At 39.1% G+C, this 144,179-nt stretch overlaps 1 non-coding gene across 1 annotated transcript; it reads left to right on the plus strand.

The window, feature by feature from the left end:
- Positions 1-101,162: 101,162 nt before the first annotated feature.
- Positions 101,163-101,353, plus strand: LOC126016806 (U2 spliceosomal RNA). Its single transcript, XR_007498519.1, has one exon. It is a non-coding gene; the product is annotated as a U2 spliceosomal RNA (small nuclear RNA).
- The last annotated feature ends 42,826 nt before the right edge of the window (positions 101,354-144,179 follow it).

Here is a 144,179-nt window from a genome sequence, read left to right on the forward strand (position 1 = left end):
ATATGCCCACAGTTAATTTGCTTCTTGATTTTCTTTTCATATTCCATCTCATTAGAAGTATTTGAATATCCACTAATTGTCTAGGGAAGATTCTCTGTACCCCACAGTATGTTTTACTGTGGACAGAGCCAAATTCTAACATGGATATGTTGGGTTAATGCTCTTAGAGATGCTCTTCATTTTTACATGTCAAAAATAGAGGAAATAAATTAATATTTGTAGGCTGCCCTATTTGTGACATGTTTCATTTTATGTCTTTTAATTTCATTCAATCCTTACGTAATATAACATATCAGTAATTAGTCCCTCTTTATTGAGGCAGGAATGGAGCTCAGAAAAGGTTGCCTGACTGTCTCATGGTTGCATAACTACTGAGTAGCAAGGCTGAAACTTGAACCCAATCTGTCTAATTTACATGCCTGATTTTATCCATATGCTGATCTTTCCTGCTATCATGACATTTTCTCCATCTTATAAGAATGAAATAATGTGTCTGTAAAAGGGAATAATCAGTCACTCCTTTAACTCCCTAAACATTTTCTCCAGCACACTGATAAATTTACACAGAAAGAAAATGACCAGAATCATCCTCTACAACCATTTACCCCCAACCAGTCAAACTGCTGCTTAGTGAGAGAGCAACGCTCTCAAATATAATTAAGTGGCATTGGACAAAATTCTGGAATGTAATTAGAAAATTTGGTGTAAAATTCTGTGAACATTTCAACTGTGCCATGCAAACTTGACAAAGCAAAGGAAGAGAGAACTCTCAAGTGCCAGCTGCTCCCTTTCAGGGAAGCCGCCCCCTCGGCCACTCCTCTGAGAGTTTCTCAGGGAAGGACGCCAACATCAAAAAGGCCAGAAAAAAAGTGAGGTTGTTTCCAGAAACACATCCGATAGGCCTTCCGGTGTGAGGGCGAGGATGGTCCAGGAAATGCATTTATCACTGTACAGACGTCACCAACTCCTACCCTGAGCTAGTACTGCATTCTAGGCCCTAAGTCTCAGATGAGTAAGAGACATCTTCCTCACGCAAAAAAATAGTCTTCCTGTTCTCTCACAGTCATATATACAAGTTCCAGTATTTCAGTTTCAGTTTTCTGTCTGCAGAATAAGGAAGTGAAGAAAATATAAACCAAACCCTGCCCTCTATAGAGCTGATGTTCAAGAGAGGGAGAAGAATAAAAGAAATAAAGAAGTAAAATGTGCAGCATTTCAGGGCTAAGCAGGAAAGGGTTTGGGTCATGGTGATTCACCCATCACTTGTGAATGAAGAGAATCCATAGGCTGAAAAATTGAATAGGAATCTTGTATCAAATTTTAGGGGGAGAGATGCCATAACTGGCAGTGATCAGGGCTTACTCCTGGTTCTGGGATAGCAGTGATACTGGGATCAAACTGAGGTGGTCTATCCATGGCAAGATCCTTTATCCCTATGTTCTATGAAGTTCTATAAAGTTCTATGAGTTCTATGAAGCCCCAGATTCTAGCACTTCTAAGAATGACAATCTTAAGAATTGTATATTGTATATTTCTGCTGGTCCCATAATGATGCAAATGGTGGTAGAGGGTTTAGGATGTCAAGGAGTTGGGTGGTGGTCATCTCACAGGATACATGCAAAATTTTAAGGCCTTCCCACTTCATACATGACAATGGTATTAGAAATTTAAAAAAGGGACATGTTTATAGGAGAAACTAGAGTTTCTAGACTCCCAACTTGAGTCAAGAGAGTTTGAAAAAGAAAGCAGACAGTATTACAAAACTGATTATAGGGTCCACAGGGTTGGCACTAGCAGTGCCTGTGTGTGCTAGCCTAGGATGGACAGCAGTTCGATTCCCAATGTTCCATCCGGTCCCCCAAGCCAGGAGCAATTTCTGAGCACATAGCCAGGAGTAACCCCTGAGCGTCACCAGGTGTGACACCCAAAAAAAACCTGAATATAAATATTAATTTCATCACAGCTGGATTTTTATTTGCTTTGGAATTGATCATTGGTCAGAATAATAGCACAAAATAGTTGCTCAAATAAAACTTGTTTAAATGGAGTAGCCCCTGAGAACCGCCGGGTGTGACCCAAAAACCAAAAAAAAAAAAAAAAAACTTGTTTAAATGAATACATTTACAAATAATTATGGAGAAATAGATTGATTCATTCATAAAAAATAAAAAATTGCCTATTTATATACAAAGATGATCATAATATTATATCTAATAGCACCAAATTACAAACAGTATAAATGTCCAATGATTAAAGAATTATTAAGGGCAGTGAGGTGTATAATATGCAAAAATTAAATATGACTTCAAAATAAATCATTTTGAAGACTATGTAATTCACTAGGATGTACCCCACAATTATGCTATTGGAAAAATATGCTGTTATATTTGTAAGGAAATAATGTATGTGGTGGAAAAGGAAGAAATAAATGTGTAATTAATCATAAATTGGGAACAGTTATTTCTAGTTGATTGAGAAGAAACATCTTTTTTTTTATAACTTCTCTAATATAAACATGGAAAATTTGCTTTTAAAAAACTGGTTCTGTGATAAGGATAGAGTAGGTCATCCAACTTACAACAGAAAATCTTGGATGATAACACATAATCAAGAGTAAGAGAGAGGGGTTGAAGAGAAAGCATGAAGGTAGGGCATTTATTTGTCTTGCATGCTGAAGGATGGTGGTTCGAATCTCGGCATCCCATATGGTCCCCCAAGCCTGCCAGGGGCTACTTCTGAGCATAGAGCCAGGGGTAAGCCCTGAACACTGCCGGGTGTGACCCAAAAAACAAACAAACAAAAAAAAAGGGAGAAAGAAAAGAAATACTTCCTAGGGAACCTACAACATAGGAAATGATATGACAGAGACCCTTCTTTCTTACTATCCACCTTCTATATGTCCCTGAAAACTGCAACCAATAAGGTGCATACATACAAACAGCATACATATATCGAAAAAGGGAATTACATTAAGCTCTAAGAAGTCAGTTTTTAATGAAAAAATCAGCAAGAGGGTATCTATAGTAGAACTTATTGTTGAAAATGTGTGCCCTAGTCCAATTTAAAAAAAAATCACACACTATATCCTGTATCCTTTACCAGGGCTCCAGAAATACCCACCACCATCTCTGAGTAAAACTTAGCTTTAAAATGAGATTAAAGTAGAATGACTTAGCATTCCATCCCCCTCTCTCCCTTGAAAGCAGAAAAATTTAAAGATCCTATTCCTCTACAAAAAGTGCAAAAAAAAAGTTCCAATTTAAATGAATGGTTTCTGGTGAGATGTAGAGGCAGCTGAACTTATATTTTATGTCTCTGCAGTGGGAAAGGGTCAAAGTCCTCAATTTTTCCCTATATTTCCACTTCAATGGCCCAGTATAAAGTTGATCACATTTGTCTATTCAGCCCTCATTTTACATCTCAAAAATTAATTACCTGTTAAAAACAGAAAATGAATCCATAGTTACATAGTGTAATACTCAAAATAATATACATTAAAAATACTAATTTTGTAAGAGCTAGGAAAATCACAGTATCAATGAAAAGCAATGATCAGATGCCAGCTCTAAAATGTTTAAGATGTTGAAAATACCTTTAAAAAAATCATAAAATAATCAGTACTCATCATAAACATGCTTTTACAAATATAAATCCTCTTGAAACAAACTAAAATTAAGTAAAATTGATAAAGAAATAGATATCACAAGAGCCAAGATGAACTTGTACAGCTTTAAAATAAATCACCAAAATAAAACTCATTAGACCAGGGGTCTCAAACTCGCGGCCCTCCTTACAACATTTTGTGACCCTGCCCTAGAGGAATCTTTTTTGTTGTTGTTATTTGGGTCACACACCCCCAATGTTCAAGGCTTACTACTGACTTTGCACTCAAGGATCACCCCGACTTTGCCTCCTGCGGCCCCCAGGGACCCCTGCTAGATAGAGAAAACAGAGGATAAAGCTAGTGTTCTTGAAGACTGAGCAAAAGAATTAATAGAACTTGAGCAATCGAAAGAAAATAGACCAAACAAAGAAATTAACAGTCTGGGGGACCTGTGAAACAATAACAGCATTAACTTATAGGTCATTAGTTTAAGAAAGAAAAATAATAGTCAACGAGACTGAAAATATATTCATATTATATAAAATACCCCCAAATTGGTATGCATAACACACACACACAAACACACACACACACACACACACACACACACACACACACACACACACACACACACTGCCCAATATACTTTACAGATTCCAGATTCTGAATAAATTCAAATGTAGTAAATTCAAAGAAATTCACACTGGCACAACAGAAGTAAAATTTAAAAATAAAGAAATCTTGAAATCAGTCAGACATGAGGCACTACTTCTAAGGAAAATTCATTGAAATATTACTTGATTTTTCTTACAGAGTCATGGAGGAACAGAAGTTAAACAATTTTTAGGTATTGAAAAGCTAGAGCTTCTATCATGAAATTTGTATCTGAAAAATATATTACTTAGTAATTAAGCGGAAATAAAGACATTCTCAAAATTTTCATATAGTAAGAGAATGTGTTGCCAGAAAAATCAGCACTTAAAAAAAACCTTAAAATTTTGAGAATTCAGAAAGAATATGGAACTTGTAAAATGATACACAATAATTTTCATGGGTTTCTTATATCACCTAAACTTTAAAACTTTAAAAACTTTAAAACTTCTTGATGTGATGCTCATTGTACATTGACAATTATGACAATTATGCTTAAGAGGAGGTTGGGGCCAAACAAGTCAAAAAAGTACACTTCCTTGAGTATTCTTGTGATTTTGTGCACAAAGAATACACAAAAACTGAGTGGGACATAGCATTCACAAGGGGACTTGCTAAAAAAAATTCATTGGAGGGAAGGGCTGTCACCTCTGGCTCCAGCCCTACAAAGGTCAGAACCAAAGAGTGCTTCCTGGGACCTAAGCGGTGTTGCAGAGTGGTATGGAATCTGCCTTGGCTGTGGTAGCCTTGAACAAACCCCAGTTTGATCCCCCATATGGTCTGCCCATATGATCCCCCATATGGTTCCCCAAGCCAGGAGCAATTTCTGAGTGCATAACCAGGAGTAACACCTGACCATCACCGGGTGTGGCCCAAAAACAAACAAACAAAAAAAAAAGAGTGCTTCCTCTTACTTGCTATAGTGATTAGAAAAAGATATCAAGGGAATCCAGATAGGAAAGGAAGAAGTGAAGCTCTCACTGTTTGCAGATGACATGATACTCTACTTAGAAAACCCTAAAGTCTCTACAAAAAAAGCTTCTAGAAACAATAGACTCATAAAGCAAGGTGGCAGGCTACAAAATTAACACACAAAAACCAATGGCCTTTCTATACACCAATAGTAATAAGGATGAAATGGACATTAAGAAAACAACCCCATTCACAATAGTGCCACACAAACTCAAATATCTTGGAATCAACTTGACTAAAAAATGTGAAGGACCTATACAAAGAAAACTATAAAACTCTGCTCCAAGAAATAAGAGTGGACACGCGGAAATGGAACCACATGCCCTGCTCATGGATTGGCAGGATTAACATCATTAAAATGGCAATACTCCCCAAAGCACTGTACAGATTTAATGTGATCCCTCTAAAGATACCCATGACATTCTTCAAAGAAGTGGATCAGGCACTTTTGAAATTCATTTGGAACAATAAACACCCTAGAATAGCTAAAGCAATCATTGGGAAAAAGAATATGGGAGGAATTACTTTCCCCAACTTTAAACGTTACTACAAAGCAGTAGTTATCAAAACAGCATGGTATTGGAATAAAGACAGGCCCTCAGATCAGTGGAATAGGCTTGAATATTCAGAGAATGTTCCCCAGACTTACAATCACCTAATTTTTGATAAAGGAGCAAGAAATACTAAATGGAGCAAAGAAAGCCTCTTCAACAAGTGGTGTTGGCACAACTGGCTAGCCACTTGCAAAAATTGAACTTAGACCCCCAGCTAACATCATGTACAAAGGTTAAATCCAAATGGATGAAAGACCTCGATATCAGACCCAAAACCATAAGATATATAGAACAGCATGTAGGTAAAACACTCCAGGACATTGAGACTACAGGCATCTTCAAGGAGGAAACTGCACTCTCCAAGCAAGTGAAAGTAGAGATTAACAGATGGGAATATATTAAACTGAGAAGCTTCTGCACCTCAAAAGAAATAGCACTCAGGATACAAGAGCCCCCCACTGAGTGGGAGAAACTATTTACCCAAGACCCATCAGACAAGGGGCTAATCTCCAAAATATACAAGGCACTGACAGAAATTTTCAAGAAAAAAACATCTAATCTCATCAAGAAATGGGGAGAAATGGACAGACACTTCGACAAAGAAGAAATACATATGGCCAAAAGGCACATGAAAAAATGCTCCACATCACTAATCATCAGGGAGATGCAAATCAAAACAACTATGAGGTACCACCTCACACCCCAGAGATTGGCACATATCACAAAGAATGAGAACAAGCAATGTTGGCGGGGATGTGGAGAGAAAGGAACTCTTATCCGCTGCTGGTGGGAATGCCATCTAGTTCAACCTTTATGGAAAACAATATGGAGATTCTTCCAAAAATTGGAAATCGAGCTCTCATACAACCCAGCTATACCACTTCTAGGAATATACCCTAGGAACACAAAATACAATACAAAAATCCCTTCCTTACATCTATATTCATTGCAGCACTATTTACCATAGCAAGACTCTGGAAACAGCCAAGATACCCATCAACAGATGAATGGCTAAAGAAACTGTGGTACATATACACAATGGAATATTATGCAGCTGTCAGGAGAGATGAAGTCATGAAATTTTCCTATACATGGATGTACATAGAATCTATTATGCTGAGTGAAATAAGTCAGAGAGAGAGAAAAATGCAGAATAGTCTCACTCATCTATGGGTTTTAAGAAAGATGAAAGACATTCTTGCAATAATAATTTTCAGGCACCAAAGAGAAACGAGCTGAAAGTTGGAGCTGGAAGTTACAGCTCACCTCAAGAAGCTCACCGCAACAGGGATGAGTTTAGTTAGAGAAATAACTACATTTTGAACTATCCTAATAATGAGAATATATGAGGGAAATAGAAAGCCTGTCTAGAGTATAGGTGGGGTTTGGGTGGGGAGGAGGGAGATTGGTGATGGGAATGTTGCACTGGGGATGGGTGGTGTTCTTTACATGACTGAAACCCAAACACAATCATGTATGTAATAAAGTTGGTTAAATAAAAAAATAATAAAAAAGCGTGCTTCCTCTGAGGGGAAAGGAGAGAAGCAATGACTGAGAGAAAAGAGACTCACAAGCCAACACCAGACATGAATTCATGGCCTAAGGTGGGAGGATGCTGAATAAACCAGATGGATTTAAAGAACTTAAATTTTACGCCTGCACAAACTATATCCACAGTTCAAACTCTAGTGCTGCCCTGTACACCATGAAGATACTGACAGTCTCACTATTAGGAATTCTCAGTGAAAGGAAGTAAGATTAAACTAATCATATAGGAGTAGTGAATTAGGAGCTTTGGCATTTAGGAAAGATAAAAATGGCCAGGAATATGGTTGAAGTCACAGAGCACATACACCTGCAAGGTTCTCAAGTACAATCTCTGAGGCCACATGTCCCCCTCCAAAACTGAAGATACGATTTCTATAAAAAGAGGTAAGGAAAAGGAAAGAAGCATACTGGTCTTTGACTTAGGAGTGGACAAAAAAAGAACACTACTCAGCTATAAAAATGATAAATATATGGGGCCAGAGCGGTGCTGCAAGTGATAAGGCACCTTGCCTTGCCCACGCTAGCCTAGGTTTGATCCCATCTGGTCTCCCAAGCCGAGATCGATTTCTGAACGCATAGATAGAAGTAACCCCTGAGCATCACTGGACGTGGTCCAAAAACAAAATAAAAACAAACAATAAAAGATAAATGAGTCTAAAAGACAAATATAACTTAACTTACACATGGTATATAAAGAAATAAAAATATTAACAGACAAAACAAAAAATTGGGTTATAAGAACAAAACAGAATTAGAAACGGAAGGAAAATCAATCAGCTCCAACTGTCATTTCCTAGTAGACCCTTCTCTATTATAACTGCACTCACCTCTCTCTGTGGTGAGCTTCCTATTCTGGGATGGACCTACTGACCCTTAACTATTGTCTCTGGATATTGTTACTATATTATCTCATTTTTTTTATATCCCAGAAATGAGTGAGTAAAAGGGGAGGAAAATAGTGCAGACCACAGTGGAGAGAGAGAGAGAGAGAGAGAGAGAGAGAGAGAGAGAGAGAGAGAGAGAGAGAGAGAGAAGAGGAGAGGAGAGGAGAGGAGAGGAGAGGAGAGGAGAGGAGAGGAGAGGAGAGGAGAGGAGAGAGAGAGAGAGAGAGAGAGAGAGAGAGAGAGAGAGAGAGAGAGAGAGAAGCAAATTGCCTGCCTTAGAGATGGGAGGAGGGGAAGAGATGGGAGGGAAATATTGATGGCAGGAAGGGTGCAATAGTGAAGGACGATGTACATTGTATGACTGAAAGCTAACAATGAACAATTTTGTAACCACAGTGCTTAAATAAAGCAATAAATATAATAAATTAGAATGTTGTTAAATTAAAAATATATAGAGAAGAAAAGAGGTCATTAGTAACCTGGGTAAGGGGAAATCATTTCTCTGATGATCAATGGAAACTAGACTTTTGGTGTGCATAGGTGTTGATATTGTTGTTGTTCGTATACCTAAAAGTAATGTTATAAACCAATGTTGCATGAGTTTATTTTTAATGAGGAAAGAGAATTTTACTTTAATGCCACCATCTAGTATAAGAACAGCATTGAATACCCTAGTTTGATTTGGACATCTTAGAACACATATTCTTTTTCTGGAATAAGCCTTGCCTCCCTACTCATTAGCCTAAGAATGCTGGCAGTTTTAAAGATAAAGAAGCAGACAGATGGTGTTATGGAAAAAAGTCATAGACCTAAATATGAAAAAGCTGGCAAGGAAAGAATATCAGCAACCAAAATCAGAATCTTGTTTTCATAAAATTGAAGATTTATTTTGCCTACCACACATGAAGGTTTACCTAGGAATTATGGAACTATGTTATAAAAAGTAAACATTTAAATTTGAAGAATTGTTATAAAAACAGCTAGATTGTCAAAAAATAAGACTAGCTTGATCAAAATTCAGTAAGTTTGTAAATAACAAACTGTAAAACTCAAGGATATTAATAACTTCATAGAGTTTCCAGAGGTAAGACATTAAAACAATTTTTAAAAAGTACCAATACAAAACATAATTTTAACACAAGACATTAAAAATGAAAAATCGCCTTATATTAAAATGTCTGATTTTTTATGTGGATATGATTGCAAATTGTGGTATTTTCATAGTGTGAATATTTTAATATATTACACATTTTTATTCTCGTTTTATTAATTTTATTTGGTTTTTCAGGCCACACCCATTTGATGCTCAGGGGTTACTCCTGGCTAAGCACTCAGAAATTGCCCCTGGCTTGGGGGGACCATATGGGATGCTGGGGGATTGAACTGCGTCCTTCCTTGGCTAGCGCTTGCAAGGTAGACACCTTACCTCTAGCACCATCTCGCTGGCCCCATTTTATTAATTCTTATTTGCGTCTTATGTTCACGATAGCAGTCCTGCTCTTACAATAGCCAAGATCTGAAAACAAACCAAGTTTTTCCAAGAAATTGACTGAATAAAGGTACTATGGTACATATACACAATGGACTACTACTCTGTTGTCAGAAAATATAAAAATGCAATTTGTTGCTACTGATGGATAGATTGGGTAGTATATTGCTGATTAAAGTTAAAAGAGGGATACACACAGAATGAGCTCTCATAATTGGAATATAAAAAAATCATAAGAGGGGTAAAATTTTCCAAAGGCAACAGAAACTGAGAAAAGTTCTTCAGTAGAAAGCTTACCCCAAGGGAAAATGGAAGTAGGGAATCAGATAGAAGAAGTGGACACAGGGACAATGGAAGAAGTAATTAGACACACTGGAGTATGTGATGCTGGAATGATTTATCCAAGAAATCCTACTGTTAACAGTACTATAAGTCATTGTGCCTAGAATAAAAATTTTTAAAGAGAAAATCTTTTCAGTTATTTATAAAGCAGTACAGCACTAACTACAACCTATTTTTCATATTTTCCTCCATTAATGTATTCTTTGCACTTCACACATTGTAAATTCCCAATATTTTATGAATGAACAAAAAATCTCTAGAAATGTAAAAGATGTTAAGGTAATGAAATATTTTAAATAAGAAGTAAAACTAAAGGGATAGTAAGAGGAGCAAGTTACTTGCATTACAGTTGACTCTGGTTCAATCCCTAATATCACATATCAGTGGTAAGGGACAATCTCCCTCCTCCCCCAAAGGAAAGAAAATGTATAGGAAAGCAATTTATTCTATGCTTCTTGTTTTAACTTCATAAGCCTATGAAAAAAATCAGATTACTTATCTACAAATAAAGTCCAAGAAGCCCTCACAGACATGTGTCTCTATGCCTTAAAATAGCTATGTAGTGAAAAATCTTATAGATATGTGTCCTAACTTTGCCTCTCACAGGTACCTTTTTGCAACGCAATTATTGTGATGCTGAGCTTCTGGACTTATAATTCTTACCATTCTTATAAATAATGAATAGTTAACAGCCTTAGGGATTGGTACTGGAATACTGTATGTCTGGAACTGAACTATGAATATCTTTGTGAATCACAGTGCTTTAATAAAAATAATAATAATAAATTAGGAAAAAATCACAAATGATAGCAGCCAATAGTAAAATGTGTAAAGAAAAACATTAACAGAGAAAAAACACTTTATGTTGGCTACTCTCAACTTTGACACCTCTAAAATTTTAAAGAAAGCTGTGAATAAACTTTCCACTTAGAAGGCAGGCTGATTCAATTCTGCTTGTAGATAAATAATGCAAATGTTTGTGAAGGGAAGCATGAAATCTCATTAAAGTCAGGCATAAAATAACTTGTAAGATGTTTTTAATAAATACACAATTGGGCTTTATACTTTCTGTGTCAATGTTATCTAAAGTACAATTAAAAAATCCATTTTATTTTATTTATACAAAGGGACCGTTTATGTGGCAAAGTAGAGCTGTCTACATTTTCCTTTAACTTTAGACCAGTAGCCACTGACTCATTGCAGCTGGCCTAATTTAAGTGTTTTCAATCCTAGAGAAGAGCATGTGGATGAACCTCATCATCTGTTCTCTATTATCTCTCCAAGGCAATGAAACCAAGGAACTTTGTCTGATACCCAGGACATATCCTTACTCAATCATCTGGTCAGAAATAAAGACCCGTTGACTCTAACTTAACCAAACCACCTCTTTTATTTCCCAAACCTCAGCATCTCTTATTCATAGTCACCAGCATCAATCTAGTCTACTCCTTAACCATGTGTGCCTTGATAGACACCACAGAGTGGAAAATATTCCTGCAGCACTCACACTCAACCTCTTGTCTTGTCACATGATCAGGTCCTTGATCACCTCAGAAGCTTCATTCCTCACCACTATCGCTTCTGACATCTAGTCACAATAACCTATGCACTTGCCTTACATTCAGTCCAAATTTCCCTTCTTTCCACATCATGAATCCTGTATCCCAACATGAGCCTTAACTTGAAAGCTACACATTGGTTTCATTCATATGTCTTTGCCTACAACTCAGTTAAATGATCATACCAAATTCAAGGGCTGAACGGGATAATTATTGCATTCTTTTTTTATTATTATTTTAATTATGACAACAAAGATGCAAAGAAAGAGGACAGGGTAAAGTTACAGTGGAAGCCCAATCACCCATAAACAGGATTCTCAGTAGTCCCATTGATGATATCCCAGCCTTGAACTTTCAGCCAAAGAACATTAAGAAAAACAAAACTGAACCCATGTACAATACAATTACTTTGTCCCTCAAATCCCCAGTTGTAGTACATATTATTTCTTAGCAGCACACCATATAATCTAAAGATATTAGACTTATGTAACTCTTTAAACATTGAGGGCAAAGTACATTTATCTAGTTCCATGCACATGCTTACTAGTTTAAGTTAACTTCAAAAGTTTTAGTGGGTTGTTTTTCTTAAGGATTGGAGTCAAGGAAACATAGTAAAAAACGATATTAAAGTGGCATTTGTTTGCATAGGCCCACCAAAACATAAGGGACATGGAAAGACAAATTATGGTCTAAATACATAGGGGTAGGAGACCCTACCCCTGAAGTTTCCTGGCATAGGACTGACTCTAGGCTCCAGGCAAACTAGTTTGTCCAATTCAAGTCATCGTCTGTAGTGGCAATACACCTCCATGCCTCACATAGTCTCTGTTGTTGGTATCATGCTTCTGTATTAAAGATCCTGGAGTCTGCATATCCCATATTGCAGTCAGGATGGTGCAGAGCATCCTCTCATTTCACCTCACACTTAAGGGGCAATAGAGAGAACCATGTCCTGTAGAGCAGGTCTGAATGGGATAATTATTGAGGTGAACCATACCTGGAGGAGCTACCAGCTGCCCCACATATACCAGAAAACTGTCGTATAAATAGCAACAACAACATTCAAATGTTCAAAAATCCAAAGAAAAGCTATTTTTCTTGAAATAAGGCCAATTAGAGACTTAATGTAAGCCATTTAGGGAATAAATACACAAATTTGCTACAATTTATAATAACAATATTATAAATATTAACAATAAATAATAATAAATACAAAAAGCCATTTAGCAAATAAACACAACCCAATAAAAGAGTAAGTCACCATATCTAAGAAGAGTTAAATTTAAATAATATAAAATACTCAATATTAGAATCTTTGGTATAAATTAGCATATTAATAGGACACATTATTATTTGTTCAGATATTAAGGCATTTGATACAATACCAAATTCATTGTTATAAGACGCAAAACATTTGACATAATATTTATTTTATATTACAATATTCAATAGTTCTTTGCAGTGCTAATCCTTAAAGGTAAATAAATTTTAAAATGTATGTATGTAACTATAAAACTTAGAATAGCTACTGAAATCTTATATTTGATAAATACAAATTTTATATTGAAATTTAATAACAGCATAAATTAGCTAGCTTGGTAAAAAAAATTATATGGATAGTATATCAAATTATATGTATAGTATGTCAAAAACAAAAATGGCAGGAAAATAATCTTGAACAGCTAAGAATGAAAAATCTATAAAAAAAAAAATCCTGATAGAACACTCGAAGACCTATATATCAAAAAGGTCTTCGAGAATGGAGCACCAATGGCAAGAACTTTGGCATCAAACATAAACAAATGGGACTACATCAAACTAAAAAGCTTCTGCATGGCGAAAGAAACCTTACTTAATGCAAGAAGACAGTTAACAGAATGGGAAAAAAATTTTTCACTCGACATATCAGATAAAGGGCTGATATCTAGAATATACAAAGCACTCAGAAAGCTGAGCCTCCCAAAACCAAATAAAGCCATAAAAAATTGGGGAGAGGAAATGAATAGTCACTTCTCTGAGGAAGACAGAAGGATGGCCAACAAACACATGAAAACATGCTCACCTTCACTCATCATCAGAGAGATCCAAATCAAGACAACAATGAGATACCACCTTACACCAGTAAGGATGGCTCACATCAAAAATAATGGGGACAATCTCTGTTGGCGGGGATGCGGTATGAAAGGAACTCTCATCCACTGCTGGTGGGAATGCCCCCTAGTCCAACACCTATGGAGAACAGTCTGGAGAGTGCTCAAAGAACTCAGAATTGAGTTGCCATTTGACCCAGCAATTGCTCTCCTAGGTATATACCCCCAACTTGGAAGGACATTCATTCCAAAATATGTGTGCACCCCACTATTTATAGCAGCACTCAGTATAATAGCCAGATCTTGGAACCAACCTCGATGTCCAACAGATGAATGGATCATTAAGATGTGGTATCTATACACAATGGAATTTTACATGGAAGTCAGAAATGATACAATCACAGACTTTGCAGCAACATGGATGGATCTAGATCATGTTATGTTAAACGAAGTAAGTCAGAAGACCAAAGATAAACACAGAATGATAACACTATTCTGAAGCACCCAGATCATACATCTTATACACAACTAACACTCAACAATCAGATAATAGGGTTTAATAGGGTAGAAACTCTAAACACTGTAATAGCCAACATATACTCGAGTGCAGCGCCCAAAATACATGAAAAAAGGGACAACGCAAACTCTTGGCCGCACTATACCACAAAGAAAACAGCAGCACCAGAAATAACAGCATAGGGAGAACAGGTATGTAATCAGCCTTCTACGACAAAGGCCCACAATAATCCCTTGGAGATCGTAATCAGGATCACAGGTAAAGAATACCACTGGAAATCACTGACTCCAATGGAATCATCCCATAACATCATGTTTTAATGCCTTATCTTACTATATTTAAAATAACCTCTCAGCTTTTCTGTCCACAGACATCCTTGGATACAAAGGGTGGATAAACCAAGATGGCAGCTCGGGATACCACACAAGATACCATTCCTAGCTGGCACTACGAGATGGTCCCGAGAAAACTCTTTAACATACACTTTTTTTCAAGGTTATACCTTCTTTTAGGAATCGAAGCACGTGGCCAGTCAGACCACCGAAGCAGTACCCGTGACATACGGACTTAAACTACAGACTATACTCATCGAACACACTCAAGCAAACTAACACTCCCTTGCTATTCTCTCCTCTCTTCTCACTACTTTCTCTTTTTTATCATTTCTTCTCCACTCTTCTCTCTACTTTTTTTTCTTTCCTCTTTTCCCTTCCTTTCCAATGTATTTTCTCGTTTCTCCCTTCCTACCCCTACCATATACCTTCCCCTTTCCCCCCTTTGGAAATCCAAATACCCCCTCATCCCTCATTCCCATCCATACTTCCCACTGTATTAACACTCTTCACCCTCAGTCCTTAATCTATTAGGCATCAAGATTGACCTCCTACCCCAATGAACCAGTACCCAGTACCCAAACGAAGAGACACCCAGTCAAACCCACACTTCGTCTCCTGCAAGAAAAGGCAACTAACTCCCCTGCGGACCCATGCTGTGCGGCCCTCCCTACCATCTCCCCCTAAGGAGGACTGTTACTTGAAACCGGACTTAGCTCCAAAAGTAGCCCCAATACAAGAACTCTTCCCAAGACCTCCCTGCCGCAAATCTTTCACCAACCTGAAGAAGGTCAGGGGGTGTGATGGAAAGGTGCCTGGAAAACCACACACTACAAGAAAAACCCAAAAGACAACGGGAAAACCTATACTCCCAACATAAACATAAGACCTGTATTACACCTCCTCTTTACCTGCCTTTCCCCAAATGTAAGGTAGTCTTTTGCACCTGTTTGGTCCTTTAAATACTCCGTTAATTTATTTTTTAACTTTCTTGTCCACATATACATATGTGAGCACATACATTTTTAATCCTGTTTTTTTTCTAATCTTTTTTGGGTATGTGACCTGTTTTTGTTTTCCTCTCTGTCCACCCCCAAAGGCACCAACAATATAATGTAGCACCATTTCTCTCTGCAAAGGCACACTAAAAAAAAGGGGAAAGCTTTCACATAAAAAAAAAGAGCTTTTATCTACTAGAGATAGAAACTCAGAGTTGTTTACAATACAGGGATAACTCCTACCTTGAAAATATGTCATGTGGAATCAACTTAGACCCCAGGAGATTAGATCCCATCCATCCAACCTTGAACCCTGGATCCCAGTCACAGAAATGGCACAGTCCTTCACAACAGCTGCAGGTAACAAACCCCATCCGGAACAACCTTATTACTGCTGGAACACCAACGAGTGCCAGTTCTAATACGATATCCTGACACCGAGGAAAAGGGGAACAACTTGATTTAAGAGCAGGTTATCCTGCCCTACCAGCCACCGATAAGACAAAATCAGAAGATTTGTCACCCGCTGGTAGGTCCAGAAGCCAAAAACGCGATTTACAGAGGACTGGCTGCTAGAACCATGACCAGACTGTATATATCTTGGGACCAATAAAAAAGCCCTAGCCTAGGGTTTGAGCTACGACCTGCACAACAACTATGATCCCCAGTTCCAAAGGTCTGGCAGAGACAACTGTAATGGAATGGGGCTTCTGGAAACGCAAGGAAAGGCGTTATCCTAGGTGCCATCCCAGGGTTAGTGCCAAGACCAAGACCACCAACCACAGAAGATGGACTGGAGTGACATTGAGGGAACAGAACTTCTACAACCACAAAGACTGACTTCATCATAAGTCCCACCCCTGTAACTGTGCAGATACTGAGATCTCTAGATACAGAGGTCTCACTATAACACCCAGGACGGAGCAGAAGCCTCCCAAACTCCACAAATGCACCACCGGGAGAATAAGGGATCATGAACAGAGTCTATAGTTGATCCCATGACAATATACTCCAAGGGCGGAGAAACCCCATATCTCTTAGGCCATGTGAATCCCTTTTTGAATGACCCCAATATTTACTGTGCCTGGGCAGGAGGGAAAAAAAAACACATTGTTTATTTTTCATATATTACTTTTTATCTTCATATACTATTATTATTTTTATTTACCTATCTATTTTTGGTCGATTTCTTTGTTTTAGTGTGGTTATTGAAGTTACTGCCCCCCACTTATCTTTTTTTCTCCTTTTTTTTTTCTTCTTTTCAGATTTCTGGGTGGCACCAGGCAGTGTTCAGGGATTATGCCTGGCTCCGGGCTCAGAGATTGCTCCTGCGGGCACGAGGGACCATGTGGGGTGCAGAGATTCGAGCCGATGACCTCCTGCATGAAAGGCAGACGCCTTGCCTCCATGTGATCTCTCAGGCCCCTTCTTTTCCCTCTTCATGGGCTCTGCCATGATGCCTTTCTCAAGACCATGGCATTTTTTGTTTGTTTGTTTTGTTCTGTTTTTGGGGTGCTTAGCGTTATTGTTGGAACTCTTAATAGATATTTGACACTTCATTTCGTAGGGGTGGACTGTTTCACCTTCTTTTTCTCCTTCATCTCTCAAACCGATGGCAAGAGCCTCTAGAAGAATTTTGCTTATTCCCGGCGTATTAAACTTTTAGCCCAGTCTATTATTTTTCTCCTCTTCAAACAAAACCACATAACTTGAACTAGCTAGTCCTGCCCCCCAATTAGAGGGGGAAATAAAGGAGGCATCAGGACCAAACAGGTGTAAGACTACGAAGCAATAGGATAGGTACAGAGGGGACCACATATTCTAGCAGCCCTGGGGGTGAGGGAAGAGGATATGGAAGGTAGGACAAAAACGGAGGAGTAGGGAAGACAAACCGGTGATAGGAATCCCCCCTGATTTTATGTAAATATGTACCTAAAATATTATTGTCAACAATATGTAATCCACTATGATCAAAATAAAAATTATGTTAAAAAAACCTGAGATTTTGAGATAAAATTTATTGATATAAAATCTGCGAGATTACATATAAATCTGTTCGATTCTGTAAAGTACAAAAAAAGATGCAAATAAATAAAGAAGCTTTAACTTATCCTGGAGGTTCATTTAAATGAAAATTTCATAAAATTCCAAAAGACCAGGATTTTTTTGTTATTGTTGTTTTCTGAGCCATGCTCTGTGATACTCAGGGCTTACTCTGGATCTGTGTTCAAAAATCATTTCTGTAAGGGCACAGGGAGCCCTATCAGTGGCCAGGTATTGAACCTGAGTTGGTTAACATGCAAAGCAAGTGCCCTGCTTGCTGTTCTAACTCTTCAGTCCCATACCAGGAAATGTTTAATTCTCAGATAAGTTTCTTTTTTTTGGAGGGGGTCACACCCGGCGGTGCTCAGGGGTGACTCCTGGCTGTCTGCTCAGAAATAGCTCCTGGCAGGCACGGGGGACCATATGGGACACCGGGATTCGAACCAACCACCTTTGGTCCTAGATCGGCTGTTTGCAAGGCAAATGCCACTGTGCTATCTCTCCGGGCCCTCAGATAAGTTTCTGTACAGTTCATCTTAACAAATAAAAAACCCAGTCTAGTCCATTCTTGACAAATAAAGCAGAAAACTCAGGGAGAAAAATTGATTGAGGTCATCCCCTAAAAGTAAAGCATATTATCAGTTACACTAGTTAGAAGAGTATGACCATAGTGCACAAATAAGCAGAAAGTATAGCAGATAAAAAGCTCCAGGTGTAGGGAAAAAGAAACTGATTTAACACAGCCAATTTCTTGTGGCATGGCCATTTGAATGCAAGAGTTAACTTATGAAGAATTTCACCTAAAATCCTGATCTATATTAGAAGATTTAATTTATACAAAAGATCAATTAGGAGTCCCTCAAAGGAACACTGTTCTGTGAAAGTCAACCAACGGGCAAACCTCTTTGGAATCAGATGGTTGGTGCATGTTCTACAGAGTTTCCCTCAGAAACACTCCAGTCTGTAGCAGTGAGTGGTATAAGCTCTTTGTTTACACTGATTACTAACTCGAGATTCAGTCACTAACAATCATGAATTATTTATCATGATTGTTTTAAGAGTACAACAGCTATAAAAATGAATGCGCAGTCTTATTAAATGGAATTTTTAAATTTAAAAATTAAACTTGCCTTTGTGATAGCAACTGAAAATTTTAACTCAAAACATTTTGTTTAAACTGTGAATGATGATGAACACCATAATTATTTGTGCATCCTCTTATATTTTCATTATTTTACAATTTTCACTGTTAGTCTTTTTTATTGATAATATTGGTTTACAGTGTGAATGTTTATATACTTTAGGGGTACAGCATGGTACTTCTCCACACTCATAATCTAAGTACCAACACTCCTTCACCACTGAAACTCTTACTTCTACTTCCCAACCCCTTAGAGAATTTATTGATTCATCAGAACGTAAGAATTTGTTTCCACTGGGTATTGCATATTACTTTACTTGGTTTCTTTATATACCACATATTAGTAGATCCAGTATTTGTCATTACATTATGACGTATTTTGCATAATGTACCCTTAATTCTATCCATGTTGTAAGAGGCAAATTGGTGCTTTATAGCTAATATTCCATATATGTATATGTATATATATGTACCATAATTTTTTTACTCATGTATTCATGGATAACTGTTGTTTTCACACTTGGTTATTGCAAATTTCACTGTAAGGAATAGATATGCATATGTATTTTTAAATTATATTTTTGTTCTTAGGATAGATCCAAAGGACTAGAATTGTAGGGTCATGTAATTTTATTTTTGTTTCTCAGAAGTGTTCAAAGTATTTTCCATAGAGACTGAACCAGTTTACATTTCCTATAGTAAATCAGGGTCTTTTTCATCATTTTGCCTGTATTTGTTGTTTCATTTACTTTTGCTTTTAAATATAGGTCACTCTCATCGGTGAGTTAATAGATCGTTCTCATTCTGATTTTCATATCCTAGTAATCAATGGCAATGAGCATTTTTCCTATGTCATTTTGTTAATTTTTTTAATTTCTTATAGTTGAGATATTAGTTTTTTGTCAGATACATGATGTGTAAATATCTCCTATTCAGCAGAATGTCCTTTTTTTTTATTAGTGAAGGTTTCTTTCATTTTCCAGAAGATTTTTGTCTGGCTTAATCACAATTGTTTAATTTTTGTGTTTGTTTGTTTGTTCGTTTGTTTTGGTTTTGGGGTCACACCTGGCAGCGTTCAGGGGTTACTCCTGGCTCTGGCTCTACACTCAGAAATAGCTCCTGGCAGGCTTGGGGGACCATATGGGATGCCGGGAATCAAACCACTGACCTTCTGCATGCAAGGCAAATGCTTTACCTCCATGCTATCTCTCCAGCCCCACATTGTTTGTTTTTGCTTCTGATTTTTTAGCCAATAAAATGGAATCACTGAAGACACTGATAAAACTATGATCATAGATAAAATATTCTGGTCTCTTTCTTATATTTTAAAGCAACTACACGTTATTGAATTATATATGTTTTGATGGAATATGATTTTTTGCTTTGCTCTTCAGGGTTATGCTCAGCAATGTTCAGGGATATTCCAAGTTCTATGTTTGAGAGATACCATGTGATGTCAGAATTGAACCCAGGCCTCCCACATACAAAGCAGACACTCAGTCCCTTATCCCCAAATGGGATATGAGATTGTTTTTACCTAAAATGTTTTCATTTTGAGATTCACAATCACATATTACAGAGAGGTAATAAATTTTCTGCTTAGAATAAACTACCTTCAGAAGAGAATGGAAAATAACTCTGCCATTAGGAAGAAAGAAGTACATACGGAGGAAAAGGGTAGTTTATTTGTAACATGAACAAGTGAAATTAAACGTTCTTAGTTTAATTCCTTGTTTCAAATATAATTCCAAGTGAATAAAGCCTTTAAATCTAAGAATAAAATTTTAAAAACACAGAGTGAGTTTTCTTTAAGTCTTGGATTATGTATTATGCATATTTACTTTACAGTTGTAAGCCTCTCAGTGACCAACCCTCATGAGAACCATTGTAGACTTCAAATAAACCCCAGATCTTAAAGGAGTAAAGACCACATTCTTTAAGAGGTCAGAAAAGGTATAAGTGAGAACTATTTGCCAAAAAGTATTTGGGAAAATGTGAAGTTGTTATATACTAGCTATTGCTTAATAAATTTGAGGAAAAGACATATGAGAGCCTCAGTGAATGGTTTTCTGACACAGGAGTGCACCCTTGATTAAAATGCTATAGATGAGTGCCTGCCTGGATATTCAGCCATGAGGACCTGGGCTCAGCATCCACACAGCAAAACTGCAGTCAACTGAACTATCCCTGCCTGGGGTGGGGTGCTGCTCTTGGGATCTCCATCTGCCATAAAATATTCTGTCCAGACACACATGCACAAGGTTCTCCTAGGAGAACCAGCAGATGCTACATGATGATTGGTGTGAATCTTCCTATGGCCTAGAAAACAGAGGCTACTGTTTCCAAGTAGCCTCCATCAGAGCAGCTCAGCAGGAAGGTATCAATATTGGGGCAGCTAGTGTGCACAGAGAAACCTAGGCAGCTGAAGAAGGTACCATGTTAGAGAGCTGCTACAGCCAACAAGCCAAGAGAATCTCTGCATGTTTCCAAGTTGAAAAATCAGAGGTTCCACCTTTTCTTTTTTAATTTGGGGGTTTAACCTTGGGATCCTTAGGAACCATTTGTGACTCAGTGCAATGGGATTGCTTCAAGCAGTACTGTGGCATGGACCATGTGATAGAAGAGATCAAACCCAGTCTTTGATGTCTGTGTCCCCCAATCTTACCTTCTAGCCCTTACTCCCCCAAAAAATTATCTGAAAATTAAAAACTACAAAGTGGTTGTGGATAATTTTGGATTCACAGCAAAGATTTTATGTTTGACTTAAAATTTAAACTTTAGGAGGGTACTACTAGAAATTTTCTGATACCATCAACTTGTCTTGCTCAATTATTTTTTCCAACTTATCACCCCATCAAGTCATCAAACTGTGTGAATTTAATAAACACTCCCTTGAATCCAACACACTGTGAGTCCTGATAAGGACATGAAGATTTTTTGTTGTTTTGTTGGGCCACACCTGGTGACGCTCAGGGGTTACTTCCTGGCTATGCACTCAGAAATCACTCCTGGCTTGTGGGACCATATGAGACGCTGGGGGAATTAAACCGAGGTCCATCCTAGGCTAGCGCTGGCAAGGCAGATGCCTTACCATTCCACACCACCACTCCAGCCCCTTACATGCATATTTTAAAGGCTCACACTGGACTGGGGAGATAGCTAAAGTGGTTAATAATATGCTTAGCACATACAAGGTCCTCAGGTTGATTCCTAGTGCCTCATGACCTCTAAGTAGCTCTGGCACTGAACCATCAGGCTCACACAGCTAGGCCAAGCATTTCAGTGTGGCCTCTAAAAAAACTATAAAAGGCAGGGCTGGAGAGAGGAGAGGGTTAAGTCTTGCATGTGACTAATCCTAGTTTGATCTCCAGTACCACACAGTCCCCCTAAGTACTGCCACAGTGGTTCTAGATAATTCCCAGCATTTTAAGGCCTGAAAAGTGCAACACATTAAGCCTACCCAGGTGGCCAAGAATTGCCAGAAGAGCCCCTCAAACCTGAGTGTTGCTTAGGAGTCCCCTACATACACAATCACAAAAAGGTCTACACATCTTATTCTTATTTGAGTTTAAATTTTTTCATCACAAATTTAAGTCACATTGAATGTTTGGGAGACAATTCAACACATAAGTATGATAATTATCCTAATTTCAGAGAATGGAAGCACAGAGAAGGGAGAAATTCAAAGGAGAGTAGGCAGTGATCTGACCAGGGAGGATGAGTAGGCAGAGAGAGAAGGAAGAACTTTGTGGGTGGTAGAAACAGGATGAGAGGGGGCTCAAAAGTGCAGGATTGCTGACATGAAACTAAGGTCAGAGTATCTGGTAAGAATTCATGAATCTGGATGTCAGGCTGGGAAAAATCTATGAAACTACGCCTGCCCAGTGGGGCCCGACTGCGAGAAATTGTGAGTGCTGCCTGTGTGTGTCTGTCTCCTGTCCTGTCGCCTGAACCTCCTGGGAGTGGGCTGAAAAGAGGCTCCAGAAAACTCGCTCTCCCAGAGGCTCATTCAAGGGCGAGAGCTCCAAGGAACTGCTTCATAACATGAAGACCGGCTATAAGCAGTACTTTGCAGAAGTCAGGTTCCCTGTTTGTGACGTCAGGCTGGCAAAATCTACAAAACTACGCCTGCCCAGTGGGGCCCGGCCATGAGAAATTGTGAGTGCTGCCTGTGTGTGTCTGTCTCCTGTCCTGTCGCCTGAACCTCTTGGGAGTGGGCTGAAAATAGGCTCCAGCAGAGCTGTTTCTAAGGGAAAAACGCCATTGAATCAAGAAGAAAAAAATCACACTAAGAACTGTGCTGGATTACTGAAGCCCAGCATTTCTCCACCAGACTGTCTTCTCTGCTGTATGCTCGGGCCTAAGATTTGATCCTGTATGAGGCTTCATCCATGAAGGACACCCCTTCCTTGTAGGCAAATCAACCCACCCATAAAGGGCAGAGCCAGAGGAGCATGTCTGCATATATCATTTAGCCAATGAATACCACCACAATGCATAGAAAAACCCACAATACAAGTGTGACAATGGGGAAACAACACAGGCCAGCATCAGACATAGAGAATGAAGATGACAGTTCTGATGACCAGAAAACGACCGACCAACTAATCAATCTCTCAGATAAGGAGTTTAGACAAGCAATATGGAAGATGCTCAAAGAACTCAAAGAAACCATGGATCAAGCTGAACAGAACACTATAAGAACCAAGAAAATATGAAGACAGAAATCACAAAACTCCAAACTGAATAACAGGTCAAATAACAGGCCTGAAAAACTCAGTAAATGAATTGAATGACAAAATGGATAAGCTCTACACCAGGGTAACAGAAGCTGAGAATAGAATCGGTGCTGTGGAAGATGAGATAGACAACAACTCCATACAGCGGGAGAGATTGGGGAAAAAATTAAAGCAAATGAACAGACAATGGAAAAATTAGTCAAAGAATGGAAACAGATGAAAATAGAAGTTTATGATAAGCTCAACAGAAACAACTTAAGAATCATTGGAGTCCCAGAAACCCAGGAAGAAAATTTCCAGGAAGAATCAATGGTCAAGAACATCATTAAAGAGAAACTTCCAGAACTAAAGAATATATGCAATCAAATCCTGCATGCCCAAAGAGTACCAACCAAAAGAGACCCCAGAAAAAATACCCCAAGACACATCCTAGTCACAATGATGAATCCCACAGATAGAGACAGAATTCTGAAAACAGCAAAGTCAAAAAGGGAAATTACATTCAAGGGAGCATCCTTGAGATTTACAGTAGACCTGTCACCAGACACACTCAAGGCCAGAAAGCAGTGGCAGGACATAGTGACAAAACTCAATGAAATGAATGCTTCACCTAGAATACTGTACCCAGCAAAACTCACTTTCCAGTTTGATGGAAGAATACATGGTTTCACAGACAAAAAACAGCTAAGAAACTTTACAGACTCAAAACCAGTCTTAAGAGAAAAACTGAAAGACTTAAGACAAGACTGACCAAAAGACACACCAAATTTCGATATAAAGATGGCATTAGAGGAGGTCGCAGACTAGAGTGGGAGGAAAGCGGCCATTCGAGCTCCTGGAACAGGCCAGAGTGGGTGCAGGAGGTCGCCAACTATGGTGGGTGAAAAGTGGCCATTCTAGGGAACCTTGAGCTCCCGAAACAGGCCAGAGTGGGTGCAGGAGGTTGCCAACTAGGGCGGGTGAAAAGCAGCCATTCTAGGGAACCTTGAGCTCCTGGAACAGGCCAGAGTGGGTGCAAGAGGTCGCCAAGTAGGGCGGGTGGAAAGTGGCCATTCTAGGGAACCTTGAGCTCCCAGGACAGGCCAGAGAGTGAACCTGCACTGTCTGGCTTGAAGGGAGTGGTGATTGGTCAGGCTGGACTGAGGACAAGGGAAGGTCCAAAACTCAGTGACATCACCCAACATACTCATGTAGAGCCACATCCCGAGAAGAGACCCAGCCCCACATCACAGGTGGCAAAAGTGGGCTGAAACCTGAAGGCACTGCACTCCAAGCCAATCCAATGTGCAAAGAAAGATGGGTAAACCAAGAAAAACATTAACAACAGGGGAGATGGAGGGAAATCAAAACAAGTTCCCAAGTCCACCAAAATGTGCAGACCCAAGAGAGGAAGACCTAAAAGCAGCCATGAGAATAGAATTCCAAGCCATGCTAGAAGAAATGAAAGACACACTTGCCAGAGATTACAATAAATCAATAGATGAACAAATGAACCAATTTAAACAAGAACTCCTACAATATATGAAAGACTCCATACAAACAGAATTAAAAGAAATTCATAAAACCATAGAAAGCCAGAAGAGCAGAATCGCACAGCTCGAGAATCACATAGAATAACTCAAAGATAAACTGCAATCGAAAAACAATAAAGAAGCCAACAAAGAAATAGAAGGGAAAGCACTGGAAGTAAAAGTCCAGTATTTAATGAACAAAGACAAAAAAATTTAAAAAAAAATCTAAGAATTGTAGGTATACCAGAAGGGGAGGAAACAGGGAAAGGGGAAGACAATTATTCAGGGAGATAATAGGGGAAAATGTTCCCACCCTCTGGAAAGAAACATCTGAGAAAATTCAGGAGGTTAAAAGAGTCCCCAATAAAATAGACCCTAACAAACTCCAAGACACATAGTAATTCAAATGGTAAGAAACAAAGAAAAAGGCAACCTACTTAAAGCAATAAGGGAGAGAAAAACCCTCACATACAAAGGAAGGAACATTAGAATCAAACCAGATCTCCCATATGAAATAGTTCAAGCAAGAAGACAGTGGAATGACATATTTAAACAACTGAATGAAAGAAATTTTCAATCTAGAGTCCACTATCCAGCAAAACTCTTATTCATATGGGAGGGAAGACTAAAATCATTCTCAAACAAAAATGAACTTGCACTATTTGCGCAAACAAAACCGACCCTAAATGACATACTCAGAGACGAATTCTACAATCCAAACCCCTGATTGTAACAACCACCCTAAACAACACAACTGCACAACAGCCCTCTCTGTCAATAATCTCCTTAAATGTTAATGGACTAAACTCTCCCATTAAAAGACACATAATAGAGAACTGGATTAGAAAACATAAATCAGATTTTTGCTGCCTACAAGAAACACACCTATAAGTACAAGATAGGCTAAGGCTTAGAATAAAAGGATGGAAATCAATTATCCAGGCCAATGGAAATAAAAAAAAGGCAGGGATGGCCATTCTTATATCAGACCAAATTGCATTCAACTTCAAAAAAGTGATCAGAGACAAAGAGGGTCACTACTTACTGATCAGGGGAACACTAGACCAAGAAGTGCTAACACTGTTTAACATTTACACACCTAATGCAGAGCCAGCAAAATATGTATGGCAACTGCTTGCAGAACTGGAGAGAAACAGGAAGGGAAATGTAATAGTAGTAGGAGACCTTAATACTCCACTATCACCACTGGACAGATCCACCAGACAAAAAACTAACAAAGAAATAAGAGCCTTAAATGAAAAATTAGAAGAACTAGAGCTAATAGACTTGTATAGGGTCCTCCATCCCCAGAAAGCAGAATACACATTCTTCTCAAGTCCACATGGAACCTTCTCCAGAATACACCATGCCTTAGGATACAAATCTAACCTACATAAAATCACAAAGGTAAGGATCATTAGAAGCACCCTGTCAGATCACTATGCAACAGAAGTCAAAATTGACTATAAAAAGAAACAATGGAGAAAAACCAACACCTGGAGATTAAACAACATGCTGCTCAAAAACAACTGGATCAAAGAGATACTCAAGGAAGAAATAAAAAGATACCTTGAGGCAAACGACAATGAAGAAATAACTTGTCAAAATTTGTGGGACACAGCAAAAGCAGTAATCAGGGGGAAACTCATAGCAATACAATCCTATGTCAGGAAAGAGGAAAACAACAAAATTAGCAGCTTAAAGGACCATCTTAAGGAGCTATAACAACAGCAACAAAGAAACCCAAACACAACCAAAAGACACGAAATAATAAAAACCAGAGCAGAAATAAACAACATAGAAACTAAGAAAACAATACAGAAAATCAATGAGACCAGGAGTTGGTTTTTTGAAAGAATAAACAAGATAGACAAACCACTGGCAAGACTCACCAACAAAAAAGAGAGAAAACACCCAAATAAGCAGGATCACAAATGAAAAGGGAGAAATTACAACAGAACCCCAAGAAATCCAACACATCATAAGGACATATTATGAACAACTATACTCAGTTAGGCTAGAGAACCCAGAAGAAAGTGATAGATTCTTAGAAAATTACCAGTTTTCAAGACTAGAAAAGGAGGATTTAGAAAGCCTAAATAGACCAATCACGTCGGAGGAAATTGAAACAGTAATTAAGAAACTCCCCAAGAACAAAAGTCCAGGCCCAGATGGTTTTACAGGTGAATTCTATCAAACATTCCAAGAAGAATTACTTCCACTGATCCACAGGCTCTTCCAAACCATTGAAAAGACAGGAATTCTCCCCAATTCCTTTTATGAGGCCAATATCACTCTGATTCCCAAAGAGGGCAAAGATATTACCAAGAAAGAAAACTTCAGACCAATCTCACTAATGAACATAGACGCAAAAAATACTCAACAAAATCTTAGCGAACCAAATCCAGCACTACATCAAAAAGATTATACATCATGACCAAGTGGGTTTCATCCCAGGGATGCAAGGCTGGTTCAATATATGCAAATCAATCAACATCATACACCACATCAATAACAAAAAAGACAAAACCACACGATCATATCAATCTATGCAGGGAACGCATTTGACAAAATCCAACACCCATTCATGTTGAAAACACTGAGCAAAATAGGTCTAGAAGGAACCTTTCTCAAGATAGTTACAGCTATCTATGAAAATCCCATAGCTAACATTATCCTTAATGGTGAAAAACTGAAAGCATTCCCACTAAGGTCAGAAACTAGGCAAGGATGTCCACTCTCTCCACTCTTATTCAACATAGTCTTAGATGTCCTAGCAATAGCAATCAGACAAGAGAAGGGAATCAAAGAAATTCAAATAGGGAAAAAGGAATTAAAACTATCTCTTTTTGCAGATGACATGATGATATACATGGAAAACCCTAAGGAGTCCACAGTAAAATTCCTAGAAACAATAAACCAATACAGCAAAGTGGCTGGTTACAAAGTCAATACACAAAAAACAATAGCATTTCTCTATACAAATAACAAAGTAGAAGAGAGAGAGATTAAGAATACAACTCCATTTGAAATAGTATCAAAAACCATCAAGTACCTAAGAATCAACCTTACAAGGGAAGTGAAGGACTTATACCTTATATATATGAAACCTTCAAAACACTTCAGAAAGAAATTGAAGAGGATCTTGGAAAATGGAAGAACATCCTATGCTCATGGGTAGGTAGAATCAACATAGTCAAAATGATCATCCTACCCAAACTCCTATATAGATTTAACACAATCCCCATCCAAATTCAGACATCATTCTTTAAAGACTTAGAACAATCAATCATAAAATTTATCTGGAATCACAAAAGACCCAGGATAGCCAAACACATACTAAAAAACAGGAAGCTTGGTGGCATCTCCTTATCTAACCTGAAGCTATACTATAAAGCCATAGTGATCAAAACAGCATGGTACTGGTACAAAGACAGAGCCTCAGACCAATGCGTTAGAACAGAATTTTCAGACATAAGCCCCCAGATATACAGTCAACTAATATTTGACAAAAGAGCCAAGAACTTGAAATGGGACAAAGAAAGTCTTTTCAACAAATGGTGTTGGTACAACTGGAAAACCACATGCAAGAAATTCAAAATTAACCCATACCTCACTCCTTATACAAAAAATCAACTCAAAATGAATCAAAGACCTCGAAATTAGACCCGAATCTATAAAGTTTATAGATAATACAATAGGCAGAACACTTGAAGACCTACACATCAAAAAGGACTTCAAGGATGGAGCACCAATGGCAAGAACTTTAGCATCAAATATAAACAAATGGGACTACATCAAACTAAAAAGCTTCTGCAAGGAAAAAGAAACCCTACTTAACACAAGAAGACAGTTAACTGACTGGTAAAAATCTTTTCACCCATCATATCAGATAAAGGGCTGATATCCAGAATATAAAAAACACTCAGAAAGTTGAGCCCTCCAAAACCAAATAAAGCCATAAAAAATGGGAAGATGAAGTAAATAGACACTTCTGTGAGGAACACTGAAAGATGGCCAACAAACACATGAAAACATGCTCACCTTCACTCATTATTAGGGAAATCCAAATCAAGACAACAATGAGGTACCACCTTACACCAGTGAGGATGGCTCACATCAAAAATAATAGGAACAATCTATGTTGGCGGGGATGCAGCATGAAAGGCACTCTCATCCACTGCTTGTGTAAATCCCCCTAGTCCAACACCTATGGAGAACAGTTTGGAGAGTGCTCAAAGAACTCAGAATTGAGCTACCATTTGACCCAGCAATTACTCTCCTAGGTATCTACCCCCAAGTTGGAAGAACATTTATTCCAAAGTATGTGTGCACCCCACTATTTATTGCAGCACTCAGTATAATAGCCAAGTCTTGGAACCAACCTCGATGTCCAACAACAGATGAATGGATCATTAAGATGTGGTATCTATACACAATGGAATACTACATGGCAGTCAGAAATGATACAATCACAGACTTTGCAGCAATGTGGATGGACATAGAACATATTATGTTAAATAAAATAAACCAGAAGATGAAAGATAAATACAGAATGATAGCACTATTCTGAAGTACCTATAACATACACCTTATATACAACTAATACTCAACAATCAAATAACAGGGTTTAACAGGGTAGAAACCCCAAACACTTTCACAGTCAACATATACCGGAGAGCAGTGCCCAAAACACATGAAAGAGGAACAACACAAACTCTTTTCTACACATTATACCACAAAAAAACCAGCAATAACAGAAACAGGAGCATAAAAAGACCAGGTAAGTAATTGCCTTCTACTACAAAGGCCCATAATAAGCCTTTAGGGATCTTATACAGGATTACAGGTAAAGGATACCATGGGAAACCACTGACTCCAGTGGAAGCATTCCATAAAAATATGTTTTAATGCCTTAATCTTTCTATACTTAAAATAACCTCTCAGCTTTTCTGTCCACAGGCATTCTTGGATACAAAGGGTGGACAAACTAAGATGGCACTTCGGGGCCCAGTCACAAGAGATTCCATACCCAGCTTGCACTAAGAGAATGTCCCAATAAAACTCTTTAACATACCTTTTATCCCTAGGTAATACCTTCATTTAGGACTTGAAGCACGTGACCACCCAGACCACCGAAGCAGCAACTGTGACCTATAGACTTATACTACTGGCCCAACTCATGGAACACACTCAAACAAACTAGCAATCCCTCGCTCTTTTCTCTACTCTTCTCACTACTGTTTTTTTCTTTTTCTTTTTTTTCTTTTTTCTCCTTTTTTTAATTTATTTTCTCTTTTCTTTCCTGCCCCTTCCATATACTTTCCCCTTTCACCCCTTTAAAAATTCGATTATCCCTTCACCCCGCAATCCCATCCAGATTCCCCACATTAAAACTCCTCACCCTCAGTTCCTATTCCATTAGGCATCAAGAATGACCTCCTGGGGCCCGGGGTTGGCGCTAGAGGTAAGGTGCCTGCCTTGCCTGCGCTAGCCTTGGACGAACCGCGGTTTGATCCCCTGGCGTCCCATATGGTCCCCCAAGCCAGGAGCAACTTCTGAGCGCATAGCCAGGAGTAACCCCTGAGTGTTACCGGGTGTGGCCCAAAAACCAAAAAAAAAAAAAGAATGACCTCCTACCCCCAGTGAACCAGTATCCAGCACCTAAGCAAAGGAACAACCAGTCAAACCCACACCTCGCCCCCTACAGAAAAAGGCAACCAACTCCCTGCTGTCTCATGTCCTCCTTACCAACCCTTCCTAACATGGACTGTTACTTGAATCCAGACTTAGCTCTACAAGTATCCCCCAATGCATGAACTCTTCCCGAGTCCTCCCTGCTGCAAATCTTTTGCCAATCTCAAGAAGGTCAGGTTGGGAGATGAAAAGGTGCTCGGGAACCCACACACCACAAGAAAATCTCAAAAGACAATGGGAAAACCTATACTACCATTATAATTACACTATTACACTACCTCTTTACCTGCTTTTCCCCAAATGCAAGATACTTTCTTGCATCACCTTGTTCCTTTAATTAATATTTTTACTTCATTTCATAAAAATCTTTCTTCTTGTCATATATACACATGAGCACATATTTTTTTATTTCTATTTTTATCTTTTTTGGGTGTGTGACCTGTTTTTGTTTTCTTCTCTCTCCACCCTCAAATGCACTGGCAATATAATGTAGCACCATTTCTCGCTGCAAAGGCACACTAAAAAAGGGGGAAATCTTATGTATAAAAACGAGCTCTTATTTATTAGGGATAAGAACTCATACTTGTTTACAATACAGGGGTATCTCCCACCTTGAAAATATGTCACATGGACCCAACTTAGACACCAGGTGATTAGACACCAACCATCCATCCTTGAACCCTGGACCACAAACATAGAAAAGACACACTTCTTCACAACAGCCAAAGGAAACAAATTCCAACCTGGACATCCTTAATAGTGCTTGGACACCAAGTGCCAGACCTAATATGATACCCTGACAATGAGAAAAATGGGAACAACTTGACCTAAGAGCAAGTTATCCTACCTCACCAGCTAACGATAAAACAAAATCAGAAGACTTGTCATCCTTTGTTTCTGTCCAAATGCCAAGATCGCGATTTACAGATGACTGGCTGACAGAACCATGGCCAGACTGTATGTATCCTGGGACCAATAAAAAAGCCCTAGTCTAGGGTGTGAGCTACGACCTGCATAAGAACTATGATCCCTAGTTCCAGAGGTCTGTCTGAGACTATTGCAATAGAAGGGGACCTCTGGAAACATAACGGAAGATGCTATCCCAGGCCCCTTCCTAAGGTCAGCACAAAGACCAGGATCACCAACCACAGAAGACGGATTAAAATGACACTGAGGAAACAGAACTTCTAGATCCACAAAGAAAGACATAATCATAAGTTAAACTCCTTGACACGTGCAGATACCAAGACCTCTAGATACAGAGGTTTGATATTATCACCCAGGACGGAGCAGAAGTCTTCCATACACCACAAAAGCACCAAGGGGAGAGTAAATGAACCTGAAAGAAGTCTATAGTGAATCCCATGACAATATACTTCAAGGGTGGAAAAACCCTGAATCTCTTAGGCAAAGGAAATTCCTTTTCGAATGACCCCAATATTTACTGTGCATCTGCAGGAGGGAAAAAAAAGCACAAAACAATTTTTATTATTATTTACTTATCTATTTTTTGTTGATTCTATTGTTGTGGTTTGGCTATTGAAGTGTGTGTCTCCATTTATATTTATTTATTTTCTTTTTTTCTTATGTGCTCTGCCACATTTTTATCTCAATACCATGGCTTTTATATGGTGCTTACCCTTTTGTTTTGTTTGGTTTGGTTTGGTTTGGTTTTTTAAATGCTCACTGGATATTTTATTTGACAGTTCTTTATGTACTGATGTGGTGTTTCACCTTCTTTTTCCCCTACATCTCTCAAACCAAGGATGAAAGCCTCTAGAAGGATTCCGACCATTTCTGGAGTATCTGACTCTTTTTTTCTTTTTTTTTCTCCCGGTTATTACTTTCTCTTCTTCAAACAAAACCACATAACTTAACATAACTTAAACTATCTAGTCCCGTCTCTCAATTGGGGTGGGGAATAAGGGAGGTACCAAGACCAAATAGGTGTTAGACCACTAAGTAATAAGCTAGGCACAGAGGGGACCACTTATTCTAGCAGCCCCGGGGGTAAGGGAAGAGGATATGGGAAGAAGGACGGGAATGAGGTTGGAGGGAGGACAATTCGGTGATGGGAATTCCCCTGATTTTATGTTAATATGTACCTAAAATATTATTGTTAATGATATGTAAGCCACTATGATTCAAATAAAAATTATATTTAATAAAAAAAGATGGCATTAAATCCCAGAACAATTCTTTCTCTCAATGTCAATGGACTAAATGCACCAGTTAAGAGACACAGAGTGGCTAAATAGATCAAAAAACTCAATCCAACTTTCTGCTGCCTACAAAAAATGCACCTGAATAGTCAGAACAAACATAGACTCAAAAATAAAAGGCTGGAGAAAAATTATCCAAGCAGACAACACCCATAAAAAAGCTGAGTGGGGCCCATAGAGATAGCACAGTGGTATTTGCCTTGCAAACAGCCGATCCAGGACCTAAGGTGGTTGGTTCAAATCCCGGTGTCCCATATGGTCCCCCGTGCCTGCCAGGAGCTATTTCTGAGCAGACAGCCAGGAGTAACCCCTGAGCACCGCCAGGTGTGGCCCCCCCAAAAAAAAAAGCGGGAGTGGCCATACTAATATCAAATAATGCAAACTTTATACTCAGGAAGGTTGTAAGGGACAAAAATGGATATTTTATATTAATCAAGGGGTATGTAGAGCAGGAAGAAACCACTCTCCTAAATATATATGCACCAAATGAGGGACAGCAAAATATTTAATACAATTGTTGACAAATTTGAAAAATAATATCAATAACAACACAATAATTGTGAGGGACCTCAACACGGCTTTGTCAACACTGGATAGGTCAACCAGACTGAAACCCAACAAGAATATACTAGACCTGAGAAGAGAAATGGAAGAAAGAAGCCTAGTGGATATATATAGGACACTCCATCCCCAGAAACCTGGATACACATTCTTCCCCAATGTACATGGAACATTCTCCAGGATAGACTACATGCTGGCACATAAAACATACCTCCATAATATCAACAGGATAGAAATCTTAATGACTACGTTCTCTGACCACAAGGCTCTGAAATTATATGTGAATTCTAAAGGGACACAGAAGAAAAACATTAACATCTGGAAGTTAAACAGCCTCATACTTAATAACCAGTGAGTCCGAGATGAAATCAAAGAGAAAATCAAAACTTTCCCGGAAACAAATGATAATAAAAACACAAACTATCAGAACTTATGAGACACAGCAAAAGCAGTACTGAGAGGAAAATTTATAGCTTTTCAAGCACACATCAGGAAATAAGGAAGGGCATACCTGAGTAGCTTAATTACGCAGCTCATAGAACTAGAAAGTGCTCAACAAAAGGATCCAAATATAGGGAGACAGAAGGAAATAACAAAGCTGAGAGCAAAAATCAACAAAGTGGAAACCCAAAAAACAATCCGAAAGATCAACGAAAGCAGAAGTTGGTTCTTTGAAAAAATAAACAAGATTGATAGACCACTGGCAAAACTAACAAAGAAAGAGAGAGAGAAACTTGATAACTCGTATTAGGAATGAAAAGGAGAAATCACTACTGATATGGCAGAGATTCAAAGGATAATCAGAAACTACTTTGAGAAACTCTATGCCACTAACAATGAGAACCTGGAAGAAATGGATAAATGTTTGGACTCTTATAATCTTCCACAGTTGAATGAAGAGGATGTAGCACATTTAAACACACCCATCACTATTGATAAAATTAATAAGGTAATCAAATGTCTGCCCAAAAACAAAAGCCCAGGCCCAGATGGATTCACTAATGACTTTTTTCAAACTTTCCAAGAGGAACTACTACCAATCCTGGCAAGTCTCTTTCATGAAAACGAAAAAAAGGGGAATACTTCCAAATAGCTTTTATGAAGCCAACATCACCTTGATACCTAAACCAGGCAGAGATGCTACTGAAAAAGAAAATTACAGACCAATATAACTGATGAATGCAAATGCAAAGATCCTCAACAAAATCCTGGCAAATAGGATTCAATGCCTCATTAAGAAGTTCATCCACTACGATCAAGTAGGTTTCATCCCAGGAATGCAAGGATGGTTTAACATCCGTAAATCTATCAACATCATACACAACATCAACAACAAGAAAAATAAATATCACATGATCATATCAATAGATGCAGAGAAAGCATTTGATAAGGTCCAACACCCATTCTTGATCAAAACTCTCAGCAAGATGGGAATGAAAGGAACCTTTCTCAATATAGTTAAGGCCATCTACCACAAGCCAGTGGCAAATATTATTCTAAATGGAAAAAAACTAAAAGCCTTCCCTCTAAATTCTGGTACAAGACAAGGCTGTCCTCTCTCACCACTCTTATTCAACATAGCACTGGAAATACTCGCTATAGCGATTAGGCAAGAAAAAGATATCAAGGGAATCCAGATAGGAAAGGAAGAAATCAAGTTCTCACTGCTTGCAAATGACATGATACTCTACTTAGAAAACCCTAAAGACTCTACCAAAAAGCTTCTAGAAACAATAGACTCATATAGCAAGGTGGCTGGCTACAAAATTAACACACAAAAATCAATGGCCTTTCTATATACCAATAGTACTAAGGAAAAAAATGGACATTAAAAAATAACCCCATTCACAATAGTGCCACACAAACTCAAATATCTTGGAATCAACCTGACATACAATCACCTAATTTTTGATAAAGGAGCAAGAAATCCTAAATGGAGCAAAGAAAGCCACTTCAACAAGTGGTGTTGGCACAACTGGCTAGCCACTTGCAAAAAGTTGAACTTAGACCCACAGTTAACATCATGTATGAAGGTAAAATCCAAATGGATTAAAGACCTCAATATTAGACCCAAAACCATAAAATATATAGAACAACACATATGCAAAACATTCCAGGACATTGAGACTACAGGCTTATTCAAGGAGGAAACTGCACTCTCCAAGCAAGTGAAAGCAGAGATTAACAGATGGGAATATATTAAACTGAGAAGCTTCTGCACCTCAAAGTAAATAGCACCCAAGAGCCACCCACTGAGTGGGAGAAACTATTCACCCAATACCCATCAGACAAGGGGCTAATCTCCAAAATATACAAGGCACTGACAGAAATTTAAAAGAAAAAAAAAACATCTAATCCCGTCAAGAAATGGGGAGAAAAAATGGACAGACTCTTTGACAAAGAAGAAATACAAATGGCCAAAAGACAAATGAAAAAATGTTCCACATCACTAATCATCAGGGAGATGCAAATCAAAACAACTATGAGGTACCACCTCACACCACAGAGATTGGCACACATCACAAAGAATGAGAACAAACAGTGTTGGCGGGGATGTGGAGAGAAAGGAACCCTTATCCACTGCTGGTGGGAATGCCGCCTAGTTCAACCTTTATGGAAAGCGATATGGAGATTCCTCCAAAAACTGGAAATTGAGCTCCTATATCATCCAGCTATACCACTCCTAAGAATATACCCTAGGGTGGGGCCGCGGAATCACTTTGCCCTGCCCTGCCTTTGTTTACTCTGAGGACTTCGGGGAAAACTCCTATCTCTGTCTGCCTGAAACTGTGCTTCTGAACTTCCGAAGGTTTCCTCAGGGGCCTAGGGAGCGCACCCCCAAAAACACTGCATTTTGAAGCTGGTGAGTGCCTGCATTGTGGGGCCGCGGAATCACTTTGCCCTGCCCTGCCTTTGTTCACTCTGAGGACTTCGGGGAAAACTCCTATCTCTGTCTGCCTGAAACTGTGCTTCTGAACTTCCAAAGGTTTCCTCAGGGGCCTAGGGAGCGCACCCCCAAAAACACTGCATTTTGAAGCTGGTGAGTGCGTGCATTCTGGGGCCACGGAATCGCTTTGCCCTGCCCTGCCTTTGTTCACTCTGAGGACTCCGGGGAAAACTCCTATCTCTGTCTGCCTGAAACTGTGCTTCTGAACTTCCGAAGGTTTCCTCAGGGGCCTAGGGAGTGCACCCCTAAAAAACTCCATTTTGAAGCTGGTGAGCAGCTGCATTCTGGGCCTGCGGGATCGCTCTACCTTTCCCTGCCTTTGTTCACTCTGAGGACTTGCAACTAGAGGCAACAGAAGCGCTCAGCCGCTTCGCTTCCCTTTGTAGCCGCGAACTCTTCCTAATCAATGAACCCCACCACAACACGCAGGAAAAACCACACTACAAGCGTGACAATGGGGAAAACTCGCAGGCAAACACCATCCATAGAGAATGAAGACGAAAGCTCGGTTGATCTAATAAATTACAACCACCTGATTAACCTTTCAGATAAGGAGTTTAGAGTAGAAATATGGAATATGTTTGTAGACCTCAAAAAGAGCATAGATCGATCTGAAGAGAACACAAAAACAGAAATCAGAAAACTCCAAACTGAAATAACAGATCTGAAAAATACGGTTGCTCAACTGAAAACCACAATGGATAGCCTCGCCAACAGGGTATCAGCAGCTGAGGAGAGAATCGGAGTACTGGAAGATGAGATGCAGAAAAGCTCAACACAACAGAAGAAATTGGAAAAGAACATTAAGACAAACGAACAGGCAATGGAAAATGTACTCAAGGCATGCGAAGAGATGAAAATAGAAGTCTTTGATAAACTCAACAGAAACAACATAAGAATCATTGGAGTCCCAGAAACCCAGGAAGGAGATCTCCAAGAAGAATCAACTGTCAAAGACATCATCAAAGAGATACTCCCAGAGTTAAAGCCTACATGCAATCAAATACTGCATGCCCGAAGAATACCAGCTAAAAGAGACCCAAAGAAAAACACCCCAAGACACATCCTCGTTACAATGACAAATCCCATAGATAGGGATAGAATACTGAAAGCAGCAAGATCAAAAAGGGAAATTACATTCAAAGGAGCATCCCTAAGACTTACAGCAGACATGTCACAAGAAACTCTCAAGGCCAGAAGACAGTGGTTGGATATTGTGACAAGATTGAATGAAATGAATGCCTCCCCAAGAATACTGCACCCAGCCCGACTCACATTCAGGTTTGGAGGAAGAATACACAGCTTCACGGATAAACAACAGCTCAGAAACTTCACAGAAGATAAACCAGCCTTAAAAGAAAAACTGACAGGTCTACTCTAAGACAAGAGAGACCAACAAACACAGCAAACTTATCTACAAAGATGACATTAAATCCTATGACAATCATCTCCCTCAATGTCAATGGACTAAATTCACCAATTAAAAGACACAGAGTGGCAAAATGGGTCAAAAAGATGAATCCAACCTTCTGCTGCCTACAAGAAACACATCTGAATAGTCAGAACAAACATAGACTCAAAATCAAAGGTTGGAAGAAAATTATCCAAGCAAACAACACCCTGAAAAAAGCTGGGGTGGCCATATTAATATCAGATGACACCAACTTTATACTCAGAAAAGTGGTAAGGGACAAAGATGGACACTATGTACTAATCAAGGGATATGTGCAACAGGAAGAAATCAGACTATTAAACATATATGCACCCAATGAGAGACCAGCAAATTATCTAATACAATTACTGACAAATCTGAAAGAAGAAATCAATAATAACACAATCATTGTGGGAGACTTCAACACAGCCCTATCAACACTTGATAGGTCAACCAGACTGAAACCCAACAAAAACATACTAGCCCTGAAAAGTGTTATGGAAGAAAGAGGACTAGTAGATATATACAGGACACTCCATCCCAAAAAACCTGGATACACATTCTTTTCCAATGTACATGGGTCATTCTCCAGAATAGACTACATGCTGACACATAAAACATACCTCCATAAAATCAAGAGGATAGAAATCTTGCAGGCTACCTTTGCTGACCACAAGGCTCTGAAATTAGATGTGAACTACAAAGCCACACAGAAGAAAAACTTTAACAATTGGAAATTAAACACCCTGCTACTGAACAACCAGTGGGTCCGAGATGAAATCAAAAAGGAAATCAAAACTTTCCTGGAAACAAATGATAATGAAGACACAAACTGCCAGAATCTATGGGACACAGCAAAAGCAGTCCTGAGAGGAAAATTTATAGCTCTACAAGCACACATCAGGAAGGAAGAAGGAGCATACCTGAATAACTTAATGGCGCAGCTTAAACAATTAGAAAATGACCAACAGAATGAACCAAAAATAGGGAGACAGAAGGAAATAATAAAGCTGAAAGCGGAACTCAATGAAGTGGAAAACCAAAAAGCAATCCGAAAGATCAACGAAAGCAGAAGCTGGTTCTTTGAAAAAATAAACAAGATTGATAGACCATTGGCAAAACTCACAAAGAAAGAGAGAGAGAGAAATCTGATAACCCGTATTAGAAATGAAAAGGGGGAGATCACAACAGAAATTGCAGAGATCCAAAGGATAATCAGAGGCTACTTTGAGAAACTTTATGCTACAAAACATGAGAACCTAGAAGAAATGGAAAAATTCTTGGACACTTATAACCTTCCACATTTAAGTAAGGAGGATGTAGCATATCTAAACACCCCCATCACTACTGAGGAAATTGAAACTGTAATCAAACATCTACCAAAAAAGAAAAGCCCAGGCCCAGATGGTTTTCCTAATGAATTTTTTCAAATCTTTCAAGAGGAGCTACTACCAATCCTAGCCAGACTCTTCCATGAAATTGAAAAAAAGGGAACTCTCCCAAACAGCTTTTATGAAGCCAACATTACCTTGATACCAAAACCAGACAGAGATGCTGCCAAAAAAGAAAATTACAGACCAATATCCCTGATGAATGCTGATGCAAAGATCTTCAACAAAATCCTGGCAAATAGGATCCAATGCATCATCAAGAAGATCATACACTACGACCAAGTAGGCTTCATCCCAGGAATGCAAGGATGGTTTAACATCCGTAAATCTATTAACATCATACACAACATCAACAACAAGAAAAATAAAAATCACATGATCATATCAATAGATGCAGAGAAAGCATTTGATAAGGTCCAACACCCATTCTTGATCAAAACTCTCAGCAAGATGGGAATGGAAGGAACCTTTCTCAATCTAGTTGAAGCCATCTACCACAAGCCAATGGCAAATATTATCCTCAATGGAGAAAAACTAAAAGCCTTTCCTCTAAATTCGGGTACAAGACAAGGCTGTCCTCTCTCACCACTCCTCTTCAATATAGTACTGGAAGTTCTTGCTATAGCGATCAGGCAAGAAAAAGATATCAAGGGAATTCAGATAGGAAAGGAAGAAGTCAAACTCTCATTGTTTGCAGATGATATGATACTCTACTTAGAAAACCCTAAAGACTCTACCAAAAAGCTTCTAGAAATAATAGATTCATATAGCAAGGTGGCAGGCTACAAAATCAACCTACAGAAATCAATGGCCTTTTTATACACCAATAATAATAGGGAGGAGATGGAAGTCAGGAAAGCAATCCCATTCACAATAGTGCCACACAAACTCAAATATCTTGGAGTCAACTTGACCAAAGACGTGAAGGACCTATACAAAGAAAACTATAAAGCCCTGCTCCAAGAAATAAGAGAGGACACACGGAAATGGAAACACTTACCCTGCTCATGGCTTGGCAGGATTAACATCATTAAAATGGCAATACTCCCCAAAGCATTATACAGATTTAATGCGATCCCCTTAAAAATACCCATGACATTCTTCAAAGAAGTGGATCAAACACTTATGAACTTCATCTGGAACAATAAACATCCGCGAATAGCTAAAGCACTCCTAGGGAAAAGGAAAATGGGAGGCATTACTTTCCCCAACTTTAAACTGTACTACAAAGCAATAGTTATTAAAACAGCATGGTATTGGAATAAAGACAGACCCTCAGATCAGTGGAATAGGCTTGAGTTCTCAGAGAACATTCCCCAGGCATACAATTACCTAATTTTTGACAAAGGAGCAAGAAATCCTAAGTGGAGCAGAGAAAATCTCTTCAACAAGTGGTGCTGGCAGAACTGGTTAGCGACTTGCAAAAAAGCGAACATAGACCCCCAGTTAACATCATGTACGAAGGTAAAATCCAAATGGATTAAAGACCTTGATATCAGACCAGATACCATAAGGTATATAGAACAACATGTCGGTAAAACACTCCATGACATTGAGACTAAAGGTATCTTCAAGGAGGAAACTGCACTTTCCAAACAAGTGGAAGCAGAGATTAACAGATGGGAATACATTAAACTGAAAAGCTTCTGCACCTCAAAAGAAATAGTGCCCAGGATACAAGAGTCACCCACTGAGTGGGAGAAACTATTCACCCAACATCCTTCAGATAAGGGGCTAATATCCAAAATATACAGGGCACTGACAGAACTTTACAAAAAAAAAACATCTAATCCCATCAAAAAATGGGGAGAAGAAATGAACAGACACTTTGATAAAAAAGAAATACAAATGGCCAAAAGACACATGAAAAAATGCTCCTCATCACTAATCATCAGAGAGATGCAAATCAAAACAACGATGAGATACCACCTCACACCACAGAGATTGGCGCACATCACAAAGAATGAGAACAATCAGTGCTGGCGGGGATGTGGAGAGAAAGGAACTCTTATCCACTGCTGGTGGGAATGCCGTCTAGTACAGCCTCTATGGAAAGCGATATGGAGGTTTCTTCAAAAACTGGAAATTGAGCTCCCATTCGACCCAGCTATTCCACTCCTAGGGATATACCCTAGGAGCACAAGAATACAATACAAAAACCCCTTCCTCACACCTATATTTATTGCAGCACTATTCACAATAGCCAGGCTCTGGAAACAACCAAGATGCCCTTCAACAGACGAATGGCTAAAGAAATTGTGGTACATATACACAATGGAATATTATGCAGCTGTCAGGAGAGATGAAGTCATGAAATTTTCCTATACATGGATGTACATGGAATCTATCATGCTCAGTGAAATAAGTCAGAGGGAGAGAGAGAGACGCAGAATAGTCTCACTCATCTATGGGTCTTAAGAAAAATAAAAGTCATTTTTGTAACAATCCTCAGAGACAATTAGAGGAGAGCTGGAACACCAGCTCACTCCATGAAGCTCACCACAAGAGTGGTGAGCACAGTTATAGAAATAACTATACTGAGAACTACCATAATCAAGTGAATGAATGAGGGAACTGGAAAGCCTGTCTGGAGTACAGGTGGGGGTGGGGTGGGATGGAGGGAGATTTGGGACTTTGGTGGCGGGAATGTTGCACTGGTGAAGAGGGGTGATCTTTATAGGACTGAAACCTTATCACAATCATTTATGTAATCAAGATATCCAAATAAAGAGAAAAAAAAAAAAGAGAATCCATGCCTTTTAAAACTGTAAAAAAAAAAAAAAAGAAAAAAAAAAAAAAAAGAATAGTTTTCTGGGGCCGGCGAGGTGGCGCTAGAGGTAAGGTGTCTGCCTTGCAAGCGCTAGCCAAGGAAAGGACCACGGTTCGATCCCCCGGTGTCCCATATGGTCCCCCCAAGCCAGGGGCAATTTCTGAGCGCGTAGCCAGGAGTAAACCCTGAACATCTAATGGGTGTGGGCCAAAAAACCAAAAAAAAAAAAAAAGAATAGTTTTCTGATATGTACAACTTTTTATAATTTTTATAAAATATCAGCTCAAAAGGAAATAAGTTATAATGATACTGACACACTCAGAAAGTACAGACACATATAAGAAAGTCTTATAGTCTTGTATTTCCATGAATGTGATTTGGAATTATTTTGTACATATACTCTAGGATGTTATTAAGTTCTATTAGAATTATAGAATATACATTGCAATATTAAATTTTGGAATTTAATATAACACCTTAGGGCGCTATTTTTGGGAACAATACAATATGAGATAACAGTGGCAAACTTACCTCTTCCCAGATTCAGCAAGGAAAATACTCCTTGCCCTTTTGTGAGAATTTTCTTTTTTAATAAAGCATTGATTTATCTTCAAAAAAAAAAAAAAAGAATATACCCTAGGAACACAAAAATACAATACAAAAATTCCTTCCTTACACCTATATTTATCGCAGCACTATTTACCATAGCAAGACTCTGGAAACAACCAAGATGCCCTTCAACAGATGAATGGCTAAAGAAACTGTGGTACATATACACAATTGAATATTATGCAGCTGTCAGGAGAGATGAAGTCATGAAATTTTCCTATATATGGATGTACATGGAATCTATTATGCTGAGTGAAATAAATCAGAGAAAGAGAAAGATGCAGAATGGTCTCACTCATCTATGGGTTTTAAGAAAAATGAAAGACATTCTTTCAATAATAATTTTCAGACACAAAAGAGAAAAGAGCTGGAAGTTACAGATCACCTCATGAAGCTCACCACAAAGAATGATGAGTTTAGTTAGAGAAATAACTACATTCTGAACTGTCCTAATAATGAGAATTTATGAGGGAAATGGAAAGCCTGTCTAGAGTACAGGCTGGGGTTGGGTAGGGAGGAGGGAGATTTGGGACATTGGTGATGGGAATGTTGCACTGGTGATGTGTGGTGTTCTTCACATGACTGAAACCCAAATACAATCATATATGTAATCAAGGTGTTTAAATAAAATAAAATATATTTAGAAAAAAGAATTCATGAATCTGTCCACAGAGAAGATATTTAGCACTAATGATTTTCTGTCGGTTCTCTTTGTCAGTTTATAGCACAAGGCTAACTCTAAATTATTCTATATTCTTTGATACAGCTGCCTGAGAATAAAAAGTTTGCAACTTAAAATACCATTTTAAATTGATGAGGGGCTGCTAGCATTTTCCTAAGTCATTCATCACCTCATATTCAGAAAGATTTCCCCAGAAGGTCATAGAGTCCTAGGTAACCAGATAATTTTGACTGAATGAAACTCTCCAAAGCTTCCATATTCTGTGCATCATAAGCTTGAGAACATTCCCACTGGTCTGGCTCTGTCCCAAAGACTGTTTGCCCTAATATCAGGAACATCTACCAACTTTATCTAACACAGATTAATTATTAGGCAGAAACCATGTTCAATACATATGAAAAATGATACAGAAATAGAAAATAAGTCATGATCAGGGTCTTATTGGAATCCACAGTGCTAAATCTGTATGGGTGGTTTTGTTCAACAATTATGTCTGAACTTTTATACAAAATATGGTAATGGATCTTGAGAGGAGAAAAGACATGGTTTGTTGCAATTTAGTATGTTACATGAAATCACATGAGCTGTGGATGCTGATCAACATGAAGGGGTAAGGGTTAGCAAACCTCACAGAAGTTCAAGAAAGGTATGATCACATGTCAGGAAGTCTTCGTAGACACACTAATATATGAATTTAGACTCAATAGCAGGGGCCAAAGTGATATACAGAGTATAGGGCATTTGTTCTACAGATAGCCCACTCAGGTTTAATCACCACCATCCTATGTGGTCTCCTGAGCCAACCCAGAGTAATTCCTGAGTGCAGAGTTAGAAAAAATTCCTGAGCATTTCTGGGTAGGATCCCAAAACAAAACAAAACAAAAACCAAAAAGATAGCAGTTACTCAAATGAAGAAAGAGGATAGTGTTAGAATTTAAGCCAATTTAAGTATTATTTTAGAAGTTGGACTTTGGTGCATGAATAAGCTGAGACTATTGAATAAGGATAGTCAAGAAGGATCATCAAACTTGCTTTAACTGCCACCAACAAGAGGGGTTCCAGTAGAAGGACAAGTTAGTTGGTTTTGGGTGAATTTGAGATAAATTTGCCACATTTTTGGTACATACCTCAGCCATCCCATAGAAATTATATATTCAGTGCAGACAAGATTAGGGAATAAGTTTTGAAATCACTAAGGAACCAATGTGAGAAGTAACATTAAAGTTGATGAGAACACATAGAGAACAAGTGAGCAGGAATAAAAATTAGAAGCAGTTATAATATTCAGAGATGGAGAAAGGAAGGAGAATCAGTAAATAGTTGTAAAAGGAATGGTAAAAAGAGGAATTAAAGTAATATAACACATAGGAGGGATGGATCAATAGTCTTAACCAGTGAGGTCAAAACAGAGAAACTAGACATTACCATTGGTGATAACAAGATATCATTAGCACTGGTGGTTATCACAAGACCTATCTATTTCCCAAAAAGTGGTGGAGATTGAAGGCAATTCACCATCAGTGAGATAAATTGGGAACTGAGGAAATAAAAACTAAAAACATCAGTTTTTAGGTTAAGAAAGAGGAGTATGGTATAGTACTTGAAAGGAAGAATACTTATTCCCAGGAGAACTGATGCTTACATGAGGAAAAGCCACTGGAATAGAATCAAATTAAGGAGAGCAAAAACCCTTGGAATCTGAAATGATTGTGGAGGACACAGTCAGCTCTTCTGGAGAACTCAGACCCAGTAGCAAAGCAGAACTTGGAGGCAAATGCTCCATCAGAGAATGCAAGGTCATTGGAGAGCCATTAATTTTTCCCAGCCCAAGTCAGAAAGGACATATAAAGGAGCCCGGATAGTAACCGAGTAGGAGACAGTACCTTAAATCAGAACAAAAATTAAAGCCATAACTCTTTACTTTCATAGATATTTTCCTTTAACAAAGTAAAAGCAGGAATCATTTTTAATAATATATTTTTATTTTAAACATAGTGGCTTACATATCATTGACAATAATATTTTAGGTACATATTAACATAAAATCAGGGGAATTCCCATCACCGAATTGTCCTCCCTCTACCTCCGTTCCTGTCCTGCCTCCCATAACCTCCTCCTTCATCCCCGGAGCTGCTAGCATGAGTGGTCCTCTCTGTACCTAGCTTACTACTTAGTGATCTTACACTTGTTTGGTCTTGGTACCTCCCTTATTTCCCCCTCTAATTGGGAGGTGGGACTAGATAGTTTAAGTTATGTGGTTTTGTTTGAAGAAAGGAAAAGTAATAAACTGGGGGAAAAATCAAAAACGTTGAAAATGGGCGGAGTCTTTCTAGAGGCTCTCATTTAATAGGTAAAACAACTAAATACCCTACACTAAATTGTCAAATGGAAAAACATTGAAAAGGACTATCATAATACTTCCACAAATAATAAGAACCGCATATTTCCACATTTTTCCATAAAACTAAAAGAAAAAGAATAAAGAAAATCTGGGGTCTAGGGGTCAAGTGGTCTCAGATACATTGGCAGGAAAATAAATCAGGAAGAGCTAAATATCCAAACCAAAGTCAATGATGATAGAATCCTGGGACCTAAACTTAATCTACACGTAAAGGGGCCTGTTATATTGGCAGGCCAGGGAGCAAAATGTAGTGGGACAGGATGCAGTCTGGTTTTATTGGTGGAGAGAGGTTGACACTCGTGGTGAGAAGAACCCTGACTCATTGTATATTTGAAATTCAATTATGAAGGACTCTGTAGATCACAATTGTTTCAATATAATAAAATTAAAAAAATAAGTGTGGCCACAAAGCAGAACAAATTATCTAATATTTTTAAATGAGGTCAGAGTTTTAAGAATTTTGAAGCTCTGAAACAAGTCAGAAATAGAAAAGCTGAGCTTTTACATAATTAAAAAATGGCACATATAAAGTCAGAATTGACAATTCAGAACATAAAAAAATTCAGAATCTAACTCAATATTAAATTAATAACGGGGCTGAGGAGCAAGTACAATGGGTAAAGGGCTTACCCTGCATGCAGCTGACCCTTGCAATCTCCAGCACCATATATAGTCCCCTAACCACCAAACCAGAAATAAACTCAGAGCACAAGGATGCCACCCTCCATAAAAAGAAACAGTCAAGCAAAGTATAATATAGGAAATTAAATAAAGTCAATTAATTCGGTCATATTTCCAGACATTTTAGGTACTGATTTTCAAAGTACACTTGAATTTATGATGAATTTATGAAGCAATACTATTTCAATTTTTAAAACTCAACTTGTATGTCTTTAATAACCTGGAGGTGTGGCTCAGTGTCTTGGAATGGTGACAAATCAATACTCGGAACTGCCCCAGTTGCTAAGTGCAATTCTGGCAGCTCTGCTGTCTGCAGGTCCTGACACTGCTATGGTTTCTAGCTGGACTACAGCCAGTTATGGGCAAGCATCACAAAAGGGTGCAATCTCCAGTGATGGCAATCGACACAACGAATGTTCAAGCACCACAGTTAGGAAGAGAGGCTCACAGAGAACATGAGTGCAAACATGCAAAAAAGGGATACAATACTAGACAAGTACAATAGCCAAGCATGTATGTGACTTCCCAAACACTGCATCAACAACAAAGGGAAGGAGGGAATAATGACACACAGAGACACATGTATACACACATCCAACTTTATCTACCAATTATACTTCAATAAATATTTAAAAATATTGGTGGGGAAATAAACTACACCTCAAGAAAATTTTCCTAAAGTACAAATAAATGCATCTATATATTGAAAGCACACACTTCTTACTATGAAAAATAGATCCGAAATGTTAACACAAAGTAAAAGTATTAACCTTTAACTATAATAAAAATTTTTAGGAAACTGGGAAAATAGTCTAAGTCATCTATAAAGAAGGAACATTAGCTCCGAGTAGACATCTATCTTGACAGGAATATTTTAGCCTGGAAAACAACGTAGTACTTTTAACATATCAAAGGAAATGCAAAACACAGTTTAACCTCTGTTCACAATTTCCTTCCTTATAAAGATCACAAACACACTAGAATTCAGAAAATAATGTTTCTATGAGCCTATCTTCTAGAAACTAATAAACTTCAGTCACAAAATAAACAGAAAAATTTTAATTATATATCCAGGAGTATTGAATATATTTACCTACTGAAATAAAACTAATGGATGAAATTAAGTATAATAATATGAAATTGTACCTGTTCTAAAAATGTAGCAAAAATTAAATGAGCTAAGGGAGAGTATAGGGAATGCAAAATAAGGTAATTTTCCTATAGCTATAAAATGATTTTGTGTGTTAAAGTTAGCAAAACTGGTAGCCAGAGCTGAATAGAGAGGTGTACCAAAAAGATGGCATTAAGAGGCTTATAGCAGACAGATAGTGGAAAAAGACTATTGTTAACCATAATGCAGGCCACAGTAGGAAGCCAGTAGGCCATAAAGAAATGAAAAGTGACTAAAGGTATTAAAAACTGAACTATGTTTAAGCAATAATCAGCATGTTCTTAAGACTTACTAATAACATAAGAAAGGGAACCAGAGTAGTGGCAAAAGTGGTAGGGTGTTTGCCTTGCATGTACTAACCTAGGATGGACCACAGTTCCATCCCCCAGTGTCCCATATGGTCCCCAAGCCAGGAGCGATTTCTGAGTGCATAGTCAGGAGTAACCCCTGAGTGTCACCTGATGTGGCCCAAAAACCAAAACAGAAAAGAAAAAAAAAGCAGAAGGAGGCTGGAAAAGCATACCTGTAAGCTTTTCTTAACTTTTAAATACTCATTTTGAAATGTTCACAGTTGAGTTTTAGTCATAGAATGTACACTGCCCTTCGCCAATGCAACTTTCCTACCACCAATTTGCATCTCATCCCCTTCCCCTTGTCTCTGGGATGGGTTCTCTCTCCTTCTCTCCTCTCCTCTTTCTTTGCATATTACTTTATCTCCTTTCAGCACCCAGTCCAGAGTGATCTGTTCCAACTGTCATTGTAAGGGTAGTTGTCAGTGCAGTTAGTACTCTAACTGCATTCACAACTCTTTGTGTCAAGCTTCATATCATGGGCTGGTCCTTCCAACCCATACCTCTATTGTTACTGGATATTATTACCATACTGTCTTTTATTTTCCTTATATACCACAGATGAGTGAGATTATATCTATCCCTCTACCTCTGACTCATTTCACTCAGCATAATTTTTATGTCTATCCATGTACAGGCAAATTTCATGTCTTCATTTTTCCTAACAACTGCGTAGTATTCCATTGTGTAAATGTATCACAGTTTCTTTAGCCACTCATCTGTTGTCAGGCACCTGAATTATTTCCAGATTTTGCTATTACAAATAAAATAGCTGTGATGAGCATAGGAATGCAAAGGATTTTTCTGAGTGGTATTTTTGGGTTCCTAGAGTATATCCCTAGGAGTGGTATTGTTGGAACATAAGAAAGCTCAATTTCCAGTTTTCTGAGAAAAATCCATATTGTCAAAAAGGCTGGACTAGATGGCATTCCCACAAGCAGTGAATGAGCTACTTCTCTGTGCCTTATGATTTTAGGTCCGATATTAAGGTCTTTAATCCATTGTGATTTGACATTTGTGCATGGCATTTAAGAGAGGTCTAAGTTCATTTTACTGCATGTAGTTGACCAATTTTCTCAACTTATTGAAAAGGTTCTCCTTACTCCACTTTGTATTTCTTGCCCCTTTATCAAAGATTAATTGTTGTATGTCTGGGGTTCATTGTCTGAATAATCAAGTCTATTCCATTGATCTGAGGGTCTGTCTTTATTTCAATACCATGTAGTTTTTATAACTACTGCTTTGTAGTACAACTTAAAGTTGGGGAAATCTGCTTACAATAATAAATGCATCAATAAATGCAAATATAACTCACCTAAAAAGTTAGTTTGGGGGCATTTTAATTCATTGAGGTAGTATGGTATACAAATGTGTTAGTGTGTTTCTTTTTTGCTGTACAAAGTTACTCTACCTTCACTATTGTTCTTGGGTCATTTCTAGTGGCCCCCACCCTTGCCAATCACTCCCCACCTTCCAATTCCCACTTGGTAACCTCTTAACTGTTCTCAGACTCTAACAGTTTGTTTTCATTGAACACTGTCTATTGCCGTGCCGTTTGATTACACACCAAATGAGACATTTGGCTTCTCCCTAATAAAAGAATTCTCATATTGGCTTCTTTCAGTTTCCAAGAGACCAAAAAGAAAAATAAAAGGCAACTGTTATGGATAAAGAAGGTAGATGTTATTGGTATGTACCCAACCTTGTTGTGCAGAGAATCCTGCTTTAAGAATGCACACAGAACTTTCACAAAAGTTAGCAATATATTGCCACAAAACTACAATACACTTCAAAAATACAAACAATATATTCTGATGAAGGATTTTTTAGAATAAATCAAAAAACACTTCATGAAATCTTGTGTCTGGGAGGAACTATTTTGTTGTTGTTGTTGTTTTGAGGCCATATTGCTGATTCTCAGAGCTCTGCACTCAGAAACTACTCCTGGCAGGCTCAGGGAACCATATGGGATATTGGGGATCAAACCTAGGTTGAGTCTGTTGTGAAGGCAAATGCCCTATTCATTGTGTTATTGCTCCAGCTCTCAAGAACTATTTTAAAAAAAATATCAGATCCAGAGACAGTATAGAGGGTAGGGCATTTGCCTTGCACCCAGTTGACCTGGGTTCAATCCCTAAAACCCCATATAGTCCCAAGCACCCCTTCATCCTCTAATAATAACAACACTGGCAGATATTTACCTGGTGGTTGCTTCATGGAAAGGAAAGCACAGCTGCACAGGGAGTGGCACTTTGGAACCTTGTGACAAATTGAGGAGTTTCAGGACATTGGGTCAGTTAGGAAACAGGGATTTGCACTGGGAAGGTCTGACTTTCAGGCCCCAACTCCTGACAGAACACAGAAAGCTTCAATTATGTGGGGGTCACTCCTTCAGGAAAGCATTTTAGAATGCAAGCAGATGATGTTTCTAGAGATTACACTGAATCTACTCTAATTCTATTTTATTAAAATTTCAAGTTTAGGGGCCGGGTAGGTGGCGCTGGAGGTAAGGTGTCTGCCTTGCAAGCGCTAGCCAAGGAAGGACCGCGGTTCGATCCCCCGGCGTCCCATATGGTCCCCCCAAGCCAGGGGCGATTTCTGAGCACATAGCCAGGAGTAACCCCTGAGTGTCAAACGGGTGTGGCCCAAAAACCAAAAAAAAAAAATTCAAGTTTGGAACTCCATCATTAATACTCCAAAACTACCTTCAATGCCCCCACCGACATGGGTTGTGATGCCAAGAGAGAACAATGCCACAAGGACCACATCACAACAGGTTCCTCCTCCAGAAGAGGCTTTCTACATTTTATGTTTAATTAATTCCTTAATTTTCTTTTTTTTTTGTATTATTTTATGGAGAATGACATGTAAAAGATATACTTGTTTTATTTAATATTACCTATTTAAGCACCTCAACTACAAACATGATTATATTTGACTTTCATTCATTTTTTATTGATTTATTTTTTATTACCAGATATTACAATTTTATGATCAATATATGCTGTATAAGAATTATGAATATTTAATACTTTTTCATGTTACAACTTTTCATATTATATTATTTCCAATGTACAAACTATGAAAAATATAAAACTGTCTGCATATCTAACTCAATGATTTATTTTTTTTCCAATTACAAATCACTCTTGTTAGTCCTTTAGTCCCTTTGTGTTTCCTTTCTTTTTTTTTTTTTTTTACCAGTGCAACATTCCCATCACCAATGTCCCAAGTCTCCCTCCTCCCCACCCGACCCCCGCCTGTACTCTAAACAGGTTCTCAATTTCCCTCATACATTCTCATTATTAGGACAGTTCAAAATGTAGTTATTTATCCAACTAAACTCATCACTCTTTGTGATGAGCTTCCTGAGGTGAGTTGGAACTTCCAGCTCTTTTCTCTTTTGTGTCTGAAAGTTATTATTGCAAGAATGTCTTTCATTTTTCTTAAAACCCATAAATGTGTGAGACCATTCTGCGTTTTTCTCTCTCTCTCTGACTTATTTCACTCAGCATAATAGATTCTGTGTACATCCATGTATAGGAAAATTTCATGACTTCATCTCTCCTGACAGCTGCATAATATTCCATTGTGTATATGTACCACAGTTTCTTTAGCCATTCGTCTGTTGAAGGGCATCTGGGTTGTTTCCAGAGTCTTGCTATGGTAAATAGAGCTGCAATGAATATAGGTGTAATGAAGGGGTTTTTGTATTGTATTTTTGTGTTCCTAGGGTATATTCCTAGGAGTGGTATAGCTGGATCGTATGGGAGCTCGATTTCCAGTTTTTGGAGGAATCTCCATATCGCTTTCCATAAAGGTTGAACTAGACGGCATTCCCACCAGCAGTGGATAGAGTTCCTTTCTCCCCACATCCCCGCCAACACTGTTTATTCTCATTCTTTGTGATGTGTGCCATTCTCTGGGGTGTGAGGTGGTATCTCATTGTTGTTTTGATTTGCATCTCCCTGATGATTAGTGATGTGGAGCACTTTTTCATGTGTCTTTTGGCCATCTGTATTTCTTCTTTGTCAAAGTGTCTGTTCATTTCTTCTCCCCATTTTTTGATGAGATTAGATGTTTTTTCTTGTAAAGTTCTGTCAGTGCCTTGTATATTTTGGAGATTAGCCCCTTATCTGATGGGTATTGGGTGAATAGTTTCTCCCACTCAGTGGGTGGCTCTTGTATCTTGGGCACTATTTCCTTTGAGGTGCAGAAGCTTCTCAGCTTAATATATTCCCATCTGTTAATTTCTGCTTTCACTTGCTTGGAGAGTGCAGTTTCTTCCTTGAAGATGCCTTTAGCCTCAATGTCCTGGAGTGTTTTACCTATGTATTGTTCTATATATCTTATGGTTTTGGGGCTGATATCAAGGTCTTTAATCCATTTGGATTTTACCTTCGTACATGATGTTAGCTGGGTGTCTAAGTTCAATTTTTTGCAAGTGGCTACCCAGTTGTGCCAACACCACTTGTTGAAGAGGCTTTCTTTGTTCCATTTAGGATTTTTTGCTCCTTTATCAAAAATTAGGTGATTGTATGTCTGGGGAACATTCTCTGAGTATTCAAGCTTATTCCACTGATCTGAGGGCCTGTCCTTATTCCAATACCATGCTGTTACCTTGATACCTAAACCAGACAGAGATGCTACGAAAAAAGAAAATTACAGACCAATATCGCTGATGAATGCAGATGCAAAGATCTTCAACAAAATCCTGGCAAATAGGATTCAATGCCTCATTAAGAAGATCATCCACTACGATCAAGTAGGTTTCATTCCAGGAATGCAAGGCTGGTTTAACATCTGTAAATCTATCAACATAATACACAACATCAACAGCAAGAAAAATAAAAATCACATGATCATAATTCCTTAATTTTCTAATGTTTATGAATACCAGCTATTCCCAGTAAATTATAGTCCCATTGATGGGGGAAGAATCAAGTTCTGTGATTAAAAACAAAACACCTCTCCAAACCACCTAGAATATGCTCAGAACATGAGTCATTCTATACGCATTCTCCAAGTGGAAGGCGATTACTGCTGAAATAATTGTAAGTACAGATGAAGTCAGGGTGGGGCTTTGCTCTTTATAAAGCCCTTCAGACAGCTCACATTTCTTCTGAAGATACCCAGAAAAAGAAAAAAGGATCCCAAAAAAGGATTCCAGTCCAATAATGGCAGGTCACCATGGGAGCTGACTTTTCTGGTCAAGTCTCCTAGGGCAGGCACGATGGAGGAACTTGCCAGAATCACAGGTATATAATTAGAAACACCTAAAGACATAACTTAGCCTACTTTGATTTTAGCTCTTCGCCCCAGTACATTCCTAATAGAGCTTCACCAGCCAGGGTTCCCCTAAATAAAATCTTCTCTCTTGTCACCCAGACCTAATTCTTAGCATCCAAGTGAAATAGATTCATGAATTATAGCATCATAACATGAAAGACCTGGCATTATAACCAGGGGCCTTTTTCTAAAATGCAAACAAACAACAACAAGGAAAGCTAATGCCAATTTGTCAGCATGAATTTCTGAGATAAAAATAAAGTAACTGAGCCACCCTGCTGGGTAAAATTTAAAAACCTCATTGCTGCAAAAAGAATACCTGGCATTAAGCATGATAAGATTAGAGATGCTCTGTAAGTCTAAAAAGAGGAAGTAAACCTTTCTTGGTACATCACTGCTAATGGACCAAAGGGTGAATGAATCTCCTGCGGGAAACTCTTTCCTCTTGGGTTCTATCCTAACAGCGAGGCCAGGCTGCACTTGGTCTCCTTATTGTGGGGGAAACATTCAGTCCTTATGAACACACTTTCCCCATGGATGAAGGAGCTGCAACGCTAGAAGGGGCCTTTCTCCAGGTTGGTCTGTCTCACTGCTCCCTCTCAGGTTTTTGAACTAATGGGTAAATTGAAACCAAGTGTTGCCAATCACAGGGTTGCTAATAAGAGGGTTTCATCCTAGCACTTGGACAGCTGTACAGCTAATTAGACTTCAAGTTCAGATTTCTAAAAGCAAACGGGAGAAAGAAATGAGAGCCAGAGTTGGAGAATTTGCTGAACCAGAGACATCACCATGAAACTGCCACTTATTACTAAGAATTCAAGAGCAGCATAAATGGTAGCCACTTTATGACTTTTATTCTGGATTTTGAAGCAGAGATCCAACTGTGCTTCAAGTCCTCACTTCAAGTTCCCATGAACCTCCATTTCTGTACATCCCCCATTCTAATTCCGTGTTACTTTGTTAGTCTTCAGTATTCACCCTGAAATTAGTGAGCTCTATTTTATATAAGAAAAATGAGTAGATAAGAAGAATATGCCTAAAACCACATGACTGTGAGTGGGAGCCCCAGATCTGAAACCCAGATGTGTCAGTCTGCTTCACGCTAATTTGCTGTTTTCCCTTTCCCACCTGAACCCCCTCAAGAACACAAAGTCACTGAGTTTTGTAGATATGCAATCAAGTTCAGGAGTTCAGCCCCTATAAGTAATCAGTTTCCTCCCCTCTTGATTCCATGCCCTTGTCCAAGCCTCAGAATGGTAACAAATCCCCACCAGCCCCTAAAGGATTCTTTTTCTCATCTGGACCGTTTCCTATTGTCTCAGCACAGAGCAGATAATCTCTTTCTTTAAATCAAGGCCTGGATTTTCAGAGCTATCCTCACTCGTCCATGAGTCACCAAACTCTTCCCTCTAAGCTTCCTTCTTTTGAGCTACTGAATACCATGCTTTGGTACTAAGCTGAGATTCTAGCCTGGACAGTAGTTGGGAGGCTTGAAACTTGGGCCTCCTTTTTTTTTTTTTCCACCCTGATACTTGAGTGTGATATTAGAAGCAGCCTCTTTCTCTTTGGCCATTTATCAGCTGGTCAGAAGGAACTTCTGCTGTGTGTGATTAATACCTCCCACACCCTGGGCCACCAATAAAGGCAAACAGCCAGAAGCTGAGCAGAAGGAAGAAAAGGTTCTTGGGAAACAAGAGAGATGAGACGATAGCTTCTGGGTAGATCAATCTGAAAGGATCAAAGCTGGGCCTTCTCTTTAGAGAATGGTGCCTGGCCAGTGGATTGGACTCAGTTTTGTCAGAACATTTCTTTAACCACCTCTTTGTAGAGGCAGTTTATGACCTCATATCCCTCTGCTCAACAATCACCTAAATGGGAAAGTCAAAAACATCTGCCACTTTCCTTGAACAGGGATTATTTTAACCAGAATGGTTTTATTGCAATTTCCATTACCAATGGTTCACTCCTGGAGCATTTCTCTAGGAAAACAGAAAGGAGCCAATCGAACTAGTGTGTATGCCACTTCATTCTTCCCGAATCTTTCTTTTTTTTTTTTTTTTTTTTTTGGTTTTGGGGCCACACCTGGCTATGCTCAGGGGTCACTCCTGGCTGTCTGCTCAGAAATCGCTCCCGGCAGGCACGGGGGACCATATGGGACACCGGGATTCGAACCAACCACCTTTGGTCCTGGATCGGCTGCTTGCAAGGCAAACACTGCTGCACTATCTCTTCGGGCCCCACACCCTCACCACATTTTTTTTTATTTAAACACCTTGATTACATACATGATTGTGTTTGGGTTTCAGTCATATAAAGAACACCACCCATCACCAGTGCAACATTCCCATCACCAATGTCCCAAGTCTCCCTCCTCCCCACCCGACCCCCGCCTGTACTCTAAACAGGTTCTCAACTTCCCCCATACATTCTCATTATTAGGACAGTTCAAAATGTAGTTATTTATCCAACTAAACTCATCACTCTTTGTGGTGAGCTTCATGAGGTGAGGTGGAACTTCCAGCTCTTTTCTCTTTTGTGTCTGAAAATTATTATTGCAAGAATGTCTTTCATTTTTCTTAAAACCCATAGATGAGTGAGACCATTCTGCGTTTTTCTCTCTCTCTCTGACTTATTTCACTCAGCATAATAGATTCCGTGTACATCCATGTATAGGAAAATTTCATGACTTCATCTATCCTGACAGCTGCATAATATTCCATTGTATATATGTACCACAGTTTCTTTAGCCATTCGTCTGTTGAAGGGCATCTTGGTTGTTTCCAGAGTCTTGCTATGGTAAATAGTGCTGCAATGAATAGAGGTGTAAGGAAGGGGTTTTGTATTGTATTTTTGTGTTCCTAGGGTATATTCCTAGGAGTGGTATAGCTGGATCATAAGGGAGCTCGATTTCCAGTTTTTGGAGGAATCTCCATATCGCTTTCCATAAAGGTTGAACTAGACGGCATTCCCACCAGCAATGGACTTCCCGAATCTTTCAAGTTGAGGCTTTCCAGAGGCTTTCCCCATAATGAAAACATCACAGAAAGGATTCAATGTTATTGGGTATGTTCAGTGCCAGAGCCCAGATGGCATCAGGTCTCTCTGGTTAGCCAGGAAGAAAGAAAAAAAATCAGGTTTGTAAAGTATAGTCGCCACCCTGATGTGTTATCAACATAACAGCTGTTTCTGTGAAAATCCCCAACGGGAGCCTCCTATTAGAATGGTGTGTGTGTGTGTGTGTGTGTGTGTGTGTGAGAGAGAGAGAGAGAGAGAGAGAGAGAGAGAGACAGAGAGACAGAGAGACAGAGAGACAGGGAGACAGGGAGACAGAGAGACAAAGAGACAGAGAGAGAGAGAGACAGAGAGAGAAGATGAGAAAATGAGAGAGAGAATATTAAACTCATAATTAGCATCACCCTTTCTGGTAGGACTGTAAATAAAGGGTGGTGTGGGAGCACATGGTTTTTCCTCCCATTTTCTCCTTAACAAAGAAGCCCAGCTCATGTACTAGAACATAGGTGCTGAATGAGTGTTGGTTGAATGAATTGATGGATAAATAGAATGGAGATTGATTGATCCATGATTGAACAAATAAGCAAATAACTAAAGAAAGGATCAGCTCTGACTGGAGATGCAGGTTTGAAATTCTCGATCCCTTCAGTGCAAATGGCAGTGCATGCATCAGTAGCAGGAAAAGTCAGTCAAAATACCCACCTGCTAGTTTGCCCAGAATCCAATAGACCTTGGTCCCCTATGAAACTGCTTCCTCCTCTCTCATTGACATATTCCTAGACACAAGTGTATATCTAAGACACCAGTTTTGCCCAAAGAATTCCATTTTCCTCTGGGAAGAACCCATCTGCCATCATAGGTTCCCAAATTCATCCAGCATGATCCTAAGAGCAGACTATTCCTTAAACCATCAATTTCAGAAACCAGGAAACTGAGCAAGAGAGACAAAGAAGAACTATCAACCTCAAGCCCAGGAGCAGTCTATGCTCCTGGGCAGACAGCACCACAGGGGTACAGAGAATGAACAATAAGAAGCATATTCTGGAGCTTGTTGCAATCACTCTTTGGCTTCAGGACTAAAAACAGAAGTTCATTTACAACTGTTTGCATGCCTCTGTGTGCTATTTGCTTAATACACTGAACATTCTCTCACTTTTCATTTCTCCACGAGTTCCCTGTGTGTTATTTTTATCCATGCTACACAGAGTGGTTCAATCTCCAGAGGAGACAGAATGGGGAGAGAAGAAAGAATAACCATCACCCCTGATTGAGAGGTGATGGAGCACAATTTCTCTGTCAAAACATGTGAAAATGCTGGCTAGTCAAACTCAAGGGTCACGAATAAACAATTTAAACCTACAACCTAAATCCTACAACTAATAAGCCAGCTGTCAGATCTCTCCTCTGAAGCTGGCCCCAAAGAGCATGGTTACATCAATAGCTGCAGCCTAAAATGAGTTTTACTAATCATCCAACAGTGGAGAGATTTTATATCATTACAGCCCTTGCCAGGATGCTGGGAGCACCTAAATTCTTTCAAGATAATCGCCACCTATATATTTTCTCCACACACACTATCAAATTGCTAAAATCTAGGATAAGAAACTGAGACCTCACCAGTGTGACCAAATGAGGTGAAGAAGAGGGTCTGACCCGTCTTTCAGGAACAGAGATTGTGTGCCATAAGAGATTTCATTCAATAAAGCATCATTTCCCCCCCACTATTTACATTCTCAGTGCCTCTGAGCAATTGGGTTCTGGTTTGGAAGGAAAAAGAAGTCAAGGTTTAGAGCATTCTACTTCTGAAGTCATTACATTTTAGTGGAAGTTTTGTGGGATTTTTTTTAACTGTATTACTTGAGGCAAGTCCATACGCAGCATGGTAATATTCTCAAATCACACAGCTGAGATTCCAGAAAGCATCCCTTGTGCTCATACAGAACCATCACCAACCTCTAATGCAGGGTAACAATACACAATACAGTTGTACACATGATACTGCAACAAACTGGGTCATTGAAATTATTTACCCAACGCGCACATAAAAAGGAGCTGAGGGAAGAGATCAATTCAATTCCCCAGGATTCCATCCATGAGCAGAGTGTCTAAACAGAAAGAAAACCTCCATAGCCTGGAGGAATGGCAGATATTCTTCTTCAGGGGCTTCTCTTTCTCCCAATTCTGAAAGGTAGGAAGCAATTGTAATTAAAAAATTATGGGACTTTGTTGAATTACTTATTAAATTAATAAGAGTCCTTGATGGTGGCGGATGATGGTGGATGGATAGTGAGGCCTTTCTCTGCCTGCCCAGAGCCTGCAGCTTCTTTGACCTGGTGGGTCTAAGAGTTCAGGGAATGGTGAGGAAATGACCCACAGCAGTCAGATTTCAGGAGACATGAAGCTTTATTATTAATAGGCCCTAGCTACTGTGTGCATATCTTTAAAAAGAAACATTTTTTATTTAAACACCATGATCACAAAGTTGTTCAAAGTTGAGTTTTAAGTCTTACAGTGTATGCCCCCTCACTCATGAACATTTCCCACCACAATGTCTCTGGTTTTCCACCCCCCACACCTCTGCCTGCCTCTGGGTCAGGCATTTTGCTCCTCTCCCCCTTCACTATCTCCCTCTTTCATTTTTTTAAAACTATTCTTTTAGACACTGTGTTTTGCAGTATTATTTTTTCTTATTTTTAACATAGCATTTATTTGAGAGATATCAAATTATGTGTTTCATAAATATTCAACTAGCTTGCATTACTCCAATAGTGAGAATACATTGAGGGAATGTAATGAGGATTTTATTTTATTCTACATCTCCACAAGCCTGGTTGTTTCTAGCTTTTTGATATAAGCCATTCTCTTTTTTTTAACAATAACTTTTATTTTGACCAAAGCGGATTACAAATCATTCATGATAGTATTTTAGGTACATAGTAACATTGAATCAGGGACATTCTTACATGGCTTCTCAACTAACCCTCTAAGCAGCCTCCTTCAGCTGCCCTGTATCTAACCTGTCTCTCCTCTCCCCATCCTCTCTTCCTCTTAAATCTTCTTGCTGAATCTCTTTATTTTACTCCTCCCCAGGCCTTAATTACCAACCTCAGACCCTTCCCAGCAGTGGGCTGGTCTGACTATCATGTAAGATTAGCATTTAGCTTAGAGAGGGGTGACAGGACTTGACTGTGTACTATGTTAAGAAAATACTCTCAGTTCTACCTCTGGTTTTTATTTCTGACATGTGAACACGTCTTCAAAAATCTGTTATCAGGGACTGGGAACACAATACTGGTTAAGACATTTGACTTGATTGACCCTGATCTGGTTCTATCCCTTGTATCACATGTTCCCTAGAGGATTGAGAATCACTGGTAGTGGCCCCATGGTCCCCTGAACACTGCTTGGAAACATATCCCTCCCAAAAAACTTGTCATTTGTATATTGAGTAATGTATGATTCCAAAGGAGATCTTAGCTATACTCAGGTTCAATTTTCTACTTTCAAAATATTTTTTTTTTATTTTGGGCCACACTCAGTGATGCTCAGGGGTTGGCCCTGGCTAAGCACTCAGAAATTGCTCCTGGCTTGGGGGACCAAATGGGATGCTGAGGGATCGAACCACAGTCTGTATTAGGCTAGCATGTGCGAGGCTAATGCCCTACTGCTTGCGCCACCGCTCTGGTCCCTACTTTCAAAATCTTTTTATTGTTTTGTTTTTTGGTTTTTTAGTTTTGGGGTCACACTGGGCAGTGCTCAGGGGTTGCTTCTGGCTCTGCACTTAGAAATCGCTCCTGGTAGATTCAGGGGACCAAACGATGCAGGGATTCGAACCACCATCAATCCTGAATTGGTTGTGTGCAAGGCAAACGCCCTACCACTATGCTATCTCTTTGGCCCTCTACTTTCAAAATCTTAACTCTAAAATATTTCATAGGGACAGAAAGATAATATACCAGATGAGGTGCTTGCCTTGCCTGTATTTGATCCCAGCATTATATATGTTCTACAGAGCATTCCCAGGAGTAATCCCGAAGCACAGAACAGTGTGGCCCAACTCCTTCACCCAATTCATTTTAGTATAACACCAAAGTACAGGCAGAAAAACCAAAAAGGAATGGTACTGCACTAAAGTAAAAAGTTCTATTATCTGAGAATTGAAAATTGAGATAATTTGGATGAGGGTAGGAAAAGCAGACTCTATAGTTCCCATGTACCTTAGTTCATTCTGTTTCTAAATAACTAATCATAGACACCTTATAGGGCCTTCCAGGGAAAAGTCCTCCTCTATCCACAAAGATGGTGGACTTCTGCTCTGATGTCAGTGACTCAGACACTCAAACCATTAAACTTGGGAGAAGCAATTACAGGGTTGGGCCTTTGTAATCTGCAGGACTTTAGAGTGGGTGGCCCATGCTGTGCTTCTATCCACCCCTGGCCTGGGTTTCAGTGACTCTTCCCACTTCTGTAAGGTTCTTCCTTTTCTCACAGAAAGGAAGTAGCTCATAGAGAAGCCCAGTGAATCAGAGGAATTCTCAAAAGTTACCTTGAGAATGTTCATTGAGGTCAGAGCAGTTTTGGTTAGGCAATTGGAAGCCCATCCTACCAGCCCTGGTCTTCTCTTTCCCACCACCCCCACTTCCTGTACTCAACCTCAACATAAATTCATTTGTGTGTGTGAGTGGGGGGGTAAATAAGAGACATCTTTTTCAAAAACATAAAAGTATATTATTATTTAAGATACTTTAAAAATTTAGAAAGCTAGAGAGAGGAGAGCAGGGCAGCAGGTAGGGTTTTTGCACATCGTAAACCCAAGTTTGATCCTCAGTATTTCATATCCCTCCAAAAGTATTCCATATCCCTTAGTACAGAGCCAGGAGTAAGTGCTGAACACCACCAGGTGTGACTCAAAAACGAATTAAAACAAAAAATGAAGCTGCAATGATAGCATAACAGTAGGGTGTTTGCCTTGCTTGTGACCAACCTGTGTTCAATCCATGGAATCCTGCCAGATGTGGCCCAAAAATCAAACAAAAAACAAACAAAAAACTGTTGGTGAAGGGTGGTGTACATTCTATGACTCAAATTCAACCATAAATAATTTTTGTCTTAAATAATTTATATAAAATCAATAAATTAAAGAAATAAATAACCTTAAAAAATTTAAGTATGCCCCATGTTCAGTGACCTAATTATTCTAGCAGCGGGTAGGAGAACTACCTGGTTATTTTCTCAGCCTGCTACTAGCTAACTTTCAGTCTTTAATATGAATCACCTGTAAGAGATGATGCTGCAACTTGAAGTGGACTTGCTGTAGCCAAGAATTTTTTTGTGCTGCGAATCCCTCCCAAACCAGAAGCAGCCTCCATTAAGGGAGGAAGGCCCCATGTGTCTGTAGTGCAGAGGAAAACTGGAAACCAGCACATTAAAAGTCTTACATAACTGCTAGCAACTGCTCCCATTGGCATTTTCTGAGCTCCAACCGTCAGCTGCTGTGGCAGTGGTTTTCCCTTAGGGGGGCCTTCTAAAAAGGGTTTGGCTCTTATTCCCTGAACTTCAGAGCTAAATTATGTTGCAGGGCACATAAGTCAGCTTGCATGACTTGCCAACAACCACAGTAGGTTATTGTTTTGTGAATTCCTGCCTGCATAGACAATGGACTCCAGCCTCAACCCTCTGCATTAATATGGCAGTTACGATACAGTAGACTAGCAATGCAGCACGAAGTCTGGCAGGCACAGATATGTTGGGACTGAGCTCACCCAGACTCAGAAGAGAAAGGGGAAAGTGGAAATGACAGCAGAATGAGTGTGGCATCTGGAAGGGTGCAGGCTTTTTAAGAGAGGGTGTCTTTTGCTCCTCTGGGCTTTGATTTATTTCTGAGAGCAGGCTTGGTGAGAAGAGGGCTGGGAGTGGAAGGTACATGAGAAGACAAGAGTGGATCTTTTGGTTTACTTCTCTCAGCCACTCTGGCGCTGATGGGATACTATGTGGAACTGGGGTCAACACTAAGGCTCCAGATTCCAGCCCTTTGAGCTATCTCGCTAGCCTAGCTTCTTTTCAGGGCTGGGGCTACATTCAAAGTAGCACAAATAATATTCAAGAGCTCTACCACTAAGCCACGTCTCTAACCTCTCTTTCTCTTTTCCTTTCTTTTTTTTTTTAAGGACGGTGGTTTTATTTTTTTATTTTATATTTTATATTTTATTTAAAAACCTTGATTACATACATGATTGTGTTTGGGTTTCAGTCATGTAAAAAACACCACCCATCACCAGTGCAACATTCCCATCACCAATGTCCCAAATCTCCCTCCTCCCCTCCCGACCCCCACCTGTACTCTAAACAGGCTTTCCACTTCCCTCGTACATTCTCAATATTAGGACAGTTCAAAATGTAGATATTTCTCTAACTAAACTCATCACTCTTTGTGGTGAGCTTCCTGAGGTGAGCTGGAACTTCCAGCTCTTTTCTGTGTCTGAAAATTACTATTGCAAGAATGTCTTTCATTTTTCTTAAAACCCATAGATGAGTGAGACCATTTTGCGTCTTTCTCTCTCTCTCTCTCTCTCTGACTTATTTCACTCAGCATAATAGATTCTGTGTACATCCATGTATAGGAAAATTTCATTACTTCATCTCTCCTGACAGCTGCATAATATTCTATTGTGTATATGTACCACAGTTTTTTTAGCCATTCATCTGTTGAAGGGCATCTTGGTTGTTTCCAGAGTCTTGCTATGGTAAATAGTGCTGCAATGAATATAGGTGTAAGGAAGGGGTTTTTGTATTGTATTTTTGTGTTTCTAGGGTATATTCCTAGGAGTAGTATAACTGGATCGTATGGGAGCTCGATTTCCAGTTTTTGGAGGAATCTCCATATTGCTTTCCATAAAGGTTGAACTAGACGGCATTCCCACCAGCAGTGGATAAGAGTTCCTTTCTCTCCACATCCCTGCCAACACTGTTTATTCTCATTCTTTGTGATGTGTGCCAATCTTTGTGGTGTGAGGTGGTACCTCATAGTTGTTTTGATTTGCATCTCCTTGATGATTAGTGATGTGGAGCATTTTTTTCATTTGTCTTTTGGCCAATTGTATTTCTTCTTTGTCAAAGTGTCTGTTCATTTCTTCTCCCCATTTTATGATGAGATTAGATTTTTTTTCTTGTAAAGTTCTGTCAGTGCCTTGTATATTTTGGATATTAGCCCCTTATCTGATGGGTGTTGGGTGAATAGTTTCTCCCACTCGATGGGTGGCTCTTGTATCCTGGGCACTATTTTTTTTGAGGTGCAGAAACTTCTCAGCTTAATATATTCCCATCTGTTAATCTCTGCTTTCACTTCCTTGGAGAGTGCAGTTTCCTCCTTGAAGATGCCTATAGTCTCAATGTTTTGGAGTGTTTTGCCTATGTGTTGTTCTATATATCTTATGGTTTGGGGTCTGATATCGAGGTCTTTAATCCATTTGGATTTTTCCTTCATACATGATGTTGGCTGGGGATCTAAATTCAACGTTTTGCAAGTGGCTATCCAGTTGTGCCAACACCACTTGTTGAAGAGGCTTTCCCTGGTCCATTTAGGATTTCCTGCTCCTTTATCAAAAATTAGATGATTGTATGTCTGGGGAACATTTTCTGAGTATTCAAGCCTATTCCACTGATCTGAGGGCCTGTCCTTATTCCAATACTATGCTGTTTTGATAACTATTGCTTTGTAGTACAGTTTAAAGTTGGGGAAAGTAATTCCTCCCATATTCTTTTTCCCAATGATTGCTTTAGCTATTCGAGGGTGTTTATTGTTCCAAATGAATTTCAAAAGTACCTGATCCACTTCTTTGAAGAATGTCATGGGTATCTTTAGAGGGATAGCATTAAATCTGTATAATGCCTTGGGGAGTATTGCCATTTTGATGATGTTAATCCTGCCAATCCATGAGCAGGGTATGTGTTTCCATTTCCACGTGTCCTCTCTTATTTTTTGGAGCAGAGTTTTATAGTTTTCTTTGTATAGGTCCTTCACATTTTTAGTCAAGTTGATTCCAAGATATTTGAGTTTGTGTGGCACTATTGTGAATGGGGTTGTTTTCTTAATGTCCATTTCTTCCTTATTACTACTGGTGTATAGAAAGGCCATTGATTTTTGTGTGTTAATTTTGTAGCCTGCCACCTTGCTATCTGAGTCTATTGTTTCTAGAAGCTTTTTGGTAGAGTCTTTAGGGTTTTCTAAGTAGAGTATCATGTCATCTGCAAACAGTGAGAGCTTGACTTCTTCCTTTCCTATCTGGATTCCCTTGATATCTTTTTCTTGCCTAATCGCTATAGCAAGTACTTCCATCTCTTTTCCTTTCTATCCTCTGGTCTTCTTTTATTTAATATTTTCTTGCAGGGGTCCTCAAACTTTTTAAACAGGGGGCCAGTTTACTGTCCCTCAGAACATTGGAGGGTCTGACTATAGTAAAAACAAAACTTATGAACAAATTCTTATGCACACTGTATATATCTTATTTTGCAATGAAGAAACAAAACAGATATGAATACAATATGTGGCCCGCAGGCCATAGTTTGAGGACCACTGGAACTTTAGGCTATCAAAGGTTTGGGGGTCTTGGTTTTTGCACCAATCCTAGGACAAAGCCTAGGATAGTCTTTCTTTCTTTATTTTATTTTATTTCTTTTTTTGTTTTGTTTTGTTTTGTTTTGTTTTGTTTTTGGGCCACACCCGGCGATGCTCAGGGGTTACTCCTGGCTGTCTGCTCAGAAATAGCTCCTGGCAGGCACAGGGATCACATAGGACACTGGGATTCGAACCAACCACCTTTGGTTCTGGATCAGCTTCTTGCAAGGCAAACGCCACTGTGCTATCTCTCAGGGCCCATATAGTGTTTCTTTATGTTTCCAGAAGTTCTGCTCAGTCACAGATGTCACAGTCAGACCTCTGGAATTAGAGATCTTGGTTATTGTACAAATCTTAGTCTATGGTCTTTTTTATTGGTCCTAGGATTGGTGCAAAAATTAAGATCACCAATTACAGAAGACTGGTTACAATCATAGTGATGGAACAGAACTGCTAGAACCATAAATACTCTGTCCTAGGCTTTATCTTATGACCTGTGAAAATACCAAGATCTCTAGCTACAGAGTCCTGATTTTATCATCCACAACTGAGCAAAAAAGAGCTGGGGGTGGAAAAATTAGTGTGTGTGGAGCCTGTAGTTATTCCCATAACAGTATGCTTCAAGGGTGGAGAAACCCTGTCTCTCTTAGGCTAAGGAAATTCTTTTTCTAATCTCCCCAATATTTACTGTGTCTATGCATAAATAAAGAAGAAGCACAATTTATTTTTTCTCTTTTTATTTCATGCTCGTGGTTATTGTTTTGTTATTGTCTTTATTGCTATGGTGCTTTTTTTGTAGTCGCTGGTTTCAGTTTTTGTTTGATTTTTGATTTTTTGTTGTTATTGTTTTGATTTTCTATTTTGTTTTTGTCTTTTGTATTTTTGTCTTTTTATTATGTTTTTCTTCTTTTTTACCTTCTAATTTGATATTTATAACCTCTAGACAGACTCATCTCGGTTTTTTGTTTTTTTGTTTTTTCTTTCTTTCCTTTTTATTTTTTTCCTTTTTTTTCAAACAGAACCACATAACTTGAATCATCTTGTTCTGCCTCATAAATTGAGGGGGAAAAATGGATGGTACCAGGACCAAACAATCTTATGAACATTGAGTAGAAATAAAAAAATGTTCAAACTTAAAACCCAAATCCAAAGGAAACAATATCAGAATCGATACTCAATCTACAACAAGCTATACACAGAGAGGACCAGTTATACTAGCAGTCTGGGGAATAAATGAGGGTGATATGGGATGCATGCTGGGAACAGGGGTGGAGGGAGGATAACACTGGTGGTGGGAATGACCCTGATTTAATGTCACTATGTACCTTAAATATTACTATGAAAAGTTTGTAATTCACTTTGGTCACAATAAAAATTATTTTAAAAAAGTGTTTGGGGGAGGGTAGGTTTTGTTTGTTTTGGTTTTGTACACCACTGAGGCACACTCTGGTCTCTACTCTTTGTGTTCTTTATCCCTGGAAGAACAAAATTTCTGGTCCCTAAAGATGACAGAAGTAATGTTTTCATGTAATATGACCACTGGCTGGCTATTGAGACTTTCTATAGGCAATGGCAGAGTCAGGCTCACTTTTAAAACAATACAATAGTGCCCATACTGTTTATGGATCCACTTGCTCTAATCCCTTTCTGTTTTACATCCCAAATCACGGACCTTTCTCCTCCCAATATTTTCCACTTAGGAAGGGTAAGCTTTTAAGCCCTCACTATCTAGATTTGACACAACAGACTTAGATATGTGCCAAATCTAGGAAAACTGAGCTCTGCTCAGTCCCTTCATTCAGAAGGGTCTGTTTATACTCACAACTCTGTCCCCTATGGGATGTAAAGGCTTAGCAAAAATATATTTGTTTCACCTCTCTTTCTATGCCTCCTCTGTAAGAGAATAAGCATTGCCCTCTTGGGCTCCACCTTGTTCATTTCTAACCTTATCTTCAGCTTTCCAAGGCCATTTGGATTCAGGCATAATTCTTCAGAGTGGCAAACACACTGACCTCTCAGTGTCACCTTCATATTCTAAGCAAACTTCTGATCCAGCTCACATGCTGCCTAGCCATGCAGATTCTACTACCCATACCAAATCAAAGTGGCTTTTCTTCTCTGCTCCTCCCATACACACCAGTCTTTTAATATGTATTTTATTGTGAAAAATTTTAGCATAAGTGTGTTGCAGAAACAATACTAAATTTCATGTTTCCTTTACTTCCTAAGCAACACACCAACTTATCCCAGAAGTGAGAATGTTAATACAAATCAATGAGAACATTTCCCAGTTTAATATAGCTGAGAGTTCAATGCAGAATGGGTCTTCGACTAAGTTCTTAATAATCCTACTTGATGGTCTTTGAAACAGAAAACAATCTCTTCCTGTTCATCCTAACAATCTACTTAAAATGGTATCTATAAAATGGTATCAGTAGTCAATATATGTCAATAAAATATGTGGTCTAAAAGATCAAGTTGCAGAAAGGAAAATTAACAAATGCCATATACATGCATCTCAAAATTGGTTTCCATATCTGTCTAGCTAAGTGATATCAGCTATCAGGAAGACATATAAGAAAAAAGCAGATTTCTTACCATTTATGTTGCATTCTCTGGTACTATAAATATTGCTTTATGGTCACATTTATGTGTCTTCCATTAAAAGTTTATAAATAGCATCATCATCATCATCACATCCCCATTGCCATCATCAATGACAAAAATCACAATCATTGGCCATTTCCAGGGCGGGTCTCCAGAACGTAAAAACCGGCGGGCTTTCGCAGAAGCCAGCTGCCCTGCTTGGGACATCAGGCAGGGAAAAGCCACGAATCTGCACCTGCCCAGTGGAGCCCAACTGTGAGTGCTCCTTGTAAATGTTTCTCTACTGTCCTCTTGCGTGAAACTCTTGGGAGTGGGGCAAAAGACGCTCCAGAAATCTGCTCTCCCAGACGCCATTTCCAGGGCGGGTCTCCAGAACGTAAAAACCGGCGGGCTTTCGCAGAAGCCAGCTGCCCTGTTTGGGACATCAGGCAGGGAAAAGCCGCGAATCTGCACCTGCCCAGTGGAGCCCAACTGTGAGTGCTCCTTGTAAATGCTCCGCTTCGCTACGCGGCCATGCACTCTTTCTAAGAGAAGAACACCATCGTAACAAGAACAAAAAATCACACTAAGAACTGAGCTATAACACAGAAGCAAGCATTCCTCTTCGGACTGTCTTCTCCGTTGAATGCTTGGGCCTAAGATTTGATCCAGTGTGAGGCTTCACCCACGGAGGACTCCCCTCCCTTAGAGACAAGTCAGCCCATCCAGAAAGGGCGGAGCCAGAGAAGTGTGCTGCCTACATCATATAGCCAATGAATACCACCACAACACGTAGAAAAACCCAAAATACAATGTGACAATGGGGAAACAACGCAAGCCAGCATCAGACATAGAGAATGAAGAGGACAATTCTGATGACCAGATAATGGCCAACCAACTAATCAACCTCTCAGATAAGGACTTTAGACTAGCAATATGGAATATGTTCAAAGAACTCAAAGAAACCATGAATCGAGTTGAACAGAACACTAATAAGAACCAAGAAAATATGAAGACAGAAATCACAAAACTCCAAACTGAAATAACTTATCAATTAACAGGCCTGAAAAAGTCAGTAAACGAAGTGAATGACAAAATGGATAAGCTCTGGGACAGGGTATCAGAAGCTGAGAATAGACTTGGTGCTGTGGAAGATGAGATACATAACAATTCCATACAGCAGGAGAGATTGGACAAAAAACTTAAAGCAAATGAGCAGACAATGGAAAAATTAGTCAAAGAATGGGAACAGATGAAAATAGAAATCTATGATAAGATCAACAGAAACAACTTAAGAATCATTGGAGTCCCAGAGACCCAGGAAGAAAATTCCCAGGAAGAATCAATGGTCAAGAACATCATTAAAGAGAAACTTCCAGAGCTAAAGAATATAGGTGATCAAATCCTACATGCTCGAAGAGTACCAACCAAAAGAGACCCCAGAAAAAACACCCCAAGACACATCCTAGTCACAATGACAAATCCCACAGATAGAGACAGAATTCTGAAAACAGCAAGATCAAAAGGGGAAATTACGTTCAAGCAAGCGTCCTTGAGATTTACAGCAGACCTGTCACCAGAAACACTCAATGCCAGAAAGCAGTGGTGGGATATTGTGACAAGACTGAATGAAATGAATGCTTCACCCAGAATACTATACCCAGCAAAACTCACTTTCCGATTTGACGGAAGAATACATGGTTTCACAGACAAAAAGCAGCTCAGAAACTTTACAGACTCCAAACCAGTCTTAAGAGAAAAACTGAAAGACCTAATTTAAGACAAGACTAACAAAGAGACACACCAAATTTCAATATAAAGATGGAATTAAATCCCAGGACAATTCTTTCTCTCAATGTCAATGGACTAAATGCACCAGTCAAGAGACACAGAGTGGCTAAATGGATCAAAAAACTCAATCCAACCTTCTGCTGCCTACAAGAAACGCACCTGAATAGTCAGAACAAACATAGACTCAAAATAAAAGGCTGGAGAAAAATTATCCAAGCAAACAACACCCATAAAAAAGCTGGAGTGGCCATACTAATATCAGATAATGCAAACTTTATACTCAGGAAGGTTGTAAGGGACAAAGATGGACATTTTATATTAATCAAGGGGTATGTAGAGCAGGAAGAAATAACTCTCCTAAACATATATGCACCGAATGAGGGGCCAGCAAAATATTTAATACAACTGTTGACAAATCTGAAAAATAATATCAATAACAACACAATAATTGTGGGGGACCTCAACACGGCTTTGTCAACACTGGATAGGTCAACCAGACTGAAACCCAACAAGAATATACTAGACCTGAGGAGAGAATTGGAAGAAAAAGGCTTAGTGGATATATATAGGACACTCCACCCCCAGAAACCTGGATACACATTCTTCTCCAATGTACATGGGACATTCTCCAGGATAGACTACATGCTGGCACATAAAACATACCTCCATAAGATCAAGAGGATAGAAATTTTGCAGACTGCCTTTGCTGACCACAAGGCTCTGAAATTATTTGTGAATTCCAAAGGGACTCAGAAGAAAAACCTTAACACCTGGAAGTTAAACAGCCTCATACTCAATAACCAGTGGGTCCGAGATGAAATCAAGGAGGAAATCAAAAGGTTCCTGGAAACAAATGACAATCAAGACACAAACTATCAGAACTTATGGGACACAGCAAAAGCAGTACTGAGAGGAAAATTTATAGCTTTGCAAGCACACATCAGGAAGGAAGAAGGAGCTTACCTGAGTAGCTTAATGACACAGCTAATAGAACTAGAAAATGCTCAACAAAAGGACCCAAAAATAGGAAGACAGAAGGAAATAACAAAGCTGAGAGCAGAAATCAATGAAGTGGAAACCCAAAAAACAATCCGAAAGATCAACGAAAGCAGAAGTTGGTTCTTTGAAAAAATAAACAAGATTGATAGACCACTGGCAAACCTAACAAAGAAAGAGAGAGAGAGAAACTTGATAACTCGTATCAGGAATGAAAAAGGAGAGATCACTACTGATATGACAGAGATTCAGAGGGTAATCAGAAACTACTTTGAGAAACTCTACTCCACTAAAAATGAGAACCTGGAAGAAATGGATAAATTCTTGGACTCTTATAATCTTCCACGGTTGAAGGAAGAGGATGTAGCATATCTAAACAACCCCATCACCATTGATGAAATTAGAATGGTAATCAAAGGTCTGCCGAAAAACAAAAGCCCAGGCCCAGATGGATTCACTAATGAATTCTTTCAAACTTTCCAAGAGGAACTACTACCAATCCTGGCAAGACTCTTTCATGAAATTGAACAAACGGAAACACTTCCAAATAGCTTTTATGAAGCCAACATCACCTTGATACCTAAACCAGACAGAGATGCTACAAAAAAAGAAAATTACAGACCAATATCGCTGATGAGTGCAGATGCAAAGATCCTCAACAAAATCCTGGCAAATAGGATTCAATGCCTCATTAAGAAGATCATCCACTATGATCAAGTAGGTTTCATCCCAGGAATGCAAGGCTGGTTTAACATCCGTAAATCTATCAACATCATACACAACATCAATAACAAGAAAAATAAAAACCACATGATCATATCAATAGATGCAGAAAAAGCATTTGATAAGGTCCAACACCCATTCTTGATCAAAACTCTCAGCAAGATGGGAATGGAAGGAACCTTTCTCAATCTAGTTGAAGCCATCTACCACAAGCCAACGGCAAATATTATCCTCAACAGAGAAAAACTAAAAGCCTTCCCTCTAAATTCTGGTACAAGACAAGGCTGTCCTCTCTCACCACTCCTATTCAACATAGCACTGGAAGTACTTGCTATAGCGATTAGGCAAGAAAAAGATATCAAGGGAATCCAGATAGGAAAGGAAGAAGTCAAGCTCTCACTGTTTGCAGGTGACATGATACTCTACTTAGAAAACCCTAAAGACTCTACCAAAAAGCTTCTAGAAACAATAGACTCAGATAGCAAGGTGGCAGGCTACAAAATTAACACACAAAAATCAATGGCCTTTCTATACACCAACAGTAATAAGGAAGAAATGGACATTAAGAAAACAACCCCATTCACAATAGTGCCACACAAACTCAAATATCTTGGAATCAACTTGACTAAAAATGTGAAGGACCTATACAGAGAAAACTATAAAACTCTGCTCCAAGAAATAAGAGAGGACACGCGGAAATGGAAATGCATACCCTGCTCGTGGATTGGCAGGATTAACATCATCAAAATGGCAATACTCCCCAAGGCATTATAAAGATTTAATGCTATCCCTCTAAAGATACCCATGACATTCTTCAAAGAAGTGGATCAGACACTTTTGAAATTCATTTGGAACAATAAACACCCTCGAATAGCCAAAGCAATCATTGGGAAAAAGAATATGGGAGGAATTACTTTCCCCAACTTTAAACTGTACTACAAAGCAATAGTTATCAAAACAGCATGGTATTGGAATACGGACAGGCCCTCAGATCAGTGGAATAGGCTTGAATACTCAGAAAATTTTCCCCAGACATACAATCAACTAATTTTTGATAAAGGAGCAGGAAACCCTAAATGGAGCAGGGAAAGCCTCTTCAACAAGTGGTGTTGGCACAATTGGATAGCTGCTTGCAAAAAATTGAACTTAGACCCCCAGCTATCATCATGTACGAAGGTAAAATCCAAATGGATTAAAGACCTCGATATCAGCCCCAAAACCATAAGATATATAGAACAGCACATAGGCAAAACACTCCAGGACATTACAGGCATCTTCAAGGAGGAAACTGCACTCTCCAAGCAAGTGAAAGCAGAGATTAACAGATGGGAATATATTAAGCTGAGAAGCTTCTGCACCTCAAAGGAAATAGTGCCCAGGATACAAGAGCCACCCACTGAGTGGGAGAAACTATTCACCCAATACCCATCAGATAAGGGGCTAATCTCCAAAATATACAAGGCACTGACAGAACTTTACAAGAAAAAAACATCTAATCCCATCAAAAAATGGGGAGAAGAAATGAACAGACACTTTGACAAAAAAGAAATACAAATGGCCAAAAGACACATGAAAAAGTGCTCCACATCACTAATCATCAGGGAGATGCAAATCAAAACAACGATGAGATACCACCTCACACCACAGAGAATGGCACACATCACAAAGAATGAGAATAAACAGTGTTGGCGGGGATGTGGAGAGAAAGGAACTCTTATCCACTGCTGGTGGGAATGCCGTCTAGTTCAACCTTTATGGAAAGCGATATGGAGATTCCTCCAAAAACTTGAAATCGAGCTCCCATATGATCCAGCTATACCACTCCTAGGAATATACCCTAAGAACACAAAAATACAGTACAAAAACCCCTTCCTTACACCCATATTCATTGCAGCACTATTTACCATAGCAAGACTCTGGAAACAACCAAGATTCCCTTCAACAGATGAATGGCTAAAGAAACTGTGGTACATATACACAATGGAATATTATGCAGCTGTCAGGAGAGATGAAGTCATGAAATTTTCCTATACATGGATGTACACGGAATCTATTATGCTGAGTGAAATAAGCCAGAGAGAGAGAGAGAAACACAGAATGGTCTCACTCATCTATGGGTTTTAAGAAAAATGAAAGACATTCTTGCAATAATAATTTTTAGACACAAAAGAGAAAAGAGCTGGAAGTTCCAGCTCACCACAGGAAGCTCACCACAAAGAGTGATGAGTTTAACTAGAGAAATAACTACATTCTGAACTTTCCTAATAATGAGAATGTATGAGGGAAATGGAGAGCCTGTTTAAAGTACAGGCAGGGGTTAGGTGGGGAGGAGGGAGACTTGGGACATTGGTGGTGGGAATGTTGCACTGGTGATGGGTGGCGTTCTTTACATGACTGAAACCCAAACACAATCATGTATGTAATCAAGGTGTTTAAATAAAATTAAAAAAAAAAGAAAAGAAAAAAAAAAGAAAGAAGAAAGAAAGAAAGAAAGAAAGAAAGAAAGAAAGAAAGAAAGAAAGAAAGAAAGAAAGAAATAAAGAAAGAAATAAATAAAGAAAGAAAGAAAGAAAGAAAGAAAGAAAGAAAGAAAGAAAGAAAGAAAGAAAGAAAGAAAGAAAGAAAAAAAAATCACAATCATTGTTCCTGGCATGATGCTGGGAGATACAAGAAAACAAAGTAAAGCTGATTCCTGATCTCTTGAGAAATATCAAAGTAGTATACTCCAGACAGGCAGGAGTGCTCCTACAGCTCCAAATAGCCTAATAACTCAAAACAGTCTCATAATTATGCCACTAGGCAAGATACCTGGGGTAGACAGATATTAAAGAAGTCCTACTAGGATTCTAATTCTGATCCTACCTAAATGGGAATGCAAGAGTAACTTAACAACCCAGATATTAGGTTACTGACACCCAAGGTGCTAGAATTTGTATTAGACAATCTCAATCTCCTCCAAACTCTAAAATATAAGTAAAAACAGAATAGAGCATGAGGACAAGTCCGAGAGTGTTTGCAAACAGAGATCTGTTTAAGGTCTAGCTCCGCCACTCACTTACTTCAGAAAAATCATTAGCCTCGGTGAAACTCACTATGAAAAGATGTAAACTGAGATGAAATAAGTCCAATGATATAGGGTACAAAGGTGCTCTGAGAATTAAAAGGTACAATAAGTGACTTAACATGTACTAGCAAATGCAAACATTGTCCTAAGTATTCTCCCATCTCATGAGTGATGCATTAAGCAAACAAAACTTCTGGACTTAGATGATATCAATGATTCTCGAGGAACAGGAAAGCACCATGATAGCATATTAGGGCACACATACTGGGGCAATCTCTTCACGCGGCCATTGCCTTATTTTTCTGAGATATTCAACACCAACCAACACTAAAACATGGCTTCTCATATATCAGTTTTCATGACAGGTGAACCAAAAGGCCATAACTTTTAAATGTTCACTATTAGATACTTGATTCTTGTCTGCTTTGTTTTGGAGTCCTACCTAGTGGTATTCAGGGCTTATTTATGGCTCTGAGCTCAGCAAGCAAGCACCCAAATCTCTGCCTTGCCCAGATACTTGATTCAAGAATCAGAATTCAAGAATTCAGAATTGAAAGAGGGATTTTAGAAGGGACATTTTTTAGTTCAAGAATCAATCTTGATACTTGATTCTTGAACTCAAAAAGCCCCTTCTTTTTTATTATAAATGTTTATTTCAACCATATTGGCTTACATATCTATCACAGTAATATTTTAGGTACATATTAACATTGTATCAGGGGAATTCCCATCATCAAATATGTCCTCCTTCCACCCCCATTCCCAACTTGCATTCCATATCCCCCACCCTCACCCCCCAGGCTGCTAGAATAAATGGTCCCCTTTGTGTCTAGCATACTATTTAGTGATGATACATCTGTTTGGTCCTGGTACTCACCCTTATTTTCCCCTCTATTTGAGAGGTAGAACTAAATAGTTCAAGTTATGTGGCTTTGTTTGAAGAAAAGGAAAGCAATAAAATGGAATAAAAATAAAATAAGCCCAAAATGAGCAGAGTCCTTCTAGAGGCTCTCAACCTCAGTTTGAGAGAGGAAAGGAAAAAAAGAATTGAAACACCACAACAATACAAAAAGAAATATCAAATAAAATATCCAGTGAGCACTACAGCAATAAAGACAGCACCACGTAATAGCCTTGGTACTGAAATAAAAAAATAAAAAAAAAAAAACATGCCAGAGCGCAAAAAGAAAGAAAAACATAAAATAAAATTGGAGACATCTATTTCGATATCTGCACCAAAACAAAGAAGTCAAAATAAAAAAAATAAATAGCTAAATAAATAGAAAAGATTATTTTGTGTGTGTGTTTTTTTTTCCTGCATAGGCACAGTAAATATTGGGGACATTAGAGAGGGACTTCCCTTGGCCTAGATACAGGGTTTCTCCACCCTTGAAGTAAACTGCCATGGGATTAACTGTAGACTCCTTGCATATTCACTTATTCCTTGCATATTCCCTCGGTGCTTTTGTGGTGTATGGAAGATTTCTGCTTCGTCACGGACCATCTCTGTATCTCTGTATCTAGAGATCTTGGTGTCTGCTCAGGTCAAAGAATGGAGCTTCTGATGAAGTCTTTCTTTGTGGTTCTAGGAGTTCTTTTCCTTCAGTGTCGTTTTAATTCATCTTCTGTAGTTGGTAGTCTTGGTCATTGCCCTAATCCTAGAATGGAGCCTGGGATAGTCTTTTGTTATGTTTCCAGTAACCCATTCAGTTGCGATTGCCTCAGTTAGATCTCTGGAATTAGAGATTTTATTTGTTGTACAGATCATAGACGAAAGCCTAGACTAGGGCTTTTTTCTTAGTCCCAGGATACATACTGTCCAGTCATGGTTGTAACAGCCAGTCATCTGTAGATAGCGATCTTGGATTTTGCACTAATCAAAGAGTGACAATTCTTCTGATTTTGTCTTATCATTGGCTGCAGGAAACCTGCAAAAAAGTCCCTTCTAAAATTCCTCTTTCAATTCTGAATTCCTTAGGTGGAGCAAATAAGTCAGCTATGAATAAGTAAAATAGGAGAGGCTACCAGGTAGAGATACTGACTAGTAGTCTCTAGTGGCAAACTCACTAACTCCTCGGTCCTGCCCATTGCTGTGTCTGAACAGATGCACTCTAATGGAATGTGTGCTCATTGGAGAGATAAGCGAGGAGGTTGGTACTAAGGGGCCTTCCTGCACATCCTCCTCCATTCTCAGCTGATTGGTTCTCAATGTCCAGTCTCCATTTCTAATGGCAACTACATCCCTAGCAATTGTATAAGTGCCCACCTGGCCTTCAGCTTCATAAGCTCAAGTAGCTTTCTCTGTGCCTGTTTCATACTCCGCTCTTTTCACAACATATCCAGCCTCTCTAAGGAAAGTGTCACTCTCTGGCACAAGAACGGTGGAGGTAAATATTGCACCCAAGAGGCCAAAGACTCCTCTGAAGATTCTGAATGCCACAGTTGATTCGAGAAGGCTGAAAGCCCCCCTATGGAAAGAGCATAATTTACAACTCTAATCATTTATACATGGGCTCAAGTTCCCTGAATAATTACAGATTATTATCCAGCTAATTACAGTACACGGTATTAAAAGATCTGGAATTCATTACCCCAATCTAGGAAATGACTTTGGCACGTGTTTTGTAAAGAAAAAAAGCTGGAAAAGAAGTTCAGTTCTTGCCAGAGTCACAGATGACTTTGCATTTGTGGTCTCTTGCCACTGACAAGCCACATAGCTCGCAGCATCCAAAATTCTGGGCTTCTGCATCTCAGTCCCAAGTGATTTCTAAACACAAATTGCCATATTTAGTGAATCAAAACACAGAATGCCCAGTTGTATCTAAATTTTAGTGGAACAAATGGTAATTTAGTGTTCGAAATATTGCATGTCTCATAGTTATACTACAAAATTATTCCATATTTCTCTGAAAGGCAAATTTAACTCTGTCTTTATCTGGCAATCCTATGTCCATGGATAGTTTGTAACCTCAGTAGTGATGAGCAGGAATAAATGTGCAGACTCAATGAAGAGTAGTAGCCCAATGCCAATAACTGAGGGATCCAACTCCATACAAAAATAAGAACCTCCAGGATCCAGAGACAGTACAGCAGGTTAGGTACTTGCTCTGCATAGTGTCTTTATCTCTAGGTGTCAAGAAATTTTCAAACTACATGCAGTGACAGGATCCAGGGGTACACACTACCATACACAGGAGCCCAGTAAAATTACTAGAATTTCATGGCCACCCATGCACAACAAGGCTTTGACTTAAGGCCCCAGGAAGCCATAGTGGTTCTGTTGATCCCCCAAATGCAGGACCCAAGAATCACTGCATCTTCAGAGCCCAGCACTGAGCCATGCAGTCCAGTTGCCCAAGTATCACCAGGAATGACTCCTAGGCCCACTGACACCCAACCCTGTGAGGCCTACACATATGGCATCCCACCAAGAACTAAATACATTCCAGTATGCAGCAAGACATTTTCTAGTAATAAGGAAATGTGTCTTGTTATTAACACTAAACATTTTTATTATAAGAAATAGTTACTGGCTTGTGAATTTAAAAGAAACAGTCTAAATACAGTAAATACAAGCAACACTTTGTGATATTGACCCCAGCATAGTAATGCTTCAAGGGATATAAGTACTATTAAAAGTAAGTTAGAATGAGATTACAAGACAAAATGATACAAAATTTGAGATCTGGATGAAACTGAGCCTAATGTCCAATGGTTTCTCAAGCAAATTGTTAGAGACAGTATGAGGTGGAATCACCCACATGAGCATTAGTACAGACAGTTCCTCCTTTTATGGTATTCTAGATCTCTTTATATGTACATATATAGTTTGTATACACACCGTATGTGTGGCAGAGTTTACAGAAGGACTCTTAGAGGTAAATAAAGGGAGTTTATGTCCCCTCTACTCAAAAACTTAAAACCAAGTATCAAACACCAGTGCTCTGGAATCCTGGGGTTCCAGTGTTCTTGAGATTCTCATCCCAATAATGTTCCCTTTATATCTAACAATAAGCATTTTTGTGTCTTTTGTTGTTTTGTTCTCACCAACCTACTACTTTGGTTTCTCACTTATTATTTAAAGTATTTCCCCAAACAGAGTTTCATTCTGAAAAGAAATTTTGCTGCCAACTGTTAGGAAAATAACTTGTTTCTACTAGCTAATGTCGAAAATATGTATTTTTATCATTGTTATGGGCATATAAATTGTTTAAATCCCTTTCTTTGCAATAATGGAAAGTTTGAATCAATGAAATCTTTCTACTTGCAATGACTTTTCAGAACTATTTTTCATCCCATAGGATGTTTCTGGTGCACAACAGGCTTTCAATGACTGTTTGAAGAACTTAATTTAATATAATACAACCTATATGTGCACCATGGAGAGAGCATAATAGTCATATGACAGTGAATCAACACTCAAGAAAGACAGTTTATTAAAAATAATTTGCCACCAGCTGTATTTAGAAGTAGATTACTTTTCATGCTGTTTCTTATTTTATCATTTAAGCACAATCAGAAGGCACCATTTGCAGTAGGCTTAGATAGGGCATGTCTCTTTCTTCTGAAATTGGATATCAATTGTATGAGCATTGGGGGTGGGTATAGTCAGGCTGATACAAATATTAAAATATGAAGGGGGCCGGAGAGTTAGCATGGAGATAGGGCATTTGCCTTGCATGCAGAAAGACTACAGTTCGAATCCCAGCATCCCATATGGTCCTCTGAGCCTGCCAGGAGTGATTTCCAAGTGGAGAGCCAGAAGTAACCCCTGAGCACTTCCTGGTGTGACCCAAAAATAAAAAAAAATAAAAACAATAAAATAAAATATAAAGTTGAACTGAGAGAAGTGCATTGGGAAAGGCCCCTGCTTTCATACAGTTGACTCTAGTTCAATCCCTATACCATAAATGGCCCCCTGAGTTCTGCCAGGAGTGGTCCCTGAAAAGAATCAAAAGTGAGCCCTGAAAACCACCAAAAACAAACAACAAAGTATGAGAATACATTCCTGAAACGTATTTAAGAGAATTTTAAATTAGTGATAAATCAGTAACATACTAATTATGCATAATAAAAATGTATCATCCAAATTGGCTCAAAAGATAAAATAGAGAAACAGAGATGGCCAAATCAGCCTTGGCTTGGTTCTTCCATTACCAGGATGTTATAAATATAACAAAATCTTTTTCATTCTAACATGGCCAATATCCTACTCAACCCCAAATTTTCTTTTTTGTTTTGTTTTGTTTTGGTGGGGTCACATCTGGCAGTGCTCAGGGGTTACTCCTGACTTTTATACTCAGAAATCGCCCCTGGCAGGCTCGGGGGACCATATGGGATGCCAGGATTCGAACCACTGTCCTTCTGCATGCAAGGCAAACGCCTTACCTCCATGCTATCTCTCCAGCCCCTCAACCCCAATTTTTCTGATATTTGGCAAATTTCCTTGTTCTTCATAGAACTTTTGAGCCTTAAAACTGCTGGCCTCTGAAATTGCTTGATGAGTCTACACTGAATCAAAGAAGCATCCATTAGAACTTTACCATGGACTGTGTCCTGGCAAATTTATTGTGAAACCTAATTCTCAGTGTGGTGGCTCTTAAAAGCAGGGCCTCGGGGAAGTGAACTGATTTAAGTATGCAACATTGGACCAGGCGGGGGTAAATCCATGAAAGTACACCGGCCCAGTGGGGCCCAACTGTGAAAAACTGTGAGTTTGACCTGTATATGTCTGTCTACTGTCCTCTTGCATGAAAATCTTGCGAGTGGGGCAAAAAGAGGCTCCAGAAAACTCGCTCGCCCAGAGGCCATTTTCAGGGAGGGACTACAGAGCATGAAAACCAGCAAGACTCTGCAAAAGCCGGCTCCCTGCGTGTGACACCAGGTGGGGAAAATCCATGAAAGTACACCGGCCCAGTGGGGCCCAACTGTGAAAAAACTGTGAGTTTGACCTGTATATGTCTGTCTACTGTCCTCTTGCATGAAACTCTTGCGAGTGGGGCAAAAAGAGGCTGCAGAAAACTCGCTCGCCCAGAGGCCATTTTCAGGGAGGGACTACAGAGCATGAAAACTGGCAAGACTTTGCAAAAGCCGGCTCCCTGCGTGTGACACCAGGCGGGGAAAATCCATGAAAGTACACCGGCCCAGTGGGGCCCAACTGTGAAAAACTGTGAGTTTGACCTGTATATGTCTGTCTACTGACCTCTTGCATGAAACTCTTGCGAGTGGGGCAAAAAGAGGTTCCAGCAGAGCACGGCCGCTCCGCTTTGCTACACGGCCACGCACGCTTTCTAAGGAAAGAACACCATTGCAACAAGAAGGAAAAATTACACTAAGAACGGTGCTATATCACAGAAGCAAACATTTCTCTCCGGACTGTCTTCTCTGTTGCATGCTCGGGACTAAGATTTGACCCAGTGTGAGGCTTTATCCACGGAGGACTCCCCTCCCTTAGAGGCAAGTCAGCCCATCCAGAAAGGGAGGAGCCAGAGGAGTGTGCTGCCTGCATCATATAGACAATGAATACCACCACAACACGTAGAAAAACCCACAATAGAAGAGTGACAATGGGGAAACAACGCAGGCCAGCATCAGACATAGAGAATGAAGATGACAAATCTGAGGACCAGATAATGACCAACCAACTAATCAACCTCTCAGATAAGGACTTTAGACTAGCAATATGGAAGATGCTCAACGAACTCCAAGAAACCATGGATCGAGTTGAACAGAACACTAATAAGAACCAAGAAAATATGAAGACAGAAATCACAAAACTCCAAACTGAAATAACATGTCAACTAACAGGACTGAAAAAGTCAGTAAACGAAGTGAATGACAAAATGGATAAGCTCTGGGACAGGGTATCAGAAGCTGAGAATAGACTTGGTGCTGTGGAAGATGAGATACATAACAATTCCATACAGCAGGAGAGATTGGAAAAAAAAACTTAAAGCAAATGAGCAGACAATGGAAAAATTAGTCAAAGAATGGGAACAGATGAAAATAGAAGTCTATGATAAGATCAACAGAAACAACTTAAGAATCATTGGAGTCCCAGAGACCCAGGAAGAAAATTTCCAGGAAGAATCAACAGTCAAGAACATCATTAAAGAGAAACTTCCAGAGCTAAAGAATATATGTGATCAAATCCTGCATGCCCGAAGAGTACCAACCAAAAGAGACCCCAGAAAAACCACCCCAAGACACATCCTAGTCACAATGAAATATCCCACAGATAGAGACAGAATTCTGAAAACAGCAAGATCAAAAGGGGAAATCACGTTCAAGCAAGCTTCCCTGAGATTTACAGCAGACCTGTCACCAGAAACACTCAATGCCAGAAAGCAGTGGTAGGATATTGTGACAAGACTGAATGAAATAAATGCTTCACCCAGAATACTATACCCAGCAAAACTCACTTTCCGGTTTGATGGGAGAATACATGGTTTCACAGACAAAAAACAGCTCAGAAACTTCACAGACACAAAACCAGTCTTAAGAGAAAAACTGAAAGACCTAATCTAAGACAAGACTACCCAAAAGTCACACCAAATTTCGAATAAATCCCAGGACAATTCTTTCTCTCAACGTCAATGGACTAAATGCACCAGTTAAGAGACACAGAGTGGCTAAATGGATCAAAAAACTCAATCCAACCTTCTGCTGCCTACAAGAAACGCACCTGAATAGTCAGAACAAACATAGACTCAAAATAAAAGGCTGGAGAAAAATTATCCAAGCAAACAACACCCATAAAAAAGCTGGAGTGGCCATACTAATATCAGATAATGCAAACTTTATACTCAGGGAGGTTGTAAGGGACAAAGACGGACATTTTATATTAATCACAGGGTACGTAGAGCAGGAAGAATTCACTCTCCTAAACATATATGCACCGAATGAGGGGCCAGCAAAATATTTAATACAACTGTTGACAAATCTGAAAAATAATATCAACAACAACACAATAATTGTGGGGGACCTTAACACGGCTTTGTCAACACTGGATAGGTCAACCAGACTGAACCCCACAAGAATATACTAGACCTGAGGAGAGAAATGGAAGAAAGAGGCCTAGTGGATATATATAAAACACTCCATCCCCAGAAACCTGGATACACATTCTTCTCCAATGTACATGGGACATTCTCCAGGATAGACTACATGCTGGCACATAAAACATAACTCCATAAGATCAAGAGGATAGAAATTTTGCAGACTACCTTCACTGACCACAAGGCTCTGAAATTATTTGTGAACTCCAAAGGGACTCAGAAGAAACACTTTAACACCTGGAAGTTAAACAGCCTCATGCTCAATAACCAGTGGGTCTGAGATGAAATCAAGGAGGAAATCAAAAGGTTCCTGGAAACAAATGACAATAAAGACACAAACAATCAGAACTTATGGGACAGAGCAAAAGCAGTACTGAGAGGAAAATTTATAGCTTTGCAAGCACACATCAGGAAGGAAGAAGGAGCTTACCTGAGTAGCTTAATGACACAGATAATAGAACTAGAAAATGCTCAACAAAAGGACCCAAGACTAAAAAGACAGAAAGAAATAACAAAGCTGAGAGCAGAAATCAACGAAGTGGAAACCCAAATAACAAACCGAAAGATCAACGAATGCAGACGTTGGTTCTTTGAAAAAATAAACAAGATTGATAGACCACTGGCAAAACTAACAAAGAAAGAGAGAGAGAGAAACTTGATAACTCGTATCAGGAATGAAAAAGGAGAGATCACTACTGATATGACAGAGATTCAAAGGGTAATCAGAAACTACTTTGAAAAACTCTACGCCACTAAAAATGAGAACCTGGAAGAAATGGATAAATTCTTGAACTCTTATAATCTTCCACGGTTGAAGGAAGAGGATGTAGCATATTTAAACACCCCCATCACCATTGATAAAATTAAAACAGTAATCAAATGTCTGCCGAAAAACAAAAGCCCAGGTCCAGATGGATTCACTAATGAATTCTATCAAACTTTCCAAGAGGAAATACTGCCAATCTTGGCAAGACTCTTTCATGAAATTGAACAAGCAGAAACACTTCCAAATAGCTTTTATGAAGCCAACATCACCTTGATACCTAAACCAGACAGAAAAGCTACTGAAAAAGAAAATTACAGACCAATATTGCTGATGAATGCAGATGCAAAGATCCTCAACAAAATCCTGGCAAATAGGATTCAATGCCTCGTTAAGAAGATCATCCACTATGATCAAGTAGGTTTCATCCCAGGAATGCAAGGCTGGTTTAACATCCGTAAATCTATCAACATAATACACAACATCAATAACAAGAAAAATAAAAACCACATGATCAGAGGTAGGGAACCTCCGCCGACTGCGTGAACGCATGCCCTGCTCCTGCCAGGCTCCCCTTGCCCCTGGGAGGGTCGGGAGACTCCGCCGACCGCGTGGACGGCTGCCCTGCTCCTGCCGGGCTCCCCTTGCCCCTGGGAGGGTCGGGAGACTCGCGTGGACGGCCGCCCTGCTTCTGCCGGGCTCCCCTTGCCCCTGGGAGGGTCGGGAGACTCCGCCGACCACGTGGACGGCCGCCCTGCTTCTGCCGGGCTCCCCTTGCCCCTGGGAGGGTCGGGAGACTCCGCCGAACGCGTGGACGGCCGCCCTGCTTCTGCCGGGCTCCCCTTGCCTCCGGGAAGGTAGGGAACCTCCGCCGACTGCGTGAACGCCTGCCCTGCTCCTGCCGGGCTCCCCTTGCCCCTGGGAGGGTCGGGAGACTCCGCCGACCGCGTGGACGGCTGCCCTGCTTCTGCCGGGCTCCCCTTGCCCCTGGGAGGGTCGGGAGACTCCGCCGACCGCGTGGACGGTCGCCCTGCTTCTGCTGGGCTCCCCTTGCCCCTGGGAGGGTCGGGAGACTCCGCTGACCGCGTGGACGGCCGCCCTGCTTCTGCTGGGCTCCCCTTGCCTCCGGGAAGGTAGGGAAACTACGGAAGACCACCCCGCTCCTGCTGGATTTCCATTACCCCCGGGAAGGTACGAAAGCTATGCCCACCTGCGCAAACCGCTCAAACGTGCCCTGCCCCCAGGCGGATATCTCCTACCTACCAGCACCAGCTGACAACAATAGGGCAAAGCAACGAATCAGGCCATAGAAAGACCGCAGGAGGAGACAAACCGCAGCAAGCCCACCCAATAGTGCCACTAGATCCACCCTCAGGGAGGGGCCCCATTCCCACACCACAGGGGATAGAAACAGGCTGAAACTGGAAGGAACAGCACTCCATAGCACACCAATAAACCAAAGAATTATGGGTAAATCAAAGATATCCCTAAGATCTGATGATACAGAGACAAAACCTAACAAGTTTCCAAGTATGCCAAAACGCACAGATCCATGGGAAAGTGACCTAAAAGCAGCAATGAGGAAGGAAACACAAGAATTAATAAAAGAAATTAGAGAAACCTTAACTAACGAGTATAAGATATCTATGGAGGAACGAATCAGCCAAATTAAAGAAGAAATGTTAAAGACCATGAGAGAGTCTATACAAAAAGAAGTGAAGGAATTAACAGACAAAGTAACAAGCCTTACTAGCAGAAACACAGAGTTGGAGAAACACATTGAAGAACTCGAAGGAAAACTGCAAACAAAAAATGAACAAGAAACCAACAAAGAAATAAAAGGCAAAGCACTGGAAGGAAAAATCCAGTATCTAATGAACAAGGACAAAAGAAACAATCTAAGAATTGTGGGTATACCAGAAGGGGAGGAAATAGGGAAAGGGGAAGAACAAGTAGTCAGAGAGATAATAGCAGAGAACTTCCCCTCCCTCTGGAAAGAAACCTCAATGCCAATCCAGGAAGTGAAAAGAGTCCCTAATAAAATAGACCCTAATAAAACAACTCCAAGACATATAGTAATCCAAATGGCAAAAAATAAAGAGAAAGAGGAACTCCTTAAAGCAATAAGAGAGAAAAAAAATCTCAAGTACAAAGGTAGGGACATAAGAATCAAACCAGATCTCCCATTCGAAATAATCCAAGCAAGACGACAGTGGAATGACATATTTAAACGACTGAATGAAAGAAACTTCCAACCTAGGGTCCAATACCCAGCAAAATTATCATTCATATGGGAGGACAGACTAAAAACATTTTCAAACAAGACCGAACTAGAGCTATTTGTGCAAACAAAACCGATCCTAAATGACCTACTCAGAGATGAACTACACAATCCAAACCCCCGATTGTAACAAAAGCCACCCTACACAACACAACTGCACAACAGTCCTCTCTCTCAATAATTTCCCTAAACGTTAATGGACTAAACTCTCCAATTAAAAGACACATAGTAGAGAACTGGATTAGGAAAAATAAACCAGACTTCTGCTGTCTACAAGAAACACACCTACAGCTACAGGATAAGCACAGGCTTAGAATCAAAGGATGGAAAGTAATTATTCAGGCCAATGGAAAACAAAAAAGAGCAGGGACAGCCATTCTTATATCAGACCGAATTGCATTCAACCACAAGAAAGTGATCAAAGACAAAGAGGGTCACTACTTACTGATCAGGGGATCATTAGACCAAGAAACACTAACCCTGGTCAATATCTATGCACCCAATGTAGAGTCAGCAAAATATGTGAGACAACTACTGGCCAATCTGGAGAAACACATGAAGGGAAATGTGATAATAGTAGGGGACCTAAATACTCCACTATCACCACTGGACAGATCCTCCAAACAGAAAAATAGTAAAGAAATAAGAGCCCTAAATGAAAACCTAGAAGAATTGGGGCTAATAGACTTATATAGAGCCCTCCATCCCCAGAAAGCAGAATACACATTCTTCTCAAACCCACATGGAACCTTCTCCAGAATAGACCATGTCTTAGGATTCAAAGCCAACCTACATAAGATCACAAAGGTAAGGATCATTAGAAGTACCCTTTCGGATCACTATGCAACAGAGGTCAAAATTGATCTCAAGAAGAAACAATGGAGAAAAACTAATACCTGGAGATTAAACAACATGCTGCTCAATAACTGCTGGATCAAAGAACAACTCAAGGAAGAAATAAAAAGATTCCTTGAGACAAATGACAATGAAGAGACAACATGTCAAAATTTGTGGGACACAGCAAAAGCAGTAATTAGGGGGAAACTCATAGCAATACAGGCCTATGTCAAGAAACAGGAAAATAACAAAACCAACAGTTTAAAAGATCACCTCAAAGAATTGGAACAACAGCAACAGAGAAATCCAAACACAACCAGAAGGCAAGAAATAATAAAAACCAGAGCAGAAATAAACAACATCGAAACTAAGAAAACAATACAAAAAATCAATGAGACCAGGAGTTGGTTTTTCGAAAAAATAAACAAGATAGACAAACCATTGGCAAAACTCACCAAAAAAAGAGGGAAAACACCCAAATTAATAGGATCACTAATGAAAGGGGAGAGATTACAACAGAACCCCAAGAAATACAACATATCATGAGATCATACTATGAACAACTATACTCAACTAGGCTAGATAACCCAGGAGAAATCGACAGATTCTTAGACAAACACCCTCTTCCAAGACTGGAAAAGGAAGATCTAGAAAGCCTAAACAGACCAATCACCTCAGAGGAAATTGAAGATGTAATTAAAAAACTCCCTAAGAACAAAAGCCCAGGCCCAGATGGATTTACAGGTGAATTCTATCAAACATTTTAAGAAGACTTACTACCACTGTTCCATAGGCTTTTCCAAACCATAGAAAAAACAGGAATCCTCCCCAACTCCTTTTATGAGGCTAATATCACACTCATTCCCAAAGATGGCAAAGACACCACCAAGAAAGAAAACTACAGACCAATCTCACTAATGAACATAGATGCAAAGATACTTAACAAAATCTTAGCAAACAGAATCCAACACTTCATCAAAAAGATCATACATCACGACCAAGTGGGATTCATACCAGGAATGCAAGGTTGGTTCAACATACGCAAATCAATCAATTTGATACATCACATCAACAACATGAAAGACAAAAACCACATGATCATATCAATCGATGCAGAGAAGGCGTTCGACAAAATCCAACATCCTTTCATGTTAAAGACACTCAGCAAAATAGGGTTAGAAGGAACTTTCCTCAAGATAGTTACAGCTATATATGAAAAGCCTACAGCCAACATTATACTTAATGGCGAGAAACTAGAAGCATTCCCACTAAGGTCAGGAACTAGACAAGGCTGTCCACTCTCTCCACTCTTATTCAATATAACCTTAGAAGTCCTAGCAATAGCAATCCGACAAGAGAAGGGAATCAAAGGAATTCAAATAGGGAAAGAGGAACACAAACTATCTCTATTCGCCGACGATATGATGATATACATCAAAAACCCTAAAGAGTCTACAGTAAAACTCCTAGAAACTATCAGCCAATACAGCAAAGTGGCTGGATACAAAGTCAATACACAAAAGACAGTAGCGTTTCTATATACAAAAAATGAAGTTGAGGAGAGAGAGATTAAAAATACAATTCCATTTAAGATAGTATCAAAAAATATCAGGTATCTAGGAATCAACCTTACAAGAGAAGTGAAAGACCTATTCCAGGGAAACTTCAAAACACTCCAGAAAGAAATTGAAGACGATCTAAAGAAATGGAAGAACATCCCATGCTCATGGATAGGTAGAATTAACATAATCAAAATGACTATTCTACCCAAACTCCTATATGGATTTAATGCAATCCCTATCCAAATCCAGACACAATTCTTTAAAGAATTAGAACAATCATTCACAAAATTCATCTGGAACCACAAAAGACCCAGGATAGCCAAACAAATACTGAAAAACAAGAAGCTGGGTGGAATCTCCTTACCCAACTTGAAACTATACTATAAAGCCATAGTAATCAAAACAGCATGGTACTGGAACAGAGACAGGACCTCAGACCAGTGGGTCAGGACAGAATTCCCAGACATAAACCCCCAGATATACAGCCAACTAATATTTGATAAAAGAGGCAAGAATCTGAAATGGAACAAAGAAAGCCTATTCAACAAATGGTGTTGGCACAACTGGAAAACCACATGCACGAAAGTGAAAATCAACCCATACCTCACTCCTTATACAAAAGTCAACTCAAAATGGATCAAAGATCTTGAAATCAGACCCGAATCTATAAAGTTTATCGAGAATAAAATAGGGAGAACACTCGAAGACCTATATATCAAAAAGGTCTTCGAGAATGGAGCACCAATGGCAAGAACCTTAGCAGCAAACATAAACAAATGGGACTACATCAAACTAAAAAGCTTCTGCATGGCAAAAGAAACCTTACTTTATGCAAGAAGACAGTTAACAGAATGGGAAAAAAATCTTTTCACTAGACATATCAGATAAAGGGCTGATATCTAGAACTTACAAAGCACTCAGAAAACTGACCCCCTCAAAACCAAATAAAGCCATAAAAAAATGGGGAGAAGAAATGAATAGACACTTCTCTGAAGAAGACAGAAAGATGGCTAACAAACACATGAAAACATGCTCACCTTCACTCATCATCAGAGAGATCCAAATCAAGACAACAATGAGATACCACCTTACACCAGTGAGGATGGCCCATATCAAAAACACCGAGAACAATCTTTGTTGGCGCGGATGCGGTATGAAGGGAACTCTCATCCACTGCTGGTGGGAATGCCCCCTAGTCCAACATCTATGGAGAACAGTCTGGAGAGTACTCAAAGAACTCAGAATTGAGCTCCCTTTTGACCCAGCAATTGCACTCCTAGGTATATACCCCCATGTTGGAAGAACATTCATTCCAAAATACGTGTGCACCCCACTATTTATCGCAGCACTCAGTATAATAGCCAAATCTTGGAACCAACCTCGATGTCCAACAACAGATGAATGGATCATTAAGATGTGGTATCTATACACAATGGAATATTACATGGCAGTCAGAAATGATACAATCACAGATTTTGCAGCAACGTGGATGGACTTAGATCATGTTATGTTAAACGAAGTAAGTCAGAAGACAAAAGATAAACACAGAATGGTAGCACTATTCTGAAGCACATAGAACATACATCTCAATCACAACTAATACTTAACAATCAAATAACAGGGTCTAACAGGGTAGAAACTCCAATCACTGTAATAGTCAACATATACCTGGGAACAGTGCCCAAAACACATGAAAAAGGAACAACACAAACTCTCGACTACACATTATACCACAAAGAAAACAGCAACACCAGAACAGCAGCATAGAGAGAACAGGTACGTAATCAACCTTCTACAATAATGGCCCATAATAATCCTGTAGAGATCGTATACAGGAACACAGGTAAAGAATACCATGGCAAACCACTGACTCCAATGGAAACATCCCATAAAACTACGTATTAATGCCCCTATCTTACTATATTTAAAATAACCTCTCAGCTTTTCTGTCCACAGGCGTTCTTGGATACAAAGGGCGGACAAGCTAAGTTGGCAGCTCGGGATACCACACGAGATACCATGCCCAGTTTGCACTACGAGATGGCCCCGAGAAAACTCTTTAACATACACTTTATCTCTAGGTTTACCTTCTTTTAGGGTTTCAAGCACGTGATCAGTCAGACCACTGAAGCAGTAACAGCGATGTACAGACCCAAACTACATGTTCTATTCACTGAACACATTCAAGCAAACTAGCATTCCCTTGCTATTCTCTCCTCTCTTCTCACCACCTCCTTACCTATTTTTTTCTTTTCTATTCTTTTCTTTACTTTCTATCCTTTTTCTTCTCCCTTTCTTTCTAATGTATTTTTCTCTTTTCTCCCTCCCTACCCCTTCCGTACACCTTACCCTTTCCCCCCTCTGGAAATCCAACTATCCCTCCACCCCTCAATCCCATCCAGACCTCCCTCTATATTAAAACACTTCACCCTCAGTCCTTAATCTATTAGGCAACAAGATCGACCTCCTACCCCAACGAACCAGTACCCAGCACCCAAGAGAAGGGACACCCAGTCAAACCCACATCTTGTCCCAGGCAAGAAAAGACAGCCAACTCCCCTGCGGACTCATGCTGCGAGGCCCTCCCTAACAACTCCCCCTAACGTGGACTGTTTCTTGAAACCGGACCTAGGTCCAAAAGTATTCCCAATGCAAGAACTCTTCCAAGACATCCCGGCCGCAAATTGTTACCAACCTGAAGAAGGTCAGGGGGTGTGATAGGAAGATGCCTGGGAACCCACACATCACAAGAAAAACCCAAAAGACAATGGGAAAAACTGTACTTCCAACATAGACATGAGACCTGTAATACACCACCTCGTTTCCTGCTCTCCCCCAAATGTAAGGTAGTATTTTGCACCATTTTGGTCCTTTAAAAAAAAACTTAGCTAATTCATTTTAGTTTTTTTTTTCTTTTTTTTTCTCTTTTCTTTTTTCCCCTTAAATTTATTTATTTATTTATTTTTTTAAATGTTGGTCCTATATATACATTTGCGAGCACATACATTTTTAATTATTTTATTTTATTCTATTTTATTATTATTATTTTTTTTATTTTTTTTATATTTTTTATCATTTTTGGGTATCTGACCTGTGTCTATTATCCCCTCTGTCCACCCCCAACTATACCCACAATACAATGAAGCTCCACTCCCCCCTGCAAAGACGCACTAAATAAAGGGGAAATCTTACTTATAAAAAAAGAGCTCTTATCTACTAGAGATAGGAACTCATAGTTGTTTACAATACAGGGATATCTCCTACCTTGAAAATATGTCATGTGGAATCAACTTAGACCTCAGATGATTAGATACCATTCACCCAGCCTTGAACCCTGGATCCCAGACAAAGAATCGGCACAGCTCTTCACAACAGCTGCAGAAAACAAACTCCACCCGGGACAGCCTTAATACTGCGGGGTCAACAACAAGGGCCAGCTCTAACATGATATCCTGACAATGAGGAAAATGTGAACAACTTGACCTTAGAGCAGATTAGCCTACCTTACCAGCTAACGACAAGACAAAACCAGAAGACTCGGCACCCTTTGGTAGGTCCAAAAGCCAAGATCGTGACTTACAGATGACTGGCTACTAGAACCACGACCAGACAGTATACATCTTGGGACCAATAAAAAAGCCCTAGTTTAGGGTTTGAACTATGACTTGCACAATAAGCATGATCCCCAGTCCCAAAGGTCTGACAGAGACAACTACAACAGAATGGGGCTTCTGGAAGCACAAAGAAAGACGTTATCCTAGGCGCCATCCTAGGTTCAGTGCAAAGACCAAGGTCACCAACCACAGAAGATGGATTAAAACGACACTGAGGTAACAGAACCTCTAGAACCACAAAGACTGACTTCATCATAAGTCCCACCTCAGGATCTGTGCAGATACTGAGACCTCTAAACACAGAGCTCTGAGTGTATCACCCTGGACAGAACAGAAGTATTCCACACACCAAAAAAAAACACCACCGGGAAAATAAATGATCCTGAGCAAAGTCTAGAGCTGATCCCATAACAGTATACTCCAAGGACGGAGAAACCCCATATTTCCTAGGCCAAGTGAATTCCTTTTCGAATGACCCCAATATTTACTGTGCCAGGGCAGGAGAGGAAAAAACAAAAATACAAAAAGCACAATACCTTGGTTATTTTATATATATATATATATATATATATATATATACATATATATATTTTACCTTCATTTATTATTGTTATTATTATTTTTATTTACCTATCTATTTTGGTCGATTTCTCTGTTTGGGTGTGATTATTGAAATCGTTGTCCCCAATTATACTTATTTTTTTTCTTTTCTTTTCTTTTCTTTCGTTATGTGCTATGTCATGTTTCTTATTTCAAGACCATGGCGTGTTTTTGGTTTATTTGTTTGTTTGTTTGTTTGTTTTTAGCTTTGTTTTTCGTCTGTTTTTTTGTGGTGCTTATCGATATAGCTGGAGTCCTCACCGAATAATTGACACTTTTTTTGGTACTGGTGGAGTGTTTCACCTTCTTTCTCTCCTTCATCTCCCAAATCGATGATGAGAGCCTCTAGAAGGATTCCGCCCATTTTGGGAGTATTAGACTCTTACCCCTGTTTATTTATCTTCTCTTTTTCAGGCAAAACCACGCAACTTGAACTAGCTAGTCCTGCCTACAGTTAGAGGGGGAGATAAGGGAGGCATCGAGACCAAACAGGTGCAAGACTACTAACTAGGAGGTTGGATACAGAGGGGACCACATATTTTAGCCGCCCTGGGGGTGAGGGAAGAGGAAATGAGAGGTTGGACAAAAACGGAGGGGTAGGGAGGACAATTTGGTGATGGGAATCCCCCCTGATTTTATGTAAATATGTACCTAAAATGTTATTGTCAACAATATGTAAGACACTATGATCAAAATAAAAATTATATTAAAAAAAAACCACATGATCATATCAATAGATGCAGAGAAAGCATTTGATAAGGTCCAACACCCATTCTTGATCAAAACTCTCAGCAAGATGGGAATGGAGGGAACCTTTCTCAATATAGTGAAGGCCATCTATCACAAGCCAGTGGCAAATATTATCCTCAATGGAGAAAAACTAAAAGCCTTCCCTCTAAATTCTGGCACAAGACAAGGCTGTCCTCTCTCACCACTCCTATACAAAATAGCACTGAAGTACTTGCTATAGCGATTAGGCAAGAAAAGGATATCAAGGGAATCCAGATAGGAAAGGAAGAAGTCAAGCTCTCACTGTTTGCAAATGACATTATACTCTACTTAGAAAACCCTAAAGACTCTACCAAAAAGCTTCTAGAAACAATAGACTCATATAGCAAGGTGGCAGGCTACAAAATTAACACACAAAAATCAATGGCCTTTCTATACACCAATAGTAATAAGGATGAATGGACATTAAGAAAACAACCCATTCACAATAGTGCCACACAAACTCAAATATCTTGGAATCAACTTGACTAAATATGTGAAGGACCTATACAAGGAAAACTATAAAACTCTGCTCCAAGAAATAAGAGAGGACACGTGGAAATGGAAACACATACCCTGCTCATGGATTGGCAGGATTAACATCATCAAAATGGCAATACTCCCCAAGGCATTATACAGATTTAATGCCATCCCTCTAAAGATACCCATGACATTCTTCAAAGAAGTGGATCAGACACTTTTGAAATTCATTTGGAACAATAAACACCCTCGAATAGCTAAAGCAATCATTGGGAAAAAGAATATGGGAGAAATTACTTTCCCCAACTTTACACTCTACTACAAAGCAATAGTTATCAAAACAGCATGGTATTGGAATAAGGACAGGTCCTCAGATCAGTGGAATAGGCTTGAATACTCAGAAAATGTTCTCCAGACATACAATCACCTAATTTTTGATAAAGGAGCAGGAAATCCTAAATGGAGCAGGGAAAGCCTCTTCAACAAGTGGTGTTGGCACAATTGGATAGCCACTTGCAAAAAATTGAACTTAGACCCCCAGCTAACATCATGTACGAAGGTAAAATCCAAATGGATTAAAGACCTCAATATCAGACCCAAAACCATAAGATATATAGAACAGCACATAGGCAAAACACTCAAGGACATTACAGGCATCTTCAAGGAGGAAACTGCACTCTCCAAGCAAGTGAAAGCAGAGATTAACAGATGGGAATATATTAAGCTGAGAAGCTTCTGCACCTCAAAGGAAATAGTGCCCAGAATACAAGAGCCACCCACTGAGTGGGAGAAACTATTCACCCAATACCCATCAGATAAGGGGCTAATCTCCAAAATATACAAGGCACTGACAGAACTTTACAAGAAAAAAAATCTAACCCCATCAAAAATGGGGAGAAGAAATGAACAGACACTTTGACAAAGAAGAAATACACATGGCCAAAAGACACATGAAAAAATGTTCCACATCACTAATCATCAGGGAGATGCAAATCAAAACAACGATGAGATACCACCTCACACCCCAGAGAATGGCACACATCACAAAGAATGAGAATAAACAGTGTTGGCGGTGATGTGGGGAGAAAGGAACTCTTATCCACTGCTGGTGGGAATGCCGTCTAGTTCAACCTTTATGGAAATCGATATGGAGATTCCTTCAAAAACTGGAAATCGAACTCCCATACGATCCAGCTATACCACTCCTAGGAATATACCCTAGGAACACAAAAATACAATACAAAAACCCCTTCCTTACACCTATATTCATTGCAGCACTATTTACCATAGCAAGACTCTGGAAACAACCAAGATGCCCTTCAACAGATGAATGGCTAAAAAAACTGTGGTCCATATACACAATGGAATATTATGCAGCTGTCAGGAGAGATGAAGTCATGAAATTTTCGTATACATGAATGTACACGGAATCTATTATGCTGAGTGAAATAAGTCAGAGAGAGAGAGAAAAACGCAGAATGGTCTCACTCATCTATGGGTTTTAAGAAAAATGAAAGACACCCTTGTAATAATAATTTTCAGACACAAAAGAGAAAAGAGCTGGAAGTTCCAGCTCACCTCAGGAAGCTCACCACAAATAATGATGAGTTTAGTTAGGGAAATAACTACATTTTGAACTGTCCTAATAACGAGAATGTATGAGGAAAATGGAGAGCCTGTATAGAGTACAGGCGGGGGTCGGGTGGGGAGGAGGGAGATTTGGGACATTGGTGATGGGAATGTTGCACTGGTGATGGGTGGTGTTCTTTACATGACTGAAACCCAAACACAATCATGTATGTAATTAAGGTGTTTAAATAAATTTAAAAAAAAAGTATGCAACATTGTAGAGTGTGATTTTTATACTTAAGACATACCAGTGCCCTATGGGAATCTTGCTTAGTTCATAGAGTTTTCACATGTGAGGAGACTTTAAAGATGGGCGGCTACAAACCACAAAGTGGGTGCTCACCAGACACCTTGATCTCCACATCCCAGAAATGAACTCTGATTATTTATATCACCACTTCGACAGGGCCTCTGGTAATAGCTCCTGAAGATACAAATCCTGAACTCCTTCCAGGACATATGGTATGCAATTTGTACAACTTCTGAAACTTGCATCTTGTAATCATTTATTACGAAGAATGTGCCTAACACTGTCCAGCCCCATAGAGAGTCAATCACATCTTTCTCTTTGCTCCCAAAATCTTTAAATATACTTTCTACTTCATACTATGATATATTGTAACTAGCTATTAATATATAGCTAATTAGCTCCTCTCTGGATTTGAATGCTCTTAGGTTAAGTGCAGCAATTCATCATTTTTAGCCCCAGCACCAAATAAACACAATTCTTAAAAAACAAAGTGCTAAGTGCTCTCAAGTAAAATTGGCCTCTCCCCTCCTCCCCCAGAGCAAGAGACTTTTGAAATAGATAGGAAGCCATGGTTTTGCATTAGAAATAATTAAATAAAACTCTTTAAATTTCTCTTTCATGTCTACTGCATACAAGATTCTGTAAATCTACCCTAACCATACATCCAAGTTAGAATTTAAGCTTTCTGTTTAGCACAAGACCCACCCAATTTATGAGATTAAATTAATGTTTAACTTTTGAAATTTCTTAAAATAAAAGGAGTGCTTCAATGCTAAGTGTTCAGTGTGTTCTTAGGCCCTCTGAGCTCTGAGTGGTTCTCTGTCATGAATGAGAGGAGCAGACGATGTGATGAGAAAGAAGGTTGGCAGGGATCTATCTTTTAACTTGCCACTTGTCCTCTTAATGAAAACTTTTCTAGGGAATTCTTGATGAAATACAGTTAAGACTATTACTTTCTTCTAGAGCACAAAACAGTTGAAAATAAAAAAAATTAAATTGGTAATGTTGGGTGAATATGTGTAAGAAAGAACTTTGTACGCTGTTCTAACACATTAACACCATCTTAAGCCATTTCTTTATTTTTTTTTTCTTTTTGGGGCACACCCTATGATGCTCAGGGATTACTCCTGCTACATGCTCAGAAATAGCTACTGGCTTGGGGGACCATCTGGGATGCCAGGGATCGAACCCGGTTTGTCCTGGATCGGCCATGTGCAGGCAAACACGCCCCACAGCTGTACTATCACTCTGGCCCCTCATTTTAAGCCATTTCTCAGTAAAGAAAAGAAATTATGGGGCCGGGCGGTGGCGCAAGAGGTAAGGTGCCTGCCTTGCCTGCGCTAGCCTTGGACGGACCACAGTTCGATCCCCCGGCGTCCCATATGGTCCCCCAAGCCAGGAGCAACTTCTGAGCGCATAGCCAGGAGTAACCCCTGAGCGTTACCGGGTGTGGCCCAAAAACCAAAAAAAAAAAAAAAAAAAAAAAGAAAAGAAATTATTAACCTAGGAACAAGTCACCAGAGAGAAATAATTTATCAGTTGGACTTGAGGTTCTTCAGAAGACCAACTTTTTGAAAAGTTTCTTCAAGAAAGAGAAAGAAAAAAAAAAGAGCAGAAATTCTTGTCAATATGCCACAAGAGGCTACTAAAAACCTATTCTTCTTACAATAAGACATCTCTGCCTCATCTGAGTCCATTCAAATCTGCCCCACTTATCCAGTTCTAGTGTAGGTTTTACCTCTTTCACCTGAACCCCTGATTCTGGTCTACTTTGACACAAAGATTTCAGATTCTAACAAGCCTGGTTATTAGTCCAGTTCCCCCCAATCACATTATAATTAACATTTCTAATCTAGGCATTTTAATCAACATACTCAGGACACTTACTTGAAGGAATTATGTTATATTTGGTTCTTGGGGTAACTGATCTTTCTGAGTACTAATTCCTCACTTGTTCAATAGTAACATTAGATCCTCTTTAAAGAAATTGTTTGCAAAAGTGCCTGGATTACAGAAACTGCATTGATAAAAAACCTAATAATTTGACCAGTGTGACTTATTTATAGTTTTCTTGATTAGAAAATACTGTTTTCCCTAGAAAGAAGAAAATGTTCTCCTAGAGGTTTGATTCTATGCCAGATATCTAAACTTTCGAAAGGTTCCAAATATAATAGTCAAAATATCCTTTGATCTTTCTGATCTCCATCTTACTGATTTCCCCATTGAATTGTAAAATCATGAACACAAACCTATTTTGACCTTCTTCAAGAAGTTACAAACTCTTCTGTTGAAGACTAAAAATAATTTTGAACTTCTGAAAGTACTGGACTACTATTGTAGCCCACTAAGTGGATACTCAAATTCTAGGGGAGCTTATCTCTGCCTTGCCTTGAGGAAGACCACAGATATCAGAGAGCTGCTTCATTACTAAAATCTGAAGTTTATACACACCTGAACATTTATTTTCTCCAGGCCATCTACTTGATATTCAGGTCAGTCTTGTTTCTATCTTAATTAGCAAAAATCAATTTAATGACAAAGTGTAAAGTCCTCCAAGAAATAAACCAAGCTTAACTATGGGGATGTTAAACTTTTTTAAAAATATTTTTCAGCTTACATGGCTTCAAAAAATGGTAAAGAATTCAATGCACCCTTTATCTTGTTTTCATAAACATTTTCATCTTATTTAACCATAATACAAAGAATAAAACTTAGGAAGTGGCTTGGAGAGATCAAACAGGAAGTAAGGTATACTTGGACAACCTTGACTGAATTCCTTACACCAAATATGAACCCTTGAACAATGTCACAAATCATTCTTAAGCATAAAGTAAATAATAGCCCCTGACCAGCACTAGATATGATCCAACCCTCCCCAATAAAATCCAATAAATTAACATTAATACAATGTTCTTAAACTTACCTGATCTATTGTACTCTTTCAGGAAAAATTATTCAGTGTCCTCTGAAAAATTATCTGCTTTAAATAAATGACAATGGCAATACCCAGTTGTACCTGAGTCTATTATTAACAACTGCCACATCATCCTAATGCACCCCAACAAGGCAGGGGCAAAAATACTTAAAGAACACTAAAAAAAAAAAAAAAAAAAAAAAAAAAAAGCATGAACTCTGCACAGATTTTACTATTTTTTTTTATTCTGGAATCCCATATTGCATTGAGTCATCATATTTTCTTGGTTTTGTCTAATCTATGATTATTCTTAGACTCTGCACAGATTTCATCATTTTTTTTTCTATTCTGGAATCCCATATTGCATTTAGTCATCATATCTTCTTGGTCTTGTCTATCCATGATTATTCTTTAATCTTTTATAACCTTTACCTTCTTAAAAAGCATTGTTATTGGTCAGGGATTTTTGAAGATAATATCTCAGTTTGGGCTTGTCTTATAGTTTCTCATTAGTAGACTGAGATCATTTTCATTTAGAAAGAGTACCAGAGAGGGCCTGGGACTTTTGCAATGCATCCTAAACAAAGAACACAAGGCCCACAAGAGTAATTACTGGTGATAATAACTTTGATCATTTTGTTAAAATGGACTGTGCCCAGATTTTCCACTTGTGTAGAAAATGTATTTGCCATTAGTAATTTTTTTCTTTTGTTCTAAGTAAATATTATGCAAAAAAATCTCCACTAATTTTTACATTCATTAGTGGATTTTATCTACAGAATATCATTATGATGTTCTAACAATGATTTTATATGTTCCTCATTCTTTCTATGACTATTAATTGGCCCGCTTGTGTAGAAATATTTCTTTATTTTTCTACTCAATTATTGATATCAGTATTCACGTATGAATGTTAATTTTATTCTTTGAGTTATATTCCAACACTACTGTTATTTATTTTGGTGCTCATATTGCTCTAGTTTTGGCAACTGTGATTCTTTTAGGTTACTGACCATGTCCTTTTCATATATTCTCATCTTGTTTGTTTGACACTTACTTTCTGGCACCATAAGATGCACGAAGCTCAAGTCTTCTAAGGTCAAAAGCCCAATTATTTCCTAGTTTGTTTCATTTGGTGGGTGACATAGTGCCTCCAGACTCATAGTCCTAATTAATGCAGTAGAGGAATCACTCATCCCTCCCAGACCAAGTTGTTTATTCTCATTTACTCAAGTGCTAAGGTTCTTTACATCTAATTCTTACAGACTAAACCTTAAATTGTATTCCAACAATTCACTTATATCTCTTTCTATCCTCCTAGATCCTAAAGGCCAGGGACTCTGACATATTTTTTAGCTGGAAAGATACTTAAAGGGCATTTGCTCTCCAATGGAAATACCATGGTAAAGAAGGCAGTCTCGGTTCTCAAGTTGGTGGCAAAACACCTAAACAAAAGAAGCACATAACACACCATATGTAAAGACTGAAAGGGTATTTAACAGGTATGATTATACTAGCATATGACTTTGCTCATATCCTAGCCTTAGAAAGTCATCCCGAGTATGGCTCAGGGATATGTGAATCATACACAAAAAATAATATAGTTTGCGCATGGAAAGCTATTATTTCCATTTGTTTTCCATTACCTTTTCATGGGGAGAATAACTTACTTAGTAAATAAGTGCTAAATATATAAAGACTATAATTCAAGCAGTGATTCCCTAAGGACAACATTATTATATGAGCTCTATTTAATGTTTTCCTGAGCTAATCCAACTCTCATTATTCAAGAAAATGAGAAAATGTCTTGAGGAAGAACAATAACATGCCTGGGCTATTGCTGTTCAAGATTCTGTATAATCATTGTGCTGGATACATAGAGACAAAGCTCAGTGTTTATATATTTCAAAGAAATCAATGGAAAAATAAACCAGTAATGAGGAAGAGTTGTCCTAGGAATACTATTAAAAATGTCTGTCTTGGGACCAGCAGAATGCTACAAGGGGAAAGAATGCATGTCCTTTATAAGACCCTGTATTCAACCACACAGGTCCTGTAGCACCACTGGATAAGATCCTTGTGACCCCTACAACTCCAGATGTGTCTCTGTGAAATAACTAATATAAAAATATCCAATTTAGGAGAGAACTGATTGAAAATGTCACACATAAACAAATAGAGGCCCAAAGATGGCTCAGTGGCAAAAGTACTGCTTTGTATGAAGCCGCAACATTTAGTCCTAGTGCTACCCTGTGCTACTAGAGCAGGGGTGGCAAACACGCGGCTCTCAAGGGGCATGCAGCTCCCGGCCAAAATGAATGAGGCTGTTTGCCTCTTATCATTATTTTGTATACTGTGTCTCTTTGCCAAGTTTGGATTTTGTTCTGCTGCTTCTGAGGAGGGACCTCTGAGGAGAGACCTCCGAGCGCGGAGTCCCACCCCCAGGCTCCGTCATCCCGCCCAGGCTCCGTCATCCCGTCTCCTATCCCTCTGATCTCCCATCCCTCAGAAACAATTGCAGGGGGCCAGCAAGCGGAGGGGTGGGGGGACCCGATGTTGTCACATGTTGTGTCACATCTTGCCGTTAGCTCTTAGTGTGGAGGGCGCAGCACACCCTCGCCATCACTGCAGGATTTTGACCCTCACTCAAAATGGCAAAATGCAATATGTGTTTAATATATTATTGTTAAAATTAGATGCTTTTGTGTGAGTGCTTGTCTGTTTTGGCAGGTCACTGCGTGGTGTGGCTCTCTGACTCTCACAGTTTAAAATTTTGGCTCTTTGTGTCGAACTTGTTCGCCATCCCTGTACTAGAGGGTACATTATCACGCCATGCACCTGAAAGCATTGGGGCCACAACTGAAGGAGCACTGTCACCAGCAGTAAATCTAGACAAGCACTACAACAACAAAGGGAAGGAAAAGGGAGAAAGATGAAAAGTCAGTAGACTGTCTATTGTGCCTGGAGGAGAAAAAAATCAAGCAACTCACACAATTCTTCATTCAAATCAATCACAAAGAATCATATCAGAGCCTCGGGAAGCTAATTCTTTATGGGAAACAATACATAACCTTAAATGTACAAGACTCTTAATATTTAAATCTTTATCACAGAACACTAATGGAATCTGACTCATAATGTCACCTTGAAATACTTTCAGGATTGCTCTATATAAGTCACCTTAAATTACATGTGGTACCCAGAAATCTAGTAGAAGAAAAATAGTAGCAAATGTGTAAATAAAATTGCAATTATACTTCAGTCACAGGTTTATTAATAATTGTAAGGAAGATGTTGTATTGTTAATGTGCAGTGATTATTTCCCCTGAGGAGGAGATCTGTGTGAATTTTCTCTATGAGTAGCACAGTTTTGCTGACAATGAAACTCAGCTTGAACAATACTGTTTTGAAATGTATAGAACCATTTAAAAAATATTGAGAATCATTGCTTCTCTGCCTTTTGGTTAAGATCAAGTGTAGTATCTGTTCTTATCAGTTTAATATCTGATACGTCGTCTATCCTACGACAATATATTAAATGGATTTTTGGCACTAGGAACTGGAATAGGAGCTTGCTCCGTCCATTCTACGCATCGACCTGGTATTGCAGTACCTCCAGGAACAGTGCACTGCCCCCCGGGGGAATAAAAAAAAATATTGAGAATCACCTGTGTTTAATGCATAATCTTAGTTATGCTTAAATGCCCAAAGAAATGAACATTTCTTAAAGGTGACCCTTTGCACCAAGTTTTAAGAATACAAACAAAACACTAATGATTTTTACCAGTGATTAAAAAATGTATAAAAGTATGAGAACAATGTCAAGAACAATGGTGTTGACAGAGAATTCAAAATGCCAGAGAAACTATTATTCAATTACATGATGTAGCAAAAGTTTCCTATAGTCATGAGAGAATAACTATTATGCCTACACTATAAGCAACTGCAAAACAAAAACAAAAGTAGCACTTGCCATACTTAGAGCCTGAGAAGAACAAGGCTATTGTTCTCAAGAGAAGTTAAGCTTGGGTTAAACTCAACTTCACCCTGGATCTTTGCCTTCAGGCACTTCCCAGAACATCAAGCATAGTAATATGGACACCAAAGCTATCTCACTGAGTTGAGGAAGTAGATATTAAAGGTCACGTCAACTGATGCTATTAGAATTTTTTAAAGTTTCATAAAATAAGGGCCTCGGCACATTATGTGGACATCTCTTTCATCTTTGGCTGGTGACTAGGATATGTATCTACAGGAGGAAGTTACAATACACTTAGAAGCCCTTAGGAGAGTGAATCACAAACAGAAATATCCAAGGTTTAAATGCTCCAGTACACTGATTGAGCCAGCAACAGAAATGTCTTTAAGTATCTCTCACATTTAGTTAGAGCTCTAGAAGGACTACGTCATGAATAGACAACAAACCCTAAAAAAAGATAATGACCTAAAAGTATGCAAGGACCAAACAACACTTACACCCACTAAACAAAACCTAGAAAAAAACACTTGAGAGAATCACAAAGGTGCTCCAATGTTAATACTTCCAGTAAAATATATGCTATTATTTCAAAGACTCTAGGCTCATATTAAAATAATGTCGACAATGTATACCATATAATAAAAAATATTATACATGGAAGCTGACTCAAAACCAGGAAAACCAGAAGTCCCAAGAAAGAACCAAGGCAAACAAAAATGTTGGCAATAACAGTTTATAAATCTAAAAGAGCTATTAGAAATATGCACAAGGAATGGTACCTTTCACCCTGAACATTGACATAATGACCTGGCACAGGCCTCAGAAGAATGGGCATTCTCCATTCACCCCTGAACCAGGGAAGCCATCTATGAAGCATCCAAGGTTGTCTATGACATCACCTGGAAGCAATCCTCTATCAGGGGAAGACCCCTAATGCTGCTCTGACATCAATCTACTCAAGGAGTCTTCCCTTAACACTGAGAAGACTTAAACAACAACAACTATCTGCTTACTGGACAGGGCTTTCTGCATTGCTCCGCATCATCCTGACTTTAATGTAGGATATACAGATTCCAGGATCTTCAATACAGAAACATGATACCAACAACAGAGACTGTGTAAAAAAATAGAACTGTATTGGCACTACAGACAATGACCTGGATTGGACAAACTAGTTTGCTTGGAACCTAGAGTTGGTCTTGTGTCAGGAAACTTCAGGGGTAGGGTCTCCTTGTATTTAGGCCAAGGCTTTTCCTTTCCATGTCCCCCATACTTTGGTGGGCCTATGCAAACTATAATTGCCACTCTAACACCATTTTTACTGTGCTCCTTTGACTCTAAACCTTAAAAAAAAACCACTTAAACTTTTGAGGTTAACTTAAACTAATATGCATGTGTATGGAAATGTATGCCTTCAAGTTTAAGGAGTTACACAAATTTTATGGCTTTAGATTGCTTTGTGTACCACTAAGAAATGTTATAATGTACTACAGTTCTGGGATCTTGAGGAACAAAGTAATTGTACATGGGTTCTGTTTTATTTTTCTTAATGTTCTTTGACTGTAGGTTCAAAATTGGGGTGTCAGCAGAGGGATTTCTTCTGAGAACTCTGTTTTTTGGGTGATTGTCCTTCCACTGTAACTTTACCTTATCCTCTTCCTTTGCATCATTGTTCACATAATTAAAAATAAAATAAATAAAATAAAATAAAAAAATAAATATGCACAAGGAAGGAGCCAGAGTGGTGGCACAAGCAGTAAGGCATCTGCCTTGCCTGCACTAGCCTAGGATGAATTGCGGTTCAATCCCCCAGCATCCCATATGGTCCCCCAAGTCAAGAGCAATTTCTGAGTGCATAGCCAGGAGTAACCTTTAAGTGTCACTGGGTGTGGCTCAAAAATCAAATATATATACATGCACTAGGATTTTAAAGAAATGGAAAATGAGTAAACAGATGGAAAACCTCAACAAAGAAAGAGAAACTATAAAATTATTTTGAAATGTAGCATTCACTAAAGCATTTTGTCCCTTGCAGAATAAAAAGCAAAAGAACTGATAACAAACCAATAAGTTATCCACAATGATAGAAAGGAAAATATTTGGTTTTCATTCACAGCACCTCAGTTATATTTTGGAAAATATCAAGTGATCTAACACTCATGTAACTGGAATTCCTAAAGGAGGGATAAAAGGGATTGTGGCAAAAAGTTATTTGTAGAAAAAACTGTTGAAATCACTTACAAAATACAAATTTATACTACAAAATTTAAATTATCAGAGGGGGCCAAAAAGATAGAACAAATACAAGACCCAGAGTTGAGCCTTTGCCACTACATGACCTCCTGAGCAACCACAGGGTATGGCCCTTGTGACCTCCAGCCCCAATAGGCCTAAGTAGCAGAGAAGAACCGTGCCATCCTGCTGGTTGCCAAGTGTCACAGAACACTGAGGGGATTGCCCCCAAATTAAACTGAATTATGAATCATAACATAGCAAAATAAATCAACAATTGGATCCAGCAAATTTGACTAATCTCAAGCAAGATCAAAATTTTAAAAAAGCAAAATATCTAGTTACATAACAACCAACTTGCTTAAAACTAAAAATTCAAGCTAAAATCTTCAAAGTAGAGAAAAATGACACATTATTTACAGGAAAGTCGTGATAATAAAATCAGCTACCATTCATCCAAAAACAATAAGAGCAGGAGAAAATGAAATGACATCTTTGAAGTGTTAAAATGTTAAGAATTTCCTATCTGTTAAAAACAACTCTTCTAAAAAGAGGTTAAAAGAAATGTTTGCATAAACAAAGTCTGAAAGAACTTATTGCCAGTACAACTGCATTAAAAGAAATGCTAAAGTCTCCTAACTAGAAGGAAATAATATAAATAGAAATTCAGATGCACAGCATGATGTTATACTGGAAAATATGGCAATTATCTGAGAACATTTTAAAACCCATATTTTCCCCTTTCAATGTTTTTTAAAACAACATATTTGTAAGACAAAAATAATAAACTGTATTAAATACAATTATAACATATGTAGAAGTAAAATCTATGCCAACAATAGACCACAATGTGAAGATAAAATGAATACTGTTATAAGGATGTTATGTTTTTACATGTAATTATACAATATTAATGCTAAGTGGAATGTGAAAAGTTAAGGATACACACTGAAATCATAGAAAGACCACTTTTTTTTTTTTGACCAAAGTGGATTACAAATCTTTCACAGTAATTTTTTAGGTACATAGCAACATTGAATCAGGGGGCATTCCCATCACCAATGTTGTTCCCCTCCACCCCTGTTCCCATCATGCATCCCATATCACTCTCCTTTACCCCCTGGGTTGCTAGTATAAGTGGTCCCCTCTGTGTCTAGCATGTTGTAGATTGGGTATCGATTCTGTTGTCGTTGACTTTGGATTTGGTGTTTAAGTCTGATCATTTTTTTATTTCTACTTAATGTTCATATGACGGTCTAGTCTTGGTACCCTCCATTATTTCCCTAGAAAGACCACTTTTTTTTTTCATTTTTTTAATTTCTTTTTTTTTTTTTTTTTGGTTTTGGGGTTTTGGGTCGCATCTGGCAGCGCTCAGGGGTTACTCCTGGCTCTATCCTCAGAAATTGCTCCTGGCAGGCACCGGGACCATATGGGATGCCGGGATTCGAACCACCATCCTTCTGCATGAAAGGCAAACGCCTTACCTCCATGCTATCTCTCTGGCCCTGAAAGATCACTTTTAAAAACACAATGAGGTTTGGCTAAAATACAACCAGAGGAAACAGTTATAATCCTAAAAATATTGATAAATCTAGGAAAAACTAAGAGAAAATGGATACAACAAAAAGGAAACAAATCACTATTGAGAAATATTCTAGTTGGAAATATTTGATTTATTATTAATAAATAATAAAAGGAATAAAAACTTATAATGATAGAACCTCAAATTGCATTAACAAACATTGAGAACTAAACAAATACATAAATTAGTATCATAGTGTGGAGATTTTTTAACACCTCAACTTAGTAATTAACAGAACAAATGAGCAAAAAGCCAATAAAGTTAAGAAAACATTTAAATAAAATTATTAACCAAATTTGATCAAATTGATATCTAACCCAATAATGATAATAAGCATTATTTACATGTGAACACAGAATGTTAAATATGGTAAATCATGTGACATATTATAAAATAGTTCACCAAATTTCAAAGAAATGCAATCTTATAAAATATATTCTCCGGACAATAAAAATAAATTATAAAAGATTAAAAAATTAAAATAGGGGCCAGAGAGATAGCATGAAGGTAAAGTGTTTGCCTTGCATGCAGAAGGACGGTGGTTCAAATCCCTGCATCCCATATGGTCCCCAGTGCCTGCCAGGGGCGATTTTTGAGCATAGAGCCAGGAGTAACCCCTGAGCGCTGCTGGGTGTGACCCAAAAACCAAAAAAAAAAAATTTAAATAGTTGGAAATAAAGCAACATACTCTAGCCCTCAATTAAAAGAGGGAATCAGAAGTAAAATTTTAAATAAGTAAACTGAATCAATATAAAATAGAATATAGGTGATGGGTACAAGTACAAGGCCCTACACTTGCTCTGAACACCATATGGCACTCCAAACACCACTAGCTGTGGCTACCTTTAAAAAAAATACAAGATAGGAGCAAGGAGACAGCATGGGGGTAAAGAACACATATTATTTCTGGAGTAGACCACAGCCTCAGGCCCTGGCAGAAAGAACCCCAGAGAGTCCTCTTGTCCCCAAGCATTACTTAGGAGACCCCCCCCCATTTCCCAAATACAATGCAACAAAGTGTGTAGGAGACACCCAAAGGAATACTTAGAAACAGAAGTATATAGGCTAAATTATTTTATTAAAGAAGGGGAATTAAATTAATTTAATTAAATTAATGACTTAAGATTAAATGCAATGAGGCTGAAGAGATAGTACAGTAGGTAAGGCTCTTGCCTTGCACACAGTCAAACCAGGTTCAATTCCTGGTATCCTATCTGATACCCCAAGCACCACCAGGAGTGATTCCCCCTCAGCATTTTTGGGTGTGATTCCCCGCCCCCAAATTTGAACATAAAATAAACAAATAAAATAATAAAGATATAGAACACATCTATGACCTTTTTCCTTGCAGATACCACTCTTGCAAGCACGAAAAACTTAACAAAAACTATTTGGAAAAAACAAGATTAGCATCAGTCCCTAAAGTCATAGGGTACAAAAATGGCAAGAATTCTCTGTATTCCCAGAAAAGCAGCGTGAGTACAGGAAGCAGAGTGATTATGGAGGTCAGACTAAATCAATATTTTAGGAAACAGCTAAAACTAATAAGAAGATTGAGTTGTGGGGTGAATATGTGGAGAACTACAGGTCTAGAGAATGTGGGCCATTAAGAGATGCCATAGTTTCAACTGGGGAAGATGAAAAAAGAAAGGGACAAGTGATCCAGCTTTAAGCTTCATCTTTTATTATGAAGACCAAATCTTGGCTTGTGTTAAAATGGGAGAACAGCTGGTGTTTAAGGAAGGAAATGAAGCAATGCCATGAATAAAATTCCCTTGAGAGGGAGGGAAAAAAGAACAAATTAATGAAATAGAAAATATATAAATTCTGGAGAAAAATGACAAAGCCAAAAATCCTTTTTTAAAATAAAATAAGTAAAACAAAAATAATATCCAAAGAAACTAATTTTTGTTTGTTTTGATTTTGGGCTAACCTGGTGATGCTCAGGGGTTACTCTTGGCTTTGCGCTCAGAAATCACTCCTGGCTTGGGGGACCATATGGAACACAGGGGATCGAACTTTGGTCCATCCTGGGCTAGCACAGGCAAGGCAGATGCCTTTCCACTTGCGCCACCAATCTGGCTCTTTCTCTTTTTATCTTCTTCAGTTCAAAATACGGCATCTCTTAATGGCCCACGTTCTCTAGGCCTGTAGTTGTTTTCCACACATTCATCCCACAACTCAATCTTCTTTGTAGTTTTAGCTGTTTCCTGAAAATTAATTTAGTCTGACCTCCATAATCATTTCGCTTCGTGTAATCATGCTGCTTTTCTGGGAATACAGAGAATTCTTGCCTTTCTTGACTTTGGGGGTTGATGCTAATCAAAGAAACTAATTAAGGAAAATATCAAAGAAAACACAATAATCAGTGGTATAATGGAGGTTAGCACTAGTTATGGCATATAAACCAGGGGACAAATTTGCCTCTACAGGTTTCTGTCCAGCCTTGAAGCAAAGCCTTTTTTTTAAATGATCAAAAAGAAGAACATCAAAGTTAATTAAATTTACCGTTTTGTGCCCACGAATTTTTATGGGAACAGAGCCTGGCTCCCTCCTTTTCTTATTTTCTAGAGCTGAGCACTAATGGCATCACTGCATGCAGCCATGGATTTACTATCTGCCTCTAAAAATGAAAGTTAGTTAGGCCCTGCTATAAATATTTTATTTTTAATTTTTATTGATAGTGTTGTGAATTACGGTTAGATATGGTGTCTTTATTTAACTGTTTTTTAAAATAATATATTTTAGCACCATGATTACAAACAAAATTGTTGTTGGGTTTCAGTCATGTAAAGAATGCCCCCCTTCACCAGTGCAACATTCCCATCACAAATGTCCCCCAACTCCCTGCTCCCCTCCACACCTGTATTTGAGACAGGCATTTTACTTCTCTCACTCATTGACATCATCATAATAGTCATCAGTATAGTTATTTCTCTAAGAAAATACATTTGAAACTGTATACCTTAAGTTCAACATTTTAGGGGTAATAGCAATAGTATAGAGGGTATGGTGTTTGTCTTGCATGCAGGCCAATCCTGGTTCGATCCTGGCATCCCATGTGGATGGAGCCTATGCACCAAAAGTGATCCCTGAGCACAAACCTAGGAGTAACCACTGAGTATTATTAAATATGGCAAAAACCACAATAATTTAGGAAAAATTAACACATGTATAGGAAAATACAACTTTCCAAACTCACAGACAAAAACATAAAATATAAATATAGATATAAAACTAGTTATTAAATTTGTATGCTTAAACATTGTAATTTTAAAAATATGTTATTAAAACCATTATAATTTACAAAGATTTTCATATTTGGATTTCAGACATACATACAATACATTTGAAACATTTATTATTAAAACAATTAATTGAGAACAATTTAGTGTTCTGCAAATAGTAGTTTAGTAGTTCAGTTTCCAGTGATTTCATACACTTAATTCCATATGGACAGTAGTCCTAAATATGAATTGGAAAATGTAACATATAAATAACATCAGAGGATAGTTTTAACTGGGGAAAAGTTTTTAGGCAGGAAATTAAAGGTACCATTCATAAGGAATAAGCTATATCTTACTCTAAAACTTCTACTCCTAGGAAACTTCCTTTAAAAGAATAAAAAAAATCACAAACAGAAGAACAAAATTGTAAAACAGTCATTGGTAACATAATCATATCTACAGCACAGAAAAGATGCCTACACTCAATAAGAAAAGGAGAGCACATTTTTTAAATGATCGAGAGATTTGAATAGACACTTTATGAGAGGAAACATTCATATATGCCTATTCCAACTGCTCACCACCATCATTTATCAGAGAAAAGCAAATTTAAACCACTGGAATAAACATGCCTTCTTTGCAGTTTGACAGCTATTTTCTTGTCCTCTTGGGAGTACCAATTATACTTTACAACCAACTTTCCTTTCTTTCTTTTTTTTTTTTTTTTTTTTTTTTTGGTTTTTGGGTCACACCTGGCTGTGCTCAGGGGTTATTTCTGGCTCCAGGCTCAGAAATTGCTCCTGGCAGGCACAGGGGACCATATGGGGCGCCGGGATTCGAACCGATGACCTCCTGCATGAAAGGCAAACACCTTACCTCCATGCTATCTCTCTGACCCCCTTTCTAAAACCACTACTCTCCATTCTGAACTGTGGAGTTCCATACAACCTTACTTCCAGAGACTGAAATCACCATATTCAATTAACATTTTCAGCTATACTATTTTTTTTTTTTTTTTGGTTTTTGGGCCACACCCTGTGATGCTCAGGGGTTACTCCTGGCTATGCGCTCAGAAGTTGCTCCTGGCTTCTTGGGGGACCATATGGGACGCCGGGGGATCGAACCGCGGTCCGTCCTAGGCTAGCGCAGGCAAGGCAGGCACCTTACCTCCAGCGCCACCGCCCGGCCCCCAGCTATACTATTTGGTACGAACAGGAAATCCATACGGAACCAATCAAACTTAAAACCATTTTAGAAGAAACATCTTTTCATTATATGATAGAACTGTAAACAGAGTGGTGCCATTTCACAGTTTGGGCCTGAACCTAGGGGAAAAAAATCAGAGACCAGTTCCCCCAGTGCTCAGAGTGGGATTAGGGAAATTTTCCATGCACACACATATAAGGATGGCTGAGATCTGACAACAGCAAGCAAACAGGGATTATAAACAAGATGCATAACTTAGTCTAAGTTATGCTTTGCTTACATGTGACTTTCAAATATGACTAGGAGCCTTGAATACACAGGCTGGATATATGCTTGGATCTTCAAGTTTCGCTGACTTTCAGGCCCTCAGTACTACAACTCTCTTTGACTTGCGGGCCTTCAGTGCAATAAGCCTTGTCTTAAAAAACGAAGAGTGGTGAGTGCAGTTAGAGAAATAACTACACTAACAACTATCATGACAATGTTAATAAGTGAGAGAGTAGAGTGCCTGTCTCAAATAAACAGGGAGTGAGGGAGGAGAGAGATGAAGGGGAGGCATTGGTGGTGGGAATGTTGCACTGGTGGAGTATGCTTTTTATGACTGAAACCAAACTACAAACATGTTTGTGATCATGGTGCTTAAATAAAAATACTATTTTTTTAAATGATCTCTTGACAATGTCCTCTGTTCTGCAGAGTGACTGGCTACCTAACAGAATGTGACCATCTGAGACCTAAAACTACTGTAGTTCTAGAGAGTGTAGAATATGAAAATGATTCAAGCTTTGGCAGGAATGAGAATGGAATAAGAGAGAAACAGAGAAACTGTCTTGTCTCGTCTGATTAAATGATCAGATCAAATTTTCCACTACTGCTACTCCTGACCTTTTCAGTTTCTAGTCAACAAATTTTCATTACTACTTATGTTACTTAAAACTATATTTTCTGGTGATGCAAAATACAGTCCTAGTTAGCAATAATGTTATCATATTTTAGTATTTAACAAGGGACCAGAGAATATGCTTTGAGCTTTACATACTTATCTCAGTTTCAAAACATTGAGGCAGAGGGGCCAGAGCAGTGGCACAGCGGTAAGGTGTCTGCCTTGCCCACTCTAGCCTAGGATGGACCGCGGTTTGATCTTCTGGTGTCTCTTATGGTCCCCCGAGCCAGGAGCGATTTCTGAGCACATAGCCAGGAGTAACCCCTGAGCATCACCTGTATGCCCCCCAAAAACCAAACAAACAAACAAACAAAAAACATTGAGGCAGGAATCAAGACTTTCATTGTGCAGATAGGCAAATCCAGAAATAAAGGAGCAGTCAAAGTTAACTCTCAAATATACAACAGGCTTTTCAATTTTTAGGCATAGGCCCAGAAAACCAGGAATCACATGACTTCTTCTAGGTAATAATCTAAAAAGAACATAAAGAATTAAGTACTATAATAACTCCTTGATAGTTTTGTCCACAGTGGTTCTTGGAGATATATATATATCTATATATATACACACATATATATAGACATATATATAGATCTATATATATAGGTTTTCCACCCCAGTTCCACATCCCAATGCTATACTATACTAGATTCAGAAAACAGGGCTCATTATAATAATGTCATGACAAAAATTCTAATCTGTTCATTTTCTACTTAATTATGCCTGATAATATAATCTAATGTTTATGTCCACAGATAGCAATGAAATATGCAACCATGAACCCCTGTTACAGAGCTCATTCATTGAATATGTTATTATAATCTGTTTTCAGTTGTAGGTAGTTTACCATTATACCATAATGCTCATAATTTTAGATTGCTTTTAGGAAAGGAAACTGGATGCTCAAGACCTGCTAGACAATATTTTATGGTATAGACTCCTCTTATAATGCTCATTACCATATCACTTAGTTTTTTAAACTTAAAAAGTATAATTTTTTAAGAATATTCTATATACAATCTAACCCGTGAAGCCTATGTGTATGCAAGAAGGTATGTGTTGGCCTTCTCAATGTCTTTCTAATGTCCTTCTATAATATGTATAATGTCTGTGTTGTATATTGTCCTTTCCCTATCATATATAACCCCTCCTCCCCCTTTGCTCTCCATCTTACAAATTGTTTTCTAGCCCTTCACTCGCTCATTCCGTTATTTCCCCACATTTAACCCTTTTTACCCTCAGTCCTTAACTCCCCATGAAGCAGAACATTCCCTCACCCCAGCCAGCTGCCAACCAGCTCCCAAAGTGAAAAGATAGGTTCTCAGCCTTAAAAGAAGCTGATACTCCGCTGCTACTGATTTGCTTTTGGTGACCCCTTTTCCCCCAACTACCTTTACTGTAGAATTTTACTTGCAACAGGAGTTGGTTTCTCAGAAATCCCCAGCTCAAGGACATTTCCTGATATGTGACTGCTGGGAGCCATTTTTTAGACTCCACAGACAGAGTCAGAGGCTGAAGGTGTGCTCTGGATTTTAACCACCCCCACCCCAGACTATTTCAAAAGACAAAGGGGACATGAATATCTCTTTTGAATATTTCTCTAGATGTTTTTCCTTAATACATCTACAATAAGGTATAACCCTTATTGAATATCTTCTTATGTAGCAGCAATTTCCCCCATTTGGGGTATCTGTTTAGTAGGGAATTCTAAAAGACAGAAACTAGAAGACTAGAAACTAGAGTTCAGAATTCATGTTAGAACCAGTTTATGGAGATTGTTGGGCTTGTTACCTCTGCGCAGCCCCATATGCACCAGTAATAACTTGTGGCATAGTTCCTTTTTGCATAGGCACATTAAAATGTGAAATCTTATGTGTGCAAGCAAGTTCTTATCTAATAGAGATAGGAACACATAAATTTTATACTGCAGTGGGGCCTTACACCCTAAAATTTGCCATAGTCCCTTGGTTTAGACTTCAGAAAATTGGACATTGACCATTCACGCCTGAACCTTGGATACCATCTATGGAAACAACCATGGTTTTCTACACCATCACCAGGAATAGAACTTCTACCAGGGAAGGCCCTACTGCTGCCCTGGCATCTACTTACTCCAAAGAGGGTTCTTATGACACTCTGACGACTTAGTACCAGCAACAACCAATGTGCTTTCAGGTTTCTGTACAGAAACCAGAATATCTAACTACAGAAACCTAACAACTGTGAATGTGAAGAGTTTTTACTAGGACCACGGAGAAAGGCTTTGGGGCTGGACAACCTAGTAAGTTTGGAGCCTGGAGTTGGTCTTATGCCAGAATACTTCCTTGTTTTTAGGCCAAAGGTTTTCTTTTCTATTTCTCTCATATTTTGTTGTGCTTATGCAAACAACAACTGCTACACACACCTTTTTTATTGTAGTTTTTATCTCTTATCTTAAAAAAAAGCTTACTAAACCTTCTGCTATTGTAGTAATGAGTTTATTGGCTATAATTTTCACAAATACACTTACTACTGAACTTTTTCTTTTTTCTTCCATTTTAATTTTTTTTAGTTTTTCTTTCTATTTTCTTTCTATTTTTAATGACTTTGCTTTCTGTCATCTTGAAACAAATGTATTATGATCAGTTATGTCAACTATATAATGCATTTTCTTTAAATAAAAAATAATTTAAAAAAATAATTAGGGGCCAGAGCAGTGGCACAAGCAGTAGGGCATTTGCCTTGCACATACTAACCTAGGACAGACAGTGGTTTGATCCCAGGTATCCCATATGGTCCCCCCCCAATACCAGGAGCAATTTCTGAGCACATAGCCAGGAGTAATCCCTGAGTGTCACTGGGTGTGGCCCAAAAAAAGCAAAAAAAAAAAAAAGAAGAAGAATTAAGTACTGATCTTTATTATTTATTATTTTTATTATTTATTATTGATACCCAATAGTATTAAGTACTAGTTTTAGCCTGGTGCATGGTGGTCCTTCTAGCAGTGATCATATTGTGCTGGATATCAAAAGCCAGGCACCCCGCCCCCATAAAGCATATATTTTCATCATTTGAACCTTCACCATGGCCCTGAAATAATCATATTTTCAAAAGATAGAGAAAAAATTGATAGCTATTCTATAGGGCTTCAGTTTCCTTCCTGTTAAACTCTTCAAGGCAAAGTTCAAACCACCATGGAAGATGCATTTAGAATTGTTTCTTGCTTTTGTGGCTCAAGAGGAAACAAGATCTACTTGTCACTGATATAAAGGACCCCAAGGGAGAGACATGGATTGCAAGCATTATGGGTTTCCTTCTACAATAACAGGGACATCGAGCTGCTGTTCCATTGCTACCATGTCACCAGTTTGCATTGCAAGTCTCCTCCCAGGACTCTTACCACTCCCCAGAGTTACCTCCCAAGTACAAATACTCTACCAGTGGACCAGAACACGCCCTAAAAAAGCTACTTTTGCTCTATAAAGGCTGACTAAATATGAAGAAGGGTCAGTTTTCCCCAAGGATCCTGGCAATAGCTAAGGAGACAGGTTCTAGTGGTTAATCAAACCAACCAATGACCATCTTATTGGCAGAATTTTTCCAGACCACATATTACAATAGTTGGGATTTTAAAAAATATTTAATTTGGGCGCGGAGAGATAGCACAGCGGTGTTTGCCTTGCAAGCAGCTGATCCAGGACCTAAGGTGGTTGGTTCAAATCCCGGTGTCCCATATGGTCCCCCGTGCCTGCCAGGAGCTATTTCTGAGCAGACAGCCAGGAGTAACCCCTGAGCACCACTGGGTGTGGCCCAAAAACCAAAAAAAAATTTGTTTTAATTTATTCAAATTATAAAAATAAATATTAACCAACAAAAGACATTTTAAAGAAAAAAGTGACCCTCCCCCCAAAAAAGAAAGAAAAAAGTGAATTCCTGGAGACTAGAAAGAGGAGAGGGGATAATGTATTTATCTTGTACTCAGTAATGCTCCAGTTCAATTCTGACCACCACATATGGTCCCCAGAGCACAATCCTGCACATAGAGCCATAAGTTATACATGAGCTCTGCTGCATGTAGGACCTACAAACTACAAACTAAAGTGGTCCTCAAACTACAGACCACAAGCCACATATTATATTTGTTCCCATTTCGTTTCTTCACTTTAAAATAAGATATATGCAGTGTGCATAGTAATTTTTAAGAATTTTTTATTTTACTATAGTCTGACCCTCCAATGATCTGAGGGACAGTGAACTGGCCCCCTGTTTAAAAAGTTTGAGGAGCACTGGCATAGGTCAACACACAGTCCCCCAATATGAACCACTATATTATCTTTATTCCAGGATTAGTAATATTATCAGTATTTTATATATGTTTTTCTGTTTGGACTTTTTCCCACCAAAAATATAACAATAATAGAGCAAGAAAAGCCTTTAGACTTAGTATCTTTTGTACTTACAAATAAACTCTTAGGACCTGATATTAATGGATAGGTATTTCTTTACATATATGTTTAGTATTATCATAAATTTAACCAGTTCCCTTATGCATTCAGATTATTTTTAACTTTTAAACCTGCCAAGTTGAATAGTTTCTAGTATTAGATCTTTAGCTAGATTATTGCCATTGAATAAATGCCTAGAAATCAAATTTCTGAGTTAAAAAAAATACTTAAAAGATGTTGACATGTATTGTATCACTATTTATTCTTCAGAAAAAATTGTACCCAATTCATATTTGTTGACTCAATCTTGAAATCTGATCCAAGTAGTTCACTTAGCCACCTGCTCTCCCTAAATATCTCTTCTATATATAGCACCCTCTCCTTCACCTTAATTCTTAATAGAAAGGGAGTTATGATCAATAAGCCCTTTCTTACTTTATTGATGCACTTGGCTGTCGGAACCCCCACACACTAGGAATTTTCCTACTTCAGAAAGTTGGAAACCTATAATTTACTGAACACCTCTAAGTATGAAATATATAACATACTAATATATGGTAGATTCTCAATAAATATTTGTGAAAGAGTGGAGGGTAATTGGTGCTTACCTCACTTCTAGCCATTGCGATAGGATAGACTATCCCAGGAGCCTGTGTGATTCTCTTCTGAAATGATCAACAGGAAAGCCTCACATCTCAATGGGCTAATCAAATTCTCTCCTGATAATCTGAATTTTGAATAAAAGAGATCTAAATATTGGAGATCGGGAATGTATAAATTTTATGATTCTGGAGGGGTCCCCTTAGTTCTTTTTCTGAAATTCTCACAGCTGCTCTATCATCAACTTTTAGCTATTTTTTTTAGATTCGTGAAATATATCAGGAATTTTGGTTTGGTTTATTTTGTTTTCATTTCTTATTGGCTTTGTTGCTGTCATGGTTCCTTCTGGGTGTTTTTTTTTTTTTTTTGATTGTCAATTTGTTCCCCCTTCCCTCTAGTTAAGCATCTGTTTTCACTGCTTGCCACCAATGAACACGAGCTTGAACTTTGACCTTTATCTGCAAATGATGGCAAACCTTAGAGGGAAAATTTTTCCTCCTCCCCTGAAAACTGGGAGGTTCTAGTATGTAGACCAGCCTCATAAATAGAGACCAGTTGCTTGTGGCAGACTGCTGATAGCAAGCTTCCAGATGTCCTGTTACCAGAAAAATCTATGAAAACGTGGGCATAAAATCGCATACATTTCAGACCTCTTAGAAACTTTGCTTTCATTGTTCTTTTCCCATATGTCACAAAAGAACAGTCTGTGTAGCTCTGGGTGTATAGCAAACTGCAATCGTGGTTAAGTAAAATTTCCTTTAAAAATTCTGGAGAAAGTTCAACTGAAACACTGCAGGTAGAGTGCATACTTTCTGGAAACTAATTCTAAAAACTAGATGTCCTTGAATAAACCTGCCCAAGTGAAAATCCTTCAGCTATTACCTCTTGTTAATGGTTTATGATTTTTTAATGGCTGCAGTTTATGGAGAATGCAGCTGAAAACCCTGGAAAAGGAAGGAAGGAAGGAAGGAAGGAAGGAAGGAAGGAAGGAAGGAAGGAAGGAAGGAAGGAAGGAAGGAAGGAAGGAAGGAAGGAAGGAAGGGAGGAGGGAGGGAGGGAGGGAGGGAGGGAGGGAGGGAGGAGGGAGGGAGGGAGGAGGGAGGGAGGGAGGGAGGGGAAGGGAAGGGAAGGGAGGTGAAGTGAGGGGAGGGGAGGGGAAGGGAGGGGAGGGGAGGGGAGAGGAGCGGAGGAGAGGAGAGGAGAGGATAAAATTTCATGTTAGGCAGCTTCTTCTTCTCATTTCCTGAATATAGCAACTTTTCCAAATCTGACCAATTATACCTGTTCCCCAAATTAAAGGTCCACTTTCAACTTACTTGTCTCTTTCCTCTACCATCATTTGCATTATGTCAGACCAACTCTTGGATGCCAAGGTAAATGTATTGAACCTTGGATGAAGAACTGAATTCCTGCTGCACCAGCAGCATCAACAGGGTGTATTTAAATAGGGATGTTGCATTCCTGGGTGTCGTCCTCACCGCTGCACCTGATTTATAAAGACCCTGCTCCTGCTCTAGATGTATTCAGGATACTCACCTGCTTTTCCTTTTCTATTAAGTTAGAGATTCTATCCAGCACCTCAGACCTGGTCCATGAAGACCAATATGTGTCCCTGAAAAATAAATTCCTGCTACAATCACTTCTCTTTCTTCATACCTACTGTACAGTCATTTCCACTCCCTATAGCTCAATGTACTCTTCTATCCCACAAATCCTGTAAAATCCAGTTCAGGTTGTTCCCTCTTCAGCCTCCTTACTTACAATCACTAGGCCATTTTCTGAATTAGGTAGTGAAGACAAATTTCCAAGGTCACTAGCTTAGATCCCTAGAAATAGAATTCTCTTAACTTTTCAGTAATCTGACAGAATTCCAGTCCTACTGAGCAGAATTCAATGTTTCTGAAGTCTTTGTTCCAGCTAGAGAAAGTAATTTAGTCTTAGTCAGAGGAAATTGTCATGAAATAGTGAATTTGCTCAGATCAAAATTTTTCATCAATTTTGGGGTTTCAGTTCCTTTTCTTCTTAGAATTTTCTGGAAATTACAGGGATGCTCGCAAGAAGCTTATGGGGTAGGGGTGAAGAGGATCTCAACCTACTTGGCATTGTTCCCTCTTCCTTCTAATTTTGCTGAGAAGGTTCCTCTTATAACTGGCCCATCAGCCACTTCCCTTACTTATCCACTTGGAATTCTTGCTTTCCCAGGTGGAGTCTGTCTTCATACTTTGCTTTATACTTTATAATTATACTCCTTTTGTTGATTTACTTCTTTCTTTCCTTTCAGTCCACAGACCAGCTCAGGTCTGCTGGCTCATACTCAGCCTGTCCTGGCCATACAACCCAGAGCCTGGTTCATACACAGCCTGTCTGGGTCATACATCCCATAGCCAGGGCCTCTCAGCCCTCTTCATCTCACACTGTGCCACTCTCAGAGATATTCTTATTAATGCCCACTTGCCCTGAGGAGGAAGCTGCACATAGTTGACATTCCGAAGACTATAAGCACGATATCAAACCCTACACTCGACATTGGGTTTTGCTACAAAACCCTCCAGAGGGCCACAGTGATGCATTTATCTTCACCAGCTGGTTGCAGCTCAAATACTGGGTGCATTATCGCTTGTGAAATACCCACAGCAGTTTCTAACTTGATTGCATTTCTGTCTCCAAAAGAAGCGTCTTCTTCCCTCTCAGGAAGAATTTATCACTCCTCATTGGGAAAAACTGATTTTTGACAAATTATCAGTCTTTCTTTCTTTCTTTTTTTTTGTTTTTGTTTGTTTTTGTTTTTCGGGCCACACCCGTTTGATGCTCAGGTGTTACTCCTGGCTAAGAGCTCAGAAATTGCCCCTGGCTTGGGGGGACCATATGGGACACCGGGGATCGAACCGCAATCGCCGTCTTTCTTGGCTAGCGCTGCAAGGCAGATACCTTAACTCTAGCGCCATCTCACTGGCCCTTTTTTTTTTCTTTCTATTTTTTATTTTTGGGGGTCACACCCGGCAGCGCTCAGGGGTTACTCCTGGCTCTATGCTCAGAAATCGCTCCTGGCAGGCTGGAGGGACCACATGGGATGCCGGGATTTGAACCACCGTCCTTCTCTATGCAAGGCAAACGCTTATCTCCATGCTATCTCTCTGGCCCCAATTATCAGTCTCTCTATTCAAAGTTGTATATCTGAATCCTTAAGAGTTTTGATTTTTGAGATAGGAAGGGAACAAAACACTTTTGTGTTTTATCTATTGACGCTTCTATGAGTTTTAAAAGACTGCCATGAAACAAATACTGTCTATTGACTTCTTTCCTTGAATTGGGAAGTCTGAGCTGCCATAGTTACAACCTATAATAAATGAATGGGTTACAGAACAGAAGAAAATCAGGAGGGAAACCAGGTGGAGAGTGAAAAGACACAAGATAAAAGAAAGATTTAAGTGCACATAACAAAAATGAGCATTTGTTGTTGCTTTGGGGAGGTTGCAGCTCTTTTTCTTCATTTCTCAGTCTACATCTTACATATCTGGCTAGGTTTCATTGAATATGTCAAGTTTCTTAAATAAAATTCTATATAGCAAGTTTATTTACTCTTGATATCTAACAAAACTCTACAAAAAATAAGAGAATTTCCTGTAAATATTACTGTTGATGGTAAAAAATATATATATATATATATATATATACTCTGTTCATCATTCTGCCTTATATCAAGAAAATAGTCTAGGGAATTAATTTTGAGAGGCAATATACCTAGAGATTAAAAGCTGGACTCTGAAGTACTGGTTGTATTTTTTATGACAAGTATTAGTTTTTATAAAATGGTAAAGTTCTTATACTCTGTAAAAAAATTTTTCCCGTTACATAATACAAACTAGAAAGTGAATAAAAAGGAAACTGCTTCATGGAGAGGGAAAATAGAGCTAACAATCTATCATCAAAGATGGCCCTACTTTTTAATCCCAGGGATCACAATTGTCATCTATTGGCACATAAACATAATCATTAAATATGTAAAAATATGATGAATATTCCATATTGATCTGATCATACTGATCATAATTCACTAGTGGCCTAGGTCTGGTAAAAATTCACTAAAGGTTCTATGTCAAAGGTCTGCTGTACATGAAGTCTGAGACTCTGCAAAGTCTGTCAGAGTATAGAATCTATGATTTTATAGTATAACAAAAATTCAAGGGATATTACAATTATGAGATATGTTTATACTCTATCAGACTGAAAACTGTTTCAGAAACAGATTTTTCACTGTGATTCCAGAAAGGTCTATGAGGGAAGACTACAGCTCAAAGTATGGTTAAGCAATAGTTTATAATAACACCAGGATACAGGCTAATTAGACAGCACACTAGCCATTAACTATACAACCACCTAAAGAAATTTAAATGTAACGTTAACTAGGATTTAGCCAAAAAAATTTCCAATATAATTTTTCAATATAAGTATGTGCATCACAACCTTTCAACAGTTAAATGTGGGCAATGGAAACAACATAGAAATATTCCAAAAAAGGTTACTAGATAGCCTTTCTCCAGCACAGCTGAGTCAAGTCTGAGATTAAAGACACTAAAGTAATATAAATTTCAATTAAAGAAAATTAAATAAAATCTATACTCCTTATAAAATGTAATATACATAGGGGAAGAGTGGAAGGGCATTTGCATTGCACGTGGCTGACCCAGGACAAACCTTAGTTCAATCCCTGGTGTTCCATATGGTCCCCGAGCCAGGAGTGTTTCTGAGTGCATAGCCAGGAGTGACCCCTGAGCATCACTGGGTGTGGCCCCAAAACCAAAAAACAACAAAAATGCATAATATACATAATATAGAATATACAATAACTAATCTAGCAGGCAAATAATAAGGAAATTGTGAATCATAATCAAGAAGAACTATCAATAGCAATAGATCTTAGACTAATTCAAATGTTAGAATTTTCAAGAAGTCTCTTTAAAGAAATTATCATAAATATCTTCAAGGACCTAAGAAAATGAAACCTTAACTATAAAGTAGATGAAGAATCATATAAAATAAAGCTATAAAACTGAGTTCTACAATCTAAATTACGATTTCTGTAATAAAATATTGAGTGAGATAAAGAACAGACTAGAAATAACAAGAGAAAAAATGTATATATTTGAAGACATATCCCTGGAAATTTACCCAAGCTGAAGAACAAAGAGGAGGATTACATGGAGAAAACTAATGATAACAAATGTGAGTATTCATGCTTTCTATATTTCTAAGATTTAACAATAATAATTCATTACTAGCTCACTACAAAGAGTGGTGAGTGCAGTTGCAGAAATAACTACACTAACAACTACCATGACAATGTTAATGAGTAAGATATGTATAATGCCTGTCTCAAAGACAGGCAGGGGATGTGGGAGAATGAAGATAGGTGACATTGGTGCTGGGAATGTTACACTGGTGAAAATGGGTGTTTTTTTTATGACTGAAACCCAACTACAATCATGTTTGTAATCATGGTGTTTAAATAAAGGTATCATTTTTAAAAAAGAAATCTTTAGATGAACAATTCAACCAACTCAAAGAAGAATTCTTTCAGATGATAGAATTCATACAAATGAAACTGAAGGAACTAAAAAGAATGTTAGTAAGCCATAATAGTAGAATTATACAGGTGGTGCATCACATAAACTTACTTGAAGACAAATTATAAGCCAGTTGGGATAATGAAGTCAAAAGGAGAGACAAAACTCTGGAAGAAAATATAAGGTCCTTAATGAACGAAAATAGGAGAAATAATCTCAGAATTATAGGATTTCCAGAAGGGGAATAAAATGGGAAAGGGGTAAAAACATGTAGTGAGGGAAATAATAGCAGAGATCTTGCCCACCCTTGCAAAAAAGGTTTCTCTACAAATCCGAGAGGCAAAAAGAGTGCCAAACATAATAGACCATAACAGAACAACACTAAGATATTTGTAAATCTAAATGGCAAAAAAAATCAGAGAGAGATCGACTCTTTAAAGCAGTAAGGGAAGAAAAAAATCTCAAATATGAAGGAAACAACATAAGAATCCAACTAGATCTTCCTTTTGAAAGAATACAGGCAAGAAAAGAGTGGAATGACATATTCAAATTATTGAAAGAAACTTTCAACCTAGAATCCACTACCCAGGAAAACTCTCATTTACATGGGAGGGAGGATTAAAAACATTCTCAGACAAAAAAAGAACTTGCAATATTTGTGCTAACCAAACCAACCCTAAATGAGCTATTCAAAGAGCAATTGCACAAACCAAATCCCCAATTGTAACAACAACAACCCTACACAATATAATGGCACAACAACCCTTTCTGTCAATAGTTTCCTTAAATGTCAATGGATTAAACCCTTCAGTCAAGAATGGATATGGCTGTTTATTTTGAGCAGGTGTCTGATCAACTGATCTTTATGGATATCAATAATAATGTTCTAATGCTTTTATCCACAGAAATGGGTACAAAATGTGTTTGGAGGCCATGGACTCCCACTACAGTGCTCACTATAAGTAGTTTTAATGTCTTAATTTTACTATGTTTATAGTAACTCCTTGATATTTTTGTCCCACAGTGGTACTTGGAGATATGGGTTGGTCACCCCAGTTCCACATCCCAGTGCTATACTATCTAGATTCAGAAAACAGCTCATTATAATAATGTCATGACAAAAATTCTAATCTATTCATTTTCTACATGATTATGCCTGATAAGATAATCTAATGTTTATGTCCACTGATAGCAATGAAATATTCCACTGCGTACCATGAACTCCTGTTATAGAGCTCATTCATTGAATATGTTATTGTAATCTGTTTCCAGTTGTAAGTAGTTTACCATTATACCATAATGCTCATAATTTTAGATTGCTTTTAGGAAAAGAAACTGAATGCTCAAGACCTGCTAGACAATATTTCATGATATAGACTCCTCTTATAGTGCTGATTACCATCACTTAGTTTTCTAGACTTGAAAATTATGGTTGTTTTTATGAATGCTCTATACACAATCTATGAAGCCTATAGTTGCTCCCATGACAGTATGCTTCAAGGGTGGAAAAACTGTGTCTCCTAGGCCAAGTAAATTTCCTTTCGAACTTCCCCAATACTTATTGTGCCTATGCAAAACCAATAAAACAAATAAACATACAAACAAAAGAAACAACAACAACAAAACAAAGCTTGCCACACCAGCCCTTTATTTTTTCTTTTTTCCCTTTTTCTTTTTCCTTTTTTTCTTTTTTTTTCTTTTTCTTTCCTGTGGTGGTTGTTTTGGTGATGAATTTTGTTGCTTCTGCTGTGCTTTTTGTCATTGCTTGTTTTTTGTTTATTTGTTTTTGGTTTTTTGTTTTTCTCCTTTCTTCTTTTTGAATTGATATTTATAACCTCTAGATGTATTTGTCTCAGATTTTTTTCTTTCTTTTCTTTTCCCAAAGAACCACAGAACTTGAATCATTTGTTCTCTCTCATAATTCGAGGGGGGGAAATGCATGGTACCAGGAGCAACCAATCATGTGAACATTGAATGAAATTAAAAAATAATCAGACTTAAGCACCAAACCCAAAGTTAACAACACCAGAATCGTTACCCAATCTACAACAAGCTATTCACAAAGGAGACCTCTTACACTAGTGGTGCATGGAATAAAGGGGGGGGGTGTGTGTGGCATGCTGGGAACAGAGGTGGAGGAAGGACAACAATGGTGGTGGGAATAGCCCTAATCCATTGTCACTATGTACCTTAAATATTACTGTGATAGACTTGTAATTCACTTTGATCATAATAAAAATATTAAAAATAATAATTCATTACTAATCTCATCAAAATGTTAATGCATAAACTAGACAGGATCTGCCAACTGTCTTTTTGTATGTCCAAATGTTCCATCACAAAACTGCCAACTCTGAATGACAAGAAAGCTCATTTGTTGAACAAAGTGAAATCTCAGCCAATTTAGCCACTTTTGTTTTACCTTATCTATCTGTAACATCATTCTGAATTCTTTGAACCACAATCATTTCAAAATATTTCATATCATCAAATATGAAATCCTTCTAAAGATAATTAAGCTACATTATTAGTTTTGTTGTTGTTGTTATTGTTGGGAATACTCAGCAGGAGTGTGCAGGAGCCATTCCAGGGGCCCTAATATACTATGAGGTGCCTCCTGCAAGTGCTCCAGTCCTTTTAGCATCTCCCGAGTCTGTTCTTGGTTGGTTTCTTTGTTTTTGTTTTGTTTTGATTTGTTTGGGTGCCCTATCTCTTGATGCTTAGGGCTTACTCATGGCTCTGCACTCAGGGATCACTTCTGGCAGTGCTTGGGGACTTTGTGGTGTTCCAGGGGTACAAGCCAAATACCTACTGTCCTATCTCATCTACCCTCAGTTGATTTCTAAATGACCCAAATAATCCAGTATATCTTCACTTACGTTTGCACATGTTAATTTTTATCTTCTTTGGGGAAATTTAATATAAAAAGTATTTTATGAATGTTATATATTAAAATTAAATAATAATAAATATGATGCAATTTTTATAACTAGACACCTACTGTAATATAACATATTTCAGTAAGGCAAAGTATTTTATTTCATTTTTCTTCAATTGTGTACCAATTTTCTCTGTGAACCAGAGAGGCAATGTATTTAATGCATTTACTCATAAAATAAAAAGGATCATATCTATATAAACATCTCATCATAAGATTCAATCCCATATTTATCAACTTGGAAAGACCCCTGAACCTTTAATTAAAGGGCATACACCCAAGCTCTATCTTAGTAGCAACTTCTAACCCAGTTAGTGCTAGCTGGATTAAATTTGCTGTTCTGCTCAATAATTTAAATATCACTAATTTGAATCTTTGCCTTTCTTTGGCATTTTTGGCTTGGATAGAAGAGGAGAGCAGACCAAGGTTTTCTCCTCTTATATTCATGCCAAAATTTGAATAAAAGAGGAGCCAAAAAGGCAGGTGCCCAGTAGTACCAATCTATAAGGAATCTTAGAGCATCAGGGAATAGATGGAAACTTACTCTGTTTCTATTATTCACTACATCTAAAGTAATACCATGGTCTAGAACATAGAGAGAAAAGCAATACTCTCCAGTGAAAAATTCTAATTGTTTTCACACTGGGGCTGACCTCCCTGTGTTGATTACTTCTATACTAAACATATTTCATCATGCAATTGTGGACATCTGAAGCTGCAATCCTACTCAGTTTTTGAAAAGGTTGTCTGGTTCAAAAACTCCCAAAGGAAAATGAAGATAAAGTAGGAACAACTAACAAGTAAAAAAAATACTTTGCCTATATATAAGCCAGGAAAATAAAGTAATAGCTTTCAAAATACTTTAAATAACATTTAGCAAGTACTTCTATATAACTCAATTTTAGGCTTAGTAAGTATGCATGACTAATCAATCCTCACTGCTACAAAAGAATCTAGAATTGAATGATAAGCCATATATCAAATTACCAAATATGCTAGTTTATTGTTGATAAAATGTGCATAATTTTGGTCAAGAAGGAAGAGGCATAAAAATTTTATTAGCACAATATAAATTTACCTCTCCCTTATGCACATGTTGAACAAGCATTTTAGAAAGTACTAATTATAGAGTTGCCAAAATATTAGCATGCCTGTGGTTTCCATATGTATTGGTATACCCTTATTGACTTATTTTGTTTCTCTCTAAAGGAGAAAAGTAATTTGAGGGGAAAAAACCTAATTCATGTAGATAGAGGCAAAAAGTATAAGACAGGCTTTTATCCTGTCTCAGACTTGAATTAATTTAATTATGAGCTGTCAGGGGCTGGAGAGATAGCACAGCGGTAGGATGTTTGCCTTGCATGTGACCAACCCAGGACAGACCCCAGTTTGATTCCCAGCATCCCATATGGTCTCCTGAGCCTGCCAAGAGCGATTTCTGAGCCAGGGGTAACCCCTGACTGCTGCTAGGTATGATTCCAAAACCCCAAAAAGATTATGAGCTGTGAAGATAACCTAACATGCACCTTGCTAACAAATAGAAGAAATTAATACTATATTTATCTATTTTTTAAATTAATATCAAGATATTAATAAAGATTTAAACACCTTGATTACAAATATGAGTATAGTTGGGTTTCAGTCATGTATTTATCTATTAACCAGAGGGAAACACACTTATTTCAGAAGGATAATTTAAAGGATAATTACTGACAGGATTCCTATATGTCTCACTTTTAAGTAGTCAAAATAGTTAATACAATAACACTAATAGATGAAATGGATTATTACAGCTTTATACTGCACTGACTTAGATGCTTAATTCCTACTTTTCTATATCCCTGATCTGAGCACCTCGCCTAAAACTACCATTGATCAAGGTAAATCAGAAGACAATATTCTCTGGGTTCAGCCTTTACTGTCAGGTCCTGCTTCTGCTCTTAAACTCAATGTGGACACAGATTCTCTAAAGAGAATAATTTATATTCATCAGTTCTGTGAGTACATGCATCGATGCACTGTCTTTCCTCAAAATGAGGTAATCAAAAAAATTGTAAAAGGAACATAAGACCTTTTTGTTGTTGTTGTTTATCACTTTCATTTTCCACCAAGTGCTAAGTTTGAAGATTTGAGGACAGGTAATGAGAAATACATAGAGTGTGACCAACCTGAAACTTAAATAGGGTGAGAGATCCAGGACTATAGGATGGGCTGGACATCAGAGAATGCTGCTACCAAGCTGTGTCTGCTCAGGCAGAGAATTCCTGAATCAGAATGTTCTATTTAAGCCTCCTCGTCTAATCCTACCTGGGCTTCCAATTGGTCATATTTTACTAGATCTAGAAGTAAAAACAGTCCAAATGCTTTTGAATCATTCTTCAGAACCATACAGTTGGGCCTTAAAGAATAGACAGTGAATCAAGAGGATTAAGTACAGAATATTTAGTAATGTGGGGGCGGAGAGATAGCATGGAGGAAAGGCATTTGCCTTGCATGCAGAAGGATGATGATTCAAATCTCGGCATCCCATATGGTCCCCCGGGCCTGCCAGGAGCGATTTCTGAGCATAGAGCCAAGAGTAGCCCCTGAGTGCTGCCAGCTGTGACCCAAACACCAAAAAAAAAAAAATATTTGAATATTTAGCAATGTGTTTATTATTTTCTGGTCAGTTAGAGAGGATTACTTAGTTTTCTAAGTGTAACAAATGTTTAGCTGCTTCCAAAGGGCATTACTTCTTGTTCTATACAAATAATGCCAAACTGTTACTGTATTCCACTTATCTTCATTCCTCTTACCTTTCTTTTATTTCTGACTAAGACAGATGACTTTGGAAACATTCCTTCGGGTTAAGAAATACAAAATCGAGAGCATAAAAACCGGCTATCCTTTGCAAAAGCTGGCTCCCTGTGTGTGACACCAGGCGGGGAAAATCCGCGAAAGTACACCGGCCCAGTGGGGCTCAGCTGTGAAAGACTGTGAGTGTGACCTGTCTATGTCTGTCTACTGTCCTCTTGCGTGAAACTCTTGCGAGTGGTGCAAAAAGAGCCTCCAGAAACCTCGCTCGCCCAGACGCCATTTTCAGGGAGGGACTTCAGAGCATAAAAACCGGCTATCCTTTGCAAAAGCTGGCTCCCTGTGTGTGACACCAGCGGGGAAAATCCGCGAAAGTACACCGGCCCAGTGGGGCTCAGCTGTGAAAGACTGTGAGTGTGACCTGTCTATGTCTGTCTACTGTCCTCTTGTGTGAAACTCTTGCGAGTGGGGCAAAAAGAGCCTCCAGAAACCTCGCTCGCCCAGACACCATTTTCAGGGAGGGACTTCAGAGCATAAAAACCGGCTATCCTTTGCAAAAGCTGGCTCCCTGTGTGTGACACCAGGCGGGGAAAATTCGCGAAAGTACACCGGCCCAGTGGGGCTCAGCTGTGAAAGACTGTGAGTGTGACCTGTCTATGTCTGTCTACTGTCCTCTTGTGTGAAACTCTTGCGAGTGGGGCAAAAAGAGCCTCCAGAAACCTCGCTCGCCCAGACGCCATTTTCAGGGAGGGACTTCAGAGCATAAAAACCGGCTATCCTTTGCAAAAGCTGGCTCCCTGTGTGTGACACCAGGCGGGGAAAATCCGCGAAAGTACACCGGCCCAGTGGGGCTCAGCTGTGAAAGACTGTGAGTGTGACCTGTCTATGTCTTTCTAAGAGAAAGGAACTCTTATCCACTGCTGGTGGGAATGCTGTCTAGTTCAACCTTTATGGAAAGCGATATGAAGATTCCTTCAAAAACTGGAAATCGAGCTCCCATACGATCCAGCTATACCACTCCTAGGAATATACCCTAGGAACACAAAAATACAATACAAAAACCCCTTCCTTACACCTATATTCATTGCAGCTCTATTTACCATAGCAAGACTCTGGAAACAACCAAGATGCCCTTCAACAGACGAATGGCTAAAGAAACTGTGGTACATATACACAATGGAATATTATGCAGCTGTCAGGAGAGATGAAGTCATGAAATTTTCCTATACATGGATGTACATGGACATCTATTATGCTGAGTGAAATAAGTCAGAGAGAGAGAGAAAAACGCAGAATGGTCTCACTCATCTATGGGTTTTAAGAAAAATGAAAGACACCCTTGTAATAATAATTTTCAGACACAAAAGAGAAAAGAGCTGGAAGTTCCAGCTCACCTCAGGAAGCTCACCACAAAGAGTGATGAGTTTAGTTAGAGAAATAACTACATTTTGAACTGTCCTAATATTGAGAATGTATGAGGGAAATGTAGAGCCTGTTTAGGGTACAGGCGGGGGTTGGGTGGGGAGGAGGGTGATTTGGGACTTGGGTGATGGGAATGTTGCACTGGTGATGGGTGGTGTTCCTTTTATGACTGAAACCCAAACACAATCATGTATGTAATCAAGGTGTTTAAATAAAAAAAAAATTAAAAAAAAAAAATAAAGTAGAAAATTTCTACCATTCAAAACAAAAAAACAAAAAAAAAAAAAAAACTCAGAGCCAAAATTTTATTAAATAATTTTTAAAATCAAAAAAAAAAAAAAAAAAAAGAAATACAAAATCAAAGCAATCCTGGTCTGTCAGCATCATCCTTGCTTGAATAAACTTTCCTTCCTCATGTAGTTGCAAAATCGCATCCACTATTCACTAAGGATATATATAGTCCGCACATCATGTCAGCCGGGATTAAACGTCATCTTGTATTGTTTTCCTGTTTCCTTTTAGTATTCTCGTAGTTTCTGAACCAATTCTTTTTTTTAAACTTTATTTATTGATTTGATTTATTGACTGATTGGTTTCTGGGTCACACCCGGTGGTACTCAGGGACCACTCCTGGCTCTGCATTCAGAAATCACCCCTGGCAGGTGGGGGGGGACCACATGGGATGCTGGGAATCAAGCCAGGTCCCTCTCAGATCAGCTGCAGATGCCCTACCATTGTGTTAGCTCTCTGGTCCCTTCTGTACTAATTCTTTCTTAATGTACTAATTACTTATATTTATTGGGTATGTTCCTTCAAGTGCAAGTGAATTCAGTGTCATTACTGCAACTTTCCAATTAATTCTTCTTCCTTATAACCTCCTTCAACATTTTCCATAATCCCTTGCAAGGGATGTTCTAGTTTGTAAGAGTGATTAGCTGGGTCTGGAGAGATGGCACAGCGGCGTTTGCCTTGCAAGCAGCCGATCCAGGACCAAAGGTGATTGGTTCGAATCCCGGTGTCCCATATGGTCCCCCGTGCCTGCCAGGAGCTATTTCTGAGCAGACAGCCAGGAGTAACCCCTGAGCACTGCCAGGTGTGGCCCAAAAACAAAAAAAAAAAAAAAAGAGTGATTAGCCATTGATCTTACTATCATAGATTTAAAATGGGAATCTGCATTTTTATTCTAAACTCTGGCATATTCTGAGGAGTCATTTCAGTTTTCTTCCTAAGACTTAGATTCTCTTCATTTGTTGGATCTAGTCAATATGGCTAAGTTCATAACATCTAAAATTTCTTCCTCTTCTCCATGAAAGAGTAATTACACCTAGATTTAGCTTGTTTTTATTTTATTTCTGTCTCTCTCCAAGCTTTAAAATATCTAGTTTGTTTTCTTATATCATTTTTTAACCTCTGTATTGCAACTCATATCTTGAGGAAATTTCTCCTTTATACAGCTTGATCATACCTTCATCTATTATTTTCCCCTTGCTCCTGTTCTGATAGAGAAATTAAAATATATTTCTACAGCTTTCCTTATTCCTTCTTGATTTCCTGAGTTAATTTGATTTCTAGAAACCAAGAATTCCAAGCTAACACCTTTTTGAGTTTGAACTCATTTCACCAACATAATTTCTACTTTAGTTCTTTTTGATATTGTATTCTCTGCATAATAATGTTTGTATTTGTTTCTTTTTAAAATCTATTGTTGTTTTATACATCTCGAGGAGCTAAAATCATAATCAGAACTGTTGTAACTACAGCTGATCTGGAGATCCAGGCTACATACCCCATTCATAATTCTCATTTGGTTTCAGCACCATCACAGTGAACAGATCCAGCATGCTGCCTGTGTCCTCTCTGAAGCACTTTCAAAAGCTCCCCTGCTTCATCAACGTTTCATATGTCCTCATGAAGATTTCACAGAATGCAAACCTTATATAAGCACAGTACCAGGAGAGTGAGGGACTACTCTTATAATATGGAGAACAGAAGACAGTGGATAAACAGCCCAGATGTTCATGCTGTACCTAAAAAAGTCTTTCCATTTATTCTAGTCACTCCGTTGAGGTTACCATGACCCCACTGGAAACCAGCTTCAAAAAGGTTTCTGTATTTTTTTCCTCTTCCTCTCTGTCATTTGACCCATCTCTCACTATATGTTTCTGAGATGAAAGATGCTTGGGTGTGGAGGGAAGAAAAGAAGGAAGGATGACAAGGAGAAAGGGAAGGTTGAATAGAGAAAGTGGGGGAGGGAGGCTACCTGTACCCACTTTTATTGCATGTCTCAGCTCATCTCTTTTTAATAAATGGCCAAGTCTACATGAGATCTTCTGTTTTGGCAGAGTTGAAGAATTGACACAGTCAAAGTACACTAGAGATTACCCTGCACTTTCCTTTCCCTTTATCCTTGAGTAGAATTAATGGGATTTGAAGTCGCCAGTACAGATGACCTCAACATTTGGATCAAAAGACTTCTTTCTCCTGGCAACATAGTATTAAAATTTCTCCAGGCAAGTAAGGACTGGCCCTCTGAAACTGCAAAACTGGGGTCCTGACACCCAGAGGATCTGGAGGTTGGGAAACCAGGGCACTGTCCTGATCCCCACATACTGCTTAAAGATAACATGATTAGCCCTACATTTGCCCAGCAATTCACCTTAGAGAAAGCTCTACAGTCACAGTCAGGAAGCAGAAGAGATTGTAAAGGGGGCAAAAAGCCATTTGAGAAGGCTTGTATCTAACAATTCAAAAAAAAAAAAAAAAAACAATGAAGTCAGCCAATTGCTAGCCTGAGTACCACCATTTAATTATTGCCACACCCTGACTCCAAAGTTTCCTTCACTGCTGAAGCTTTCCCAGTGGTTCTGGGTCTCAGCAGTGCTGCGACTGGGAAGGGACTTGTGGTGCTCAGGGTCATATCTTGGGGCCACCGGCCACTTAAGTTTCACCCCATCCTGCTCCTGGCATCTTTGCAACTGCTGTGTGGAAACTTGTCCAGAGTCCCAATAGCTTGAGGATAGTGAGTCTATAATTCCAGGAAAAGGAATGGTGTTAGGAAGGCTTCTCTCACATATGCCCTTCCTCAGAGAGGCCTGGGGATGCTGACAGAAATTTCTGTGTCCAAGTCTCTGTAGGGCCATTAGCTGTCCTGTTCTTTGGTACTGACAAACCAAGCTTGTAGTCACACCAGTGCTGCCCTAACCCTGCGCAGCCTCGCTCCTGATCCTCACAGCCTGGCCCTCCTGGGGCACAGTATCCCCAGGATTCTCAGCCCCTACCCCAGGAAAGCAGGAGAAGAACATACACTCCATGGAACTCTTGGTTTTTTGTTTGTTTGTTTTGTTGTTGTTGTTGTTTGGTTTTTCGGGCCACACCCGTTTGATGCTCAGGGGTTACTCCTGGCTAAGCGCTCAGAAATTGCCCCTGGCTTGGGGGAACCATATGGGAAGCCGGGCAATCGAACCGCGGTCCTTCCTTGGCTAGCACTTGCAAGGCAGACACCTTACCTTTAGCGCCACCTCGCAGGCCTCAGAACTCTTATTTTTTAAAGGCCTTTGTTGTCAAGTGTGAGCAACACTGCTGCTCCTGCGGCTGAGCCTGAGGAGGAATAGGAGGAGAAAAGCAGTGTGAGCAGCCCAGAGGGAGCATTCAGGGCAGAGCAAGTCCCAACATTGCTTCCTATCTTCACAGTGAGCTCAAACCCAGCATGCAGCTCACAGCTATTACAGGCCTTGCTACTGTCAGATGCTAGGTCTCAGAAAGTGCCATTTGTGAATCTCCATATACACTGGATAAGCAAGGAGTGCTCGGCAGGGATCAAAATATCCCACCACATCCTAGGAAGTCAAGTTAAGAAATAAATGATGGCCCTGATAAATACAATGAGGGTTCCATAGAGGGTGGGAATCTTATTTAGCATGCCCTTCTGTATAATCACCCCATGTGCCATATCTCCAACCCCAGGTGAATGAGTCTGAATCAAGGTCGTGCATGAAATAATCCAAACCAGTCTGAGGGTAAAACGCACGTAGTCTGGCAGTCTTCTACTTTGTATGGAGAGCAAGCAGCCTGCCAGAACTGCCATTTTTATTGAGTACAGAGACCACCTGTGTGTGGGGCAGTAAAGACAGATAGCTCAGGCTATCCTGAGTCAGTTCCCACCCAGGTTTACAAGTAAGACAATCTCTGTTTTGGGGTAAATACAAGTTGTAAACAAACTTACAAAGGAACAAGGGATGATCTTTGTTTTAGATAAAATAATGTGTAACCCAACACCCTTCCTCCATACTGTGCCCATTCAGTCAGATCATAGTGGGGGGGTAGGGAAAGATACTATTTGGGGAGTAGGGGTTATTATACACACACACACACACACACACACACACACACACACAGGAATAGCCTAACGCATTTGTCACACCATCATAATAAGAAGACAGAATCTTTGGGAGCCACATTTTTGCCTTGTCCTTATTTTATTCTATAAGAAGGAAGTGGGTAGGACACAATGTTATTGCTATGATCAGATTAAAATTGAGGGTTATTTTTAGACACACGGTGTATCCAGAGACTTTAAAATCTGTTCTTCATCACCTTGTGGCCTTGTAACTTCAGAGAAACAATTTAACCTTTATAAGACCCATTTGCCTCAATTTGCAATTACTGTTTTAATAATTACTGCCTTACCAATGTTGCAGAGCTTTTTGCAGAGACTCAAATGGGATCATGAATATTTATCAAAATGAACTTAAAATTACTATAAAGTAAAAATGAAGCCTCCTCATGTGTTGGGTGTCTAAAGTGAGACTGTTTCACTTGACCAGAGAAGGAAGAGGAGTGGACAGTGTCATGGAGTGGAAAACACACAGACCAAATACAAAACCCAGTTCTGCCTGGTTCAAAATTTTTGCTTCTCTGAGCTTCATATGCTCCTTCCACAAATAGAAACAGTGTGTGCATTAGGCTATTATGAGAATTCTGATAAATGTATATACACATGGTATATATATTTATATATATAATTTGACTGGCCCTTTGAAGGCAACTATTATTTTTTCCTACAGGTAGGATGAGGATGTGGCACCATGTCCATATGTTCTTGTATGGAAAGAGTATAAAAGTGAAACCTGTCCTAAATCTTCCTGGATTCATCTGTGGGGATCTTCTCCACCAACCACAGTTTGGTTAGGGAAACAACACTCCCTGTCACCACTGTCTGGAAGGCAAGAATCAATATCCAAGCTGTGAAGGCAAGAACTAAGTCCAGCAGCAAATGGTAGAGCTGTGTCATGAAACCCTGTTTCTTTTTCTGAGACCAAAGAAGCAGATTAACTCAAGAAAATATATGTTATGTATGTGTGTTATGCATCAGAATTAGCAGATGATTTTACTCACATGTTTTACTTAAATAGTTAAGTAAACATAACAATCAAAAATAAACTAAATAAAACAAAGTTAAATTCTAAGAGTCCATGATCAAATGAGTAGTTATGGACCAGAAACATAGCACAATGGGTAGGGTACTTGCCTTGTATGCAGCCCATCTGGGTTTGATCCCCAGATTTCCATATGGTTCCCAATAAAAGCCAGGAGTAATTTCTGAGTGCAGAACTAAGAGTAATCCCTGAGCTAAATGTACTACCCCCTGCCCCAAATAAAACAAATTAGTAGTTAACAAAAGGGTAGTGGGTAGATGGATGGGTCAGTTGACTAAAAGATCAACCATATGTTGAAATAAGAATTGGACTTTAGTGATAAATTAAATGCAATAAGTACTGATGTAGAGCTATAATAATGGAACTTATATATTAAAATGGACTATAATCCATAACTTAATGTTATAATAAATATTACTTGAATAAAAATTATTTTTATTTGAGGGCCATACTAGGCAGTGCTCAAGGGTGACTCCTAGCTCTGCACTCAGAAGAATCTGGAAACAACTCAGATGCCCAACAATAAATAAGGGGCTAAAGAAACTGTGGTACTTATACACAATTGAATACTATATGGCTGTCAGGGAAAAAAAAGTCATGAAATTTTCCTATACATGGGTGGACATGGAAAATATTATGCTGAGTGAAATAAGTCAAAGGGAGAAAGATAGACACAGTCTATCACAGTCTCACTCATCCGTGGGAGTTAAGAAAAATAAAAGACCCAGAGACAAGAGAGCTGAGGGCTGGAAGGACCGGCCCATGATATGAAGCTTACCAGAAAGAGTGTTAAGAACAGTTAGAGAAATAACTACACTAACAACTATTATGACAATGGTAATGAGTGAGAGAAGTAGAATGCCTGTTTTAAATATAGGCTAGGGGAAAGAGGGAGGGGGACATTGGTGATGGGAATGTTGCACTGGTGAAGGGGGGGTGTTCTTTTAATGACTGAAACTCAATTACAAACATGTTTGTAATCATGGAACTTAAATATATTACTTTAAAAAAAGTTACTTCTGGCAGACTCAGAGGACCATATAGGATTGCCAGGATCAAACCCAGGTTGGCTAATTGCCAGATAAATGCCCTTCCTTCTATGCTATCACTCCAGCCCAATAACAATTATTTAAAAATAATAATAATAACAGTGAGCTGCAGAAGGTCAAGAACACTTAAGTAGTGAGGTCTATACCATAGTCCATGCAATGAGATATCCTGAAGGCAAGCAGATTAGGTTTGGAGACATAACACACAAGAAGCAACAGTGCAAATAACACTCTAAGAGTAAATCCTGAAATTGCACTCTTGGTCTAGGGCTGTCCACTGCACCATGCCAAACCCACCTGCTTTTCATTCTGTGAAACCACTCTTCGTGTCACTTCCACCAGAAGTGCCTTCTCACTGGCCCTGCTGCCTGATGGGAGTTTGGTTCTTCTTAGCATTCTGACATGACTGGTTCTTTCTGCTGTTTTGTTTTTTTTTTATACAACTACATTGCAGTAAGATTCTTTCTGCATATCTTTTCAACACTACATTTCAACTTCAAACTACTAGCAAGCATGGAGTTTTGTCTGATTTATTATTTTTCTTTTTTTTATTTAAACAACTTTATTACATACATGATTGTGTTCGGGTTTCAGTCATGTAAAGAACACCACCCATCACCAGTGCAACATTCCCATCACCAATGTCCCAAATCTCCCTCCTCCCCACTATCACAATTACACTCACTTGCTAGTTTACTCTCTGCTTTTGCCCAGGGCAAAGGCATTCCCCAACTTACTCTTTTTTTTTTTTAACCAAGCCCATTGACTTGTAAAAGTTCACCTGAATCTTACTCAACCCTCCCCCTCCAGGTTGAAATTGTACTGGTAGAATAAAGGGAAATTTTGGTTTGTTGGATCCAGAGGGACCACAAGCCATAAGCCAACTGACACCATGATTCTCTCCTGATTGGCTTGGTTTATTAATTCTTTGCAGCTACCCTGGTTTAGACCCATTCATCCGGGGTTGGAAATACATCACGTGAGTAATTTCACAACTTGTCTATGAACAAATGGATGAAAAGGCCTAACACATTCTTTTTTCTTATACCTCCCTTCTCTTCCCTTTTGTTGTCATTAACATTAAAAGACTCACTCACCTGGGTGAAGAGCTTTGACTTGGCACTTGTGGTGTGTGGATCATATGATTTAGTTGGGGTGTCTGATGAACTGGCATGATTCCTATAAGGTTGAGATGAGAGGCTTGTCATAAGAACAAGCTTTCATGGCATAGATTTGCGACACTACATAGGGACAGAAAAAATACAAACACGCAGTGGACAGCCTGTTCTCCATTCAGCGATAAGAGGGCAGTATGCAGTGCAGATGCAAATTTTCAGCACCTCTCAGCTATAAATGAGGGCAGCCACTGGTGCTAATGTTCCATCTTTCATTGCTTGTTTTTTGTTTGTTTTGCTTTGTTTGGTATGAAAGGGGCACACTTAACAATGCTTAGAGGTTACTTACCCCTGTCTTGAAAATTACCCTTGGTGGGAAACCATATGGGATCCAAGGATAACACTCAGGTCAGTCACATGTTATGCTGCCTCTTTGAGCCTGATTCTTCTTGCTTGGAAAAGACTTGACCATGAGGCTTTTAACATCAGGCAACATCGCACAGCTTCATCCTGTCAAATGCATTGCACATCATTCTTGGGTGATTTATCACAGAAATACACACTGTAGGAAAGAGGAAGAGGAATTTGAGGAAGCAGTGAGAGTCACTCAGTCTGCAGTGTTCAGCAGGCAGGATGCCCATGGCTGCCAGAGCAGCTGGTAGACAAGGCTGCCCGACAAGGGGGCCGATGAGCTCCTATGAGAGGGCCAGCTCCCAAAAATAAATAATCACTGCCGGACAGCCCTCTGCACAAAGTGTGCCTACACAGAACAGTGCCAGACAGTCAATCCTGGCCTGAGAGTCTGTGAAGCCAAATTAATGGGCAGCTGCTAACAATGCCTGCCATGAAAGTTAAAATATGGAGTAGCTTCGATTTGCTCCTGCAGACACAAGAAGCGCCATCACTCATTTAAAGCCACATCAGCCATGGCTCACCTAGGTAGAGGGAATGAAAACTGCTAGAAATTGCAGCATAGTTCCTATATCCTAATATACCTGAAAATGGTTTGCTCATTCTGTCTCCTCCCTTCTCGGGACAGCCCTGGTTTTATAGGCATGGTATAGCTCTGCAGGGATGGTGGTCTGGGTGCCAGATTGGCAGGCAAGCATCTCTTGTTAAAAGCAGCATTAACAAATGTGCACACCAATAGAAAGCCATTGCCATTTGTCAGTGTTGTTTTGAAAAAGAGGTGCCAGATTGTGCTCTGGGGCCTCAGAGGGGCAGAGATTTGAATGTTCCAAGTCTGAGAGCCTGCTCTTCGCCAAGCAGGATGCTGAAAAGGGAAAAACAAAAAGATGGAAAAGCCAACAGGACCCTGGCCCCGGGTCCTTCAATTCTAGAGGGATGTGAGAAATGAATATGAGAAAGAAATGTGAAAGCAGCACATAGAAAGATCAGTGTTTGAGACTGTAAAGACATAAGTGGGTGTCCTTGTATGGGAGAGGATACATAGGAGTGTGCCTTTATGGGACCTGGCCAAGAAAGGGATAATTCACCACAGGTCTAAAGACCTCACTTAGGAAACTCAGCATGTACTCAGGATTTGTACTTAACATTTGAGTGCATGCAAGCTTTCTTTTTCTGTTTCTCATTAGTCCTCAATTATTCTTCCCAATATGCAGGATCTCGTGTATGGCAAATGTAGAGGAGGTTGCATTCATTCACAATGAAAGCATGCCCCTGGAAGCAAGTAAAAGTGTGGTGATAAGAATCACAGTGCTGTGCTGGAGAAAGTTTTATCATGGTCATCCTAGCAGTGCTGGTCATGGTGGTGTGAGAATGTACAAGGTAGGTGCTAATATGCTCTGGGGGCCTGGCCTGGTAGTGCCAGGGATCCTGCACAGGGCCTTGAAGAACAAGGCATGTGCCTTTCCACCTGTGCTGTCTGCCAGGTACCCTGTTGCTTTTTAAGAATGTCTTTCATATAAATAGTAATAGTTGTACCCCCAAAGGTGAAGGTAGTCACAACCCACAGAGTCCTAGGGAACTTGAGGCCTAGCTGTTGGCCCCCTGGGTTTGGGAATAAACAAAGCAATGTTTGAACAAATGAGTACTAACCACTGAAGTCCAGAAAGTTTTTTTACTGGTGAATAAAACTACACTCCTCAGGAGGGCTGTAGGATGGCAAACTATGGGGAGCAAATATCCCCCCAGTGAAAAGTCAGAAATCAAGCTGGCCAGAGACAAAGCCACAGGCCAGGGACAAGGCACATTCAGAGCTGACTTACATGCAGCTGACACCTATCCTACCCCTGAAAACTTCCAATGGTGACCCTAAGTATGGCTGTATGTGGACCCCCCCCAAAAAATACAGAAAAAGGAATCAAGGCATCAGCAGGGCTGGTTCCTAATTTGGGTATTCTGGAGAATGAGATCCAGTCTCTGCAGTGATGGGTGTTGGCTATTCTTGAGTTTTTTAGTTTAGAACTACAATTTCTCAGTCTCTGCCTCTTCGTGGAGCTCCTCTTCTTGCATGTCTGTATCTGAATTCCTCTCTTCTTGTAAGGAGCCCAGCCACCATGATCCAACCTGACTTTACTTTCCTTAAGAACCTTTTCAAAGACCTATTTGCAGAGAAGGTCATATCAATACCAATGGAGCAGATGGAGAGGAAGTTAGCATCTATTTTAGAGGCACAATTCAACCTCTGGCACTACTGACTCTTAACCAGTCATCAGTTCTTCCCTTCCCAAAGCTCATTCTAGGAGGGTGCCACCATCTTAACCTTTTCCCTACTTACCTTTTCAGCCTGAGTATTGCCTAAATAATTCCTCCAACCCTGGAGAAATACAAATCTGACCAGAAACAAAAAAGAAACAGTCCTCTCTGAACCTTGAACTGAGGAACAGGGATTGCCTCTTTCCCTTTATGGACATGGGCAAGCATATTCACATTATATGGTCCTAGAACATGGTAAACCCAGATGTGTGGCTTGCCTCTGGGCTCCTGTCTTCATCTTTCTAGAGATTTGGCGTTCTACATATCTTTTATGACTCAGTGTGTGTTTAGGTAGATAAAAGGTGAATGAAATGCTGAAAATAACATATAATTTGCTCTTAACAGATGGCAAAGGGCTAGTGGAGAATGTTTTATGAAAGAAAGATTAATTACAGTGGGAGCCAACATAGCTAGGATTCAACTCTAATCTCATAACAGAAAATGTCATGAGCACATCTGGGTGTTTTTGCTTGTACTTGATAGCATTATGAAATAATGATGTTGAGGAAAATTGTTTCATCTATACTAAAAGTTGTCCCAAAGTTTGATATATAGTCAGTCATCTTCCATGTGGCAGCCGCTTATAGGGAAGTGCAAAAGCGAGAAATCTGGCAGATTTTGCCCTTGAGGTTTAGATATTAGACAAAAATGAAAACCAATTTAGTTTTCACACACAGGAACTTAAAGTGGCGTGTTTGAAAGATAATCTTATAAAATGTTTCTTTTTAAAAATGATTTTATTAGAACAATTAAAACTGTAGAAAGCAGTATGTTTCTAACGTTCTATCAGAGCTCTGTTCTAATGTCCTCTGCCTTTTGAAACTGTATAAAACTATATATAGCTGTTTCTGGTATATGCTCTTTCTATATATAGATCTGTGGGAAGAATGTTCTCTGTGAACATTCACAAGAGGACTATGTCTTAAAGTCTTGACACTATAAAATTCCTGGAAGAGTTCATAAAGTTATCCCTGAAGAGAAAAGTAAAGATAATCTTGGTGAGGCTGATGGTTGTGCATTTATTTTGCTCTCCATTCCACAAATATTTACAAAGCATCCACCAAAGGCAGACACCTGTGTCCAGTGCTGTCAGCTTAACAGCAGCAACAAAATGTTTCTGACCTCTAAGATCTGATCATCATGAGAGAAATCTATGATTATTAGCATTGAGTACTATATGACACTGATAATAAAGAGTACTCCTAGCATTATAAAAGCAATGCCCATGGCTGTTATCACGAACAAACAGTGAAACACAGTAGTGACCTCTAAGAAAGTAAAATAATCTTTAGAGAGAGAGGTTTAAATCACAGCAATATTTGTAAGGCAGAAGTCTAGGTTACAGGAAGGAAAACGCTAAAACCAGAAACATAGACTTTTTATATGGACAAAAAAGAAAACAGAAGATGAAAGACTTTCAGGAATTTTGTGTCTGGTTGGTTGTTTACTGTCTTTGGCGGTATTAGGGATCAAACTCAGACATGCAAGTTTCCAAGGGCTCTTAACCTGCAGCCTGGAGAACCTAAAGAATCTAGGGGTGTGGATAAAGCGGGGGGAAAAATCATTATTTTCACATTTGTAACTAAATTTCCAATATTTAAAAGATATAAGCCAATTTTTCAATAGTTTGAGCAATGGCAATGAATTTATCTCTTGTAGAAGCCACAGTACTACACATTACATCAGTCTTGATTTTTTACTATAGAAACAAAATGTTACCAAGAAACCAAATGAACAAAAATTGTTTCAGACTTTATAACAAAAATTATAAAACTTTACTGAAAATTATTGGTAAAAATGTTCTAATAGCAATGAATTATAATTTACAGATAGAAAATTTAGTATCATAAAGTGATTGTTGGCTTCAATATAGCACCAACTCGACAGGATAATGGTTTGCTTTCTTATTGTTCATTCTTTTATTTTATTTGTGTATATAGTTATTCAAATAAAATTCATATAGAAACAAAGTATAAAATAGTCCTGAGGGAGAAAGGAAGAAGAAAACTGTATGGAATATGAAAAGTTAGACTTATAAATAAAATTCATTGTTAGGGTAATAAAGCCAGATCAAAGTCTAGTTTGACGTGTAGCACCACATATGGTGCCTTGAGCACTGCCAGTAATAGCCCCAAACACAGGGGTTTAAGTTAGGTTGTTGCTACAATGAAAGAAAAAAACAAAAGATAGGGAGGAAGGGAAGAAAGGAAGTAAGGAAGGGAGGGAGGGAGAGAGGAAGGAAGGGAGGAAGGGAGGGAGGAAGGGAGGGAGGGAGGGAGGGAGGGAGGAAGGGAGAGAGGGAGGGAGGGAGGGAGGAAGGGAAGGAGGGAGGGAGGGAGGGAGGGAGGGAAGAAGGAAGGAAGGGAGGGAGGGAGGAAGGGAGGGAGGGAGGAAGAGGAGGGAGGGAGGGAGGAAGGGATGGAGGGAAAAAGGGAGGGAGGGAGGGATGGAGGGAAGAAGGGAGGGAGGGAAGGAGGGAGAGAAGGAGGGAGGGAGGGAAGGGGGAGGGAATGAGGGAAGAAAGGAAGGGGGAGGGAATAAGGGAAGGAAGGAGGGAGGGAGGGAAAGGAGGAAGGAAGGGAGGGAGGGAGGAAGGAAGGAAGGGAGGAAGGGAGGGAGGAAGGGAAGGAGGGAGGGGAAGGAAGGAAGGGAGTGAGGAAGGGAGGAAGGAAGGAAGGGAGGGAGGAAGGGAGGGAAGAAGGAGGGACGGAGGGAAGGAGGGAGGGGAAGGAAGGAAGGAAGGGAGGGAAGAAGGAGGGAGGGAGGGAAGGAGGGAGAGGGAGGAAGGGAAGGAGGATAGGGAATGAAGAAAGGAAGGAAGTGAGGAAGGGAGGAAGGAAGGAAGGGAGGGAGGAAGGGAGGGAAGAAGGAGGGAGGGAGGGAAGGAGGGAGGGGAAGGAAGGAAGGAAGGAAGGGAGGGAGGAAGGGAGGGAAGAAGGAGGGAGGGAGGGAAGGAGGGAGAGGAAGGAAGGAAGGGAGGGAGGAAGGGAGGGAGGGAAGAAGGAGGGAGGGAAGGAGGGAGGGGAAGTAAGGAAGGAAGGGAGGGAGGAAGGGAGGGAAGAAGGAGGGAGGGAAGGAGGGAGGGGAAGGAAGGAAGGAAGGGAGGGAGGAAGGGAGGGAGGGAGGAAGGGAGGGAGGAAGGGAGGAAGGGAGGGAGGAAGGGAGGGAGGAAAGAAGGAAGGAAGGAGGGAAGGATGGAAGGAGGGAGGGAGGGAGAGAAGGAGTGAGGGAGAGAGGGAAGGAGGGAGAGAAGGAGTGAGGGAGGAAGAGAAGGAGGGAAGAAAGGAGGGAGGGAGGGAAGGAAGGAGGGAAAGAGAGAAGGAAGGAGGGAATGAGAGAAGAAAGGAGGGAGAGAAGAAGGGAGGAAGGAAGGAAGGAAGGAAGAAAGGAAGGAAGGAAGGAAGGAAGGAAGGAAGGAAGGAAGGAAGGAAGGAAGGAAGGAAGGAAGGAAGGCAGGCAGGCAGGAAGGAAGGAAGGAAGGAAGGAAGGAAGGAAGGAAGGAAGGAAGGAGAAGGAAGGCACTATTAAATGGTACCCATGTAGAAGAAACAAATTAGACCTTCACTTTACAAAAGAAATTTTGCTTGAGTAGATAATAATCATAAGTATAAGATGTAAAACTACAAAATCTTTAGCAGTAAACAGAATATCTATGAACTTTGGCAAGACAGAAAAATCACAAAGAAAATAGCTGCTGTATTTTTTAATGGCAAATGCAACATTTTTGTTAAGCAAAAGATGCTATTAAAAAGTTACACAGAATCAAAGAAAAATGGAGTGCCAAAAAGTGCAGGAGGTAAAGAATTCCTGTCTAGAATCCACAATAAGCTCAGACCAAACAAAACTAAAGTCATACATCAGTGAAAAATGGTCAAAAGTCTTTTCAGTTATGTTCTTACTAAAGAAAATAAATGAATCAAAAGCATATGTAAAAGCTGTCAAAGCCTTATCAATAGCTAGAGAATACAAGTATCATTAGCATTAAAGCACAATTTTACCCCCATCAAAAATGAAAATAGGGGGCTTTAACAGTACCAATTTTGGGTACAGATGGGAACCCTTACACACTGATGTATGAGATAAGTGAATCTAATCTTCTTTAAAAGTCATTTTAAAAAATATCTTTCAGGCTCCGGAGAGATAGCATGGAGGTAAGGCATTTGCCTTGTATGCAGAAGGAGGGTGGTTCGAATTCTTGCATCCCATATGGTTCCCCAAGCCTGCCAGGAGCAATTTCTGAACGTAAAGCCAGGAATAAACCTGAGTGCTGCCAGGTGTGACCCAAAAAACAAACAAACAAACAAAAAATCTTTCAATCAGGAAATGTGAGGATTTCATGAAACACAGTTTCTCTTTAACCCTCCATTCTTGGTATGAATACACAGTCCAGTAGGGGAACAGTCTCATTTAGGAAAAAACTCAAATGCTAAGTGTGAAGAAATGGACAAACTTGCATTAAACTGCAAGGTTAGCTCTACAGCACATTGTACAGCAATGACTCAAATTACAGGCACCCACATGTGGAGAAATACTAAAAACAAAACATGTAAACAAGATGATACCATCCATCTAAATGGCTAGTGCAATGAACAACACCTAAGAATGATGCAAAATGGTGTGGAATTTCTGAGGAAGTGACATTTGAATTGAATAATAAAAAGAGATAGAGAGGAAGAGTTGTATATTAATGAAGATCAGGTGGGGAAAAAAGATGGGAAACAAGGATAGAAATATTCCTGTGTGCAGGAAAGACATTGGAAAACATAAGGGTATATGATAGGAAGAGATGAGATGAGAGACATGGCTGAGGGTGGAAAGAGGCCAAGCTACCCCTGGCAGCTTAAGGAGCACACTTGGAGGATGTCAATCATCCATGTCCTGAGTCTGGGCTCCTTCAACTTCCTCTGCTGGCCTGGGAAAGGCAAGAGGGTGAGATCCTTTGGATTCATTACGTGTTTTATACTGAACTTGCGAGTTAATAAATCTCTATATTTTTCAAAAATGTTGTGATTGGCAATGATCCACAGTATCAGATGCTAGGCTCTAAAGGTGTCCTCATTTACGTGTGCCCTTGAAAAATGTGTTGCTTTGTGAATGACAACAACCCCCTTTTGTCTCCCCCGTCTTTGGTCTCTGCTCTTCATCAAAGCACTCATCTTTACTCCAGCATTAAGTGAGAACCAACACCCCTTCTAAACAGAGCAAGTTTTGTTTTAAAACAAAAACAACACCAA

Source organism: Suncus etruscus, chromosome 8 (genome assembly GCF_024139225.1).
Source record: "Suncus etruscus isolate mSunEtr1 chromosome 8, mSunEtr1.pri.cur, whole genome shotgun sequence".
NCBI lineage: Eukaryota > Metazoa > Chordata > Mammalia > Eulipotyphla > Soricidae > Suncus > Suncus etruscus.